Source organism: Mangifera indica, chromosome 13 (genome assembly GCF_011075055.1).
Source record: "Mangifera indica cultivar Alphonso chromosome 13, CATAS_Mindica_2.1, whole genome shotgun sequence".
NCBI lineage: Eukaryota > Viridiplantae > Streptophyta > Magnoliopsida > Sapindales > Anacardiaceae > Mangifera > Mangifera indica.
In genome coordinates, this window is record NC_058149.1 from 2936841 (window position 1) to 3081019 (window position 144179).

General features: G+C 31.0%; 3 protein-coding genes and 1 pseudogene across 4 annotated transcripts; 2 read left to right on the top strand and 2 right to left on the bottom strand.

The window, feature by feature from the left end:
• Positions 1–7534: 7534 nt before the first annotated feature.
• Positions 7535–16450, bottom strand: LOC123194400 (dual specificity protein kinase splB). Of its 2 annotated transcripts, XM_044607590.1 has the most exons (10): positions 16126–16450; positions 13609–16010; positions 13430–13531; positions 13121–13273; positions 10534–10697; positions 10189–10336; positions 9724–9846; positions 9516–9603; positions 8016–8450; positions 7535–7933 (listed from the first exon to the last, which is right to left on the bottom strand). In XM_044607590.1, the coding sequence occupies exons 2-9, from the start codon at positions 15877–15879 to the stop codon at positions 8284–8286; spliced, it is 3216 nt and encodes a 1071-aa protein (XP_044463525.1). In that variant the 5' UTR covers positions 15880–16010; positions 16126–16450; the 3' UTR covers positions 7535–7933; positions 8016–8283. The 2 variants fall into 2 exon arrangements, with proteins under 2 accessions (XP_044463525.1, XP_044463524.1); XM_044607589.1 differs by having other exon boundaries at positions 13609–16450.
• A 15802-nt stretch (positions 16451–32252) lies between these two features.
• Positions 32253–93663, top strand: LOC123195087 (annotated as a pseudogene).
• Positions 93664–106857: 13194 nt separating this feature from the next.
• Positions 106858–110503, top strand: LOC123194954 (putative cysteine-rich receptor-like protein kinase 20). Its single transcript, XM_044608463.1, has 7 exons — positions 106858–107890; positions 107976–108131; positions 108225–108403; positions 108970–109180; positions 109286–109526; positions 110021–110171; positions 110258–110503. The coding sequence occupies exons 1-7, from the start codon at positions 106858–106860 to the stop codon at positions 110501–110503; spliced, it is 2217 nt and encodes a 738-aa protein (XP_044464398.1).
• A 3808-nt stretch (positions 110504–114311) lies between these two features.
• LOC123195088 (FGGY carbohydrate kinase domain-containing protein-like) lies at positions 114312–121261 on the bottom strand. The gene is made up of 14 exons (XM_044608683.1): positions 121106–121261; positions 120756–120873; positions 120489–120667; positions 118874–118958; positions 118594–118776; positions 118348–118409; positions 117962–118070; positions 117744–117863; positions 117240–117359; positions 116968–117088; positions 116729–116885; positions 115644–115716; positions 115327–115454; positions 114312–114592 (listed from the first exon to the last, which is right to left on the bottom strand). Exons 1-14 carry the CDS (start codon positions 121244–121246, stop codon positions 114446–114448), a joined length of 1743 nt encoding a protein of 580 aa, XP_044464618.1. The 5' UTR covers positions 121247–121261; the 3' UTR covers positions 114312–114445.
• Positions 121262–144179: the final 22918 nt, after the last annotated feature.

Here is a 144179-nt window from a genome sequence, read left to right on the forward strand (position 1 = left end):
GTAAATTTGGTGCTATAAGAAAATGTTTTTAAATTCTAATAACAATATAATGGAACTAGGGCAAAGAGATATCGGTGATAAAGATTTAAAACTTTGAATATCTATCTAATGAGAGATAGCTGGGGGTGTAAGTGCATATTTTTTCAAACTCTAAAGGTTGATTCAATAAAAGTACAAAAGTATTATTCGAATAATGAATTTGAAAACCTTAAAGATAGTCTATGATGTTATCCCCTGTAAAAGCTAAACCCTTCGTAGTCGGCTATGATCATATTTTATAAAAAAAGATTACAAAAGTCAAGAGCCATTTCAATTCTATCAAGTAATTTGATTGACCACTAGATATTGATCGAGCATGCATGTTAATTTACTTTTAGAATATGACGCATGCATGCTTTATTACCAGGAAAATGTTTGAACAATTACAAGTTGCATTTTGTAACAGCAAAAAACCAAGATCTATACGTATTGCATTGGGTTTCCTCTACCTCCTACATCACCCTGTTGCAGGATATTTTGAATTCTATTCTTTCTTTATTAAATTTAATTGCGTGATCACATCAAGAAACTTTCTAAGTTTCTTCTAGTTCTTTTGTATGTTTACAAGTCTTAGACTCCGCGTTTCGTGTATTATCTAATCATCAAATATATTTAATTTAATTATAATGCATAAGAGATCTCATAAAAGGAGAGCTGATTTGTATAATTAGTTACACTAAAAGTTGTTTTACTTCATTTGGTTATAGAGTTAAATAATAACTCTTTTGCAGTGTTGCACACGTCTTCATCAGGGTAGATCCAATCCAAACTACTTTAAATTGAATTCATAGTTTAGCCCAAATGAGTTAATTTTAAATTGGAGCTTGAATTATATAAAATGATTTAAAATTGACTTGTTTTCTTATCTAATGATATTGTTAATTACTTTAGTAATATTATTCACCCCTCCGGTAATAATGTTTATCTTATTGGTAATCCTCTAATGATATTGTATTCCAACAAAAATGAATTTAAATTTAAATTTGAACTAAGTATTATGACTTTGATATAAACTGAGGCAAGACCAAATTTGACTCAATTCGGATTAAATTCATCTCTAATCTTCATTCACTTTTTTTTTAATCCAATACATATTAGTTGTCACTTGGTATTAGTTTAGTCCACATTACTTTTTGCGGAATAACACAAGAAATTTGGTCAAAAATATGTATTTCAACTATTGATATGATGATCTTATAGAAGAATTTTCAGGAGTTTTATTTTATATTATATTTGTGAATCCAAAAGTAACTTTCTTTTCCAACTATCTCTTTCATGGAGCATGGTAACTTATTTTCCTCATAAATTTATTTTATTTGTAATTCCAAAAGTTAAAGTTACACTATGTAATGTTTTCAAATTTAAACTAAGCACTGACTTGTTCAAAGGGTCCGTCTAAATCTAGACTATTTTAACCAGTTAGTTAGACCAATGATATTAACATAATATCAACAATATAATTAAAAATTTACCTATATATTAAATTGAATTAATACAATAAAAAGCGAATTTAATTTGGTGATAGATTTGTCACTTTACAAATACACTTCGGTTGAGTCTCACACCAATATTTTCTTTAAATTTTTACAAAACAATATCGTCATTATGCTGAGGGATGGACCCAATGGTTGAATCAAGCAAATATGAGTTTGACATTAGCAATGACAGTTTGACCAGACCGATGCTAACAGAGTGGTTGAATCAGGCGAATTTGAGTGTAAACATTGACATGGACCGGAAGTTAGTCCCAGTCGAAAACACTGGTTGCATGATAGGTGCTTACAACTCAATTCAGCCATGGCCAGAGGTGTAACCAGCTCAGATCTAGGTCAAGAATATATATAGCCAGCTTGAAATTATCAGATCATCATTAATTATTGTGATTTAATTTGTAAAGGTTATGTAAAACCGCCGGCTCAAATAAACAAAGTTTTAATTCTACATGTATGTAGTTTATATATCGGAGAACAATTGTGCATTAATTTATACAAACAATAATTATACTGTTAATGTCAATGGCTGCATGCCCTACTGCAGGAGAATTCGTCACCAATTATCAAGCTGTCGAGCAGACAACTAAAGAGAAATTTAACAGCGACATATTACATCAGTTTGAAAGTTTAATCCATTTCTTTGTTTCTCTCTTCCAATTATTCTTTCAAAATGGTCAGTTATGGCGTCTGTACTAATCAAGTTTGTAAAAGTATTACTTGGGATATATTCTACTTTAATTTGCCACTTCTATAATGTAAAACACATGCTCTCGTGAATTTTTCAAGCTTTATACAGATATAATTCTATCATCGTCCAAAATATATCTACTTCAAGCATAATGTTTATTGGTAATTATGTAGCGTTAGTCTCGTCTTTATTACTAATATAGTACTTATATAGTACTTAATTATGTAGCGACAGCATAATGTTGATCTATATGCAAAAATATAAAAGAATCAACAGCTAAATAAGGTTGTGATTATTTCATTTTTATTTATTAAAACCATTATTATTGAGCTGATTCTAGGACCAAGAGAAGTACAAATCGACTAAGCCAACGCTATGCCCCAGCTACAAGACCGGGTCAAGCAATTACAGTGATTCTTATATAAAAATGAAAAAGAAGAATCAATATACAATACCATTTTAACCAAACAAAGATTTCCCAGATCACATAATTAATTAACTTAATCACCCAACATTTCTTATATGCATTAAAAAAATTACTTTCAATTTTTCACAATTATTATCAAACCCTTATGTGACAAGAGGGCAAGAGCGAACGACAAACGTACAAAATAAAATATGACAAAACCAAAACGGAGGCATTAAATAATTAAAGGCTTTTAGAAGAAGCACTTATTGACCTTGGTTTCCTAGTTTTTTTTTTTTTTTTTTTTTTTTGAGGGATTAAATTAATGAAAATGGGAGAAGAAAGAGGTCAAGAACCGCAACTACGTAGAAATTACAAGAAGAAACTATCAAAATTATTCAAAAAGCAAGCTGATGTTTAATTTATTGATTAATTAGATGAAGAAATTAAACATGGTTCTGTTTGTCTTGAAGCAAACCCTAGAATCTATGCATTGACAGTGTGATAAATTTCATCATCAATAAGACCAAATTTTAGGACTCTTTTGAGTGAGAGCTGGTAAAGGGTGAGTGGTCCTCAATAAGATAAAGATAAGCTTGGATAACACTCGGTTTTATTAATAATATATTGATTAATTATATATAGTGTGGAATTATTGGTGCTCAGTTGGTTGATGTGAAGAAATTATAAATATCTAAGTCGTTAGAGGAACCTTAACTTTCATACATACATTTGAAACTTACAAATATTCTTTGACTTTTGGTTGGGAAATTGAAACTCTTGTTTGATTGGTCTAGTTTCTTTGGAAAGTTTTAAGAATAAAGAACTAAAAATCAATACTATATATGATTTATATGTAGGGCAGGTTACTGTTCATATTTTCCGAATTAGGTTGTAATTTTGTAACTCTTGTTTTGCTTGGATGTGTTTGTTCAGTAAGGAATAAAATATATTACTATTTTGATGAATTATTGGAGTGCATCTATGCAATCTTAGACAATATGGTTTTAATACTTGATTTTTCTTCATCAACAAAATTAGTGAATATTACGAAAATTATATTTTTCATTCTAATATAAACTATTTATGAAATATGATATCGAATGATAATGAAAATTTTCTTGTCATGAGACTCTAAAAAAATGAATATAAAAGAAATTACCTAATAAAAAGAAAATTGTTTAATTAGTAAGAAATTATAATGGCAAAAATCTAAAGCATTAGATGTTTTGTATTATGAACAGGAAATTGCTAGAGTCTTTAGCTCTAATCTTAGGACCTCTAATATGTAATATGTGATATGTCTCATTCTATGAAGTAGGACTATAGAAGATATAATTTCCCATAAAACTTATCAAGAATATAAGGAATTTTCTAAATTCTCAGTATTTTTTTTTAAATTTTTTATAAAGGTATATATAGTATTAAAAATTTATTATTTGATAAAAGAAATTCTAATTGGTAGGAGTGGATCAAATCAAAGTTTAGGACCAAAATGACCTTTAATCGAAGTGATAATATCATGTTCAAACTTGTTTTAGTTGTGTATAGTAATATTGGAGAGCTGTAAGTGTGTATAGTGATAACGTCATGTCAAATTAATTTCAGATCGGATTACCCTTCTAATTAGTAACCCTATGGACTATGAAGACCTCTAATTAAATTAAACTATCATATATTTATAATTCAAGGATTAAATCGACGAGAACTATTTAGTACTTGAAACTCTTACTTTTTGGAAAGGGATCAAGAAAATTAAGCTTGGAATTTTCATGGAAAATAAGACCAACCTAGCAAGACAGGAGTTGACAAAACATGCAATCAATAGTAGACTTAGATTCTATAAAATCATAAAGTAATTCCCAATTACAACATTAATTCCAGAATAATTAAGACCTTGATGACTATTGACTTGCTTATAATAAAATTCATACCCATTTATTAATTAATCAATTCCTGTTACTATCATTTTGCACTTTAAGTAAAATATAGTGTAAAATACTACAAACAGACGCTGTTGCTGAGCTCAATTTGGTCTCCACTCTCTTTCCCTATCGCACGTTATCAGCAATTGTCAACCCTTATCTTTAATTAATTAGTTTAATTATTTTTTATATTCTTGGTAACAAACCCATCACAACGAACATCCAAAGGGATTGATTTGCCTCCTTTCACTTAGAAATTTTAATTCTGAAAAGGGATTTTGTATTAATTAAATCAAGCCATGCACCTTCCATGCAAATTCTATATGGGGTCAATGCCCTTGATTTTAAACTACGAAGAACTTGAATCTCTAGTCTTTAATACATACCAAACGATAATCTCCTTATTGTTATCAATATGTTATTATTTTTTTTTTTAATAGAACTAAGCATACCTATTTTAAGTACATATAAGTTTATATGTGTTATCATGTGATTAATTAATTTTCAATTAAAGATAAAGTAACATCAAATAACATGATGACATATATAAGTGTGTACTTATTTATGTATTCAAAATAGATTTGCATGGTATTACTCATTTTTGTTGACTTTCTCAATGGATTTATTTTTTAGAAATACTATGCACACCCAATTTTGAATAACCGATTAGGTATTCAGATGATATGTTATCATATGATTATATGTTATTTTATCTTTAATTAAAAATCGTATATAATCACATAATAACACATCATTTGAGTACTCAAAAATGAATGTACATAATTTTATTATTTATTTTCTAAGTATGAATCACATCTTGACAATTTTCCAGCTTAAGCTTTTGCTTTGTAGAGCATCAACAAGGACACAAAAATTCAATTAGCGATGCTAGGTTTGTGTCAAGTCATCAAAACTTACATTCAATGGCAACGCATAGGTTTCTAGAGAGCAAAGAAATTGAAAGCATTACATAAATTTACATATAATAGTAATGTGATTGATTTTTCAAAGATAATGTATAGCTTAGAAAAAAGAAATCGCAAGAGAATGGATGACTATGATTATGTCATGGAATTGACCCTGTGGATTTCGGTTAGCTTAATAGAGTTGGTTATGATGCCAAGCCTCCTACTTCACATTCTTTGGATTACTTATTACAACACCAATTAATTAACATTAATTAAACACATCTCAAAACCCCATTTCAATACAAGCAATGTTATATATACCCCAATTTTAAGTATTTAATCTGGTACTTAGATAATATGTTATAATATAATTAAGTGTTATTTTATATTTAAATTTAAAATCACTTAATCATATGATGAAACATTGTTTAAATGCATTAATTCAAAATTTTCAAATTAAATATATAAAATTTTATTGTTTCAATCCCCATTATAAGTAAACTAGTTAGTTAAGATGAGAAATCTCAAACGTTAAATTCGATTTCATATTCCCATAAGTAAATTTAAATGTACATACTAACATCTTATAATATACACGTATTGAAGTGAGAGACTTAGACCGTTATTTACTGGATTAATCTCTTCAAAGTTTACTGCTTTGATAATCGGGCTCTGCGAAGAGAAGATCCCCATCACTGGAACAAAAACCCTTTTTTTGGGATGTTTAATTTAGAATAATACAAAGTCAACCAGGTGTTTGAAAATTATCAATACTACTCTTTGTCAATTTAAATCCCAAGTCTTCCCTCAGTATAATTAATGTGATTTATTTTTAATTAAATATCTCTAATAATATTATCAACTTAGAGTTGGTAGCAATGGAACCCACAAGCAGTCTTCATATTTTAAAACCTTAATTTCAGCTTCTTCACTTGCTCTCTTGACCCTGCTACCTAAAACTAACTGTTTCGACATTGATGAATTGAGATGTTGCTTAATAATTGGAGCCTAATTTTGCAACCAAGTGACAGTCAATTTATGATTATTGCCCTAATTTTAGTCGTTCTCAGACTGTTAAAAGAGAGAATTTTGTACTTAGATGTACTTAAATTCATCAAATATATGATTACAAAAACAAGTGTGAATGTTACTTTTTCATGGAATCAAGATAAATATAAGAACTATTTCTAGATAGATAGGGATTTGTTACCTTAATTTCTATTAAAATTATTATAGCAAGTGTGAATGCAACTTTAACATAGAGTCAAAAGTGTTGTGCTAGATAAGGGGCATTTTAACAATACTATATGTATTCAATTTTAAATATTTAATTAAGTATCTAAATGATATATTATTATGTAATTAAATATTAATATCTTTAATTCAAAATTTTTCAATCACAAAATAACGTATTATCAGAATACTCAAAATCAAATATACATAGTTTTGCTTATTGGGGTTTTTTACCTTATCCCAGTTGCCTTTCTGTAGATGGCTGTATAAAGAATTGTCAATCCGCCTGCAAGATTACATGAGTTAATATGACTCTTCTTGAAAATATAGCTACCAAGAGCCAAAAAAGAGAATACTGAAATTCCACTATTATTTCAATGATATACTCCATAAAATGTGCAGATTCATCACAACCCTTTATCATATCATACAATAGAACGGAAAAGTGAAGTTATCCTAGTCCTCCGATGAACATCAAATATTTGAATCCACTGTTATAGTAGAGACAACGCAAAGTAAACTAACTTTTGAATTCTCTGGAACGAGGGAAGCTAGATATTTTGATTGATGTCTATTAATATTAATCCCATAAGTAATAAGAATATTAGAATTTTTGCAAATGATATGATACATAATAATGACAAGATTGACATAAATTGTTAAGATTCATCATTACCTATCTTAGCAGTCCAATGAACATTTCAATCTGTTGTTGCGGTAGAGAGAAGTTAAAGTAAAAACGCACAGTATACATTTCACTTTTAGATATATATATATATATATATATATATATATATATACATAAACTTGATCATCAAAGAAGAATCAAATAGGTAGACCACTTTAGCAAGACCTTCAAAGCAGAAAATTTTTATTCCAGAAACTTAATGGTATTTCAGGTCTCCAAGGAAGAAAAAACATACTGCATTATACATGTATCTATAAGTCTCTTCACTGTCTGAATATAATGAGAGACTATGGATGCAAATTCTTTAATAAAAATGAACTGAGGCAAAAAGATTCATTATGAATTGGGTTCCAACTTCATCTGATATTTTGATGCAGAATATGACTGTGTTCTCTCATGATAAAAACTTAGAACACAATATTTCATATTTAACCTATGTACAAATCCTTCAAAAATATATTAAAATCTCGGTCCCTTGTCGTCGAATAGTAGTAGAGAATCACGTTTCATACTGCCACCATATTCATATACAAACATCCAAAGTAACAAAATCCTGCAAGATAAGATCATTTAATCACCATGAAAAGCGAAAGACATGATATAAATTTGCATGGTGATATGTAGCAAGAACTCACATTTGGATTGTGCCCTCATTGCCCACCTTGCTGTTTTATTAAGTCTTCTGGGCAGAATCCGGACTTTAGAGCCATATAAAAGGAATCTTTTCTGTGGCAGTTCCACAAAAGGTTCATTTATGTAGTGAGCCAAGGTAGAGTATTACATTATTAGTCTGCAATACTTTAAAAAACCGAGATGTGATCTTAAAGCGGCAAAGAAAATTTTATTTTTCCATCTTCTCAATAATATAAGCAAAGTGAAATATAGTGGCTATAATATTCAGAGTTATTTCACATTGATCGCGGCTGCCATACTCCTTAATTTCTGTGAGATTTCTGAAAATGATGGTCTCTCTGTCGGATCAGATGCCCAACAACTTTCCATCAGAGACTTCCATTCAGGATCACACCATGTTGGAATTTTTGGACGTAACGTGTTGTTCACAATTCCTCCTGCAAATCATCATTTGTTCACATATCAATTGACTGATACCTCACATTTTGAATATTGCAAAAACACGAAAATACTAACAGGGAAAAAAGGGCACAAATCTCAAATCCATGTTGGAAACATAGTGTTGTAATTTTCTACTCATATGGTAAAGAAAAAGGGAGAGAAAGCCCTAATTAGTCTTATACAGAGAAGTAGAACTCCACAATCAACCAGCACAATGACATTTAGCCCACTTCCTGGCTATTCTTTCAAGCATAAAGAAAATTGACAATAAAATGGAGGAAAAAAGAACTTCAGAAATATAACTAAGGTTGGTCTCCCCAAGTGATGAATATCTGAACCACCGGCATTGGACTTGGAAGTGACAAAATCTAACAGGGTAAACCTTAGTTCTGAGGTCAGAGCTACAAAACTTTTAAACAAATTTATCAACACTGTAAGAGTAGGTTATGATTGTAGAATTCTGCTGTTGTCATTTTCAACAAAATCATAAATCGAACAAGTGACTGCAACAATTCTAGAACTCAAATATAAGCACAAAAAATCTATGCTGCTTCAATGCTTTAATGTTTTAATAATATATAACCCCTATAAATCAGAATCAAAGTTCCAACAGACCAACACCATACATAAAACTAGCCAGTCAAGTCATGAATTCTCCAGTACTTTCTGTTGAGGGAAAGAAGATGAAAGAAAAAGCAAAAGAGGATCAAAGTTCTTTCAAAAGATTAATCACAGGACCATATGATTGTTTTAAAGCAAAAAGACATCAAATGTATCATAAATCCAGAAGCAAGATACTTGGTTCCTCTCTTATGCAACACATGAAGAGAAATGTGCTCAGGCCAAAATGCAGACAGAACTATCATACTGGATAATAATTGCAAGCAATACTAAATATAATCCAAAAGCTGCGATGATGCAGTCACTCTACAAAGCACAAGCAGCAAGAATCTTCATCTCTCATGAATATAGAGAATAATGTTATTATGTTAAAATGCAGGAAAAGGTACCATATCATGAGTCGGATAAAAAATACAGTCTACTGTTATTTTTATTCTTACCAATAATAGAAGCACAATGCATATCTGTATAAGGTTCATCTCCAGTTAGTAGTTCCCACATGACAATCCCAAAGGAGTATACGTCAATCTACGGCAAAAGAAAACCAACAAGTCATGAGACAAAATAGTGAAAAGGACAGCAAATATTCCAAAAGTAGAAATGAAACAATAAGTTGAGAAAAGCTGTATTTATTCAAAATATTATTACCTTTTCCGTTACCATGTGACTTTTTCCACTCAAAAGCTCAGGTGCCATCCAGGGTAAAGTTCCACGAACACCTCCAGACACTAAGGTCTGTTGCTTTACCTTTGACAAGCCTAAATCACCAATCTAGAGGAGTAGGCACAAATTTGTAAGTTAAAAAATCCATGCCCTATGTAAAAGACCATTACTACTGTGTTTAAGACATAATTTGAAACAAAAAAGAGGACAAATAAAAATAACAAAGCTAGACACCAAAAAAACCTTCTCAAGTAGGACATTAAGGAAACCTTCTCAAACTGATGAGTAAAACGCAACAATCAAATAAAGCTGACTACAAAATTCCCAACGTTCAAAATTTCAAAAACCAATTATCCAAAATAATGTGGACAAACAGTAATGGACACTGTTAAGAGAAAGTTGGAACCAAATTTAAGTGTCATTTGAACTGACATATCTAACTTAGAATACCTTGCATACTGGTCGCTGTGGATCCCTCATATTCACCAACAAATTTTCACATTTTAAATCAAAATGTACAATATTCTTTCCATGCAAATACTCCATTCCAAATGCCGCATCCATAGCTATGATAAGTCTCTTACGCCGGTCAATAGTTCTGTTCAACAAAATATTAACATCAGATATTCTAAATGAAAATAAAAAATAAAAAATATTCTGTCTTTTTGTTTACTTGATGTTTAGTAGTATTAGCTGTAAAGAAATTTTATTGATGCATCAGCAATCAATGAAAATTCTTAGAACATACAACAATAAACAAATGGAAAGTCACTACATTGCAATCAGCATGATTACCTGTCCTTCTTATGCAAAAACTGTTTCAAAGAGCCATTAATCATGAATTCTGTCACAGTTGCTAGAGATCCATCAGGACCATCGCGTACTATACCATAAAAAGACACAACATTTGGATGGTGCAAAGAACTCAATAACAAAGCCTCCTTCCAGAAATCCGCAATCTGAAAAGCAACACATAAGTGATCATAACCATACATACAATCCAAAGAATAAAAAGAAAAAGATACATGAATTACAACATAAGCATATAATGTATAGCAATAATAATTTTAGTATAGTCTATGTAGATTGGGCTTGACAAAGACTTAAAATTCCAAACTTTTATCCTAGAAAGAGTCGTTTTTCCCCAAGTGTATTAAACAAAGTCCTGACGTAAGTCAAGTAAAACATCCTGAATGCTTATTATCCAAAAATTTGGTCACATATATAACTTAAACAAAGTCCTGATGTAAGTCAAGTAAAACATCCTGAATGCTTATTGTCCAAAAATTTGGTCACATATATAACTTACTTTTTCATTCACTCACTCTAAGGTTTGACCAAATTATAAGACAGCCCAAGGTTCAGAAAATAAGCATGAAAATAAATTTTACGAAACTTAGGGAAGGCATTAGATGAAGTTCAAAGGACTTTTATGACATTGTAAACCTCATGGGAGATTTCTTTAAATGGATGGGGTTTCACCCTAACGTCTTCTAGTTTTATCAAGTTTTGAGTTACTTATGATGTACAGATACATATAGTTTTTTGGGATATTTTTGGTTTAGTTACTGATACATTTAGTTTTGGCGGTCTTTTTTTATTTTTTTTGGTATTGACACTTAGGGATGATCTAATCACTATTGGGTTTCTTGTCCATTCATCTCCTGTTTTACTCCCATTAATAATTTCTTAAACCTAGGGAGATTACCCATATTAGATGAAGTTCAAAGGACTTTTACGACATTATAAACCTCATTGGGGATTTCTTTAAATGGATGGGGTTTCGCCCTAGCCTCTTCTAGTTTTATCAAGTTTTGGGTTGCTTACAATGTATAGATACATATAGTGTTTTTTGGATTTTTTTTGGTTTAGTTACAGATACATTTAGTTTTTGTGGTTTTTTTTCTTTTTTTTTTTTTGTATAGACACTTAGGGGTGATCTAATCGCTGTTGGATTTCTTATCCATACGTCTCTCGTTATACTCCGATTAATATACTTATTTTCAAAATTCTTTCCTTAAACCTAGGGAGATTGCCTATATTAGGTAATTTTCAGAGGTGGCCAATAAAATTTTCCAAAACACTACTAATGATAACAACAATAATACATAAGAATCTGGGAATAAGAATCATAATCATGACAACATCAACAACGTCCAGTAAATATAAATGAAATCAGATGATTGATATACAATATTTGTTGTCAGCAAATTACAGTGCAAACAAAGCACAGATAAACACTAAGGCAGGGTTCAATATTGTATTTGATGTTTTTGTTTTCAACGAAAAAATTGAAAATAAATAAGAAGTTTGAAAGAGTACTCTAAAAAATTGGAAAACCGTGCATTATCAGTTTTTGAAAATAGTATCTGAAAAAAGAGAACCGCAAAAACACATCTGTCCTCATTCTTGCATAATAAATATGAAATGTAAAGAACAGAAACATAACCATTATCTTTTTAAATTTTGGGTGTTTCTAGTTTTATACTTACATATTGTACTCTCTGTTAATCATCTTTGTGAACAAAATTTCAAATTATTCAAGATAAAATAAAGCTTTTCACTTTCTTTAATCTCAATGTGGATTTCTACTCCACTAGTACTCTTCTTTAACACAATTAAACAGTTACTGATTTTATATATATATATATATATATGATAGAAGCACTTTATTCATTAACATCTAGTTTCCTTTTTATTTATCTATACTTTATTAGATATTTTTACTTGTTTCATCACAATAACTTCACTGACAATATAGGAAGAAGTCACGAATTCAATATCTTCATGCACGGAGAGTTTTAATGTAACTACCTTATTATAAGGATTATCTCACATTACTCTTCTTACAGATGTAATCATACAAAGATATTCAGTGAAATATAGCACTTAAAATCGTTATTCACATGTTTAAATTAAAAATATTACCTGTGGCATGGCCAAAAATTGTACTATATTCAGACTTAATTTGTTCTCAATCTACATATCAATAAAGACCTTTCAACGCCTGGAATAGCATTGGAAAACATTACTGATTTCTTTCTCAAATAGTGTATTACAGTTAAAATAAAACTGAACTACAACACATACGGTCACTATTTCATTTACCATATAACAAATTTGCTGTGTTGTCTGTACTGAGTTGTTAAAAAAACATAAGCTGATATACAATCACCCCATGAATGAAAATTCCATGTTTCCCCTTTTAACAATAGACTCTGATAGCACTACTCCAACATAACAAGTTACCAAGGTAAAAACATTCAACAAATATGTATCACACTACAAAACTTATATCACATGCATTAAACAAGCAATATTTATAGTAAAATAAAGACAACAATAATTGATAGATGATGTAAAGGAAGGATATAGATACTACCAAGCGTTCTCTTTCAGAAGGTCTCCCAGCAAAGCAACTGGCTTTGATTCTTTTTATTGCTACATCAGAACCTTTCCACTTGCCATGGTAAACAGCTCCATAGGTTCCTGAACCCAATTCACGTATCTCCTCAAGATCATCATTTCTTATTGTCTAAGAAAAGAATAAGCATAATGTCATGACCAAAGTGAATAAGATACCCAAGCCAAGGTTAAGTTAAGACAAATTCAGATAAGATAATGCATATAAAGGGATTCATAAAGACAAGCCAGAACTATATTAATGACAAGAATGAGAGAGAATATAAACCTGCAGCCCCCTGGCAATAGCTTCAGCCTCTGCCTTAGTTGGCTCAATTTTGGAATTCACGTTGTCAGTGTCGGAATCCATCTCCAATTCCCCATGAACATTCTGTTGGACAAACCAAGATATTATAAAGAGAACAGTCAAATAGCGTACATTTGCCAAGGAATTCACTAGACTCTCACCATTAATTCAGATTCATTTGTAGGTGCTTCCTTTGGCACTGAATCAGGCTTTGTAGAACCAGCATCTTCATCAACTTTTTCTTTAAGCTCATCTGCACCTTCTAGTGCTGCCTTTTTAACAGAAGCAATTAAATCAGGTAAGAAACTCAAACAGTTAGCTGAGAGCTGTGAATCTTCCGGAGGAGCTAGGGGACCATTTTCACCTTGCTTCACAACATTACCACTCACTTCCCCAGTCACCAAGCTATTTGGACCACCAGATTTATCAGCAATCGTGTTCTGTTCGGGAGAAGATACGATTAGCACATCAATGTTTTCAACCTTTTCTATGTGACTTGCTTCATTTTCTTGTCCAACATTAGTTTTTTCCTCCATTTGAACTACTTCAACCACATTATTTCTCAATCCCATAGTCGGAACTGAAGATATGGAAGCTGCCAGTTTATCATGAATCATAACTGAAGATGAATCTGATGGCTGCACAGAATCTGAAGATTGGTTTTCATGATTATGGTTTTGTGGACTCAATTTGTGTGCCTGGCCATAATAATATTCTGTTGGGGTGCCTGTCCCATCAAAACCCTGTACTTTTGGTGGGGACTCAACCCAAAAGCTTTGATTATCCAACCCAACACCAAACCTTGGATTGCCATCAACTGTAGCCCCAAGAAATGCAGGATTTACGGAACCATTAACAATTGAAGTAGATGCTTCATAAGAGGGAGCACCGTGCATTGGGTTCTGAACATTTCTCCACAAAGTTTGAGTCTGTACATGTCCATGAGATGCTGGGTGAAGATTATCTGCACCATAAGGAAAATTCCCATACCGCACACGTTCTTCAGTTGGAGGAACATGCATGTGGGATGCAGCAGCTACAGCATGATCATGAAACATTTCACTTCCCATTTCAGGTCCTGTTCTATGGTGAATGTGATTTGCAGACAAATGATGGCCCTCAGCCGGATTCCCATGCACATTAGGAAAATTCATGCCCAGACTATCCACCATGTAGGGATCACTCAATCTTCCAGCTACAGAGATATGTGTTCTTACTTCGTCAACCCGAGGATTCAACTGATGCTGCAGAACCCGTCCTCTTTCATGACTTTGACTCTCATTGTACAAAGGTCGACTATCATTCTGATTTTTAGGATACATCCCATGTGGCAGCTTTGCTTCAGCATTCAAAAGAAAACTCTCTCTGTTTGGACGACATTCACCTAATGGATTTGATCCCTGGGGAAGTCCATTACCCATGTTGGGCTGCTCCAAGTGCAGATGATTTCTGTGAACAGTAGGCCAGCAGTGCTCACATACTCCATTAGCATCATAAACATGATGGCCCTGAAGTAAATTACCGGGGAAACCAGTCTTATCTCCAGATATAGCTCCTGGTGGGATCCTTACTAGATTCTCGGAAATATGTGGCTGGGGTTCATACATGGGAAGATGATTTACCTGTTGCCGAGTATATTCATCAGGCATTCTATCCTCGCTAAATGGCATACAGTACCAGGCAGAAGAGGGTGAAGATGGGAACTCCGGTAATGGTCTTGGATCATGATGCCCATAGTTCCTAGGAGAATAGTATACAGGACTCCATGTACCTTCAATTTCATTATACCTTTGATTAACAGGCTGCTGGATTTGCCCTGATCCCATATGAGGAATCATAAGGTGATGCATACTAAACTGTGGGTGATTATGTAAACCACCCTCAAGACTCATAGTGTTAAAAAACCTATCCGCCAAATGAAGATCATCAACAGGACCAAACACGGGAGAATCTGGTTGCATCTTCCTAAAATCATTACCCTCATTCATATTATTCAATGCATCCACATACCTCCTCTCAGTCTCCCTATCATCCCCATCAACATAATGCCCTGAACCATCCTGGTCTGGGTGCGAAAACAGAAAAATCCTCAATCTTGTAAACCCATCACCAGAACCCAACTTCTCATACTCCTCCATCATGTTAGTGACATCATCATCATTCACAACCGATACCAAAGCATCAAGATCCTCATCCGGTTGTTGATACTTCAATACCACAGCTCCCTCATACAGCTCTCTCATCTTATTCATCAACTCCTCGTAACTCACATCCCTCCTCAAGCTCACAATCCGAGTCTCCCCACCAGCATACCTCAATTTTCCATCTTGGGGTCGGGGCAAAATGCTACCTAAGAAGCTACACAAGAATTTTACACGTGGGGTTTCATCATTTGAACCCGGAGTTGAAACGGTGGCGGAAGGTGATTCCATGGAAAAAAACAGTTTCTTGATTACCAGAGTGAACTAATGATTTGTTAAAGCATTCAATTTCTTGATTACACATGGAGTAGTTATATAAACTCACACCATGTAGCTCATAACTCAAAGGTCACTATTCAGACCTTCAAGAAAGTTAATCAATAAACCCATAAAAAAAAAAAAAAAACCCTAAAATCAGCCAAAAACTAGCCCTTAAATCAAGATTCAATCTTTATAAAGGGGGAGAAATAAAAGTACCTGAATGAGACAAATCCATTTCAATAAATCACATGCACCCTCTCTTTCTATATAAATTCTTGGGAATTAGGATTGTGAATGTGATCTAGGGTTAAATTTAAAAAAAAAAAAAACTTGGTTAATCAATGACAAAAATGGTTAAACAATTCGAAGAAGAACAAGAAGAAGGGAAAGAGTGTCCTGTAAAGGAGAGAACAGAGGATTGCATTGGAAAGAAGAGGAAAGAAGAGTGAAGCGATGGGTGTACGCCAGGTAGCGACACACGTGGCACCACCTGGTTTCTCCGTTCTCCATAGCATCTTCCTATCTATCATCTTCGTTTTCGAATATGCCTTCCTATTCCATTACGCGTGTGCCTCACTCAATTTTGCTTAGACTTTTTTTTATTTTTTCTTTTTCAATCATAATGATATAATATTTACTTCAGAAAAATAAGTTACATCCGAAAAAGAAAAAAAACAGTATTTAAGAGATAATATAAAAAATTAAAAAATATTCTTATATACAATAAAATTATATGTATAAATAATAATATATTATTATCTGAGTGAATATTTTTTTTATTTTTTAATATTAACTAATATATAAAAAATAATATATTATTTTTTATATATAAAGTTATATAGATAGTATTATTCTTTTATAAATCTATTAATTATTTAACCTTTTTCTTTTAGGTAACATAACTAACTATATACTAAAAGGGTTCGAAAGTTTTATACCAAAAATATACCATTTATACAAAATTACCACTTATTTTAAACCCTTACACATTTTTACTACAAATTCAGCATTATACCAAGATTACATTTATCTTAGACCTTAAAAATATAAATCTCTTTTTAACTTAAAAAAGAGAAGGTTAACTATTAATCACAAAATTGTAGGTGTTCTACAAAGATCTTCTATAAAATTCATTCAAATCCAAGTCAATAGTAATCCAAACCCCTAATCTTATGTATTTTATTTATTTTATAATTGAAAACCAAAAAATATCCAATAGAAAAAGGTTGAGATTTTTGGGAAATGAGAATTTATTGTTAAATATTGTTCTGTGTGAGTTAAAGTAATTAGATTACTGATAATTTAAACTAGAAAAATTGATTCGATTATTGACACAAGTGCAAGTGTTGATTACCAGAGATGACAATGTAATGAAATATGTTAGTAGAGGTGAAATAGAGACCTGCATTGACACAAGTATTGATTTCAAAGAATTTGTGACAATCAAACATTCGCATATTTACCCCTAGTGAAACATTAGTGGGTAGGTGTCTATATGAAATTCAAGATGATGGTGGTGGTAGCAAGAAGCAAATAAGGATCAACATAACTTTATGTTACCAAGAGTCGTATGTCAAGAAGAGACAATCTATAAGAAGAATAGGTTGATGAGGAAGAAAGGGAGAATTATTTGACACACAATTAGGCATATCACACGATTTCTTGGAGTATGACGTGAAGCATGATGATAATAATGATATTGAGGAGTACGGTGACAACAATGAAGGTCATGATGAGAACGACGATAAGGATCAATTTAAGTGATTTGCTGATATTGATGACATGTACGATGTACCGATACAAAACCCTAAAATGTACAATATCTAAGAAGATGTTCAAAAAAGTCAAACCTATCACATAATGATGAGGTCAAGTGTAACATAGGACGTCATGGTTTCGTACATCACAAAGCATTTACAAGTTATGCATATAAAAGTGACATTTCAAATCTAAATCTATTTTAATGGGTTCTTGATATTGAGAGCGCAGGTATTAGTAATCGTGATACACAACGAGACAATAATTTATAAGTAATTGGTATTTATAATTTGAAGACACAATTGAAAGCATTATTTGCAAGATATGCTTTAGATACAAGTTTTGAATAGAGAGTGGGTTGTTCTGATCAGAAACGCTAGGAGATTAAATATGTAGTAAAGCATTATAAATGGCAAGCACGGGCAACAAGGGCGAGGTTGGAGGCTTATGGGTGTTAGGGCTTATAAAGGATGCACACACTTCGTGGGATCAAATACTACCGTATCACAGACAGTCTAAGGCTCAAGTTTTAGGGATCATCTTCAAATCAATATTTGTGGTCGACCGCATATATCAACCTAAGAAAATTATTTTTGACATTGTAGATAAACTTATGATCGACATTTCATATACACAAACATGGCACGCTAAGACATATGCTATCAATGCATTATGAGAAAACCTTGAAAAGTCTTTCATGCTCTTACCTGAGTATTATCATAACCTCGAGATATGAAACTCAGGAATTATAACACATATATGACACTGACATAGAAAATAAGTTTCAGTTTTTCTTTATAGCATTAAGTTGTTCAATAATAGGGTTTCTTCAATTCTATAGTCTAGTGATTTGTATTAACGCTTCACATTTAAAGGGAAAATATCTTGAGATGTTTTTCATTATTGTTATGAAAGACGGTAATAATAAGATATATTCACTCGCATTTTGTACTAGGGGAAATGAGAGTACAAATATCGTACTCTTTTTTCAATTGATGTGTTTATAGACAATCAACGGAGTGTGACACATTTGTATTATGCCCAAAGTTTAGACTAGTCATTAGAGCAAACTCTATAGGATTGAAACAAACTTCAATGTCATTTATTCTAAACCAAAATTCTTGCACTGGGTCCCCTCAGTTAATTAAATGAAGTAGCAACGCATGCATAAAAACAACATTAAATTGGGTCTCCTCCAATCCAAGGAAACACCTAAAATATATTGTCCAAAACTTCTCTTGTTAGGTCATTGTAAGTTTGTTGTTTATGACACTCATTGTATCCTTCTTCATCCAAAGTGTCATCTACACCCGAAAAGCATAGACCTCATGAAACTTGTAGGCCCCCTCTTGGTAATTGATCGCAAATCTCTAACATATGTATCAATTACTATGTATTGACAATTACTGTAAACATATTGAATTCAAATTTAAAAAGCTAATATGAACAAAGCAATGAGGGCCCCACTAGTAGACGAGGTCACTTAACTTATTCTTCAACAATTGACATCATAAATTAAAGTTTTACATATCACAGCCAGCACAATCAATACCATATTCAAATTTCAGACACTAAAAATCATTTTTTTCCCAACAACAAACCCTAGATTTAACATCCAACAGTGGCATAAAGGCAAGGTCGCCTATTTGTTCTTCTTACAAAACCATAGGTTAGGTGAGGTCGCCTATTTGTTCTTCCTACAAACCCATACTGCCAACTCAAATCATGTAAATCCAACTACATCACAACCAACATATCAACCATAAATGCTCTCACATCATAACCAACTTATCAACCAACAAAAACCCTTTATTTCTAACTAAAATTTTTCATAATTTTGTTTATACCCAAACCCTAAATCTAACCCAAACAAAAAAGAGGTTTCCATCATCAACAATCGTTCCAAATGGAAAGAACTAACCTAGCTTTCCAGTGGAACGTCGTCAGTGTCGATTGTTTGCATTATCATTGGTCATTGTTGTCATCATAGATGTTGATTTTTTGAGTCATCGGTTGCATTAGCCATTACATCTCAATCAGAATGTACAAGTGTTTTGTCTATCATTTGTTCATTGAAGAATATCGCCTACGTTCTTAGTTTCATGAGCGAATGGTGTTATTCATCATATCTAGTCAAATGAGTGGCATTTTACGAATTCTATTGAATTGGTTATAAAAATGTTTAAGGGTTTAAATGAATGGTAATTTTGTATAACAATATATCTAGGTTGTAAAATTTTTAATATGTTTATACTAAACTAGTGGTTTTGATAGACAATTATTTAACTTTATAGATATTTGTTTTGATTCTTCATATATTAAATACTATATTATTAATATAACACAAATCCAAATATATAAATAATAAAATTGACTATTAAAAATTATATATATTTTTTATATTTATGAATCTTAGATACAAAAAGAAGATATAAGCACGTATCCATGAAAGAGAAAAGTGTAAAAAAAATCACATAAAAGAAATCTAAGATCAGAATTTGATAAAATTAAGCCATTTTTAAGTTTTTTTATATATAAATAATATGTTATCATGTAATTATATAATTTAAATTAAAAATAAAATAACATATAATTACATAATAATATACTATCTAATACGTAATTAGATACTTAAAGTAATGTGCTTATATATTACTCATATATTAAATATACTATTGCTACTACAATAAAAAATAGGGGTTGATACTAAAAAAATTGAACTATCTTGAAAGTATATTTTAAAATTATATATTTTTATTAAAATCTATTTACATAATACTTATATATAATGTTACATTAGGTTGAGTTTTTTTTTTTTTCAATTGATTTTTTTACGTTCGAATAAGGTAATTTCTAATTAGAATTTTAATTAGAGGTCAATTTATTTATTTATATGATGATATTGTCTAACTTATTAACAATCTTTTGATGATATTACATATCAGTTCGAATTAAATATTATAAAAAAACTTAATTCAGTATGAAACAAGTTCACTAGTGTGAATTAAATGAACAACGTTTGCTTCCCATAGAAATATTCCATTGATTTGATAATTAATGAGTTTTGTCAAACTCAAAATTGATTTGAAATTGATCACCATGACTTTTCCTTCAAATATTCAAGTTTAGTGCTAAACATATATTCATTTAAAAAATATATCATAAAAATACAATAGTTAATAATAAAGTATTATAAAAATTGTTTTATTTATTAATAAAATGTAATTTTATAACATTTTTATTTTTAAATTTCTTATAAAGATAATATCATTAGTAATAAATATGACTCATGACTTATTCAATTAATTTAAAATTTAAAATAACAATTAAATTAAATTAAATAATATAAAATAAATTAGATTGTATTTGATCTCGTGTTAATGGCGCGTGATGTAGACTAATCATTCAAGCCAACTGGACTGATTCCGTCTGAGAATGAGACTGCGGTCTATTACGAGCCCCACTTGCAGATTTGTCTCTACCGAGAGTTCTCCTTCTCGTGAAATTTCACATGGGCCAGGAGAATGTTCGGCTAGTAATTGAGTGCCAGATGGCACGAGATCCAAGCCCATCACTTGTGATTGAACGGTGTATGTGCCGCCACATAGACAATTGAGCATCGCCCTTTCCCATTTTTTTGTCTTCTTGTTGCATGTTGCTATGCTTTTTATTTAAATTTATTTAATTTTTATCTTTTGTCAATTGTGTTCATTGTCTTGTAACGATTTAACACGGGATAGCTAACATGACGTGGGCTCTGTTTGTTAGGATTAGGCTTAGACTTAGATATTCGTTGGCCTAAATAATTTCTTTATTAATAAGATTTAGGTCAAAAGACTTATTCTCATGTCCGGTACTATGAAATCTTAAACTCCCATTTTTTTTATTTTTAAAAATTTAATATTTATTTATGATTTAAAAAATTAATAATTTTTTAAAATTAAGTTAGGATTAAATAAAAATCATTATTTAAGAGTAATATTTAAAATTTATATTATTTTATTTTCTTAATTTAAAAAATTAATAATTTCTCTCAAAATTAAGTTTTTAAAAGTGACATTTTCCCCCTAACTAGGGTTTCCAATTTCAGTAATGAATTTTCGACCAACGATGACCAATCTCTCTCCCTCCTAGTGTCGTCTCTCCCTTAGTGCTCAATATTGGACCGATGATGTTTAGATTTGACGAAATTCAGACGAAGAGTTGAAACTCCTTGTCTTGATCTTTGTTGTCTAGAATAAGTCAATTTTATTTAGATAATGATGACGATTCAAACAAGACTGATCTCCTCATTTAGACTATCATCATCGTCATCTAGACAAAGTCAACTTCATTTAGACGATGAAGATCCAAACAAAAAGTTTTGACTCTTCGTTTGGATTTCGTCAAATCCAGACATCATTAATCTGATATTGAGCACCAGAGGAAGAGACAACACCGAAAGGGAGAGAGATTGGTCATCGTTTACTAAAAATTCATCAGTGAAATTGGAAACCTTAAGTAGGGGGGAAAATGTCACTTTTTAAAACTAAATTTTAGGATAAATTGTTAGTTTTTCAAATTAAAGGGGCAAAATGATATAAAATTTAAATATTATTATTAAATAACGATTTTACTCTTAACCTTAACTTAATTTTAGGGAGAAATTATTAGTTTTCTAAATTATGAACGAGTATTTAGATTTTTAAAAGTTAAAAGATAAAAGTTTAAGATTTCACCGTACCTTATATGGAAAGAAGACTTTTGGCCTAAGATTTATAATTGAGAATAGTCATTCTTGTAAAATTATGTCTATTAAAAATAATGACCCATTTATGTATTAAAATAATATTTTATTATATAATTAAAATAGTATTTTATATTTAATTTAAAATCATTATTACATATTATTAATAGTACATAAATTAGGATTTATTATTAATATACATATACTATATAAAAGATTATTAATAATATACACATTAAAATAATAATACTGAAAGAATTATGAGAAGTTCAATTTTTCAAATTATAATTTTTTCACTATTTTTAGGTAAAAAATATGTATTCGTATATTAGGGTAATTCAAAATCACCTAATTACATAATGATTTATATATAATATATAATAAGAAAATTTAATTAATATATTTTCATTTCAATCTTAAACTTCTAATTTTTGCATAAAACTTAATCTAAATTATCATCATTAGAAATCTTTGTTTCATGAAAATTATAAGTAAAAACCATGGAGAAAGCAATAGAAGAAAAAAAATTAAAATAAAATTTCAATTTTTTATAATTTCTTAATATTATATCACATATAATTAGACCATTGTTGATTTGCATAAAATGTAGGCAAAGTAGTTCATTTTATATTTTTTATCAGGCCAAAGGACTGCTTCCCACCCAAGGTATGCTCAAATGACAAATTCCCAATTTTTAGGTTTCAAAAAGTCAGATTTTCGTTTATCATCTACTCTGTTAGTAAATTTCATTAAGTAAAAGGGTAAGAATGTTATTTTAAATAAAACTTTCTATTTTATTTTCCCTTTTTAATATGACAAATGTTTGGGGAGGAAATTGTAAATTTAAAAAATATTAGGGATGTTAATGAATTTTCAAGAAGTTTTGAAAATTTTGAAAAGAGTTTGATGGTGTTGTTAAAATTTTTAAATTTTAATATGTCTTTTAATAATTTTAAAAATAATAATTATACTTTTAAGAAACTTAATAAAATATAGTATTTTAAAATTGGTAAGAGTTTTAATATTTTTAAAGGTCTAAATAAAATTTTTAAACTGAAAAAAATATATTAATAATTTGATATTTATATTAAATATTGATGGTAGGTTTGTAATTTCACTAAAAAGACAAAACAATCATGTCCAAAAAAACCAATTAACATTTATTAATAGAAATAGATAATGGGTGATAATTTGTTTTTTTTTGAAGCATATATAGGGTACTTTGTCATGTCATCAAACCTTGGGTGGTATATAATAATTTGGCCTTATGAATTATAAGTATGTATAATTGCTCATGGCATACATGATGACTATCCGACACTTTACTTTAATCGATTAACTTGTGAACAATACTATTAGGTATACTCAGTTTTAAATATTTAATTTAAAATCATTCAATTATTTAATAATATATCTTTTAAGTAATTAATTGAAAACTCAAAATTAGATTGTTCAAAATATAAATCCCACCAAATCCATAATTGTGCATCCTACACCTTTAAAATGCCTGCCTCAAGTTACCTCGTTAACGAACACAAAGCAAGCATATAACAACATACCCAAAATCGAACTTAAAGATTGTTCTACCTAGGTCAAACGATCAACAATTATAGAAATACGTCTTTTTAGTTATTATAGTAAAAATGTATGATAAATTCAAAATAAACAAAATTAATTTAATAAATTGTCTCTATAAATCCATCTAATTCACTTTAACACTCTATAAATTTAATCACATTTATCTTTTTAAATCACATAAGTTCAAAATATAGTACAATGTTCTTACCTAATAAGTCAACTTATTTTGTTTGTCTTAACTCTTTATACATTCAGACTTATCAATCTTTCAAAATTAGAAAACTTGCTATAAGTTTAAATATATTTCATATATGACCTCAAAAAGGTTCATATTTCTCTCTCTTTTGTCAATTTGTTCTATCAGTTTATGTTAAATGAGTCTAATGAATTTCATTGTGAGCTGTTTTTCACTTCAATACCTATATTAATTAAGCTGTCAAAACATCTTTTATCTCCTGATTACTCAAAGAAATTGTCACTTTGGGTCATTTTAACATGAAAATTTTAGCTTTCTTCCATAGACATTTCTTACGTAAAATTGATGGTAAAAATAATTTAATTTCATTTGGGCAAAAAAAGACCGGGCTTATATAGTTATTATGAAGAACATTAATTACACTTCCATCAAAGTATATTATATTACATAAATCTTTTTAAATTAATTAATTACACTTTAGTTCATAATTTATTATTAAATTTATACTTTATGTTAATTATACATGGACAACATTAATAAAAAAATATTCTTACAATTGATTGTAATCTTAATATCTAATAATCTATTTTTGTTTGATTTTATAGAATTAGGGTACTGATCACATGGAGAACAATTGCATTCACCACCACCCTTGAAGATTTTGAGCTTTGTGATTTTGGCCACGATTAGGGTGAAGGTTTTCTTGTGCTTTGATATTGGCATTTTTGCGGAAGGTGTAGACTTTCTTGAAGATTTAGAAGAAATTTGTATTTGAGTTCATTGAAGATGTAGAAGATATTTCACTTCAAATTTAAAGAAATTGTTTATGTTGTGATAAATTTTTATCAATAAAATGAGTTTAGTAGCCATTTTCTTTTCATATTGCAATTTCTAAAGATCAAAATAACAAAGAATATGTATATGTATGTATATTTATTTATTTTGAATACACGTTACTAATTAATATGAAACTCGATAAAATTACTTTGAACCTCGAAGGTATGTCTTATAATAAATTTTAGATATAGAAAAAGCTCAAGACACTATCTCATCTATTATACATATGTTAATGCTCTCTTCTTGGTTTAAAAAAATGTAGGTAAATTTACATTAAAAATTACAATATATATAATTTCTTTAAAATCACCTCCAATCCTAAATTGATTATGTTAAAAAATTTACTAACGTGGGTACTTAATTATTATTTGTTTTAATAAAATTAAATAATTAAATAGTTTTATGAAAGTTTACTGATGAGTTTTATGTAATTAATACACATAGTTCAATGTATTTCATAAGTTATGACATAGTTAAAAGACATCATTGTGTGTTTAAGGTTTATTACACCTCTAATGGAAGATCCAATAACCTATTATATATTGAATAAATCCCCTCTTTAAAACCTTAATACAATAACTTTGCCGATTATGGGGCGTTTGGTTAAAGAAAATTAAAGATTACTTTAACAATTTATCTTTTATTACGTACGTTATTTTGTTTGGTTTATTAATAAAATATTTCAGTAATTTTTTCTTATCAATGGTGATGTAATATGTAATATAAGAACTAATCTAATTAGTATCTTTATCTTAGATATTAAAAAATTACAAAGATAATCTTGATTTTATTATAATTATATCTTTATTTATTAATTTTTTAAGATAAAAATATCCAATTTTTAATTAATATTACCAATAATATAAAAAATATTTTAAAATAATTATACTCAAGGGTATTTAAATAAAATAATTATTAGTATTTTTTTATCATGTCTAACCAAACATAATAATTTTTTATATCTATCAATTTTATTAGTAATAATTTATAATCAAAAATCTTAATTTTGTTGATAAAATATTGCTCAAATCAAACCCCCCTTAAAGCCATCGTTCAATCAGTTTAAAAAAAAGGAATATTAATCACTATAAATTTTGAAATATCAAAATAACAAAAAACATACAACAATATTTATATTAAAATTTACTATGAATAGACAACATTAATTAATATAAAACTCAGACAATTACTTTAAACCTCATAGAAATATTTTATAATAAATCTCCTATAATAATCATAAATTCATTAATTTTCATAACATAAAACCAAATAATGAAAGTGCAATACATATAAAGAATATAGAGTTAGAGTATAAATTAAAAAAAGAGTTAATTAATTCTCTTGTAACAAGATAAAATATTAAAAATTCTCCTAAATTTTTAGAAATAACAAATTTTAATGCCTAGTAATAATTCATAAACGATCAAAGACTATTTTTTTTTTTTGGTTATTTTAGAAATCATATAGGTTAAATTAATTGATAAAAAATCAGTAAGCCTTCGATCTTGAAGTCTATTGAAGTCTACAACATTTCTTTATTACTTGTTAATGAATAAGAAATGTTTTGTATTGAGGTTAAATTGTAAATCTACTTCTTTTTAGTTATTGAATTAATATTTATATTAAAAACTTATCGTAATAAAATCATGCAATAATATTTTGAACTTAGACGAGTTCTCAATCATGAGTTTTACTAAAAAAATTTAATTATGCTTTCATCACTTGTTAATGAAGGACAAATGTTACATAAAAGGTATATCAGAAACGTGTGAAGTCACGTGAAACTGATTTCTGATTTAAAAAAATATTAAATTTTAAACTTCATCAAAGATATAATCATAACTGTTATACGTCTTTTAAGAAAACATGTTACATGAAAAAGTGTGTTATAAACACGTGGAATTAGATAGATGGTTTTAGATTCAAATTAAATAGAATTCATTTAGTAAATTACCTCTTTATGTTTGCTTTATTCATTTTATAAGTGAGTTCAGGTAATTTGCCCTATCTTGATAGGAAAAAAATAAAAAAAAATATTTCATATTTATTCGTCAAGAAGGTTCACATTCCTTTCTTGTTATCAATGTTTTTCTTTTAGGTGGGTTCAATGATAGTCAAAGAATAATTTAATCTCCTATAAAATTGGTTATTGAGGTAATTTTAGCACGTCAATTTAAGCAAACAGTTGATGCATTTTTATGGTTTACTTGCAGTTCTTATCAGATTATTGATGACTCAACAAAAATATTCAACAAAAAGGTAAACGTTATGTAAAGATTATCAACAAAAGGGTGATTAATTATGATCACCACATTTAATCTCTCTCTCCCTCTCTCTTTTTTTTTTTTTTTTTTTTTTTTTGTATTGATTTTGTAGGTTGAGGTTGGGGCAGAGACGTCAATGGGCCGGGCCGACTCCAGCTCGACCCGTTGGGCTAATAGGTCAGGTCGGGCCCGAGACCCAAATAGTAATGGGCCTTCGAGCCGGGCCAGCCCTTTAAAATATAAAGACCCAAAGCCCGACCCATATACTAACGGGCTTTAAATAGGCCGGGTCGGCCCTTATTAAATATTTTAAAAAAAGTTTTAATTAAAATTTTTAAACACAAATTATTTTTCAATTATTAAAATCGAGGACAGTACCCCGAATATTTTATTTATAATCCCTCACTTATGGTGGAGGAATACCGTGGTTACAAAAAAAAAATATTATAAATTGTTAATAAAATACAAATAAATTAATTTACATATTGTATAAATTACAAAACATAAATAAAATTTATCTACTATATAATATTTATCTATTCATCTTCTACATCCAAATCTTTGAATTCTTCAAAGACATCTTCTGTCACACGATTCTGTAATTTAAAATCAGCTTTGATTCAATCTTTCATGCACATTATCGCTTCGACCATATTTGGATGTAAATTGGATCGTCTATCATCCAGCACACATCCCCCTGCACTAAAAGCGGATTCCGATGCTACAGTTGACACCGGAGGTGTTAGTAGATCTCGAGCCATGGCTGCAAGCACAGGAAAGGTTTCTGCCTTGTCTTTCCACCATGCCAAAACATCTAGTTTTTCAGCATTATATCTTTGAACAATTTCAGGATAATGGTCAATATTTATATAATTGTAAAATTGACTATAATTTGTACTTTGACTAACAAGTTGTTTACCTTTGCGCAATAAAGACCATATGTGTGACTTTTTTTTACCTGAACTACCAGAACTTACCTCTAGTGCAGAACTTTGTCCAGTTTTTCCATATTTTTGTTCATAAATACTATATATATCAAATAAAAATTCTTGAACATATTCAACAGAATTTACATTGCTATTAATTGACAAATTTTCATTAATAACATCAAATAAATTTTGTAATCCATTAGTTTTTGCCCTAGGATCTAAAATAGTAACTGCAGAATAAAGTAAAGGAATTTCACTCCAATATTTTTTAAATTTTTGTTCCATTTGCATACATATATTTTGAAAAGCATTATGAGAGTGACGATACCTATGTTCTTTAAAAATATCACTTATTTCTACCATACTATATATTATAGAACAAGTTGTCGGATAATACACACTTGAGCAATGATCTGTGGCTGTTTTCAATAGCTCTAACAAGTTCATTAAAGCCATAGCTATTTCCCAATCTTGATCTGTCAAAAAAATAGGATCTTGCGAATCCATTGGTTGGGTATTGAAGTATCGTGTTATAGGAACTTCATACCCTTCGCATGCTTTCAACATGAGATATGTTGAATTCCACCTAGTGCTAATATCTATTTTTAATTTTTTCCTTCTTAACCCCATTGATCTACATAATTGATGATATGCTTGTACCAGTGATGGGGATGATGAAATATATGCAATGACATGTCTAATTACTTCTAAATGTTTTTTTGCCAAACTCAAGCAATCTTGAGCGATTAAATTAATAATATGACATGCACACCTAACATGAAATAATTTTCCATTAAATGGAAGAGATAAATGATTATACATATATTCAATAACTTTATTATTATTTTTAGCATTATCTAAAGTAATTGAAAAAATAGAATTATTAATTTTATATTCGTCAAAAATATTTGCTAATGCACGATAAATTGCAAGACCATTATGTGGATATTCTAAATTTCTAAATGCAATAACTTTTTTGCATAATTGTCAATCAGAATTAATATAATGAGCAGTTGCACAAAGATACCCTATATGTTGATTTGTAGCAGTCCATAAATCAGAAGTTATTGAAATAACACCATTAAAATTACTTAATTCTCCAATAATTTTTATTTTCATTAGTTCATAATTTCTCAATATATCTGACCTAAGAGTTGACCTAGGAATTCTTCTAAATGCTGGTTGAATACTATTTTGCATCATCCATTCTAAAATTCCATCTTCTACATAACTAAAAGGTTGATCAAAAGCAACGACATACTTGGCCATGTAATCTCGCACCTTCATTTGATCGTACGTAAAAGTTGACATTTCTCCCATATTTCCAGAACCGCTCGGACCTCCTGCTGAAGTGGCACCTGGACCAACAGATCGCGATCTGGTGAATGCAATTTGTTTTTGTCCTCTAAGTTCATGCGAAATTTTTTTACAGTAATCAGTAACATGTCGGCGAAGATGTCCCGTCCCACTTGTACTTGCACATGTTAAACAAGAACTGCAATGTTTGCATACTGCTCGACGAATTAATTTCCCCTCTATTGTTTCCTCTATTCTATCAAAGTGTTCCCATACCATTGACGTTTGTTTTCTTTTTCTCTCTGTCGAATAATGCGAACCTGTACCCGTACCACTTTCACCTATTGGTGCTCTACCTATTCTACCTTGTGCATCATCAATAATATCATCAGCGCCAACATGATAATATTCAAATGGATTGAATTCATTTGACATTGGATCCATTTGTAATATTTTGTAATGATAAAATTAAAATAAAATGAGATTAAAAATATAATAAATAATTGAGATTGAGAGTTTGAGAGATTGGGAGTTTGAGAGATTAAGAGTTTGAGAGGTTGAGAAATTTGTAATTGTAATTGAAAGTGAAAATGAAAAATTGAATAGGTTTTTATAGGAAAAAATAAATTAATTAAAAAAAATTTAAAAAAAAGTTTGGCAACGGCTACTGGCGCCAGTAGCCGTTGCCAACGGCTTCTGCCTTGTGGCAGAAGCCGTTCTGCCTTGTGGCAGAAACCGTTCTGCCTGGCCTTTTGCCAAGCAGAAGAAAAAAAAAAAAATATATATATATATAAACAGTGTCGTGCCCGGCCGAGCCAGCCCATGGGTTTAATATTAAAGCCCAAGACCCGGTTCGGCCAGCCCAGCACGCTACAGTACCGGGCCGGGCTTTGTCGTGTCCGGGCTTTTTTTCATACTTCGGGCCGGGCCTCCATTCGACCCGGCCCAATTGACGTGTCTAGGTTGGGGCTAAGGTTGGAATTGAACTTTATGAATTTGGCCAAAATCAGGGTGCAGCCATAATTGTTCTTCAATTTTTGGTTGGCTTTCATAAGGTGTAGTGAAAATATAAATGTGTATATTCAGAGTATATCAAATGTGTGATAACATGAAATTTTTATCAATAAAATCAGTTAAATTCAATGGCCATATACTATTCATGACTATTTGTGTCATCAAATCTTGTTTGTGTCATATTAGTTTGGATTTTAGATAAAAACTCTTAACTTTAATCTGATCTAAATTTGAATCATATAGAAAATTTTCAACCTTAACCCAATCGAAACTATGTTCAAGTTGACCTTACATATGTTGTATTGACTTGAAATTATTTATTATTTTCACTCTCTTATTTTGTATTGACTTAAGTGTTACTAAAATTTGCTATACAAAATTAAATAAGTCGTTGAATAATATACACTTGAGCATTAGACCGTGGTTCTCTTCAATGACTCTAATATGTTCATTCAAATCATCACAATCTCCCAATTATAATTTGTCAAAAAATAATATTTTTTGAATCTTTTGATGGGATATTGAAGAATTGTGTTATAAATACTTCATACTTTCGTATGCTTTCAATATAAAGTATATTGAATTTCATCTAGTTCTAACATCTACTTTTAATTTTTTTTCATCTTAACTCTATTGACTTATATAATTCATGATATGTTTAAATCTATAATGGGGATGAAATGTATATGATGACATATCTAATTGTTGATATTTGATCTTTAGTTATGCTCAAACTATCTTGAACTATTAAATTAATAAAATAATATACACATTTAATATAAAATAATCTTCAGTTGAATAGAACAAATGTATAATTCAATAACTCTATCATCATTTTTTATATTATCAAAAGTCATTACAAAAATAGAATCACTAATCTTTATTCATTAAAAATATTAGTTAATGTTGATAAATTTTAAGGCCATTATGTGAATATTTTAATTACAATTACATTTTTATATAACTGTCAATCAGAATTAATGGAATGAGTAATTATATATAAGTTACTCTCTCATCTCGTGTGAAATTTTTTTATAATAATCTATAATATATCAACGAAGATGCTTTGTGCCACCCGGACTGACATATGTTAATCATAAACTGTAGTGTTTACACACTGCTCAATAAATTACTCTTCTTTTGATTATTTTTTGAATTTGTTCGAAGTGTCTCATACCATAAACTTTTGTTTTATTTTTCTTCCTATCAAGCTTGTGGCTATTCTATTTTCACATGTTGGTGCCCGTGCTCCTTTTTCACATGGATCATTAATAATATTATTAGCGTCATAATATTCAAATAAATTGAACTTATTTGACTTTATATCTATTTGTAAAATATTTTAATAAATGAAAATATAAAAAATAAAAATTGATTAATAAAGTTAAAATGAAAACTAAATTATAAACGTAGAAAAATATTGTTTACAAATTTAGAGAATTTGAAAATGGGAAAATATGAGATTGAGAGTGTATATATGAATTTTGGGAGTGGAAAGGAGAGCGAAAAATTTGGAGAAAAAATAATAAAAAATACAAAAAATTAATTTTTTTTTGCCAGGCCGGCGGCTATTGGCCTGAACGGCTTCTGGCCCCCAAAGCCAAAAAATTAATTTTTTTTTAAATTTTTAATAGGCAGGCTACAGTGTTGATCGGGTTGGGCCGGACCTGATCTAGTATAGTAGCAGACCATGCCCTTTTGAGCCCAATCAGACCCTCTCTGAACCCCAAAACCCAACCAAACCAATGGGACAAGGCCCCTGAAGCGGTCTTAACCGGCGGGGCGGTGACCGGAAGGACCCTTCAAATAACAAGAAGGACAAGAAATTCGAGCCGGCAGCTCCGCCTTCAAGCGTCGGCCGCAAACAACAGAAGCAGAAGGGCTCAGAGGCCGCCTCACGCCTCCCCACCGTGACCCCGCTGACGAAATGCAAGCTTCGACTCGTTCGTGGCAAATCGAGAGCGGTTGAAGCCGCAGGAGGAGAGGAATGAGGAGGACCGATCGAAGGTTGATGATCTGCGTGGGACACCCATGAGCGTGGGCAATTTGGAGGAGTTGATTGATGAGAATCATGCGATTGTCTTAGTATTATGTGGGGATTTTATCGTTCGTGGATAAGTATCCGCTGGAGCCTGGATGTGCTATTCTTATGCATAATAAGGTATGTTTGTTTTTTTTTTTTTTTTTGGAGAATTTGGGAATAAGGGTTTGATTTGTGATGTCGCAGTTGACAATTGGAGGTTAGAGTTTGTAATTATGTGAACTTTGAAATAGGATATGAATTTATATCGCTTGTGAGGTGGATTTGACGATTGATGTAATTGCAAATTATTAGTGGGATTTAAGGTCTATTTTTCAAATTATGGTTTGCTTTGTAATGTCGGGCTTTAAAGTATAAGGTAAAGGATTTGTATGGTGTGAATTTTGTCACGGAATGCCGAATTTGTAGAATTTACTAAGTGAGATTATTGTTTGATTTAACTGCAAGAGTTTAGTAGGTAAAACTTGTAACCGTGTGAGTTTTGACATTGAATGTAGTACTTTTAACACTTTTGAAGTGGGAATTAGGGTTTGATTTAATTTCAAGTGATTGGGAGGGAGGCGGTTTAAGGCTTAACTTAGTTTAAATTGTTAAATGGGATTCATGTTTGATTTGATTGCAAGTGTTTAAGCGGGTTAAACTTTAAGTGATGTGATTTTTGGAGTAGGTAAGAGAATTTGTAGTTTTGTTTACTAGCAATACATATTGGTATGTTAGAATGAAAGTTTTGTTTAAGTTGGATTATGATTTGATTTAACTGTATAAATGGAATTAATGTGTTTTTCAAGTTTGAGGTTTTGTTGTGTTTTTTTATTTTTATTTTTTTCAAGTGTTGTTTATGTGGAGATAAATCAGAATGATGTGTGGAATGATTTTAAGGAGAGGGGTGAAGTTATTCGATTAAGAATGTATTTAGGTAGAGCATTTAGAATGTATTTATGACTTCATTGAGAATAGGAATGCCAAATATTTTGGATGAATTAAATTATGGAAATTCTTATTGGTTTTTTCTTTATTATCTGTTCAGGTCCTTTCTGTGGTTGGGCTTCTTCAAGATGATGTTGATCCCATGGTATCTGTGATGAAGGTTGAGAATGCCCCGTTGGAATCATATGCTGACATTGGTGGGTTGGATGCCCAAATACAGGAAATTAAAGAAGCTGTGGAACTTCCACTTACTCATCCTGAATTGTATGAAGACATTGGTATCAAACCTCCTAAAGGAGTTATACTTTATGGGGAGCCGGGAACTGGAAAAACTTTGCTTGCCAAGGTGCATATTTGTTTCTTTTGTTTGTTGACTTCTTTTATTGCATTTTATTTATGGACATAAATAGCTATAACAATTAACAGTTAACAAAAATTTCTAAGCTCTGAAGGTAAAGTTGTAACTCTAATTAGAATCTGAAAATCTACACAATTTATAATTACTACTTATTGTCTCTATCTACATATTTGAAGCATTAAGTACTCTGATACATGGTGTGATTGTGTTAGGAGAGGCTATATGGGTGACTTGATTTGTCTTCCTTCTGGGTCTAGCACTAGGGTGTAAGGTGCAAAAGATAAGGATATTGCTTTATCAACTTCTGCTTCTCTCTGTCTAATATAGATATTTTGGGTCTAGCAACTGTTCTCTGCTGTACGAGCTATGTTTCTCTATATTTGAGTAAAACTGTCAGATACAGTACATACCATAGTTTTCGCAATAGATCTTTCATAGCTCTTTCTAAATGAAGTCAGTTTTCAGTTGCTATGGAGATCAAGATTCAGAAATGTTGTTTTTCAAGTTTTTAAACGAATGGAATAACAATATTTGGCAAATCAGGGAAAAAACCATAGTTTTAGCTGGATTAATCTTTCACACTGGATAATGTTCTTTTATTTTACTTCAGGCAGTGGCAAACTCAACATCAGCAACTTTCTTGCGTGTTGTTGGAAGTGAATTGATTCAGAAATACTTGGGAGATGGCCCAAAATTGGTCAGAGAACTCTTTAGAGTTGCAGATGATCTTTCACCATCAATTGTCTTTATTGATGAAATTGATGCAGTTGGCACAAAGAGGTTCTTTCTTTAATATGAATGTTTGGAACATAAGGCAATGCAGATTGTTGCCTGTCAGCTGTGGTTGACCTTTCTGTTGTAATTTTATTTGCCAGATATGATGCACATTTGGCTGGTTAGTGTGAGATTCAGAGGACAATGTTGGAGTTGCTCAATCAGGTAGATGGTTTTGATTCAAGAGGAGATGTCAAAGTGATTCTTGCGACAAATAGAATTGAGAGTCTGGATCCTGCTTTGCTGCGTCCTGGACGGATAGACAGGAAGATTGAGTTTCCTCTTCCTGACATTAGAACTAGGAGGCGAATTTTTCAGGTACTTTGGTTTGGTGTATTATCTACAAAACTATATATATTTTTTTATTTTTTGGGTGTGTGGTATTATTTCTGTGATCTTTGTAATCAGACAATGTCCTCATTGGACGAAATCAAAAGTAGTTTAAAAGTACAACTCCCTGAATTAGTGTGGTCGATATACACACAAAGAGTGTGTTGTGGTTGTATTGTGATTGTTTTTGTCCAACTTGTAATGATAAAAATTGTTAATCATGGGACAAAATTAATAAAAGGAACACTCATTTGTCCATTAAGCAGTCACAGCCCAAATGCATGGCTCGCGTGCGTGCAACCGTGCAAAAATTAAATTTTCACTCCCAATGATTTTGCTCTTGCTTGGAGTGCGTGCTCCACGTCTGGCGTGTGTGTTGTGCACAATAGGGATGGCAACGGGGAGGGGTGGGGAGGGGATATCAATCCCCGTCTCTAGCCCGTCCCTATTACAGGGATAACAAAGAATCCCCATCCCCTCCCTGCGAAGAAAAATCCCCTTTCTATATCCGTAAATATAAATTTTAATTCTTTCTTGTATTTCAATAAATAAAATAAATCATATTTTTCTAAAATATCACTTGCTATAAGAGCTACAAAATATTCGTTGTTATTTTAGTTCAAATACAAAGTTTTCACAAAATTTAACAATATGCATTAATCATAATGTAAAAGTTTTTAGAACTTAATAGTTCAAAAATTATTATATTAATATATTAGATTTATTGGAGTGGGGTGAGGTGGGGTCGGGTCAGGTCGGGACGGGGCTGGGCCGGGCCGGGCGCGGCGGGGCGGGGCGGGGAGGGGAGGGGAGGGGAGGGGCAGGGACATATGTATCCCCATTCTTAGCTCGTCCCCAATTACGGAGATTTTTTTCGTCCCCATTCCCTCCCTTTTCTCCGTTTTTATCAGGGAATCGCCTCTTTGTTAGGGTCGGGACCCTTAAAGTCAGGTCTAAATTGCTATCTCTAGTGCATAGTGAATACTTGGCACAATTTCGCCGTTTGCTGAGATTTTTGGTGGTGGCAAAGGACGACAACCCATCCCAAGCCCAGTCTCACACCTCTCACGCATGATGGAGCTTGGCCATTTGCGCACACACACTCCTCGTCTTCCTGTTTGGAACAAACATGGTGGCTCCTGTTTCCTCCTTTCTCCAATTTCTTTATTAATTTTTTCTTTTCTTTCTTTTGCATATTTAATCACCGACTCATGGTCTTACTCCACCAATTCATACAAGATTTATTCAACAATTATATTACAGATCATCATCGCATATCCTCAAGAAATAACAAATTCAGAATTTACATACATAGTCGTATATTCAATCTTCATATATATTAGAACATGCAAATACCATTACTATAACCAAGCATCTAGAAATATATATACATGCGCAGCAACACAATCCAATTTACAGAACTTAGGTGCAAGAGGGAATAATGGACTGAAAGCCTACCTGTCTTCCGACAACTACGACGGTCTTCGCGTGGCAAAGTTTTCCCCAGCAATTTCCTTCCCCTGATGGTACACTGAAGGTTTTGCCCTCTCCTTCTCTAGTGGATGGGCATTGGGTAAATCAGGAAATTTTTTTTTCAATCTCTGCAATGTGTTTTCTTTTGGATATATACAGAAGGTGGCGTTCTTCTATGACAACTCTTTATCTAGAGCAAGTTTATTTTTGGGAGTCATGGTCATCCCATGCATCGTTTTTGGGATTGAGATAATGAGATAATACAAACATATATATTGTATACATATGTATATGTATATTTATGTGTGTGTATATATATATATATATATATATATATATAAAATGCACAGGTATACACAGTCTCTAAAAACAGACACGTGTACACAATTAAATCTCAATAAAATGTAATACCAAAAAATAAAGAAATGACCGAAATGCCTTTTACATTCACCCAAGGTTATTACATTGTTAGTGTTGGTTAATTGCTAGAAAATGGTTATAAAATAACCATTCAGAAAGGTCCTTGTAAAATATATGACCTTTTTAGCGGATCCATTGCAACAGTTCAAATGAGTTTAAACAGGTTTTTTCCAATGAAGATTAAAAGTGCTCAATCTTTCTCAATGGCTGAAGTGAGAGATCTATCATAGCTTTGACATTTTTGCTATGGCCTCTGGAATTTTGGTGGATTAAAGACTCTCCAACTGAATAATATGGTAATCGGTCTTCTCAAATTGTCATTCCATTCCAAGTTTGTCAAGAATGTGTTGTTACGAACATCATTCTTTGAAATTCTCTTAAGGAAAGTTGTGGAGAGCAAAAAATGTGCTAGAGCTGGTTCACCTTGACTTTGCATTGGTGATCACACAAATATGCAACACAAATGCAATAACATTACAAAATCCAAAAACATACATACATAGATGCCATCCATGCTAGTATTAGAAAATTCGCGAGGACATCTCTCTAAGACTTGCCTCTTAGTGATTGAATTGTGGGTATAACCTACAAAAACGTACTTAGCAATAGACTATGTGTGTATGTATATGTATGATATAGTGATATTACATGCACTTATATTGAGCATCAATTTGGGTACCAATATGTAACATCCCTCCTCAGAAGTACTATCCACTGGAGGAGAAATGTTATGAATTAATATTCGGAGATTCTATTATTTATTTATTTATTTACTTTAAAAAAACTACTTTGAATTCAACTCATTATTGAAAGTATTTAGAAATTATTCTAAGAAAATTGAAAATCTGGAAGCGAACAAAAGATGTATATATCTCATATGAAAGCATCTGAAAACATGGAGTAATTATATATAACTGTACAATTATCTCAAAAAGGTTAAAAGTCAACAAGAACAACCAAAGATAACCTGCTCCAGTCAGATCTATCTTCGCTGACCTAGCCCTGAATCGCAGCTACCTCGATCACCTGTAGCTACAATCATGAAAGAAAAGGAAGTGAGAGATAAGAACACTTATTAAGGGGAAAAAATTAAGTAAACTATCTCCTTTCCTGTTCTAACTCACTCTCGGGACTCAACTTCACATCATAACCTCCATAAGAAATTAAAGGGATAATCTAGTTTATTCTTTACTATTTGGGTTATACTTTGTCTCATCTGATGTCTATTTGATACTTCTGGAAGCTAACTATAGGGATTTGACACTTTTTTAAGCTCGAGCTCTCTTCCTTTCTCTTATCACACTATTTTTGAATCTGAATTAAGCTCTACTACGAGCATGCTCTACTGCGAGCGAACCCTATTAGGTGTCTATATCCTACAACGGATGTATCCTACTACAGATATGTCCTACTACAGATGTGTCATACTGTAGGCGGTGTAGTGTAAAGTGCCCCCTTATAGTTCATAACATGCATGCGTGCCTTATATCTTACTAATCTTGCTTCTATCTAAATCTATTCATAACTCACCAGACCATACTCTTAGGACGACCCTTGAATCTTGAGCCCCAAATTCCTTTTCTTCCTTTTCTTGCTTTTCTGCTTCTTTTCTTTTTCTCTCATTTCTTTCCTTTCCTTTCCTTTCTTTTCTTTCTTTCTTCCTTTCCTTTTTCTCCTTTTCTTTCTTTCTTTCTTCCCAAATACTATTTACAAAACTGTTCATTCTTTTTCATACAATTTAATAGTCCAAACGGTTTCTAATTCATACAATCTATATATCGTTGAAAAGAGGATTCAAAGAACTTTCCAACAAACTATAATAGCACTCATAATTCATTAAATAAGACATTCAAAACGTGAGATGAAATTAGTGGCAAAAAACTATCTTCACTGTTTATTTGGTAAATCAGTCATTTTGGTTCATACAATATTTAACAATCCAAACGATCTCTAATTCATACAAGCTATATATCATTGGAAAGAGGATTCAAAGAGAGTTCTAATAAGCTATAATAGCACTCATGATTCATCAGATAAGACAACCAAAATGTGGGATGAAATCAGTGGCAAAAAACTGTATTCACTGTTTATTTGGTAAGACAGTTTTTTTGTTCATGCCATTTAATAGTCCAAACGGTTTCTAATTCATACAAGTTATATCTCACTGAAAAGAGAATTCAAAGAGCTTTCCAACAAGTTATAATAACACTCATAATTCATTAGATAAGGTAGCCAAAACATGAGACAAAATCAGTGGTAAAACTGTAAATATTATCCAACTCTCTCCCATGAACAAAATCACACACATAGATACCCCAAATGGCAAAACAACATTTCTCAACTTCAAAATCATCATTTATAACATAGATCCAAGGAACCAAAAGCATAAAACATGAAACATATTAAGGATAATGCTCCTTACCTTGTTTTAAGCCAAATCTTTACAAGTTGACTCCCTTCTTTTTGTTTTGCTTCCTTTATCACCAAAACCACTTTAAATCAATACCAAAACACACTAACATACTCACATAACATGCATATAAATATAGGTAAAGGGAAAAGAGGGAGATATTTTGGTTACCAAGACTTCTAAAGTGTTTCTTTTTCTTATTTTGTCTGTCAAAACTCCTTCAATTCCTTCATTTATCTTCACAAAACGAAAGAAAATAGCATAAAGAACGTTGGTTGCTGGAATAGACGGGAAGATGATGGAAAAGCCTTGAAGTTTTTTTGTTTTGTCTTTTTTCTCTTTATATATATCCATATTTATGTATATACAACTTTATCTTTTCGTCCATATTATATATATATATATATAAAATTGGAAATATTTCAAAATATGGTCAAAAGACATAAATACCCCTGAAACGTATTTGAGGGTATTATACAATAACAACGTGCCAACTATTGATTAGATTATCTCAAATATAATAACATCTAATTATATGATAAGATATTATGGTTGGAATTTAAATTGATATTCATTATAAGGGTATATAATATTATTTTGTTAGCCAAAAATTTAAGTCTCTATACATATGTATAGAAACAAAATTGCATAAAATATAATAAAATTAGAATTTAAAACCAACCTTCAGCCATTGTAAGATGAATTTGATGCAGAAACCACTAGAAACTCCTTTGAATGAAAAGCTCTTCCAAGTGATCCAAATTTTCAGTGTGATGGTATATCTATGACAAAATTCGTTCAACTTGGGGACCTTTTTCATTACACTTAAATATTTATTCTATCATTAAGGATGAAAAAACTGAAGTGGAGTAAAAACATGGGGAGTTATGGACCACCTCAGCTTTTATAACAGCTTCTGTATTAACTACATATAGCAGTTATATGGAGAAGAAAAATCATCATTTTCAATGTAATTATTGAAGAAAAGAAACAAAAATAAATGAATAATGGCAATAAATCTTCTAAGAATAAGTATTATACTCCATGTATCACAATGTATTCTATTTATATGATCAGTCAAAATCATAATAATCATATGACATATAATTTTATGCATACATCAATTAACACTATATCAAAACTGAAGTAATCCAATTGTAAAACAAGAAAGGGATAGCAATCTTATTTATTTGTACTATGTAAAAGCCCATTACCCATTGGAAACCAGACTACACTGAGAGTACTTGGACTCTAATTCGAGTCCAACAAAATACACAATTTGGCAAAATCTCCATTGGACGCAATATGCTTAGCATAAAAATTGAACTAGCTTGGTGGCTTTTTTGTTACTATATCCAAAATATGATCTTAGGATCAAGCTTTGGAAAAACAGAAATTCAGTCTCTACGGAGACAAAAAACCATCATATTTATAAATGATAAATCATTCTTTTGATTATTTTCATCTGAAGGTAAAACTGATGGTTAGTGATGGACCTACAAAGGGACATTTTTTTTATTAACTCATAAATTTTATTTATGATATTAGGACCCTAGAATTTTTTTTTTATTATTTTGTGCTCTTAATTTTGTTACACATTTTTTTATTAGGCCCAATTTTTGTACAATTTCATTTTTACTAGGCCTATATGGGCTACCACAATTACTAAAAATAGGGGGAGTTATGGCAAATAAATTGAATTGTTAAAAGATTGAAAACTTAATTTGTTCTCTTTTGTCCAAAAAAAAAAAAAAAAAAAACTCTCACAATTACAAAGAAATTGGAATAGGGAACACAACCAGGATTCTAAAGGATGCTAAGACTACCATTGTACCACAAAGCGGTAAGGAATTTAGTAATATTAAATAATTTTATAATCATAGGTGAAGCAGAGAATCAGAGATTTGAGTTTGTAGCAACTAAGTGGAGCTTCATATTCTTCATCTTGCATAAAACAAAGAAGTAATTAGTTTTAAAATTGTCTAACATATATTGTGATGTCTATTGTTTATTAATTTAATGAATGGATAAGATGTATTAATTTTGCGAAGAGTGGTATTGAAAATATTTTGTCATAATTGTTAGAGACGAAAAGAAAAGACTCTCATATTTAATAAAAGTGAGTAAATGAGTGGTATATAAGTGTGGTGGATTAGACCTTAACATAAACCAATTGGTTTTGTGTAATATAAGTTTCAATCTCTACACTTATAAACCCAATATATTTTCAATATGGTATCAGAGTATAAGTCGGACGGCGGATCTAACAGCCTAAAATATTCTTGGATACAAGTGACAATGCACCCATCCAAATGGATTTAGTCAAATGATGAGTTTAACAACCTATAGTGATTACATTTGAGATAGGGCATTAGAGACTAAAAGAAAAAACTGACACATCTAACAAAAGTGAAAGTGAGTGGTATATAAGTATAGTGGATTGAACCTTATTATAAGTTAATTGGTTTTGTGTAATATGAGTTTTAATCTTCACAATTATAGATCTAATATATTTTCGGTAATAATAAATTGTAAAAATCATGTTGTCTTGTAAACTTTCTTTATCTTAATTCAATATAAAAATATAACTACTTTATGTCTTTATTAATATCTTAGCTAGTAAAAATACGAATTATTCATGTTTTAAACACGTTTTTCCATTTTTTTTAACCAAAATGTATTAAACGTATATTTTATCCATTCCTTGTATTAAAAACATATTTTTGCGGTTTAAAAAATTTTTAAAGTATGGAAATGTCTCTTGCATTTTTAATTAATTATCATTATGTCATAATTATATAAAACAAAAAAAACTTAATTTTTTATCATCGAAATCTCTAACCTCTCTCGATAATTTTTGGTGATGATTGAATCTTAATTATAGATTATGTTAAAGACATTGTTAAAATGTCACTAACAAGATAAATAGTGTTATTGATGAGATGAATATTTTTATTGATAGAATAAATAGATTATTGATAGGATGAATAAAATCACTGGAGGAGAATTCAAGTCAAACTTAAATCGAGCTGACAAACTGAAACTTCATCTTGAATTTGATTTGAATCAAACTAAGTTCACTTGCTTTGAAACAATAACTAAAATATATGATATGTAAGCAACTCGAGGGAGATCATGACATAGAGATGAAGAAATAGCTAATTTTTATCACCATCCATTTAAGTTGTTTTATTCTGAGATTGAAATACAGTTTCAAGAGCTTAATAATAATTTTGATGGTCGAAGTGAATACAAAGTTACTTTTGTGTATAATGTGCCTTGATTCTGGAGGCTCATTTGCTGCATTTGATCGTTAAGAGTAAATTGATTCGTCTAACAAAATTTTATCTATATGATTTTTTAGCAAGTACTCTAATTGAACTTGAATGCCAACTTGAAAATATTTTTGTTAATATATGATTGAACAAAAACTTTGATGTAGTACAAATTAAAGATCTTGCTTAAAAGTTGGTTTTAAAAGAAAATATATTATCATTCTCTTTATGTATTTGTTAATTAAATTATCATTAATCTTGTAAATTGCTATAACAACAATAAAATAAACTTATATTGCAATGAATATTATCAAAAATTCATATTAAGATTAATATATTCGCAATGATTGACATGGAAACTACCATATAACGATTTTAGAAACATGAATAATATAAGAAGTGTTATAAACAGCCTAACAGATATTGTCCACTTTGGGCTTCAAGCCTGCACGATTTTGTTCCTAAAACGCGTCTGTTGAGTAAAGGGCTTCTGACCCCTGTTTATAGACAAGCTCAGTAGACTGCACGAGAGCGATGTGGGACTTCAGGTCACAACACATCCTTCCATCGCGAATCGTGCTGATAACGTGTTATAAACAGCCCAATAGATATCGTCTGTTTTGAGCTTTAAGCCCGTACGGTTTTGTTCCTAAAACACGTCTGTTGAGTAAAGGGCTTCTGGCCCCTGTTTATATACAAGCTTAGTAGACTGCACGAGAGCGATATGGAACTTCAGATCACAACAAGAAGATTATTGTAATATATTTGTGATCATTTATTGACTTTAATGTATTTGTATTATTATTATTATTTGGACTTATTTGAAAAGCGAAACTTATTACTTGTCGTCTTCTTTTTTTTTAATCAGTTAATTTTTTTATGAGACCCCTTACAAAAGTTGATGCGTCCGTCGCTGCCATAATCCATGGTCTTTAATAATTAGACTTTGACTTGGACAAATGGTTGTTGTTGGCGTGATTATCATCTATGTCCCATGCAGCCTTGACCACGTTCATAAGCATCGTCATTGTAGTTGTAGTTGGTGAAATAAAGACTAACTGAAAATTTCATAAAACGTTTTCCATAAGTTATAACACATTAACTTTCTAACATTTTAGCTTTTACAAAATTGATAGAAATAACTTTCTATAAGTTATTTTAATTAAAAAGTAGTCTTTTTTTTCACAAGCTTGATAGTTTATAGCTCTCTTCTAATTTATGAGATGAAACTGTTCTTGTATGTATTAGATTGGGACACACTCATATTTATTGATCTTGATTAGTATTTATTTTAGTCTCCATCGGTGATAAAGTTAAGAAAAATTTCTTTTCTTTTAATATAATGTGGGTGGTTGTACTATCGACCAAACACATGTTTCCATCACCAGCTTTTGAAGTTAACATTTCAATTTTAGAGTCCATTTCCTTTCATTTTAAAATTGAGGATGAAATGTGGAGAAAGTTTTTTCTAATATATTTTCTTCGGTTATTTTTTCTCCACATAGTCTCATTCGGGAGAAAATTCTAAACATGACAAAGTTATATTCACTTACAGATTTAAAATCTTATTAACGTAAATGAGTCCATTTATATTGGGCGATTGGTGATGTTATTGATTTATGATGATCGAATCTTTCTTTCAGATTTCTCCATAATTCTAGTGGGTCCATAATATCCACGTATTTTGCTCGTAGCCCTTCGTGGATATGATGACGAAAGAAAATAATAGTTTTAGATTTATCCTACTGGGATACGTTATTTCCTTCTTTTATTGTTTCTCCAAGGCTCATTAATTGTAAATGGAGAACTGTGTCTAAGACCCATTCAGAATAACTTTCTTCGTCTAATCGAAGGGCAACATATTGAAGTTTTACAAGATTTGCCATTTTCACCAACTGCAGGTTGATGAAAGAAATAAAAATTAGTGATATGATGAGGAAATATTATGTGCAAACTTCAGGTTCATATTTGTCTTATATTCACAGAACTTCTGGTTTTATGAGTAATATTCATAATATTATAGTATGTAAAACTTACATAATATTTTAGATTTCTATTTCATTATTTTCCTCACTTATGCAATCTTTAGGTTGCAAGTGAGATTTAGTTATAATAAATATTTCAGTGAAATTTAGGATTTTAGACTTATATATATTTTTTCATGATTTTGTAAACTTCAGGTTATAAATCATATACTGTAATCGTATTTAAGACTTCAAGTCCATGTTCATAATTTTATAACTTTAGGTTACAAATAATGTTCAAGACTTCAGGTCTAAATTTATGATATTTTATAAACTAAGTAGATAGTGTTATATAGTTAATTGATAGATAGTTCTAATAATTGCAATCATATATAAAAGAGAGAAGAGAACTAAGAGAGAAAAGGAGGAGAAACAGAGACGAAATTTGGGTGATTAAGAGAAATGAAAGAGATTTTGAGTGCTTCTCAAATTGTCTCCAAGTGATAGAAAATGGGGGTTTTATATAATAGTTTGCCGCCACCCTTTTTACCTAATACAATTGATTAACACCCTTTATTTTTTATATCTACGTCAGCCCTCACTATTTTCTTCCTCCATGTGCTTGCAATAATAAATGAGTTCCCACCACTTTTTTTTGACTTGATTAGGTGAAATTGATTAAAACTATATATATTTATAAAAAAATATTATTTAAATACTTATAATAATGTGTCATCATGTGATTGAAAGATTTAAATTAAGAATAAAATAACATATGATTATATAATGATAAATCATAATGAGTACAAAAAATCGATACTCATTTAATAAGTACAATTAATCAAACAATCTAGGGCTAAAGATTAAGGGTGAGTGTGTCCCAATCTAATACATACAAGAACAGTTTCATCTCATAAATAAGAAGAGAGCCATAAAATATCAAACTTGTGAAAAAAAAAAGACTACCTTTTAATTAAAACAACTAGGGGTATTATTTTAAGTTATTTCTATCAATTTTGTAAAAGCTAAAATGTTAGAAAGTTAATGTGTTATAACTTATGGAAAACGTTTTATGAAATTTTCAATTAGTCTTCATTTCACTAGGATGTGAAATTCCAATGACGACTTCAATAGGATGTGAAGTCAAGTGTCATTGTGAGTAAACATTATAATTTTCAATTATTAGTCTTTATTTCACCAACTACAACTACAATGATTATGCTTATGAACATGGACAAACATGATAATCACGCCACCGACAACCATTTGTCCAAGTCAAAGTCTTTATTAAACACCATGAATTATGGCAGCGATGGACGCATCAACTTTTGTAAGGGGTCTCATAAAACAAGTATATGATTGAAAAAAAAAAAGAAGACGACGGGTAATAAGTTTCGCTTTTCAAATAAGTCCAAATAATAATATAATAAAACTATGTATATTTATTTTTGATACATAATTTATGTACATAGATAAAGTGTTATCATGTGATTGGATATTTCTTTATCATATGATAACATATGTTTTAAAATCGTCTAATAACATAATAACACATCATTATGTATATAAATTGTGTATCAAAAATAGGTGCACATAGTATTGTTCATAATAATAATAATACAAATACATTAAAGTCAATAAATGATCACAAATATATTACAATATTCTTCTTGTTACATATATTAATAAAAAAATTTTGGACATAGTGCTAAACCATGTAAATTTGTATCTTGTGTGATTAACTTCTTGCCTTGATTTCTCTCAGTTTAATTTGCAATTTAATTCAATATCTTACAAGGTCAACAACAAACTATCTCACGTGTGAAAAGAAATCTATACTTTATGGTTTGAAAGAGAAGAAATAATGAGATAAACTTCTTCAATTATATGGTAAATGGGTCAAATTGATTGATTTTTCTTTTTGATGTTTATAGAGAGGTGATGGTTAGAAAGACTTGTTTAGATAGACGATTAAGAGGTGAAGAAGCTAGTTTTATACATACATCGATTTTAAATTAGTTTATATATATGTATATGAAATAAAATTTGAAGGTATCAAACTTGTTGGTTTTACTTATGAAGTCAAAAAAATTTATTAGTGCAACAGAATCATTAAATAAAAAATTTTCAAACATTTAATTGTCATCCATAAACACCAGGATCAGATTATGAATTATATTATGCATTATTCAAAACAATAAAACTGTGTATAAATAAAGTGTTACCATATGATTAAATATTATTTTATCTTTAATTTGAAGCTATCCAATCATATAGTAACATAATGTTATTTATGTAAAAACGTATGTACATAATACTACTCTATTCAAAATCACAACAAACATAGCATAGGGTATTTTAAGTGACTTGTGCACATTTGGAAGCTCTTTATCTTTTACTGCAAATACAATGCGTGTATCGCTATCCAATCTAACACAAGTTGGTGCAGAGGTAATCCACACAAGGCACACAAATATGGAAAGGTGATGGGGAACACTGGGTATTTGCTAGACACTTAAGAGAACATAATATCTTCAGTACAACAAAAAGTCTATATAGTTTGTAATACAATCTTTATATATATATACAAACTCATCAATGTTTCAAAAGCGGTCAAATGTCTTTTACAAGAGTGATATAATTGGGACAATTGTATGTTGTGTAACGATCATTTGTAAGGAACGCACAATTGTTCATGCAATATTGTATCAATCAACATTAATTCTATGATTGATGCTCGTGATATGTTATAAAATATTTGATAAAGTCAACTAAGGATAAGAAACGACATTTCCTTTGACTGGAACACCCATTCATACTGACCTGATATTTATCTAATATTCAAATATCTTCTATCCAATTTGGATAAAGTTAACTCTCAAAATACTTCATTCTAACGCCCCTTCCCCCCAAATTCTAAGTTATTTCAGTAAGATTCCTTATGTAGACAAAATCACACTAAAGTCCAATAATCTTATAGAGCTTAAAATCTTTATGTAAGATTTGGGACATGATTCACTTTGTATAACCCAAGGCCTCTATATCTTATGATCTACATTTTTTGTGTATGACCCATAGACTATTTCTTATGCTGGTAATGAACAAATTTGTGATGAATTTATAATCTGTCAACCATCTTCACATAAACCAACATTTTTTTTTCGGTAAGTGGACAAACTAACATTGACCTCTAACAAGATATCATGGCCAACCAAATGACAAAATGTCAACCATAGACAATAAACTATAAACAATACAGTTACCATACAATTCGATCTTTTTATCGATTCATACCGTTTCAAGGTTGAAACATAAAAATAATGCTTATCTCAAATTATCTACAATTTGCATTAGCTGAGTTCTATGGCAATGACTAGATAGTATTAGATTAAGTCACAACTCTATCCTATTATTGTCACAAATTCAAGTTGTAACTAACATCCATAGTTTACTTAACAAAGTTATCCACTCTTGTACCCAATAGTGATGAATTTTCTATTGATCTACTGTAGTTTTTATACATCTCTCAATATTTTGATAATCCTTTTTGAAGGACTATGTTAGATTTTTGTGAAACTACATAGATCCATGTACATGACAATTTTATGACTTCAAGTCAAAGGATCACATACACCACCGTTTGTTAGAGGATGTGCTCTACAAACATTGAGGTTATCATCTACATGTAATCCTTTTGATAAACCAGTCTAATGAACATGTCTATTTAACATACACCCATGTTATGCACTAGATTGTTAACAAATAACTTTGACTTATGAGATCTGTCACTATCATTTGATAGGATTGCTCAACACTATGACAACCCTAATTGTATAATTTATGTCTTACGCCAAAGTAATACTGAGACTACAAAAGCTTTTAAAATAACCACAATATATATACATAAGATTCTCATGATTAGTCACACGTAACATAGAGTAAAATAAAAATTAATAAATGTCATTTCATTAATATAAACATGATACAATTTACAAACTAATATTGATACATCAGTCAGATGATTGGCACTAGGTTATTGTAAGCAAACCACTTTGACTCGTGAGACCTGTCTCTACTTTTCGATAAAGTTTTTCAATATTATGATAGTCCTAATTGTATTATTTATGCCCTATATTAAAGTAATGTCAAGACTACAATGTTTTTAGAATGATTATAATATGTGTGCATAAGATTCTCATAATAAGTGGGATGTAGCATAGAGTAAAATAACGATTAAGAAATGTCATTTTGTTGATATAAACGTGATGCAATTACAAACTAATGCTAATGCATCAACCAAATGATTGGTACTTGGTTGTTAACAAATAATTTTGACCTGTGAGATCTGATGCTACCTTTTGATCGGGTTATTCAATACTTTGATAGTCTTATTAGTGTTATTTATGCCCTACTTCAGAGAGATATTAGAGGTACTGATGTTTATATAATGACCATAATATGCGTACATAAGATTCATACAATAAGTTAATAAGGAAAGATCATAATTGCAATAAGCATATGAAAATTATAGTCAATATTTTTTTATTCGATTTAGCCCTAATTCTGATTTGATATAAATTGTTGCATATTATTTTTCCTATTTCATAGGATTAGGATTTCATTTTAGACTACGTTGCAATGTTATATATTGTACAGTATTTTGTTAATAATATTTTTTCAATTCATAAATTTTTCATAGTATCAGAGCCTCCCACTTAAAAGAGTATTTGATACTTCTTCAATGGCTGATATATCAGCAATACCAAAAATCTCTTGACCATCCTCTACTTCTCCATCAATCATTACTACTCTTGAATGCATCTCATCTCTTTACTCTATCAATACGTCTACCCAAATTACCATGAAACTTATTTCATCCAACTACACCTCTTGTCAATTTCAGTTTCATGCAATTCTTATAGGTTATGATTTAATGGTAATCATTGATGGTTCAAGCCCATGTCCACCACCCATAGATGCAATTAGGCATTCCTTGTGGATTCACCAATATCAGTTAATTTTGAGTGCTATTGTTGGTTTAGTCTCCCCTAATCTTATTCCGTTCATCATATTAGCAAAGACATTATATGATGCTTGGACAACTCTGGACAATGCCTATGCCAAACCATCTCATGGGAGACTTAACCAATATTATAAAAGAAAAACAACATTTGTGTAGTTTTTATCACAGTATGCTAATTAAGATTATATACTTATTTTCTTCCATTGTTAATGTTCTTGAAAATAATAAGAATGAGTTGAAGCAATTATCCACTAATTATTATGAATCACTTTGAGTTTGTCTTTCTATTACAACTTAGGAGCAAGATAATAGGAATTACATGAGTTGTCACGAATTTTTCAAAGAAACGATCAAGATATTTGAAATGTCATGAATTTGGTCAAAGTCTTAGAAGATCGTTTACAAGTTATGACAAAAGAAGATTGGAACATATTTTTAATTGAGGTTTTTACATTTTGTGTTAAATTTTATATACATATATTGAATATAGATTGATGATATGTATGCATCTAGAGGGAGATCATGACATAGAGGTGAAGAAATAACTAATTTTCATCACCATCCATTTAAGTTGTTTTATTCTATGATTGAAATACAATTTCAAGAGCTTAATAATAATTTTGATGGTTGGAGTGAATACAAAGTTGCTTTTGTATATGATGTGCCTTGATCTTGGAGACTTATTTACTGCATTTGATAATTAAAATTAAATTGGTTCATCTAGAAAAATTTTATCTATATGATTTTTTAGCAAGTACTCTAATTGAACTTCAATGCCCACTTGAAAATTTTTTTGTTGATATACGATTGGACAACAGCTTTGATGTAGTACAAAATAGGAAGTCTTGCTTAAAAGTTGATTCTAAAAGAAAATATAATATCTTTCTCTTTGTGTATTTGTTAATTAAATTATCATTAATCTTGCAAGTCACTATAACAGCAGTAGAAGGAACTTATACTGCGATGACTATTATCAAAAGTTCATTACTTGATCGAATGAGAGATGAATTATTGAATTATTGTTTAATAACTCATATTAAGATAAATATATTTGCAAAGATTGGCATGGAATCTATCATATAACGATTTTATAACATGAAATTATAAGGAGATTATTGTAATATATTTGTGACAATTTATTGGCTTTCATGTATTATTATTATTATTATTTGGGCTTCTTTGAAAAGTAAAACTTATTACTTGTCATCATGTTTTTCTTAAATCAGTTAATTTTGTATGAACTGCATCGGTCACTGCCATAATTGGAAAATTAATTAAAATAGGCACGAATTTTTTCGTCTAAACCTTTTTTGGCAGACTCTGAGTGATTTTATATTTTTAAGTAAATTTAATTTTTGTTTCAATAATACCCCTTATGTTATTACTTCATATTTAGAATAATTTTTACTAGGTAATCTTCTTTTTATCCTATATCATTATATTGAGTATACGAATTAATTTTAGATTAATTTTTGTATAATTGTTGATATTTATAGATCGAAAACAGATTAATTTCTTATGTAAAATTTCATATTTATAAATCGTAACGAAATGATGAACATAACTATACAGAGTATGTGTGAATGTGAAAAGGTGTGTGTGAATGTGAAAGGGTGTGTGCGAATATGAAAAGGTGCGAAGGGGTATGAAAGGGTGTGAAGAATATAAAAAGGGATGCGTAAAATATAAAAAAGATGCGTGGAATATAAAAAAGGTGCGTGAGAATATAAAAAATATATATTATATTATATAATATATAATATATATTTTATTTAATATAATATATATTATATTAATAGTATAATATAAAATAATATATATATTTTATAATATATATATTTTTGTAATTTTATGTAAATATCAACTATTACATTAGAAATTAATTTATTTTTGATATGTAAATCTTAATAATTATAGAAAAATTAATCTAAACTTAATTTGTATACTCTCAAAAATAAGATTTTTCAGTAAAAACTATTCTAAATAGGAGGAAATAGGATGAAAAATATTCTTGGAATAAAAAATATAATTTACTAAAAAAGATAAAACTATAGAAATTACACCAAAAAAATTTACACATAATTTTACGCCTATTTTAATTAATTTCTCGCCATAATTTATTGTCTTTTTAATAAAGACTTTGACTTGGGCAAGTGGTTGTAGCTGGTGTGATTATCATGTATGACCCGTGACGCCTTGGCCACGTTCATAAGCAGTAGACTAACTGAAAATTATAATATTTACTCGTAATGACACTTCACATCCTAGTGAAGTCGCCATGGACTTGGAAAAATAAGAAGATTTTACGTGATAAATTAAATTGATATCGTTACTTTATAATCAAAATTTGAAAATTTCAAAGTTAAATTCTTTGGATAGAAATTTCATAAAACGTTTTCCATATGTTAGAACACATTAACCTTCTAACATTTTAGCTTTTACAAAATTGATTGAAATAACTTAAAATAATACCCATAATTATTTTAATTAAAAAGTTGTCTTTTTTCACAAGTCTAATTTTAATTAAAAATTAGATTGGGTTAGGGATGACATGAAGCTAACTTGAATTGACTCGAACTAACCCGAATATTTTAAACAAGATATTACATAACCTCATAAAGGTAAAAAATCTCTAATATATTTTATCTTCTTCATTTCATAGAAAAAATTTCAATCCATAAAATCTCTATCTCTAATTTGAATCAACAAATAAATTGACATTGTATCACCAAAAACCAAATTCGCATCACCCGAAGACATTCATTTTAATTTAATAACTTTTTTTTGGCAAAATTGTAAAATAATATTTTTAGTTTTTTTATTGGTGTATTTTAAGTACTACTGATTTGAACGAATTATGTTCGATGTATCATATATTTTTTAGTAGTTTTAATATTTATAACAGTCATATTAATCATATAAATTGAAAATTAAATTTAAATATTTAACAAGTGGTTGCTAATCTCGTTGGTTATTAATTGCATTATTTTAAAATTGAAGTTATAGAATTATTTAGGTTATTGAATATAATATTATATTGTTTTATCTCTACTAGAAGTATTCATAATTCAGTTCAAACTATAAAATTATATTGAATTATTTAAAAATTATAGTTGTGTTATGGTATAGGCGATTTTCAAACCAAACTAAACTGTAAACAATATTTTTTAAAATAAATATATATAATTATATTTGATAAAAAATTTTAATAAGCAATTAGGTGTACAACTTTTTTTATATTTATTTGATCATTTTCTTTATTTTTATATATATTTTATATATATTTTACATGTTAATATTATATTATAGAAAACTATAATTCAATTAATTTTATAAAATAATATATATTTATAAATGAATTATTTTAATAGGTTCAAACCATAATCTATGCTGAACCAAACCGTATTTTTTCAGTTTGGTTTGAAACCTAATATGGTTTGCTCTAATTTGAAAATTTTTCAAACCATTTTTTCAGTTTGATATAAAAAAACTTTTAGGCCACACAAAATCAGACCATGCACACCCCTCATCCTACAATTAATCATATAAAACGAAAATAAACAAACTATTATCATTAAATTGAAATAGAACAATTTTATTTTGACAAAATGTTGTTTCATGTTAAAATGTTTTTTGTGTATTTTTTAATTTGGTAAGTATGTGTTTTTGTGCATTATTTTGTAACAAATTGGGTTATTTGACAATTGACAAAATATATTATTTTATTATAAATTATGTGATTACCTGTTGTATTTTAACAAAACTTTAGTTGTTATATAGTTTGAGTTATTTTGGCTCAGGTTAGATTAAAACGAAAATATTTTGATTCGGTTTAGGGTTGAAAATTTTTTACAAGATTTTATCTCAGGTAGGGTTAAGGTTTAATGTTTTCAATCCAAAACTTAAATTGATACGATACGAATACCATCTGATGATATGAATTGTTAGGTCTAATCGAATATTGTGTTTCAAGTGATTAGGCATGAATATCATTGACGGATTTGTGTAATTAATACGACATTTTTTTTCTTGCAATCCCTATTCAGCATCAAAGTTTCCAGGGCTTTATTCTCCACTTGATAAGCATATAAATGTAATATAGAAGAGGTAAGAGATAACATTAAAATCAGGCTTTAAGCAGCATTTTAGATGGTCTCCAAGAGTATCATCATTGTTTGTTTCTATATTTTCATCTCTTCACAATTGCGCCCTTCAATGGCGCAAACTAATTGGATCAGGGCTGGTTTTTCCTGGTGTTTATCAGACTATGGACAGCCCATTTCGGAGATTGATTTCTCTCTTTTCACTCACATTATTTGTGGTGATGTTTATGTGAATTCTGGCTCCTACAAACTCAATTTATCACTTGCTGAAGGAGAACATCTCTCTACCTTCACAGGTACCATTAAACAAAATAACCCATCAGTCATTCCACTGCTATCTATTGCTGATTCCGGCACAGCCTTTTCTCCAATGGTAAGCAATTCTTCTAACAGAAAAACGTTCATCGATTCCTCAATTAAATTTGCCAGACGTCATGGTTTTGAAGGCCTAGACTTCCGTTGGCAATTTCCACACACAAGCTTGGATATGTTCTATATGGTTCTTCTCTTTAAAGAGTGGAAAGCTGCTATTAATTTTGAGGCAACCAACTCTAGCCAGTCCCAACTAATCTTGACCGCGAACATTTATCATTCACCAAAGCTTTATGGAACAAGTTACCCTATAGAGGCGATACAGCAACATTTAAATTGGGTTCATCTTTATGTAGATTTCATGTACAATGACAATAGGTGGAGCTACCAGACGACCGCTTTTGCATGTCTGTATGACCCAACTAACTTGGATAATTCGGATACCGGCATAAGAGAATGGATTGATGCAGGATTATCATCTGATAAAATGGTTTTCACTTTACCTTTTTATGGATTTCAATGGACGCTGCAGAATCCTATGGACAATGGATTTGGTGCACCAGCAAAAACATTTGTTGCCCTTTATTTAGAAAATGGACTTCAATGGAAGGGGCAGAATCCTATGGACAATGGTTTTGGTGCACCAGAAAAAAGATTTGTTGTCCTTAATTCAGAAAATGGGGTTCCAAGATATATCCAAATCAAGAAGTACATTGAGCAATATGGTCCTGGGGTTCCCGTTAAGTACAACTCAACTTATGCGGTCAATTACTGGACAAAAGGAACAACTTGGTACAGCTTTAATGACGTTGAGGCCATAAGAGCTAAGGTTTCTTATGCCAAGGAAAACAAGCTACTTGGCTACATCGCGTGGGCTGTGACCGATGATTATAATTGGGTGCTTTCCAAAACTGCAGGTAAGCTCCGATTAAACGGAACAAAGTACTCTATGAATTAAGAATTTTGCGTCATCTGCATTTAACATATTGTTTATTTTTCCAGCTGAAATGGACATAAATGATTCTTCAGTTCAGCAGGGTAATAAAAAGGGACAAAATAAAAGGACTTTGCTTGTAATCCTTTTGTCTACAACAGCTGCTTTAGCTTTTCTATTATCTGTGATGTTTTACTGCTGGAAAAATCTCAAATTCATCAAAGGTAATTTCTGAAATTCCCTAATTTTGTTTACGGTGAATGAATAAGTAAAAAGTTTAATTTTATGAATACATAAATTTTTTTTTTTGACAGGGATGGTGAACTCTACTAAAGAGTCCCATGACAAAGCAAATAAAGTGGCACTGGCTGGAGATTTTAATACCAGCATTCCTAATCTGACAGAATACACATTGGCTGACCTAGAGGCAGCAACCAATGGATTTTCAATTGAAAATAAGCTCGGAGAGGGTGGTTATGGCTCTGTTTACAAGGTTATATCTTGGATTACGTTATTTATCATTAACGCGGACAATAGTAATTGGAAATATCAAATTATCACTTATTTTTTTATCAAAATTATTAAAGGAATCGAATTTTCAATATATCATAATTTAATATATTAAGTAAACACAATTAAAATTTTTGTTTGCAAGTAAGGTAATTAATTTGATACTTTCAAAAGAAAATTGCGAAAATTTAATCTTTTTAATAAGAGCATATGACAGTATAGTGCCTTTAATAATAAAATTTGAAAATTCAATCCATTTAATAGATAGAAAAAGAGCAAAATTTATTTTATTTAATAATAAAAAAATAATTATTGGATATTTTTAAATGTTGTTATTCTTTGATGAGCGACTAAAGGGTCAATGGTGGCCATTTGGCCATTGGTTATATATATATATTACTCTTATTTAACTTTGACCTGTAAGTTTTTCCTTTGGTCGGCCACTAGCTTTAGTTAACCTTTTTGGGTCTTTAGTTTAATACATGTTTTCAGTCCAAAATATCATTAGAATTAGCTTCTATCTAACCAACTAGAGTGTAATTTGCCAGGGGATACTGCCAGATGGACACGTAATAGCATTGAAGAAACTCTCAAAAACATCTACACAAGGATTTGAAGAATTCGAGAATGAGGTTACACTTACTGCCAAGCTCCAACATGTAAATCTTCTCCAAGTTCTGGGTTTTTGTTTAGATGCAAAAGAACAGATAATAATCTACCCATACATGCAAAACAAGAGCTTGGACACTTACATTTTCGGTAAGAATTTTAAGTTCAGTTTATGTAAATCGACTTGGAATTTTTCTCTTTTTGTGTCAATTAGCTTATAGAGGTTTACGTTTTTTATGATTGAATTTAATGTAGATCCTATTAGACGGTTAATTTTGGACTAGAAAAAACGTATGGATATTATTGAAGGAGTAACTCAAGGACTTTTGTATCTTCAAGAATATTCAAGAGTAACCATTATTCATCGAGATCTAAAAGTTAGTAATATTCTATTAGATGAAGATATGAAACCCAAGATATCTGATTTTGGCTTAGATAAAATGTTTGCAAAAGATGATTTTGACGAAGCAAACACAAGTCGAATTGTTGGAACAATGTAAGTTTATTTGCTCTCATATTATTTTTTATTTTTAATTTTTTTACTTATAACAATATTTAAAGGTATCAAAGTAACACCATTTTTTTCTATTAAAGTTATCAATTTTTTTTTAATTGAAGAGATTGAACTTTTCAATTTTTCTATTGAATATATGAAATTTTTATATTTTCCCATTGAATGACCAAACTTTCAATATTTTCTATTAAAAGTATCAAATTAATCACTTTACTTCCAAAACAAAATAAAATAAATAATTTTAATTATGTTAGTTCAACACTTCCAATAAGAAATATTGAAATTTGGTCTTTGCTCCATAGAAAAATCCGAAAGTTAAGTTTCTTCAATAGGAAATTTCAAAGTTCAAACCCTTCAATTTAAATAAAAAAAATTAAAAAGTTTAATTCTTTCATTAAAAAAAATTATAATTTTCTGCTTATAGGCATTGCTATTTCATAATAACTTAGTCATTATTTGTAATCATTCTTTTTAGTGGTTATGTTCCTCCTGAATACATCAACAAAGGCACATATTCAACTAAATTGGATGTTTATAGTTTTGGGATTCTACTATTGCAAATCATCAGTGGCAAAAAGATTTCCTTTTTGTATGGCCTGAATGAAAATCTGAGTCTTCCTAACTATGTAAGTTATTTTTTTTTTTTAATAATTCATTTTAAGGATATTTGCATTAGAATGTGACTAATAATTCCAAATGTTTACATATCTCAGGCATATGAGCTGTGGAGTAATGGTAAAGGTATGGAGTTTATAGATGAATCATTGGACGATACAAATTTGTCTTGTAAAACAATAAGATGCTTGCAAATAGCTCTATTATGCGTCCAAGAAGATCCAGATGATCGACCATCAATGTTAGAAGTTTTCGTGATGCTCAAAAGTGAAAATAAAAACATCATGATTCCGAAAAGGCCTGCTTTTTCAGAAGCAAATGAACAATATAAATCTACAATGTAATTGGAAAGTTATAAAAAAAGCACTTCATTAATTTGACTGTGGGACAATAGTCACTTGATCAATAGAATAAAAAATAAATATTTAAAAAAAATTGTCCCTCCGGGGATAAATGAATATTTAACATTCCAATTCAAATTTGTTTTGAATTCAAAGGGTTGCACATTGTGTGCTTGTTTGTGCGTAAAGAGCAATTGATCTTTATTTTAGTTATATTACTATTTTGTTTAAACGATCCAAACCCATGTCACTTTATGTGAATATTCATAAAGAATAAAGTAAACATAAATCAAATAGCAATGTTATGTGTAACACCTTTATCCAAATACATACCCCTATCTGAATTATGTATCCATAGAGATGTGTTAACCCAAACTCCCTATATAAATATGCAACAATTACAAAAGATGCAAGGTATTCAAACTTAAATCTCACAATCCCAAAAGTGCATTAAATTAAATATGAATAAGAACATTACTCAATTAACAAACATATCTAAATGTCCGTAATCAAGTTATAAAACCAAGGTGCATAAGTAATCAAACACAAGCCCAAAATGCATAAATATAGTCCAAGTCTAACACAAAATATAAGTGATCACAAATAAGGTCCACACGTACAAATGATAAAAATAGTCCTCGCTCATGCAACCTCCCGAATTGACCTATTATCTCTCTTGTTGTAGCCTTACTACACTACAATCCTACTTGCAAAACCAAAAGGAACATAGTGACTGAAACACTTAATAAGCAGACGACCTCTCGACACTAAACATTTAACATAAATGACAACTATTAATTTCCATTAGTGTTCCATTTCCAATCTTATTATGGCTTTTGGATGTTTTTCTAGCATCCTAGATGCCCATCCAAATTATTTTGACACCTAACACCCAATCTTCAAAGGTGATGTCATCTCGAATGACTAATGTCACATAATATCTATCAACATCCTAAACTGTTGGTGAAAACATAACTCACCTAGATGTCAATCACAAGATATACCTAGTACACTTGTTGACCGGGTTTCAAGCTATAGATACTATATTATAAGAGGAGTAAGGCTCTAGACCTTTCTTGATATTGCACAAGCATTCTAGATGTTAAGATGTCTTACATTAATGCATGCATGAGAATCTAAGATGCTAAGCTGCCCAATGTAGTTGCATAACCATTAAATGAGTATCAAGGTCACATCAACTAGCCCAAGTTCTTTTTCAAAATAACATAATTCATTGTTCTTAGTTTTTGACTTGAAATTGCTCAATTAGGGTTCATGTCATCGTTCACATAGTTGGGCACCCTTAAATCATCTTTCGTTCCATCTTCCACACACTCTAACACACATATCTGATTTTCATCCCATATAGATTTCATTAGGACTTTACTATTTGCTTCCTTATAATTATCCCTTATAAGGGTAAAATAATCAATTCTATAGTCTTAAATGAGCGTAGGAGTTCCCTATTAATGTTACTAACTTAGTACATCAATTTTACCAAATTCCCCTAGATGTACATAGGAGTGTACTTATTTCGCATACATGACTTATGCAAGTAGCTAACACAGACATGCAATCTAAGGTAGCATACACGACTTGTGTCTAATAACACACAAATGTATATCCATTCCCAAATTAACAAACTCGTGGGTTAAACCTAACACGGGAACTAATTTTGCCTAATTACATACATGACGATGTAACATGTTCTATAGAAATACAACATTGCTTGAAATTGTAACTTCTGGCCATTTAAACCATATTCTAACAATTCTAAATTCATGCCTTTCAATTACTTAATCATCCTAAAACAAGACTACTCTACCAAAACTGCTAAAACACTTCCAACATTCAAACTCAAACATAGTTCCTCAATTTTCAAACACAATAGCATATAAATATCCCATCCAATCAACCACAACAATCCATTCTTCTCATGACATTGCATAAACACATATCTATAATCCATTAATCATCCTCGAACTAATTTAATGTACTACTAACAATGCAATTCCAAAGACTACATATCATAGAATATTCAATTTACCACACATATAACAATAATCCATGAATGATCATATTTACTAAATCATAATACAGTAAACATATAATCTACTCTTACGATTCCAACTAACAAACTCAAGAATTAATATCACTACAGTGATGTCATAACAATGATCATTTCATGTCCCAACATCCATAACCATAAAATCAAAGAGAACACCGTACTTACCTTTTTTTGGGTGACAACAAAAGTCTTTACATGGCAAGGATTGAACCTTAGTGTCCTCAACGATTCCCTTGGCTCTAAAATCTCCTTAGCTTTCTCTCTTAATCAAACTCTTTGTTCTGTGGAAATATAATGACAATCCCATAAGCCAAACACCTTGCGTTCTGTTTATTTTTAACTAAAAATTATGATACACGGTCGTGTAAACCTTATACTCAAGTGTGTATATCGTTATCCATTAATGATAGTTTCCAAAATCACCACGAAATTGATCTTTATCCAAAATTTAGACATGTTGACTATACACAAGCGTGTAATCCAGTATACATGGGGGTGTATGCCTCTCATACTTAACCAATATCTTACATCACACTGGGAAAGACTATTTTTCCCTTGCCAACACACACACAAGCATGTGGTCTTCCCACACCATTGTGCAACCTTAACAACGCTTAAACACAATTACACAAGCATATTTAATAGGTAAAAAGACCAAATTAACCTTGGACATACTTGTGGGTATTACATTGTGTGTATACACTTTTAAATATACAAATGAGTACACATAATGTATTGTCATGTGATTGAGTGTTAATTGATCTTTTATTCAAAATTACCTAATCATTTGATAACACACATCAAGTATATATTCATTTGTGTAATTAAAGTGGGTGCATATAGTTTTATTGTTTATCAAAATCCTAAATATATAAATATATACTAATAAAATAAACATACATATAACATTCTTTAATTCAAAAATTCTAGACCCAAACACTATCTGTAACTCCACAATAGCATAATGTTAGGGTGAAGGTATATGTCAAAAAGAAGGTCAAAAGAGGAAGAGTGGCAAGTAGCAGCCAAATAGGAAAGGCAGAAGATAACCCAGCAGGTCGTGAAAGTCTTTCAAATCAAAGCAGTAGGAATTATTTGATCCTGGGGAATTCAAATGATGAGGTGGCAAACCATGAATGGCAAACAAGAGGCAGAGAAGTGGGAGAGTAGATACAGACTTGGAGGAGGGAAGTATGAAGCAGTTTTTTTTTTATGGAAAATAGATAGGAAAGAAGAGTATAGCCACTCTTCTCCAATAGCTGTGTGGAATGGGCAGTAAAGTTGGTGAGGTTATTGTGGAAAGTTGTTCTTTTGGGTGAATAGTCTCTTCTTAATGTAAATTTTGGAAATCCATATTGTAATGCACATGAACTCTTCCATTATTTTTGTAATGAAATCTTATTATAATGCACATGTACTCTTCCATTTTTGTAATCAAATTCTATTGAATGAAAGTAATACAAATTTGGTGTTTTGTTACATTGAGTGATTTGTATTTCACTGTTTCATTGATTATTATCTCTATTACATTGTGTGTGGTGTTGCTATTCTGAGACTACTATCAATTGGAACTGCTTCCTGGGTAACATTGCTTTGTTGGATTGGAAAATTCTCACTTTCTAGGTCTGTATCATATTGGTATCAGAGTGAAAGGTTGTTTGTTAGCCCGAATGGCATGACCATAAATTCATAGTGCTCTTCGTGAGTTTGAAATGCCATTTTTTTAACGTCTTTTTCTCAAACTCTTATTTGGTGATATCCCAACCTTAAGTCCAACTTATTGAAAACCTCGGCCCCTCCTAACTCATCCAATAATTCATCAATGGTGGGAATCAGAAACTTGTTTGGAATGGTTATACGATTGAGTGCTCAGTAGTTGACATAGAACTGTCATCCCCCATTTTTTTAAAGACTAAAATTATAAGGCTAGAGAAGGGACTCACACTCGATCGTATAACCCCCGCAACTAGCATTTCTTTCATTATTTTTTCAATCTCATTCTTCTGATAATATGGGTAGCGATAGGGTCACTGATTCAGAGGTTGGGAGCTAGGCAACAATTGGATAGCCTGGTCGTGGCTCCTATACGGTGGGAGCTCTTAAGGTTCCTTAAAAAGAGCTCTAAATTCCCATAAAATTTTGGTAATCTTTAGAATTTCAATAAGTTCCACAGTGCCTTCATGTTCAATCATTGTAACCCAAAATCCATGACCTCTGTCGCTTATCAGTTTACATACAGTCTTAAGAGAAGTTTCCAATTTAACAAGAGAAGAATTCCCTATTAGTTCCACCCTTCTACCTTTTCACCAAAATTTCATGTGAAGATTATTCTAATTAATTTTGACCTCCCTCAATTTCTTTAACCATTCAACCCCTAGAATAATATCTACCCCTCCTAATGGGAAAAGAAGAAAATTCAGTTGCATTGAAAGCCCTAGTAGCAGCAGCTCCACTCCTTCACAATGCCCCACTCTCTGAATCTTTCGGTCATCACCTAATACCATAGAATATTTCACTACTTGGACTGCCAAATCCAACTCTTACACCAATATCTTAGAAAGAAAATTATGAGTGGCTTCACTATCTACCAAAATCACTACCTCTCTATCATTGATTTTCTTCAATAATTTCATAGTTTGGGGTGAATCAATCCCTACCACCGAGCTACTATTCAAGTTAGCTTCTTCTTCTGGCATTTCCTTTGAAGGTTTTCTTTCTATTGCCTCTCTCATGTCGTCTTCTCCTTCCTCTTCTCTAGCTATCATAACTCTTAATTGGCAGAATCGATAGTGATGGCCCGAAGCAAATTTTTCATCACAATGAAAACAAAGTCCTTTCATTAAGAAATCGTGGCAAATCAGTGTATCAGAGAGAATTAATGGCAATAGTCTTGGCCTTCCAAAAATGGCGTCATTACCTTTTTAGGAGGCATTTCAAGATTTGAGCAGACCAAAAGAGCTTAAAGTTCTTGACAGAGCAAAAGATCACAGGTCATGAGCACCAAAAGTAGCTAGTAAAAATGTTAGGATTTGATTTTGAAATCATATATCATCCTAGATGTAAGAACAAGGTTGATGATGCCTTGTTAAGGAACCCAAAGTTTGCTTCAAAAATTGCAGCAGTGATGGTGGTTCAAATAGAGGGAGCCAACAACTTACAACATGAAGTAGAAAAGGAGGAAAAACTCCAAGGTATTACTTATGATTTGTTGTCTAATCTTACCTCCCACGTTGGCTACTTTTTTAGAGGAGGAAAACTACTGTATAAAGGTAGGCTGGTGGTGCCTAAAATTTCCAGGTTTATCCCTTCCTTCATCATTGAATTTCACTCCTCATCTTATAGAGGTCATGCTGGTTTTTTGAAAACTTATAAAAGGCTCAGTTCAGTTCTATATTAGAAAGGTATACAGAAGGATGTTAATGATTTTATGGCCAAATGCGATGTTTGTCAAAGGATGAAATATGAAGCTATGCCACCAGTAGGTTTACTGCAACCACTACCAATCCCAATAGACATGTAGGAAGACTTGTCTATGGATTTTATCGAGAGCCTTCTGAAGGTTAAAAGGATAAGTGTAATTATGGTAATTGTAGATAGGCTAACGAAATATCGATATTTTATCTCCCTACGACACCCTTATAATGCCAAAGATGTAGTAGAGGTGTTTATATGAGAAGTATTTCACCTTCATGGATTTTCAAGGACAATCATTTCAGACCGAGATTGTATTTTTCTGAGTAACTTTTAGACAAACATTTTTAAGGCTATCAGAACCATTTTAAAATATAACATGGCCTACCATCCTCAAAAGGATGGCCAAACTGAGGTTGTAAATCGCTATTTGGCCTAAATGGCTAGCATGGGCTAAATGTTGGTACAATACGTCCTTTCACAGCTTGATCAGTATGACTCCTTTTAAGGTAGTCTATGGAAGAGATCCTCCTCCTTTTCTGGGATAGGTAGAAAAGGAATCAAGGATGGAAGCAGTGAATGTTATGATCAAAGAGAGGAATCTAATTTTGGATGAATTAAAAACCTACTTACACATGGCTTAAGAAAGAATGAGGAAGGCAGTCAACAAACATCGGAGGGACATCCAATTTCAAGTTGACGAATGGGTTTTCCTTAAACTACAATCATATCGATTTTGTTCATTGGCTTCTTGCCTTAATGAGAAGCTTAGTCCCCACTTTAATGGGTCATTCGAGGTGGTTCAAAAAATAGGCATTGTGGCCTATAAACTAAAATTACCTGAAGGTACAAAAATACACCTTGTTTTTCACATCTCTTAGCTGAAGAAGCACCTTGGTTCTGCCTTGCTTCCTTAGCCATTACTAGATTGTCTCAATGAGGAATTGGAGCTGTAGGTTCAATCAGAAACAGTGTTGAATTATATATATTCCGAACAGGATGATTTGGAATTACTAACGAAATGGCAAGGATTATCGAACTGTGAAAATTCATGAGAGTTATATAATAATCTTAAACACCATTTTCCTAATTTGCACCTTGAGGGCAAGGTGCCTCTTGATGGGAGGGGCAATGTTAGGGTGAAGGTGTATGTCAAAAAAAAGGCCAAAAGAGGAAGAGTGGCAAGTAGCAGCCAAATGGTAAAGGCAAAAGATAACCCAGCAGGTCGTAAGAGTCTTTCAAATCAAAGCAGCAGGAATTATTTGATCCTGGGGAATTCAAATGATAAGGTGGTAGACCATGAGTGGCAGAGAAGTAGGAGAGTAGATATAGACTTGGATGAGGGAAGCATGAAGCAGTTTTTTTATGGAAAATAGATAGGAAGGGAGAGTACAGCCTCTCCAATAGTTGTGTGGAATGGGCAGTAGAGTTGGTGAGGTTATTATGGAAAGTTGTTCTTTTGGTTGAACAGTTTCTTCTTAATTTAAATTTTGGAAATCCATATTGTAATGCACAAAAACTCTTCCATTTTTTTTGTAATGAAATCTTATTGTAATGCATATGTACTCTTCCATTATTGTAATCAAATTCTATTAAATGAAAGTAATATAGATATGGTTGTTCTGTTACATTGAGTGATTTGTATTTCACTGTTTCATTGATTACTATCTTTATTATATTGTGTGTGGTGCTGCTATTCTAAGATTGCTATCAATTGGAACTGCTTCATGGGTAGCACTGCTTTACTGGATTGGAAACTTCTCACTCTCCAGGTCTGTATCACATAACACCACTGTCGGCACCATGTTCTAATGTCCACTAACAATCTACCCATGTTATGCAATTTCAACCAAAAAAGCGTGTCCTAAGTTGACCTATCAATGATTTGAATGATAGTTTAGAGACTAACCAGTGTATTGGACAATTAACCCATAGATCTTAAAACTCCTTGTAACTCCTATGACAGTAGACACTAGAATATTATTGGTAAAAGACAGTGCACTATTTGTCTTACAGTAAATTATAATGACAACACCTGACTGGAACATGGTGCTGAGCCAAGTTTACTATTACCATTATATTCGAGCCGAGTTTAAGCCCTCAAACCAATTACAACTTAGTTCACTTGAAGGAAGTTGAATTTGAGTTTGATTCAAGTTTAGTTACAGTATTGAGTGAAAAAGGTTTAAAACAACATTGTTTTAATGGATATTAATCAAAATAATGTTGTTTTAATCGATTTGAATAGAATTTTTCAAGTTTGTGAACTTAACAAGTTAAACACCTTTGAAACTCAATAATATTAAATTTTCAAATTCGAATTTGAGCTTGTATGAGTAGAATTTATTTCTAGTTTTTTAAAGTATGCTCATTCTCAAGCTTAAACAGACGAGTTTGAATCCATCCTGGTTATTATAATAATAAGAACTACAAGGTTTTTACAAGATCTCACTTGTTGTGTTTATATTACATTCATTTCTGGTTAATTGAGTTTACAAAAGTTAAATCGTTCTAATCATTTAAACACATTTTTTGTTTAGAACATATTAAGTTATAAATAAAATAGAAACTATGTTGTTAATAAATATAAAGGGAATGATAACAGTAGCAGGTGTAACAAAAATATGAGAAGGAATACTATTAGATGACCACATGCACGAGTTACTCGATTCTTCTAATTGACGAAGTGTATAAGAAACAATTGTCTTGGTTCAAGCATCGGGTAAGTAAAAATGATGTAGTTAGAAAAAGCAAGCTCATCGAGGTGTCACTAATAAAATACAGAGTTTTTTTTTTTTAATTAGATATAACAATTAGTAATAGAAAATGATTTTACATCATTTAGAAATATAAATAAATGTGATTTGGAGATCGACCTATAATTTAAGATCCTTAATTCTATTAAAATAATTATTTTTTATATAAAATTAATAGGACAACCAGTTAAAGATTGTCATATCCTGAGCCCATATATATAGGGTCGTGTTGTGAGCTTATATGTTTCAATGGGCCAACCTGATAAGAAAGACCTGTAACTATATAAGTCTTAGCTCGATACAATCCACAGACACAATGGGCCATGCCGAAACATAGCCCCTTCGTGCCTCAAAGGTGGAGGATGAAAATTTCCATTTTGGTTGTACAAACAGAAAAACAACATTTGAAGTTGGTTCTTTCATGCAGGTGTACAATTTTTTTTTTTTACATTAGTGGATGAAGCTAGACAAATTTTAAACGGTAAGTATATTTTTTCCTTCTATTGTTATTGTTTAACAATTTATCTCTTTTAATTCGAAATAATAATTTATCAATGAAGTAAATATTTTTTATGCCCTAATTGTATAATAGTGCATTAATTTGTTTGTGCCCTATTAGTATCCATCAATTGGATGCATATGGTCAATGATGGACCTATGATTTTCACTAAGGAGAAGCCTTTATGACTTTGTCAGTGTTAAGGGAGAGCACGAATCAAATCGAGCCAAAATACTTTCTAGGTTGAATTCAACTAGAATTAGTTGAACCAAATTAAAAATAGTTCAAATTTAATTCAAATAAAAATAATTACATTGACGTTTGACTTGAATTTATTGTTCGAATTTATTATTCGAACTCATGGCTCAAGTTTTCAGTTCAATTAAGTTGGGCATAATTTTAATTAAGTTGTGAGCCAACTTGAAAACGAATTGAGCCATCCACCCATCTCGCGAACTGTATTGAACTAAACCTAGAAAGTATTAGACAACTTATATAAACAAGATAATCATAATCTATATATGTGTGTGTGTGTGTGTGTATATATAAAATATTAAATGAAAAAAGAAAAAATAATAAAAGACATTTAAAAAAATATATACAAATCACTAATTTATAAATCTGTTAAATAAATTTTATGATAAAAATGGTGTTTGTAAAATAAAACTATAAAGAGTCCAACACTTTTCACTTTGAAAATTGGTTTAGAAACTTGAAAGTAAAGAGTTAATTAAGAATTTTAGGAAATTTGTACACACGAGTTTGAATTGCTCTATACATTAAACTTAAAATAAAAATCATATTTAAAAATTTTATTTGTGTATTTTTTTTTTTTTTAAATTTTGAGGGTAAACACTACCCTCATTGCATGGCAAGTCTATCTCTGCATGTGGTTAAGGAAATATTTTACTTTTAAAAGTGGAAGTTCACTGTAAAGATAGAATATCTTTACGATGGATCTAGTTTGAGTAATTTTTTATTATTAAAAATAAAAAATTATCATAAAAATATATTATCTAAAAAGTATTGGATATAAATTATTAATATATATGATATAAATTGATAAGTATTAGTAGGTACAAATAATTATTATATTTCGTTAGATATAATTAGTTATTTTAATTAAAAATAAGGATTTTGTGTCTTAAAAAATTAATAAGAATAAAATTATAATAAAAATAAGATTGTTTGAGTAATCTTTTAATATGAGACGGTAAAAAGATTATCTTTTATATTACTTGACATATTACTATTACTAGTAAAAAATTACTGTTAAAAGACAACAATTTAAGAGTATATAAAAATTACTCTAGTAATATATATTTCATTATTTATATTATTATCAATGATGATGTGATAGATAATATAAAAAGTAATTTTTAAACTACCTCTATCTTAAGTATTAAAAAATTATTAAGATAATCTTAATTTTATTACAATTTTATTCTTATTAATTTTTTAGGACAAAAAATTAAATATAAATATATATTAATAATAAGATAATAATTTAAAATATAATTTAATTAATTAATTTCATAATTTGACAACATTAAAATAATCTTAATATATTATTAACATAAAGAATATTTTAAAAATACACGAAACATAAAATTAAATATAAAACATGTTAGCATAACTAAAGAATATTATTAACTTTTATTGAACAATCTTTTAAAAACTTTTAAATAAAATAATTTCTTAGTATTTTTATTATTATTAATCAAACAAAATTATTATTCATACATAACAATTTTATCAAATATAGTTTTAATTTATCTTTATGATAATATTTTATTATTAATAATAAAAAATTACTTGAATCAAACATACCTTTAAAATTGAAAAAAAAAATTATTATTATATTTAGATAAATTAATATATATAAATAATTATTATAGATAGTTAATAATATTAAAAAAAATACTGAAATATTATATTATTGTAATTCTCTTAACATATTAAACTAAAGTCACCCTTATAGAAATACTCTCCTTTATTTTATTAAGATATTGTCACTTTATTAGTTTATTTGTTAAATTAAAAAGTAAAATAATAATGAGTTAATTGTTATTTCAAATATTTGATTAAAAAAATACGTACTTATTTTAAATATATAAATAAATACACATTTATATATATTTTAAATATATTACTCTATTCGTAATTCAAAATCATCTACTCATATAATAACATATTAAATATATACTAATTTACATATTTAAAATGAGTAAACATAATTTTAATATATTTTTATTGAAAATTCAATTAAAAAATTAATCAAACTGAAAAATATGAATGAGTAGGATATGCCTTTTTTATTAGTTTATAAGATATGACCATTTATTATTTATTTTATTACTTCTTTCCATTTTTTTCAACAACTTTTATTTATTTATTCTAACCCTTGCGGCACAGTAACTTTTTTAAGTTGAATTTTATAATTACTCTCTAAATTAATGTTAAAAATTAAATATCAAAATTTCTTTAAAGAATACTAAGTGTGTATAAAAATAATTTTAATTTTCTTAGGTTAAAAGAATCTGATAAAAAATATTTAAATTTGCTCTAGTGTTAAAGTCAACTAAATTCTAGAAATACAATTAATTGGATATAAATAAATTAACATATCATTAAATGATTAAATAGGTAAAACCAAGCAAACAAAAAATGCTAACAAAATCATGCTAACATTTCCTTTCAAAATTTCAAAGCAAAAAAAATTAGAAAAACAGATAAAAGTCACCTTGCAGAACAAGTTTGTCAGAAACATATGAAAGTGCCATTTTTGCTTTTGAGTTTGTAAATATAACATTGCATACAAGAAACAATCTCTTTTTAAGTGAGCCTAAAATTATTTTTGGGGAAAATGGAAATCAAGATATGCTGCTAACATGACATTTCAAAGTTACTGATCCAGAGTTTTTGAGAGTTTCATAAGCTTCAGAGAGAATCAATCAACAGTAATTTTCACATGACATTCCAATTGTTTCAGATTTATGTCACTTTTGGTTGGCATATTTACGAAAAGGGAAAGAAGCAACTTAACTTAATAAAACATAAATTATGAACACAGGCAATGGAAAATCTATGCCAAAGCTTGAGCCATTAAAGATCGCTGAGAAACCTGCTGCTTGTAAAGCTCGTGGAAAATATGGTATTTAGCATCATGATACTTTTTCACCTTTGGATCTTCTGATGGTGGAATGACCTGCAGAATTTCAAGTAAATGCATATCCTAAATATAATTAAAATCAAGAGCATATTTCTCCGGGTTAGTGGTGAGCCAAACTACATTATTCAGATAATCTTATGTCCAGAGTCCAGGTTTTTAGTGTTACGTCCAATTACTACACTTTTGGAACTCCCCCAACCAAGATTATTTTCAATGCCAAAGATGCCCACCAACGATCATGCAGGATTGAGAAAATTGAAGTGAATGAACTGAGTTAATCAGGGCAATTGGTCAAATATAGCCCACCACACCAGACATTTCCTGAACGGTACTTAAACCTCGACCTATCAGTTTTATCCAGCACCATGGTTGTTGTTGCAGAAACAATTGATTCTTTGCAAGGCCACCGCAAGCAAGAAGTGTATCGATCTACACAAGATAAAGAAGTAAATGAAAGGATGGTAGCACTTGAAATGTTAATGACAGAAGAATTCTCACCTTATGTCATAACAGCATATCTTACAAAAACACATACACAAATGTTAATCATTAATAATCCTCACTTCCAAACTGATCAAGCAGGACATTGTTAATCAATGATTTTCATGACCAACTTAAATTGATTGTCCACAACAAACATTTTGTTCACTCAAAATTATGTCAATATGGGTAAATATAATAGTTTGCTAATCACAAGAATGACTCACATGTTCCTTCTAGAAGAGGTAAGTGAAAAAAAAGCTTTCTTTTTTCTCTATTCCAGTTTGGAAGTGATCATAGCATTACTACCTTATGCCTCAACTTCCATGAGTGGGCTTGGATACAATGAAGGGTGGTTGGTTTTGACTAGATATCAGTGGACACAATTCTTTTTTTTGGATAAGTAATTAATTAGAGGGTTCACAAGTGTTATAGAGACTCGAACCGAAGACTTTTCTTTAAAAATTCTAATGTTCCTCCAATTTTGCTAACCCTTCTTTTTTTATCAGTAGACACAATTGCCTCAAGGTAACTGCAGACTAGAGTCAGTTGATTCTGCTTCTTACCGGTTCTCCTTCGTCAGTCTCATTGACCAACTCTGAGCTCAACCAACTTTGTAAAGATGTGCCACACCATAAATGTAGCTATCAGTGCTTAAGTTGTCTTAATAATTCAGCATCAACATAAGATGAGAGATTATAATGATTGCTGTAGTATATTTTTTACAACGGTTCCAAATTAGAGTTTGTGGCCTCTCCTAAGGATGAGAAGTGAGAGGCCTCGAATGATCAGTTGAATAGCAAAATATCAACTTGAAATTTTATGGGGAAGTTTTATTAATACATATTCTGGCATCAATAAAAAACTTCTGACACATTCAAAATGAAAATCTACTTTGTTTCTACCACTAAAAATGTCAATAACTATTTTTAACAAAAAGTTGTAATAAAAACCTACTGACAATACAAGACATGAGCATATAAGAAAGGAAACTTAATCAAGATTATTTGCAACAGTGTTTATTGGAAAATGTACATACAGATTGATGATTAGGCATGTATTCTAACCTTATGACCATGAGCATTACAATGCTCCACTATATGACGTGTACCATAGGCAATGCCCTGTAGTGTGGCAAGGTATAGAAGAGCCAACTGTTTCTCACTTGTATCAAGTGTCAAACCACATATCATTCCTCTAGCTCTTGGATCTGCAATGGGAGACCTGTGCAATCACAAACTTGGATTGTAATACATATTTGGGTACTATAATCTGATAAACCATATGCCAACTCTTAAACACTTACCTGTTTCCATGGAAGTCAGGAAGGATGTGCAAATCTTCGGTAAGAGCAGCAAGAAAAGGAGACTTCCGCTCATGCATCATGGACTCTAAAGCACTATTCAGTAGTTCAAAGAGGGATAAATCTGGAAGATAGAGAAAACTATATATTCTAAAGCTAAAACTAGATGAGTATTGAAATAGCAGCAATAATTTTTAAATTAATATTAAATTAACTGCAAACTAGGTTAAAGTAACAATTGTTATCCAGGAAAAAGCTAGGAACTTATATCTTACTTCGAGAAGCAGCACGATTTGCAAGGCGTGGAAAAGCAACATGATTTTCAATTATGTAATCTAACAAGGCACCCGTTGCACTCTGTCCACCTTCTGTTAGCCAAAATTCAGGCACCATTGCTGAAAACAGAAACAGATGAGCCATTTGCATTAATATTCACTCTCTCAGCATTTGGCCATGACAAAACTTACATTTAGAGCAACACACTATATTCATCACCCAAAATAAGTGATTCTAGCTGCAGACAGTACACACAAATTTTCCACGAATTATGTTATGAGAGTAAATTGACCATTGCATAGATACAAATTGACCAAATTTGTATCTTTTACAGCCAGAAGCAAACTATGACCAGGTTTTTTCAAGTTAACTCCGGTGGAGAACATAGTAAGAGAATGATACAGACCTGGAGAGTGAGAAGCTTCCAGTCCAGCAGAGCAGTGCCACCCAGGAAGCAGTTCCAGTTGGCAGCAGTCTCAGAATAGCAGCACCACACACAATGTATTGGAGATAGTAATCAATGAAACAGTGAAATACAAATCACTCAATGTAACAGAACAACCAGATCTGTATTACTTTCATTCAACAGAATTTGATTACAAAAATGGAAGAGTACATGTGCATTACAATAAGATTTCATTAAAAAAAATGGAAGAGTTCCTGTGCATTACAGTATGGATTTCTAGAATTTACATTAAGTAGAGACTGTTCACCTAAAAGAACAACTTCCACAATAACCTCACCAACTCAACTGCCCATTCCACACAGCTATTCAAGAGATTGTACTCTCCCTTCCTATCTACCTTCCATAAAAAACTGCTCCATACTTCCCTCCTCCAAGTCTATATCTACTCTCCCACTTCTCTGCCTCTTGTCTGCCACTCATGGTCTGCCATCTCATCATTTGAATTCCCCAGGATCAAATAATTTCTATTGCTTTTATTTGAAAGACTCTCACGACCTGCTGGGTTATCTTCTGCCTTTCCCACTTGGCTGCTACTTGTCACTATTCCTCTTTTGACCTTCTTTTTAACATACAACTTTACCTTAACATTGCCCCTCCCATCAAGAGGCACCTTGCCCTCAAGGTGCAAATTAGAAAAATGGTGTTTGAGATTATTATATAACTCCCATGAATTTTCATAGTCCGGCAATCCTCGCCATTTCTTTAGTAATTCCAAATCACCCTGCTCGGAATATCTATAAATCAATACTGTTTTTGGTTGAACTTGCAGCTCCAATTCCTCATTGAGACAATCTGGTAATGGCTGAGGAAGTAAGGCAGAACCAAGGTGCTTCTTCAGTTGAGAGATGTGAAAAAAAGGGTAATTCCTCTTCTACCCATCTCACAAGAGGAGGAAGATCCCTTCCATAGACTGCCTTAAAGGGAGTCATACTGATCGAGCTGTGAAAGGACGTATTGTGCCAATATTTAGCCCACGCTAGCCACTTAGGCCAATTTTTTGGCTGCCTCAAAGAGAAGCAATGGAGATATGTCTCTAAACAGTGGTTTACGACTTCGGTTTGGCCATCCGTTTGAAAATGGTAGGTCATGCTATATTTTAAAATGGTTTCAACAGTTTTAAAAATTTTTGTCCAAAAGTTACTCAGAAAAATGTGATCTCGGTCTGAAACGATTGTCCTCGAAAATCCATAGAGGCGAACCACCTCCCGTATAAACACCTTTACTACATCCTTGGTATTATAAGGGTATCGTAGGGCGATAAAATACCCGTATTTCATTAGTTTATCTACAATCACCATAATTACACTCATCCCTTTAACCTTCGGAAGGCCTTCGATAAAATCCATAGACAAGTCTTTCCACATGTCTGTTGGGATTAGTAATGGTTGCCGTAAACCTGCCGATGACATAGCTTCATATTTCATCCTTTGACAAACATCGCATTTGGCCACAAAATCCTTGACATCCCTCTGCATGCCTTCCCAATATAGAACTGAACTGAGCCTTTTATAAGTTTTAAAAAAACTAGTATGGCCTCCATAAGATGAGGAGTGAAATTCATTGATGAAGGAAGGATAAACCTGGAATTTTTAGGCACCACCAGCCTGCCTTTATATAGCAGCTTTCCTCCTCTCAAAGAGTAGCCAACGTAGGAAGTAGGACTAGATAACAAATCATGAATAATACCTTGGAGTTTTTTGTCCTTTTCTACTTCATGTTGCAAGCTATCGGCTCCCTCCATTTGAACCACCATCACTGCTGCAATTTCTGAAGCAACCTTTGGGTTCCTTGACAAGGCATTAGCAACCTTGTTCTCGCATCCAGGATGATATATAATTTCAAAATCAAATTCTAACATTTTTATTAGCCACTTTTGCTGCTCATGACCTGTGATATTTTGCTCTGTTAGGAACCTTAAGCTCTTTTGGTCTGTTCGAATCTTGAAATGCCTTATGAGAAGGTAATGATGCCATTTCTAGAAGGCCAAGACTATTGCCATTAATTCTCTCTCATACACCGATTTGCCACGATTTCTTAACGAAAGGGCTTTGCTTAAGTATGTTATAGGTCGGCCTTCTTGCATATGGATAGCTCCCAATCTTGCTCCGGATGCATCCGTCTCAATTATAAATTGTTTAGAAAAATCTAGAGTGGCCAAAATAAGGACTGTAATCATTGCGACCTTGAGTGCTTCGAGGGCTCACTGTGCTTCGGGTCCCCAATGGAAGAAAAATATAGTATTTTAAAGTTGGCAAGAGTTTTGATTTTTTAAGGGTCTAAATATAAATTTTCAAACTGATACAAATATATTAATAATTTGATATTTATATTAAATATTGATGGTGCAACATCCCTCCTTAGAAGTATTATCCACGAAGGAGAAATGTTACGAATTAATATCCGTAGAGTCTATTTTTCTTTCTTTCTTCTTTTTTTCTTTTAAAGTACTTTGAACTCAACTTATTACTGAAAGTATTTAGAAATTATTCTAAGAAAACTAAAAATCTGGAAGCGAATAAAAGATGTATATACTCATATGAAAACTCATTTGAAAGCATCTGAAAATATAAAGTAATCATATACAACTGTACATCATCTCAAAAAGTCAAAAATCAACAAAAACATGCGACTGCATGCATATAATATAAACCAGAGATAACCTACACTAGCCGGATCTATCTTCACTGACCTGACCTTGCCTCGTAGCTACCTCGATCACCTGTACCTGCAATCATGAAAGAAAAGGAAGTGAGAGATAAGAAAACTTAGTAAGGGGAAAGAATTAAGTAAACTATCCATTTTCCTATTCTAACTCACTCTCAGGACTCAATCTCGTATCATAACCTCCATAAGAAATCGAAGAGATAATCTAGTTCATTCTTTGCTATTTGGGGTCATATTTTGTCTCATCTAGTGTTTATTTGATACTTTCTGGAAGCTGCCTATAGGGATTTGACACTTTTCTAAGCTCAAGCTCTCTTCCTTTTTCTTACTACACCATTTTTTAATCTGAATTGAGTTTTACTATGAGCATGTTTTACTGTGAGCGGACTCTACTAGAGGTTTATGTCCTACTATATACGTGTCTTACTGTGGACGTGCCCTACTACGGGCGGTATAGTGTATAATGCCCCCTCATAGTTCATAGCATGCATGCGTGCATTATATCTTACTAATCTTATTTACATCTAAAATTATTCATAACTCACCAGATCATACTCTTGGGACGACCCCTGAATGTTGAACCCCAAATTCTTTTTCTTTCTGTTCTTCTTCTTTTCTTTTTCTCTCCTTTCTTTCTTTCTTCCTTTCCTTTTTCTCCTCCTTTTCTTTCTTTCTTTCTTTCCAAACTATGAAATACTGTTCACAAACTGTTCATGTGGTAGGGCAACCTTATTTTTCATACAATTTAATAGTCCAAACGGTCTCTACTCCATACAAGCTATATATCATTGAAAAGAGGATTCAAAGAGCTTTACAACAAACTATAATAGTACTCATGATTCATCAAATAAGATAGTCAAAATGTGAGATGAAATCAGTGGCAAAAAACTGTCTTTACTGTTTATTTGGTAAAGCAGTCTTTTTGGTTCATACAATATTTAACAGTCCAAACAATCTCTAATTCATACAAGCTATATATCATTGGAAAGAGGATTCAAAGATCTTTCTAACAAGCTATAATAAAACTCATGATTCATCAGATAAGATAGCTAAAACGTGGGATGAATTCAATGGCAAAAAAATGTCTTCACTGTTTATTTGGTAAGACAATTTTTTTTGTTCATGCAATTTAATAGTCCAAACGGTCTCTAATTCATACAAGCTATATATCATTGAAACGAGGATTCAAAGAGCTTTCCAACAGGCTATAATAGCACTCATGATTCATCAGATAAGACAGTCAAAACGTGGGACAAAAATAGTGGCAAAACTATAAATATTATCTAACTCTCTGCCATAAACAAAATCACACACATAGATACCCCAAATGACAAAACAACATTTCTCAACTTCAAAATCATCATTTATAAAATAGATCTAAGGAACCAAAAGCATAAAACATGAAACATATCAAGGATAATACCCCTTACTTTGTTTCAAGCTAAATCTTTACAAGTTGACTCCCTCCTCTTTGTTTTGCTTCCTTTATCACCAAAACCACTTTAAATCAACACCAAAACACACTAACATATTCACATAACATGCATATAAACATAGGTAAAGGGAAAGGAAGGAGATCTTTTGGTTACCAAGACTTCCAAAGTGCTTATTTGTTTTCTTTTCTTATTTTGTCTTCCAAAACCCCTTCAATTCCTTCCTTTATCTTCACAAAACAAAAGAAAATAACATGAAGAAGGTTGGCTGCTGAAATGGATGGGAGAAGATGATGGAAAAGGCTTGAAGTTTCTTTGTTTTGTCTTTTTTCTCTTTATATATATCCATACCCTTTTAATATATATATATATATATATATATATATATATATATATATATATATATATATATATATATATATATATATATATATATATATATATATATATAAGCACACACATACATGTAAACATATATATTTAAAACTAGAAATATCTCGAAACAGAGTCAAAAGATATAAATATCCCTGAAACGTACCTGAGAATATTACAGATGGTAGGTTCGTAATTTCAATAAAAAGACAAAACAAAACAATCATGTCCAGAATAACCAAATAACATTTATTAATAAAAATAGATAATGGGTGATAATTTGTTTTTTTGAAGCATATATATGGTAATTTGTCATGTCATCAAACCTTGGTTGGTATATAATAATTTGGCCTCATGAATTATAAGCACGTATAATTGCTCATGGCTTGCATGACGACTATCCGACACTTACTTTAATCAATTAACTTGTGAACAATACTATTAAATATACTCAATTTTAAATCTTTAATTTAAAATTATTCAATTATATGATAACACAACTTCTAAGTAATCAATTAAAAACTCAAAATTAGGTTGCTCAAATTATAAATCCCACCAAATCCATAATTGTGCATCCTACTCCTTTAAAATGCCCACCTCGGGATACCTCATTAACGAACACAAAACGACCATATAACAACATACCCAAAACTGAACTTAAAGATTGTTCTACCTAGGTCAAATGATCAACAATTATAAAAATACGTCTTTTTAGTTATTAAAATAATTTTTATATTAAAAATTATTACAATAAAAATGTGTGATAAATTCAAAATAAACAGAATTAATTTAATAAATTATCTAGATAAATCCATCTAATTCACTTTAACTCTCTATAAATTCAATCACATTTCTGTTTTTAAACCACATAAGTTCAAAATATAGGACAATATCTTTATTTAATAAGTCAACTTATTTTGTTTGTCTTAGCTCTTTATAGATTCAGTCTCATTAACATTTCAAAATTACGAAACTTGCTATAAGTTTAACATATTGTTTAAAGCAACATCAAGTTTTCTCAGAATAAAAAACTCATTGCCATATAGAAACGGATAGTATGGGGGAAAAGAGAACACACCGTATGTTATCTTTATATGAAGTATATAAAATATATTTCATATATGACCTCAAAAAGGTTGATATTTCTCTCTCTTTTGTCAATTTGTTCTATCAATTTATGTAAAATGAGTCTAATGATTTTCATTGTGAGCTGTTTTTCACTTCAATACCTATATTAATTAAGCTGTCAAAACATCTTTTATCTCCTGATTACTCAAAGAAATTGTCACTTTGGGTCATTTTAACATAAAAATTTTAGCATGGAATTGATACATTGCTGTGGTTTTGTTTACGCTTCTCTCCAGGGAGCATGTCAAACCATCTTCAAGCTAGAGAAGGGTAAATATCATATCAACATTTTGACAAATATGTGATTAATTTAAATTGATATTGCCAATATTAAGGTAAACAATTAATTACAGTTATATCAAATACTGTAATTCAAGAAACCCATAAAATAGATTCACATAAAAATGTAAAATATCCTCTAAGTTTTAATATGTATCAAATCAATATAAAACTTTAAATATGTACAAACATTGTTCTTGAATTCTACTAACCTTAAATTTGTCCTAATTTTATTCTTAAAAAAATTAAAACTTACAATTATCACAAATTAAGAGAATTTAGACATAATTGACTCCATTGGTCATTCGATATAAGATTTTGGTTTAATTATTGAAGAATAAACTTGATTTTTGTCCCTTTCTCACGTAGACATTTCTTACGTAAAATTGATGGTAAAAATAATTTAATTTCATTTGGGCAAAAAAAGGACCAACCTTATATAGTTATTATGAAAAACATTAATTACAACCCCATCAAAGTATATTACATTACATAAATCCTTTTAAATTAATTACCACTTTAGTTCATAATTTATTATTAAATTTATACTTTATGTTAATTATACTTTAATGTAAACTTACAATTGATTTTATAGTATTAGGGTACCGATCACATGGAGAACAATTGCATTCACCACCGCCCTTGAAGATTTTGAGCTTTGTGATTCTGGCCACGATTAGGGTGAAGGCATTCTTGTGCTTTGGTATTGGCATTTTGCGGAAGGTGTAGACTTTCTTGAAGATTTAGAAGAAATTTGTATTTTTGTTCATTGAAGAAGTAGAAGATATTTCATTTCAAATTTAAAGAAATTGTTTATGTTGTGATAAATTTTTATCAATAAAATGAGTTTAGTAGCCATTTTCTTTTCATATTGCAATTTCTAAAGATCAAAATAACAAAGAAAATGTATATGTATGTATATTTATTTATTTCTAATACACGATACTAATTAATATGAAACTCGATAAAAATTACTTTGAACCTCGAAGGTATGTCTTATAATAAATTTTAGATATAGAAAAAGCTCAAGACACTATCTCATTTATTATATATATGTTAATGTTCTCTTGTTGGTTTAAAAAAATGTGGGTAAATTTACATTAAAAATTACAATATATATAATTTCTTTTAAAATCACCTCCAATCCTAAAATGATTATGTTAAAAAATTTACTAACGTGGGTACTTAATTATTATTTGTTTTAATAAAATTAAATAATTAAATAGTTTTATGAAAGTTTACTGAGGAGTTTAATGTAATTAATACACATAGTTCAATGTATTTCATAAGTTATGACATAGTTAAAAGATATCATTGTGTGTTTAAGGTTTTTTAGACCTCTTATGGAAGATCCGATAACCTATTATATATAAATTAAATCCCTTCTCTGAAACCTTAATACAATAACTTTGGCCATTATGGGGCGTTTGGTTAAAGAAGATTAAAGATTACTTTAATAATCTATATTTTATTACGTGCGTTACTTTGTTTGGTTTATAATTAATAAAATATTTTAGTAATCTTTTCTTATCAATGGTGATGTAATAGATAATATAAGGGGCTGTTTGGTTCCAGAATTTAAAGATTACTTTAGTAATCTATCTTTTATTATCTTATTTAATTTGTCAATAATAAAATATTACAATAATCTTGTATTACCAATGCTGATGTGAGAGGTAATATAGGTGATAATTTGATTACCACCTTCACCTTAGATATTAAACGATTACCAAAGTAATCTTGATTTTATTATAATTATATTATTATTTATTAATTTTTTGAGACAGAAATAAATTTATTTTTAATTAATATAACAAATAATATAAAAAATATTTAAAAATAATTGTATTCAAGGGTATTTAAGTAAAATAATTAACAATTATTCTTTTATTACCTTTAACTAAACACAATAATTATTTATGTTTATCAAATTTTATCAAACACAGTAATCATTTATATTCAGTAATCTTCTAAGTAATCTATCTATTTTGGTAATGAAACATTACTCAAACTAAATGCCCCCTAAGAGTTAATCTAATTAGCACCTCTATCTTAGATATTAAAATATTACCAAGATAATCCTGATTTTATTATAATTATATTTTTATTTATTAATTTTTTAAGAAAAAAATATTTCATTTTTAATTAATATAACAAATAACATAAAAAATATTTTAGAATAATTATACTCAAGAGTATTTAAATAAAATAATTACTAATATTTTTTTTATCATATCTAATCAAACATAATAATTTTTTATATCTACCAATTTTTATCAAATTTAATTAGTAATAATTTATAATAAGGAATCTTAATTTTGTTAATAAAATATTCCTCAAATCTAATACCTCTTAAAGCCATTGTTCAATTAAGTTTCAAAAAAGGAATATTAATCACTATAAATTTTGAAATATCAAAATAACAAAGAATGTACAACAATATTTATATTAAAAATTACTATGAATAGACAACATTAATTAATATAAAACTCAGACAATTACTTTAAACCTCATAGAAATATTTTATAATAAATCTCCTATAACAATCATAAATTGATTAATTTTCATAACATAAAACCAAATAACCCGAGGCAAAGGTAGATTTTTTTTTTTTTTAACTAATAATGAAAGTGCAATACATATAAAGAATATAGAGTTAGAGTATAAATTAAATCATAAATCTACTTGTTAATGAAGTCTACAACATTTCTTTATTACTTGTTAACGAATAAGAAATGTTATGTATTGAGGTTAAATCATAAATCTACTTCTTTTTAGTTAATGAATTAATATTTATATTAAAAACTTATTGTAATAAAATCATGTAATAATATTTTGAACTTAGACGAGTTCTCAATTATGAGTTTTACTATAGAATTTTAATTATGCTTTCATCACTTATTAATGAAAGACAAATATTACATAAAATGTATATCAGAAACGTGTGAAGTCATGTGAAACTAATTTTTGATTTCAAAAAATATTATATTTTAAATTTTATCAAAGATATAATCATACGAAAATATGTTACATAAAAAAGTGTGTTATAAACACATGAAATCACATAGATGATTTTAGATTCAAATTAAAGAGAATTCATTTAGTAATTTTTTCATTTTAACTCTATTGACTTATATAATTCATGATATGTTTAAATTTATAGTGAGAAGGATGAAATATATGCGATGATATACCTAATTGTTGATATATGATATTTAGTTATGCTCAAACCATCTTGAACTATTAAATTAATAAAACAACATATATATTTAATATAAAATAATCTTCGATTGAATAGAACAAATATATAATTCAATACAAAAATAGAATTCAATACAAATATATAATTATCAAAATATTAGTTAATGTTGATAAATTTTAAGACCATTATGTGAATATTTTAAATGTAATTACATTTTTACATAACTGTCAATCAAAATTAATGTAATAGGTAATTATACATAAGTACCTTATGCCTTAATTTATGGTAATCCATAAGTATGAAGTTATTAAAATAACATCATTAAAATTGCAAAGTTCTTTATTAACTTTTAATTTTATTAATACATAATTTCTAAAAATATCTAACCTAAAAGTATAAGTAAAAATTCTTTTAAATGTGGTTTAACATGATTTTACATTATCCATTTTAATATTTTATCTTCAGCGTAAGAAAATGGTTGGTCAAAAATAACAACATACTTGGTCATGAAGTATCACATTTTCATTTGATTGAACGTGATAGTGAACATTTCTTTTATGTGCCCAAAACCACTTAAGCCTCTTGCTATATTGGCACTGGGACTAACGAATCACAATCTAGTAAAGACAAGTTAATGTTATCCTCCCATCTCATATGAAATTTTTTTATAATAATTTATAATATATCAACAAATATGCTCTATGCCACCCGATTAACATATGTTAAACATGAACTGTAGTGTTTACATACTACTCGATAAATTACTCTTCTTTCGATCGTTTCTTGAATTTGTTCGAAGTGTCTCATACCATAGACTTTTGTTTTATTTTTTTCCTATCGAGCTTATGGTTATCCCATTTTCATATGTTGGTGCCCGTGCTTCTCTTTCACATAGATCATCAATAATATTATTAGCATTATAATATTCAAATAAATTGAACTCATTTGAGTCTATATCTATTTGTAAAATATTTTGATAAATAAAAATATAAGAAATAAAAATTGATTGATAAAGTTAAAATGAAAACTAAATTACAATCATAGAAAAATATTGTTTATGAATTTAAAGAGTTTGAGAATGAGAAAATATGAGATTGAGAGTGTATATATGAATTTTTGGAGTGGAAAGGAGAGAGAACAATTTGGAGAAAAAATAATAAAAAGTACAAAAAATTAATTTTTTTGCCAGGCCAACGGCTACTGGCCTGAATGGCTTCTGGCCCGCAAAGCCAAAAAATTTATTTTTTTTTTAAATTTTTAATAGGCGGGCTACAGTATTGATCGTGTTGGGCCGGACCTGACCTAGTATAGTAGCAGACCATGCCCTTTTGAGCTGAATCTTACTCTTTCTGAACCCCAAAACCCAACCAAACCAATAAGACAAGGCCTCTCAAGCGGTCTTAACCAGCAGGGCGGTGACCGGAAGGACCCTTCAAATAACAAGGACTAAAAATTAAAGCTGGCAGCTCCGCCTTCACGCATTAGCCACAAACAACAAACTCCCCACCGTGACCCCACTGACGAAATGCAAGCTTCGACTCTTGAAGCTGGAGTGCGTCAAGGATTATCTGTTAATGAAGGAGGAGTTCCTAGCGAATCAAGAGAGGTTGAAGCTGCAGGAGGAAAAGAATGAGGAGGACCGATCGAAGGTTGATGATCTGCGTGGGACACCCATGAGCGTGGGCAATTTGAAGGAATTGATTGATGAGAATCATGCGATTGTCTGAGTATTATGTGGGGATTTTATCGTTCATGGATAAGGATCAGCTGGAGCCTGGATGTTGCAGACTGAACAATTTAGAGGCACTTATGGGTGATGGAGGGAAAATGGAAATATGAAGTAAATAAAAAAAGTTAGCTGGGCATAAGGACAGTGTCCTTTTGCAATTATGTTTCATTACTTAGTACTTTTCAATTGTACGTAATTATATGATATGGTGTGTTGTCTTGTTTGTTGATTGTCATTGTTTAGTTGATACGATGTCGTTCCATTAGTGGAGTGTGGTGTCTTAAATAATGGAAAAATAATGAAAATATTCAGTTTTTGGCACAAAACTCATGTTAAGCTTCCCTCTCCTATTTTGTAACCTTTCTCTGCTTTTGGAATTTTCTTAATTCTCAAATTTAGTGCGACTTCGTGCAATAGTGGTATTAGAGCCATCACCACGTCTCTCAGTTGCAATCGTGTGACGTGGGTGGTGACGCCGGCATTGCAGTGTTTGTCTGGGGCTAGCAAAGAGCTAGTGCACAGCCAGCCCACGTGGATGTCAGGGCTGCGGAGCATGATGGTATGTTAGGATCCCAAGTACAAGGTATGAGACTTGGATCCCACATTGGAAAGTATGGGTAACTAGTGTGGGGTTTATATGGCCTTAAGCTCTGCCATCTCAATAGCTAGCTTTTGAGGTATGGTTCTCCTAAGGTTCGTATCACTGGATGTGCTATTCTTATGCATAATAAGGCTTTTTTTTGGAGAATTTGGGAATAACGGTTTGATTCGTGATGTGGCAGTTGACAATTGGAGGTTAGAGTTTGTAATTATGTGAACTTTGAAATAGGATATGAATTTATATCGCTTGTGAGGTGGATTTGACGATTGATGTAATTGCAAATTATTAGTGGGATTTAAGGTCTATTTTTCAAATTATGGCTTGCTTTATAATGTTGGGCTTTAAAGTATAGTATTGGATCCGGTCCACCCATGATGGGTTGACCCGATCCATTAGGGTTATAAGGTTAACCCATGATAGGCAATATTACAATATTGCCCTTGACAGTTATTTTTAATAACTGCCACTCCCCCTCTTATTTAAAAGCATGTAACTTCTATTGGGAAGTTAACAATAATTGAAACAGAAGCAAAACAAAAACAGTGATCAATACAATACTCTTCCAAATCAATTCTCTGGAAGAATTCTTGCAGAAACAAGAGATAATCAACAAATTGTGTTGTGGATAGTTTTAGGAGTGCATCGAATCATCGAATCATCATCAATTTTCAGATTAAGACAATCGGGTATGCTTTCTGTGATCCTAAAATTAGTTTGATTTATGCTTACATTGGTATCAGAGCCACTTATATCTGTGTAATTGTGATGTTGGTGATATAAACATGATTAGGAAGCATGTTTAGAGATTGAATTACTTGAACAGTAATTTATTTATTAAATAATACATACGGATGATTATGCTTATTGATGGATTTGTTGCAATTTTGTGAAATTGATGCTTAGAATCATGTTAGGATGAATCCTGGATATTAGTTTCATGATTAATTAGAAAAAAATTACATGAAATCGCATGAAATTGGACGAAATTCAGTGGACTATGCATCGCCCAAAAACCGTGACATTCATGCTTTTAATTAGCCAAAATCCGGTGACTTCGTCGCCTGAAATTTGATGTATCTTTATCTTCGTGTCACGGGCTTCAAAAGCCCTATGAAATTTTCGTCGGAGATTGATCGGAAGACGGCCAATTTTGCCATCAAAATGTTAGGGTTCATACTACGTCGCGGGTCACAATCGGGTTAGGAAAACCTAATTGCCCAACCCAAATGGTCAATGGGTTGGTCAAACCTGATGGTCAACGGTTCAACTCATTTGGTCAACCAGGCCGATCCAATCCGAATCCTGACCCATGGTAACCTGGTCAATCGGGGTCAATTATTGACTAGTCAATGGTCAAACTATTGACCAATCAATGGTAAGCGCTTTGACTGTGCGTGAGGACCTGGTCCTAACGCGTGGAGGCTCGTGACAACACGTGAATTGAGTTGTTCGATGCGTGGAAGTACGTGAGACATTATTTTGGTGAGTGGAAGCGCGTGCATGCTTCTATTAATTCTCAGCAGCTTATATTAGCTTAGATTCAGTTTTGTGTGATCTGTTTATACATGAATTAAACACTTATTAGTGTTATTTTGATCATGGTTTTGAATTATACTTTGCTAAATATGTGAACATGTGTTGTTTATATTGTTATGCATGTATAATTTATTATTGTCCATTTGTTGGTCATATATATAGGGTGAACATGTTGACTAAAGACTACTATCTAAACTATAAGATGAATCCAGTGCATAATCTTTACACTCACCTTGGTGTCATGTATGAGAGATATAATGATTTAAAAGAGAAGGGCATAAAGTTAACTGAAAAGGAGAGGATATCTGGATTACTAAGATCATTGCCAGATTATTGGACTTCAATAATTTCTAATCTTGTTTGGGGCAAGAAATTTAAGAATTATTGGCAATGTGTGGATGAATTATAGCTCGCTAAAGAACGCAAAATTGTAATAAATATAAGAAAATCTACATCACTCTCTATTTTCCCAAATCAACGTAATGCGAGGCATGTAGGCTATCGCAAGCATGATAATAACTTTATCTTAGATAAAGTTACTCCTAGTATTGTTAGAGATAGAGAAAATGTTTTTTCTCAATCTGATTGGTGGAGATCAAATCCCTATAAATATGGAGAGCGTTTAATTAACAAGATGCCATGTTTTAAATTGTACAAATCTCAAGCCAAGGATTGTTCAGAAGTTAGTCATAGTCATTGAATTTCATGTCCATATTTATTTCATGCATATTTGTTTAATTTTGAATTATTGTTATGTTGAACTTTCAATGTTGATATAATATATATGTTTTATGGATTATTTGTGGGAATTCTAAGACCGGTAGAATTAAATTATTCTCGTCTAGAATATACATTGACGCGATTGGATTAATTGTTAAAATATGAAACATTTGTGTCATAGACGATGATTGGGAACATAGTGAACTTTCGACTCTATGTCTTATGTGACATATTTTAATCTTTAATGCACAATTGCGACAATAAAATGTGTATATATCTTATTGTTGGTGTTGTGTTGCGAATCTCTGTAGTTATATATTGAAATGGCTTCGAAAAACATAATTGCCGATTTGAATAAGGGAGAAAGATTGAATGGAGACAATTATAAAATATGGAGAATGAGAATGCACTATATCCTAGATGAACAGGATGCCTTGGAAGCTGTTAATCAGGTTATGGATGAGCCCCAACTGGCTGAGGGGCAGAATCCTAATAATGCCCAACATAGGCATAATATAGACGTTTATAATTCCTAGAAAAAGAAAGATTCGACTGCCAGAGGAATACTCATCAACTCACTGAATGATGATATTGCTTATCAGTATGAGCAATTTGAAACTGCAAATGCTATGTGGGTAGCATTGACAGAAAAGTTTGGAGGAACGACCGTCTCTAAACTACGGTAGTTGACCATCAAGTTTGACACATATAAGAAAGTTCCCAATAAACCAATAAAGCAACATCTGAGGGAAATATCGAACATGATAATTGAGCTGAAGAAAGTTAGGCATGAACTGACTGATGAACAGCAAGTGCAGGTTGTTATACGATTTCTTCCTGATGGTTGGGAGCACATGAAAGTGAACATGACCTATAATGACAATATCAAGACTTTTGATGATATTGCTCGCCACCTTAAACTAGAAGCTGAGTGCCTAGAGGTTACTGGACTAAATGCTCAAGCATATGTTGCTGAGTCCAGTTCGAAGAAGTTTTTTGGCTATAAGAGAAAATGGAAAAAATTTGGAAAATGAAAAGAGATCGTCCAAGGACCTGTGAACAAGAACAAATGGTTCAAGTGCAAAAGAGGTAAACGCTATGGGAAAAGAGATAAGTCTAAACTGACCTGTTATAACTGTGGTAACAAGGGTCATTTCGCCTGTGAATGCACAGAGCCGAAAAAGGTATTGTCTTATCTTGTCTCAAATTGTGAGATTTATGTTTCTAGTACCGTTTTCTTAACTGAATCTCATCATATGTGGATCGTAGACTCAGGAGCCACAGACCATATAGCTCGTGATAGAGACACTTTCGTAGAATTTCATCGAATACCGAGGGAAATACGGTGGATATATGTAGGTAATAATACCAAAGTTAAAGTAAAAGGAATGGGTACATGCAAATTAGTTTTGCGCGGTGGTCAAACCTTGTACCTATATGATGTTTTATATGCTCCAGAAATTCGACGAAATCTGGTCTCTATAATGGTTCTTTTAAAACTGGGATATTATTTTATTTTCTCTGAAAACTTGGTTAAACTTTTTTATAACGATATGTTTTATGGTGCTGGACACCTTAAATTGTATTAATGATAATATTGTTAGTTTTTCTTTATTTGCAACTTCTAATAGTCTAGATGTGGATGCAAATAAATGACATGCTAGATTAGGGTATATTGGCCAAGAGAGAATGAACAGATTGGCCCGTGAAGGTTTATTAGGACCTGTCACAAAAATAGATTTGCCTATTTGTGAGCATTGTCTAGCAGGAAAAACTACTAGAAAACCTTTTGGCAAAGCTATTAGAGCTGAAGTTCCTCTGCAACTTGTACACTCAGATATTTGTGGACCTATGAATGTTAGAGCTAGAAAAGGAGCATTCTATTTCATCACTTTCATAGATGATTATTCACGTTTTGGTTATGTCTATTTCATCTCCTATAAGTTAGAAGCAATAGATTGTTTTAGACATTATATGAATGAGGTCGAGAATCAGTTGGACAAAAGAATAAAAGCCTTGAGAACTAATCGAGGTCGTGAATATTTATCTACCAAATTTAAGGAATTATGTAGTGAAAAAGGAATTATGAGACAATTGACGATTCCCAAACTCCGCAACAAAATGGTGTAGCAGAGAGACGAAATCGAACACTATTGGAAATGGTTAGGTCTATGATAGCGCAAGCAAATCTTCCAATTTCGTATTGGGGAGATACTTTAATGACTGCGACTTATATACTTAACCGTGTGCCTACTAAGTCAGTAATTTCTACACCTTATGAGTTATGGATAGGTAGGAAACCTGAATTAAATATGATGCGCCCTTGGGGGTCTACTGCATATATCCGTGACACATTCCATAAATTCGAAAAATTGGGTCCAAGAGGTAAGAAATGTATCTTTATAAGATACTCTGAACACTCTAAAGGGTATATGTTCATAGGAGAGGACTCTAATGGAAGAATGACTGAAATAGAATCTCGAGATGTGACGTTCATAGAAAATGAATTTCCTGAAAAGGGTGATATCGATAAAAGTCTTTATCTATATGAAACGGAAGAGGAATGTAGAGAAGGTTCATCCCAGTGACCATTAGTTATGTCACAAGAGACGATGTCTCTACTTGTTCCAGATAGTGGGAGCAATGAGATTATGCTCCAACCTATTTCGAATAGTGGGAGCGAAAATCCTCAATTGTGTAAGAGCGAACATTCTCGAATCCCCAAGAGACATTTCGAAATTGAAAATGAAGTTTTCATAACTGCTCCTCCGGAAGACGATAAGCCTAAAAATATCAAAGAAGCTCTATTATCCCTTAATAAGGAAAAGTGGCAAGAAGCATTAGAGGAAGAAATGAAATCCATGGAACTTAACCAAGTTTGGAGTCTAGTGGACTTACTACCGGATCGAAAACCTATTGGGAATAAATGGATTCTCAAAATTAAACGAAAGACGGATGGCTCAATAGATAGATACAAAGCTCACCTAGTGGTAAAAGGCTATACTCAATAAGAAGGTATAGATTATGAAGAAACCTTTTCACCCATTGTGAGATTTACTTCAACCCATGTCATTCTAGCTATAGTAGCACACTTAGATCCAAAATTGCATCAGATGGATGTCAAAACAGCTTTTCTTAATGGAGAGCTTGACGAAGAAATCTACATGGATCAGCCTATAGGTTTCGTGGTAAAAGGCCAAGAGCGTAAAGTGTGCAAGCTCTAAAAATCTATATATGGCCTAAAACAGTCATCAAGACAATGGTACTTAAAATTTCATAAGACAATATTGTCTTATAATTTTAAGATGTTAGAACAAGATCATTGTGTTTATGTGAAAAGATCTGATGATAAATTTGTAATTCTATCTCTTTATGTGGATAATGTGTTGATAACTGGGAGTGATTTGGAATATGTGATGATCATTAAAAATTAGTTATCTGCAAATTTTGACATGAAGGATATGGGTGAAGCAGATTATATTTTAGGTATAAAAATCAAAAGGGATTGTTCAAAGAGACTTTTGGCTCTGTCACAAGAGCATTATATCCAAAATATTTTAGAATGATTCAACATGGGAAACTGCAAGCCCGTAGATAATCCTGTGTCAAAAGGCGATTCATTGAGCTAAGACTTGTGTCCAAAGACTCAAAACGAAAGAAATGAAATGTCTCTAGTACCTTATTCAAATGCGGTTGGAAGTCTCATGTACGCGATGATGTGTGCTCGTCTTAATATATGCTTTGCTGTTGGATTGGTTAGTTGATATCAATCGAATCCAGGAAAGGAACACTGGAAGGCTGCAAAGAGGATATTGAGATATTTGAAAGGCACTGTGGATTATTGTTTGTGCTACCAAGGAAAGGATTTGCGTATCGTTGGCTATTTGGATGCTAACTAGGGTAGTGACTTGGACCAACGCAAATCAACTTCAGGTTATGCTTTTTTACTCCAAAATGGCACTATATCTTGGAGCAGTAAGAAACAAACATGCATAGCCTTATCCACAATAGAAGTAGAATTTGTAGCATGTTCTGCTGCTGTGCAAGAAGTTGTTTGGTTGAAAAGATTTTTTGAGAATTTGGGTGTAATGGATGCATCGTTGGTCCAATAGTTATGCATTATGATAATCAAGCTGCAATAGCTTTCACAAAGGATCCCAAATTCCATAATAGAACTAAACATATCGACACCAGATATAACTTTGTCAAAGACATCATTTGAAAGAAGGAAGTGATCGTATAATATATTTCTACGCATAACATGATTGCTGATCCTCTAACTAAACCGATCTCAAGAGATGTATATCTTACACATGTTAAGTCTCTTGGCTTGCGTAGAATATGATAGATGACTTGTTGAGTATATATTGTACTTGTAACACAACGTTAGAACATCAAAGAGTTTGAATTTATTTTATGTGTTTGAATTCATGGTGTTTATGGATATACACATTGTTTATTTTTGAAATCTCAACAAGATGATAATGTCACACAAGTTTGATTGGCTCTCTCACATGAGCAATCGCCTTTGACGTTGAGGAGAGCATGCAAAGATGAGACATATTTCTTGAGGTTGATGCGGCTTGAAGAACGCACTTAGAAAATGAGAATTGTTCAAGAAATGAATTATTTGATATGTCGCCTTGATGATTAATCAAGATGAGGTCATGACTTGATAGATTTGAAAATGATTGATTTGGATTCCCCACGTCCAAATAACTTGTGAATGCCAGATGTGAGTTCTTAATAGATAAAGACACCTGCAAGATTGGAGAGATGATTAAGAACTCAGGTTAGACGCTTAGTGCAGCGACTGAACTAAGATCTGTACAATGTTAGTAATGAAATTTTGAAAAGATATACATTGTAGCACATGATTCATACCATGTGTGCATGAATAAGACGACCGCTTGAAGTAGTGGAAGGATGAATCCCTGCTCCTTCACTGTGTAAGACTTTATGATGATTACCTCATGATGATACCCTTTGACTCTTTACTGTTATTTGATGTTTATTCTTAGTGTTGCTATCTTAGCTTGGAACCTATGACTATGAATGATTCAGTCTATGGAACATGACTAGAAAAGCAGCTAAGTTTAAATTGAGAATTCCGAGTAGATGAGGAAGACTTATATATTACGTGTGTCCATTGGTCAGCCGGTCATGTCACTCATACAAGAGATTAGACTTGATCATGGATACATAGGAATATAACATAATAATAAATGAGGGATTAAAGGGAGCTAGTGTTATCGAGTAAGTCTGGGGTGCTGCGAGACTAACGCTTTATTTTATTTTGGGTTGAAGTGACTATGTTATTCCTAACAGATGCATAGTAAATTAGCTCCCAAGTGCAGGTTGCTCGCAAGGTCGCACGACACATTTGCTAGTATGAATTGCTCTGTTCTGTAAGATTTCTGTAGAAGAGTATTGTGATTCGGATCACCCATCATGTGTGAGTGGGAGATATTGGATCCGGTCCACCCATGATGGGTTGACCCGATCCATTAGGGTTATAAGGTTAACCCATGATAGGTAATATTACAATATTGCCCTTGACAGTTATTTTTAATAACTGCCACTCCCCCTCTTATTTAAAAGCATGTAACTTCCATTGGGAAGTTAACAGTAACTGAAACAGAAGCAAAACAAAAACAGTGATCAATACAATACTCTTCCAAATCAATTCTCTGGAAGAATTATTGCAGAAACGAGAGATAATCAGCAAATTGTGTTGTGGATAGTTTCAAGAGTTCATCGAATCACCAAATCATCATCAATTGTCAGATTAAGACAACCGGGTATGCTTTCTGTGATCCTGGAATTAGTTTGATTTATGCTTACATATAGGGTAAAAGATTTGTATGGTGTGAATTTTTTCATGGAATGCTGAATTTGTAGAATTTACTAAGTGAGACTATTGTTTGATTTAACTGCAAGAGTTTAGTAGGTAAAACTTGTAACCATGTGAGTTTTGACATTGAATGTAGTATTTTAACACTTTTGGAGTGGGAATTAGGGTTTGATTTAATTTCAAGTGATTGGGAGGGAGGGGGTTTAAGGCTTAACTTAGTTTAAATTGTTAAATGGGATTCATGTTTGATTTGATTGCAAGTGTTTAAGCGGGTTAAACTTTAAGTGATGTGATTTTTGGAGTAGGTAAGAGAATTTGTAGTTTTGTTTACTAGCAATACATATTGGTATGTTAGAATGAAAGTTTTGTTTAAGTTGGATTATGATTTGATTTAACTGTATAAATGGAATTAATGTGTTTTTCAAGTTTGAGGTTTTGTTGTGTTTTTTTTCTTTTTTTTTTTCGTTGTGTTTTTTTTTTTTTTTTTTTTTCAAGTGTTGTTTATGTGGAGATAAATCAGAATGATGTGTGGAATGATTTTAAGGAGAGGGGTGAAGTTATTCCATTAAGAATGTATTCAGGTAGAGCATTTAGAATGTATTTATGACTTCATTGAGAATAGGAATGCCAAATATTTTGGATGAATTAAATTATGGAAATTCTTATTGGTTTTTTCTTTATTATCTGTTCAGGTCCTTTCTGTGGTTGGGCTTCTTCAAGATGATGTTGATCCCATGGTATCTGTGATGAAGGTTGAGAAGGCCCCGTTGGAATCATATGCTGACATTGGTGGGTTGGATGCCCAAATACAGGAAATTAAAGAAGCTGTGAAACTTCCACTTACTCATCCTGAATTGTATGAAGACATTGGTATCAAACCTCCTAAAGGAGTTATACTTTATGGGGAGCCGGGAACTGGAAAAACTTTGCTTGCGAAGGTGCATACTTGTTTCTTTTGTTTATTGGCTTCTTTTATTGCATTTTATTTATGGACATGAATAGCTATAACATGCAACAGTTAACAAAAATTTCTAAGCTCTGAAGGTAAAGTTGTAAATCTATTTAGAATCTGAAAATCTACACAATTTATAATTACTACTTATTGTCTCTATCAACATATTTGAAGCATTAAGTACTCTGATACATGGTGCGATTGTGTTAGGAGAGGCTATATGGGTGACTTGATTTGTCTTCCTTCTGGGTCTAGCACTAGGGTGTAAGGTGCAAAAGATGAGGATATTGCTTTATCAACTTCTGTTTCTCTCTGTCTAATATAGATATTTTGGGTCTAGCAACTGTTCTCTGCTGTACGAGCTATGTTTCTCTATATTTGAGTAAAACTGTCAGATACAGTACATACCATAGTTTTCGCAATAGATCTTTCATAGCTCTTTCTAAATGAAGCCAGTTTTCAGTTGCTATGGAGATCAAGATTCAGAAATGTTGTTTTTCAAGTTTTTAAACGAATGGAATAACAATATTTGGCAAATCAGGGAAAAAACCATAATTTTAGCTGGATTAATCTTTCACACTGGATAATGTTCTTTTATTTTACTTCAGGCAGTGGCAAACTCAACATCAGCAACTTTCTTGCGTGTTGTTGGAAGTGAATTGATTCAGAAATACTTGGGAGATGGCCCAAAATTGGTCAGAGAACTCTTTAGAGTTGCAGATGATCTTTCACCATCAATTGTCTTTATTGATGAAATTGATGCAGTTGGGTTCTTTCTTTAATATGAATGTTTGGAACATAAGGCAATGCAAATTGTTGCCTGTCAGCTGTGGTTGACCTTTCTGTTGTAATTTTATTTGCCAGATATGATGCACATTCGGGCGGTGAACGTGAGATTCAGAGGACAATGTTGGAGTTGCTCAATCAGTTAGATGGTTTTGATTCAAGAGGAGATGTCAAAGTGATTCTTGCGACAAATAGAATTGAGAGTCTGGATCCTGCTTTGCTGCGTCCTGGACGAATAGACAGGAAGATTGAGTTTCCTCTTCCCGATATTAAAACTAGGAGGCGAATTTTTCAGGTACTTCAGTTTGGTATATTATCTACAAAACTATATATATATTTTTTATTTTTTGGGTGTGTGGTATTATTTCTGTGATCTTTGTAATCAGACAATGTCCTCATTGGACAAAATCAAAATAAGGAGTTTAAAGGTACAAGATACTCCCTGAATTAGTGTGATCGATATACACACAAAGAGTGTGTTGTGGTTGTATTGTGATTGTTTTTGTCCAACTTGTAATGATAAAAATTGTTAATCATGAGACAAAATTAATAGAAGGAACACTCATTTTTCCATTAAGCACTCACAGCCCAAATGCATGGCTCGCGTGCGTGCAACTGTGCAAAAATTAAATTTTCACTCCCAATGGTTTTGCTCTTGCTTGGAGTGCGCGCTGCACGTCTGGCGTTGTGCACAGTGAATACTTGGCACAGTTTCGCTGTTTGCTGAGATTTTAGGTGGTGGCAGACGACGACGACCCATCCGAAGCCTAATCTCACACCTCTCACGCATGATGGAGCCTGGTTATCCGCACACACATGCTCCTCATCTTGCTGTTTGGAACAAACACGGTGGCTCCTGTTTCCCCCTTTCTCCAACTTCTTTATTAATTTTTCTTTTCTTTCTTTTGCATATTTAATCATCGACTCATGGTCTTACTCTAGCAGTTCATACAGGATTTATTCAAGAATTATATTATAGATCATCATCGCATATCCTCAAGAAATAACAAATTCAGAATTTACATACACAGTCGTATATTTAATCTTCATATATATTAAAACATGCATACACCATTACTATAACTAAGCATCTAGAAATATATATACATACGCAGCAATACAATCCAATTTACAGAACTTAGGTGCAAGAGGGAATAATGGATTGAAAGCCTACCTGTCTTTCGACAACTACGACGGTCTTCGCGTGGCAAAGTTTTCCCCAGCAATTTCTTCCCTTGATGGCACACTGAAGGCTTTGCCTCTCCTTCTCTAGTGGATAGGCACTAGGTAAATCAGAAAAAAAATTTTTCGATCTCTGCAATATGTTTTCTTTTGGATATATACAGAAGGTGGCGTTCTTCTATGGCAACTCTTTATCTAGAGCAAGTTTATTTTTGGGAGTCATGGTCATCCCATGCAAACGTTTTTGGGATTGAGATAATTAGATAATACAAACATATATACTATATAAATATATATATATATATATATATATATATATATATATATATATATATATGCGCATATATAATCCACAAGTATACACAATCTCCTAAAACAGACATACGTACACAATTAAATCAAAATTTGAGCAATAAAATATAATATTGAATAATACAGAAATGACCGAAATGCCTTTTACATTCATCCAAAGGTATTACATTGTTAGTGTTGGTTAATTGCTAGAAAAGGGTTATGAAATAACCATTCAAAAAGGTCCTTGTAAAATATATGACCTGTCTAGAGGATCTATTGTAATAGCTCAAATGAGTTCAAACAGGTTATTTCCAATGAAGATTAAAAGTGCTCAATCTTTTTTAATGGCTGAAGTGAGAGATCCATCATGGCTTTGACATTTTTGCTATGACCTCTTGAATTTTGGTGGATTAAAGACTCTCCAACTGAATAATATAGTAATCGGTCTTCCTCAAATTGTCATTCCGTTCAAAGTTTGTGAAGAATGTGTTGTTGCAAACATCATTATTCTAAATTCTCTCAAGAAAAGTTATGGAGAGCAAAAAATGTGCTAGGGCTGGTCCACCCTGACTTTGCGTTGGTGATCACACAAATATGCAATACAAATGCAAAAACATAGATCCTTTATTTGGTACAAAATCCAAAAACATACATGCATACATGCTACTGTTAGAGAATTTGCGAGGACATTTCTCTAAGACTTGCCTCTTAGTGATTGAATTGCTGATATAACCTACAAGAGCGTACTTAGCAATAGACTGTGTGTATGTATATGTATGATAGAGTGATGTTACGTGCACTTATATTGGGCATCAATTTAGGTACCAATGATAACGTGTCAACTATTAATTAGGTGATCTCAAATATAATAACATCTAATTATATGATAAGATATCATTATTGGAACTCAAATTGATATTTACTATAAGAGTATATAATATTATTTTGTTAGCCAAAAATTTAAGTCTCTATACATATGTATAGAAACAAAATTGCATAAAATATAATAAAATTAGAATTTAAAACCAACCTTCAGCCATTGTAAGATGAATTTGATGCAGAAACCACTAGAAACTCCTTTGAATGAAAAGCTCTTCCAAGTGATCCAAATTTTCAGTATGATGGTATATCTATGACAAAATTCGTTCAACTTGGGGACCTTTTTCATTACACTTAAATATTTATTCCATCATTAAGGATGAAAAAACTGAAGTGGAGTAAAAACAAGGGGAGTTATGGACCACCTCAGCTTTTATAATAGCTTCTGTATTAACTACATATAGCAGTTATATGGAGAAGAAAAATCATCATTTTCAATGTAATTATTGAAGAAAAGAAACAAAAATAAATGAATAATGGCAATAAATCTTCTAAGAATAAGTATTATACTCCATGTATCACAATGTATTCTATTTATATGATCAATCAAAATCATAAATTGGATTAAAAACTGAAGTAATCCAATTGTAAAACAAGAAAGGGATAGCAATCTTATTTATTTGTACTATGTAAAAGCCCATTACCCATTGGAAACCAGACTACACTGAGAGTGCTTGGACTCCAATTCGAGTCCCACAAAATACAGAATTTGGCAAAATGTCCATTCGACGCAATATGCTTAGCATAAAAATTGAACTAGCTTGGTGGCTTTTTTGTTACTATATCCAAAATATGATCTTAGGATCAAGTTTTGGAAAAACAGAAATTCAGTCTCTGCGGAGACAAAAAACCATCATATTTATATATGATAAATCATTCTTTTGATTATTTTCATCTGAAGGTAAAACTGATGGTTAGTGATGGACCTACAAAGGGACAATTTTTTTTTATTAACTCATAAATTTTATTTATGATATTAGGACCCAAGAATTTTTTTTATTATTTTCTGCTCTAAATTTTGTTACACATTTTTTAGGCCCAATTTTTGTACAATTTCATTTTTACAAGGCCTATATGGGCTACCACAATTACTAAAAATAGGGGGAGTTATGGCAGGTGAATTGAATTGTTAAAAGATTGAAAACTTAATTTGTTCTCTTTTGTCCAAAAAAAAAAAAAAAAACTCTCACAATTACAAAGAAATTGGAATAGGGAACACAACTAGGTTTCTAAAGGATGCTAAGACTACCATTGTACCACAAAGCGGTAAGGAATTTAGTAATATAAAATAATTTTATAATCATAGGTGAAGCAGAGAATCAGAGATTTGAGTTTGTAGCAATTAAGTGGAGCTTCATATTCTTCATCTTTCATAAAACAAAGAAGTAATTAGTTTTAAAATTGTCTAACAAATATTGTGATGTATATTGTTTATTAATTTAATGAATGGATAAGATGTATTAATTTTGTGAAGAGTGGTATTGAAAATATTTTGTCATAATTGTTAGAGACTAAAAGAAAAGAGTCTCATATATAATAAAATGAGTAAAATGAATGACATATAAGTGTGGTGGATTAAGCCTTAACATAAATAAATTGATTTTGTGTAATACGAGTTTCAATCTTCACACTTATAGACCCAATATATTTTCGATATGGTATCAAAGTATAAGCCAAACGACGGACCTAACAGTCTAAAGTGTTCTTGGATGCAAGTGACAATACACCCATCCAAATGGACTTAGTCAAATAACGAGTCTAACAACCTATAGTGATTGCACTTGAGGGAGGGTGTTGGAGACTAAAAGAAAAGAGTGACACATCTATCAAAAGTGAAAGTAAGTGATATATAAATACGGTGGATTGAATCTTATCATAAGTCCATTGGTTTTGTGTAATATGATTTTCAATCTCCACAATTATAGACTCAATATATTTCCGACAATAATAAATTGTAAAAATCAAGTTGTCTTGTAAACTTTCTTTATCTTAATTCAATATAAAAATATAACTACTTTATGTCTTTATTAATACCTTAGCTAGTAAAAACACAAATTATTCATGTTTTAAACACGTTTTTCCAAATTTTTAACCAAAATGAATTAAATGTATATTTTATCTATTCCCCGTATTAAAAGCATATTTTTGCAGTTTTTAAAGTACGAAAATCTCTTGCATTTTTAATTAATTATCATTATGTTATAATTATATAAAACGATAAAAACCTAATTTTTTGTCATCCAAATCTCTAACCTCTCCTGATAATTTTTTGTGATGATTGAATCTTGATTATAGATTATAGATTATATTAGAGACATCGTTAAAATGTCACTAACAAGATAAATAGTGTTATCGATGAGATAAATAGTTTTATTGATAGAATAAATAATATCATCAGTGGGATGAATAAAATCACTGGAAGAGAATTCAAGTCAAACTTAAACCGAGCTAACAAATTGAAACTTCATCTTGAATTTGATTTGAATCAAACCAAGTTCACTTGCTTTGAAACAATAACTAAAATATATGATATGTAAGCAACTCGAGGGAGATCATGACATAGAGGTGAAGAAATAGCTAATTTTCATCGCCATTCATTTAAGTTGTTTTATTCTGGGATTGAAATACAATTTTGACAGCTTAATAATAATTTTGATGGTCAAAGTGAATACAAAGTTACTTTTGTGTATAATGTGCCTTGATTCTGGAGGCTCATTTGCTGCATTTGATAGTTAAGAGTAAATTGATTCGTTTAAAAAAATTTTATCTATATGATTTTTTAGCAAGTACTCTAATTGAACTTGAAAATATTTTTGTTAATATATGATTGAACAAAAACTTTGATGTAGTACAAATTAGAGATCTCGCTTAAAAGTTGGTTTTAAAAGAAAATATATTATCATACAAAGTTACTTTTTATGTATTTTTATGTAAATTGCTATAACAACAATAGAAGAAACTTATATTGTAATGAATATTATCAAAAATTCATATTAAGATTAATATATTCGCAATGATTGACATGGAAACTACCATATAACGATTTTAGAAACATGAAAAGTATAAGAAGATTATTGTAATATATTTGTGATCATTTATTGACTTTAATGTATTTGTATTATTATTATTATTTGGACTTATTTGAAAAACGAAACTTATTACTTGTCGTCTTCTTTTTTTTTCAATCATTTAATTTTTTTATGAGACCCCTTACAAAAGTTGATGCGTCCGTCGCTGCCATAATCCATGGTCTTTAATAAAGACTTTGACTTGGACAAATGGTTGTTGTTGGCGTGATTATCATGTATGTCCCATGCCGCCTTGACCGCGTTCATAAGCATAGTCATTGTAGTTGTAGTTGGTGAAATAAAGACTAATTGAAAATTTCATAAAACGTTTTCCATGTGTTATAACACATTAACTTTCTAACATTTTAGCTTTTACAAAATTGATAGACATAACTTAAAATAATACCCATAGTTATTTTAATTAAAAAGTAGTCTTTTTTTCACAAGTTTGATATTTTATAGCTCTCTTCTAATTTATGAGATGAAACTGTTCTTGTATGTATTAGATTGGGACACACTCACCCTTAATCTTTAGCCCTAGATTGTTTGATTATATATGATATCACCCAAATTTAGAAGTGAAAAAAAATAGTATTATTTGTACTTATAAAAATAATTATCGATTTTTTATACTCATTATGATTTGTCATTATATAATTATATGTTATTTTATTGTTAATTTAAATCTTTCAATCACAAAATGATATATTATTATGAAAATCTAAATAGTAGTTTTTATAAATATATATATAGTTTTATTAATAAAAAAAATTTGGACATAGTGCTAGACCATGTAAATTTGTATCTTGTGTGATTAACTTCTTGCCTTGATTTCTCTCAGTTTAATTTGCAATTCAATTCAGTATCTTACAAGATCAACAACAAACTATCTCACGTGTGAAAAAAAATCTATACTTTATGGTTTGAAAGAGAAGAAATAATGAGATAAACTTCTTTAATTATATGGTAAATGGGTCAAATTGATTGATTTTTCTTTTTGATGTTTATAGAGAGGTGATGGTTAGAAAGACTTGTTTAGATAGACGATTAAGAGGGGAAGAAGCTAGTTTTATACATAACATCTATTTTAAATTAGTTTATATATATGCATATGAAATAAAATTTGGAGGTATCTAACTTGTTGGTTTTACTTATGAAGTCAAAAAAATTTATTAGTGCAACAGAATCATTAAATAAAAATTTTTCAAACATTTAATTGTCATCCATAAACATCAGGATCAGATTATGAATCATATTATGCATTATTCAACACAATAAAACTGTGTGCATAAACAATGTGTCACCATATGATTGGATATTATTTTATCTTTAACTTGAAACTATCAAATCATATAGTAACATAACGTTATTTATGTAAAAACGTATGTACATAATACTACTCTATTCAAAATCACAACAAACATAGCATAGGGTGTTTTAAGTGACTTGCGCACATTTGGAAGCTCTTTATCTTTTATTGCGAATACAATGCGTGTATCGCTATCCAATCTAACATAGGTTGGTGCAGAGGTAATCCACACAAGGCGCACAAATATGGAAAGGTGATGGGGAACACTGGGTATTTGCTAGACACTTAAGAGAACATAATATCTTGAGTGCAACAAAAAGTCTATATAGTTTGTAATACAATCTTTTTATATATATATACAAACTCATCAATGTTTCAAAGGGGTCAAATGTCTTTTACAAGAGTGATATAATTGGGACAATTGTATGCTATGTAACGATCATTCGTAAGAAATGCATAATTGTTCATGCAATATTGTATCAATCAACATTAATTCTATGATTGATGCTCGTGATATGTTATAAAATATTTGATAAAGTCAACTAAGGATAAGAAACGACATTTCCTTTGACTGGAACACCCATTCATACTGACCTGATATTTATCCAATATTCAAATATCTTCTATCCAATTTGGATAAAGTTAACTCTCTCAAAATACTTCATTCTAACGCCCCCTCCCCCCAAATTCTAAGTTATTTTAGTAAGATTCCTTATGTAGACAAAATCACACTAAAGTCCAATAATCTTATAGAACTTAAAATCTTTATGTAAGATTTAGGACATGATTCACTTTGTATAACCCAAGGCCTCTATATCTTGTGATCTACATTTTTTGTGTATGACCCATAGACTATTTCTTACGTTGGTAATGAACATATTTGTGATGAATTTATAATCTGTCAACCATTTTCACATAAACCAACATTTTTTTTGGTAAGTGGACAAACTAACATTGACCTCTAACAAGATATCATGGCCAACCAAATGACAAAATGTCAACCATAGACAATAACCTATAAACAATACAGTTACCATACAATTCGATCTTTTTATCGATTCATACCTTTTCAAGGTTGAAACATAAAAATAATGCTTATCTCAAATTATCTACAATTTGCATTAGTTGAGTTCAGTGGCAATGACTAGATAGTATTAGATTAAGTCACAACTCTATCCTATTATTGTCACAAATTCAAGTTGTAACTAACATCCATAGTCGACTTAACAAAGTTATCCACTCTCGTAGCCAATAGTGATGAATTTTCTATTGATCTACTGTAATTTTCATACGTCTCTCAATATTTTGATAATCCTTTCTGAAGGACTATGTTAGATTTTTGTGAAACCATATTGATCCATGTACATGACGATTTTATGACTTCAAGTCAAAGGATCATATACACCACCGTTTGTTAAAGGATGTGCTTTACAAACATTGAAGTTATCATCTACATGTAATCCTCTTAATAAACCAGTCTAATGAACTTGTCTATTTAACATACACCCATGTTATGCACTAGATTGTTAACAAATAACTTTGACTTATAAGATCTGTCACTATCATTTGATAGGATTGCTCAACACTATGATAACCCTAATTGTATAATTTATGTCTTACGTCAAAGTAATACTAAGACTACAAAAGTTTTTAAAATAATCACAATATGTGTACATAAGATTCTCATGATTAGTCGCATGTAACATAGAGTAAAATAAAAATTAATAAATGTCATTTCATTAATATAAACATGATACAATTTACAAACTAATATTGATACATCAATAAGATGATTGGTACTAGGTTATTGTAAGCAAACAACTTTGACTTGTGAGGTCTGTCTCTACTTTTCGATAAAGTTTTTCAATATTATGATAGTCCGAATTGTATTATTTATGCCCTATATTAAAGTAATGTCAAGATTACAATGTTTTTAGAATGATTATAATATGTGTACATAAGATTCTCATAATAAGTAGGATGTTGCATAGAGTAAAATAATGATTAAGAAATGTCATTTTGTTGATATAAACGTGAAACAATTACAAACTAATGCTAATGCATCAACCGAATGATTGGCACTAGGTTGTTAACAAATAATTTTGACTTGTGAGATCTGACGCTACCTTTTGATAGGGTCATTCAATACTTTGATAGTCTTATTAGTGTTATTTATGCTCTACTTCAGAGAGATATTAGAGGTACTAATGTTTATATATTGACCATAATATGCGTACATAAGATTCATACAATAAGTTAATAAGGAAAGATCATAATTGCAATAAGCATATGAAGATTATAGTCAATATTTTTTTATTCGATTTAGCCCTAATTCTGATTTGATATAAATTGTTGTATATTATTTTTTCTATTTCATATGATTAGGATTTCATTTTAGACTACGTTGCAATGTTATATATTGTACAGTATTTTGTCAATAATATTTCTTCAATTCATAAATTTTTCATAGTATCAGAGCCTCCCACTCAAAAGAGTATTTGATACTTCTTCAATGGCTGATATATCAGCAACACCCAAAATCTCTTCACCATCCTCTACTTCTCCATCAATCATTACTACTCTTGAATGCATCTCATCTCTTTACTCTATCAATATGTCTACCCAAATTACCATGAAACTTATTTCATCCAACTACACCTCTTGTCAATTTCAGTTTCATGCAATTCTTACAGGTTATGATTTAATGGTAATCATTGATGGTTCAAGCCCATGTCCACCACCCATAGATGCAATTAGGCATTCCTTGTGGATTCATCAAGATCAGTTAATTTTGAGTGTTATTGTTGGTTTCATCTCCCCTAATCTTATTCCGTTCATCATATTAGCAAAGACATTATATGATGCTTGGACAACTCTGGACAATACCTATGCCAAACCATCTCATGGGAGACTTAACCAATATTATAAAAGAAAAACAACATTTGTGCAGTTTTTATCACAGTATGCTAATTAAGATTATATACTTATTTTCTTCCGTTATTAATGTTCTTGAAAATAATAAGAATGAGTTGAAGCAATTATCCACTAATTATTATGAATCACTTTGAGTTTGTCTTTCTATTACAACTTAGGAGGAAGATGATAGGAATTACATGAGTTGTCACGAATTTTTCAAAGAAACGATCAAGATATTTGAAATGTCATGAATTTGGTCAAAGTCTCAAAAGATCATTTACAAGTTATGACAAAAGAAGATTGGAACATATTTTTAATTGAGGTTTTTACATTTTGTGTTAAATTTTATATACATATATTGAATATAGATTGATGATATGTATGCATCTAGAGGGAGATCATGACATAGAGGTGAAGAAATAACTAATTTTCATCACCATCCATTTAAGTTGTTTTATTCTATGATTGAAATACAATTTCAAGAGCTTAATAATAATTTTGATGGTTGGAGTGAATACAAAGTTGCTTTTGTATATGATGTGCCTTGATCTTGGAGACTTATTTACTGCATTTGATAATTAAAATTAAATTGGTTCATCTAGAAAAAATTTATCTATATGATTTTTTAGCAAGTACTCTAATTGAACTTCAATGCCCACTTGAAAATTTTTTTGTTGATATACGATTGGACAACAGCTTTGATGTAGTACAAAATTGGAAGTCTTGCTTAAAAGTTGATTCTAAAAGAAAATATAATATCTTTCTCTTTGTGTATTTGTTAATTAAATTATCATTAATCTTGCAAGTCACTATAACAGCAGTAGAAGGAACTTATACTGCGATGACTATTATCAAAAGTTCATTACTTGACCGAATGAGAGATGAATTATTGAATTATTGTTTAATAACTCATATTAAGATAAATATATTTGCAAAGATTGGCATGGAATCTATCATATAACGATTTTATAACATGAAATTATAAGGAGATTATTGTAATATATTTGTGACAATTTATTGGCTTTCATGTATTATTATTATTATTATTTGGGCTTCTTTGAAAAGTAAAACTTATTACTTGTCATCCTGTTTTTCTTAAATCAGTTAATTTTGTATGAACTGCATCCGTCACTGCCATAATTGGAAAATTAATTAAAATAGACACGAATTTTTTCATCTAAACCTTTTTTGACAGACTCTGAGTGATTTTATATTTTTAAGTAAATTTAATTTTTGTTTCAATAATACCCCTTATGTTAGTACTTCATATTTAGAATAATTTTTACTAGGTAATCTTCTTTTTATCCTGTATCATCATATTGAGTATATAGATTAATTTTAGATTAATTTTTGTATAATTGTTGATATTTATGGATCGAAAACAAATTAATTTTTGATGTAAAAGTTGATATTTATAAATCGTAACAAAATGATGAACATAACTATACAGAATATGTGTGAATGTGAAAAGGTGCGTGTGAATGTGAAAGGGTGCGTGCGAATATGAAAGGGTGCGAAGGGGTATAAAAGGGTGTGAAGAATATAAAAGGGATACGTAAAATATAAAAAGGGTGTGTGTAATATAAAAATGGTGCGTGAGAATATAAAAAAAATATATTATATTATATAATATATAATATATATTATATTAATAGTATAATATAAAATAATATATATATATATATATATTATAATATATATATTTTTGTAATGATATGTAAATATTAACTATTACATTAGAAATTAATTTATTTTTGATATATAAATCTTAATAATTACAGAAAAATTAATTTAAACTTAATTTGTATACTCTCAAAAATAAGATTTTTCAGTAAAAACTATTCTAAATAGGAAGAAATAGGATGAAAAGTATTCTTAGAATAAAAAATATAATTTACTTAAAAAGATAAAACTATAAAAATTACACCAAAAAAATTTACACAGATAATTTTGTGCTTATTTTAATTAATTTCTCGCCATAGTTTATTGTCTTTTTAATAAAGACTTTGACTTGGACAAGTGGTTGTAGCTGGTGTGATTATCATGTATGACCCGTGACGCCTTGGCCACGTTCATAAGCAATAGACTAATTGAAAATTATAATATTTACTAGTAATGACACTTCACATCCTAGTGAAGTCGTCATGGACTTGGAAAAATAAGAAGATTTTACGTGATAAATTAAATTGATATCGTTACTTTATAATCAAAATTTGAAAATTTCAAAGTTAAATTCTTTGGATAGAAATTTCATAAAACGTTTTCCATATGTTAGAACACATTAACCTTCTAACATTTTAGCTTTTACAAAATTGATTGAAATAACTTAAAATAATACCCATAATTATTTTAATTAAAAAGTTGTCTTTTTTCACAAGTCTAATTTTAATTAAAAATTACATTGGGTTAGGGATGACATGAAACTAACTTGAATTGACTCGAACTAACCCGAATATTTTAAACAAGATATTACATAACTCATAAAGGTAAAAAATCTCTAATATACTTTATCTTCTTCATTTCATAGAAAAAAATTCAATCCATAAAATCTCTATCTCTAATTTGAATCAACAAAGAAATTGACATTGTATCACCAAATGCCAAATTCGCATCACCCGAAGACATTCATTTTAATTTAATAACTTTTTTTTGGCAAAATTGTAAAATATTATTTGTAGTTTTTTTTATTGGTGTATTTTAAGTACTACTCATTTGAACGTATTATGTTCGATGTATCATATATTTTTTAGTAGTTTTAATATCTATAACAGTCACATTAATCATATAAATTGAAAATTAAATTTAAATATTTAACAAGTGGTTGCTAATCTCGTTGGTTATTAATTGCATTATTTTAAAATTGAAGTTATAAACTTATTTGGGTTATTGAATATAATGTTATATTGTTTTATCTCTACTAGAAGTATTCATAATCCAGTTCAAACTATAAAATTAGATTGAATTATTTAAAAATTATGGTTGTGTTATGGTATAGGCGATTTTCAAACCCAACCAAACTGTAAACAATATTTTTTTAAATAAATAAATATAATTATATTTGATAAAAATTTTTAATAAGCAATTAGGTGTACAACTTTTTTTTATATTTATTTGATCATTTTCTTTATTTTTATATATATTTTATATATATTTTACATGTTAATATTATATTATAGAAAACTATAATTCAATTAATTTTATAAAATAATATATATTTATAAATGAATTATTTTAATATGTTCAAACCATAATCTATGCCGAACCAAATTGTATTTTTTCAGTTTGGTTTGAAACTTAATATGGTTTGCTTTAATTTGAAAATTTTTCAAACTATTTTTTCAGTTTGATCTAAAAAAACTTTCAAACCACACAAAATCAGACCATGTACACCCCTCATCCTACAATTAATCATATAAAACGAAAATAAACAAACTATTATCATTAAATTGAAATAGAACAATTTTATTTTGACAAAATGTTGTTTCATGTTAAAATGTTTTTTGTGTATTTTTTAATTTGGTAAGTATGTGTTTTTGTGTATTATTTTGTAACAAATTGTGTTATTTGACAATTGACAAAATATATTGTTTTATTATAAATTATGTGATTACTTGTTGTATTTTAACAAAACTTTAGTTCTTATATAGTTTGAGTTATTTTGGGTCAGACTAAATTAAAATGAGAATATTTTGATTCGGTTTAGGGTTGAAATTTTTTTACACGATTTTATTTCAGTTAGGGTTAAGGTTTAATGTTTTCAATCCAAAACTTAAATTGATACAATACGAACACCATCCGATGATATGAATTGCTAGGTCTAATCGAATATTGTGTTTCAATTGATTAGGCATGAATATTATTGACGGATTTGTGTAATTAATACGACATTTTTTTTCTTGCAATCCCTATTCAGCATCAAAGTTTCCAGGGCTTTATTCTCCACTTGATAAGCATATAAATGTAATATAGAAGAGGTAAGAGATAACATTAAAATTAGGCTTTAAGCAGCATTTTAGATGGTCTCCAAGAGTATCATCATTGTTTGTTTCTATATTTTCATCTCTTCACAATTGCGCCCTTCAATGGCGCAAACTAATTGGATCAGGGCCGGTTTTTCCTGGTGTTTATCAGACTATGGACAGCCCATTTCGGAGATTGATTTCTCTCTTTTCACTCACATTATTTGTAGTGATGTTTATGTGAATTCTGGCTCCTACAAACTCAATTTATCACTTGCTGAAGGAGAACATCTCTCTACCTTCACAAGTACCATTAAACAAAATAACCCATCAGTCATTCCACTGCTATCTATTGCTGATTCCGGCACAGCCTTTTCTCCAATGGTAAGCAATTCTTCTAACAGAAAAACGTTCATCGATTCCTCAATTAAAATTGCCAGACGTCATGGTTTTGAAGGCCTAGACTTCCGTTGGCAATTTCCACGCACAAGCTTGGATATGTTCTATATGGTTCTTCTCTTTAAAGAGTGGAAAGCTGCTATTAATTTAGAGGCAACCAAATCTAGCCAGTCCCAACTAATCTTGACCGCGAACATTTATCATTCACCAAAGCTTTATGGAACAAGTTACCCTATAGAGGCGATACAGCAACATTTAAATTGGGTTCATCTTTATGTAGATTTCATGTACAATGACAATAGGTGGAGCTACCAGACGACCGCTTTTGCATGTCTGTATGACCCAACTAACTTGGATAGTTCGGATACCGGCATACGAGAATGGATTGATGCAGGATTATCATCTGATAAAATGGTTTTCACTTTACCTTTTTATGGATTTCAATGGACGCTGCAGAATCCTATGGACAATGGTTTTGGTGCACCAGCAAAAAGATTTGTTGCCCTTAATTCAGAAAATGGGGTTCCAAGATATATCCAAATCAAGAAGTACATTGAGCAATATGGTCCTGAAGTTCCCGTTAAGTACAACTCAACTTATGCGGTCAATTACTGGACAAAAGGAACAACTTGGTACAGCTTTAATGACGTTGAGGCCATAAGAGCTAAGGTTTCTTATGCCAAGGAAAACAAGCTACTTGGCTACATCGCGTGGGCTGTCAACGATGATTATAATTGGGTGCTTTCCAAAACTGCAGGTAAGCTACGATTAAAGTGAACAAAGTACTTTATGAATTAATAGTTTTGCGTCATCTGTTTTTAACATATTGTTTATTTTTCCAGCTGAAATGGACATAAATGATTCTTCAGTTCAGCAGGGTAATAAAAAGGGACAAAATAAAAGCACTTTGCTTGTAATCCTTTTGTCTACAACAGCTGCTTTAGCTTTTCTATTATCTGTGATATTTTACTGCTGGAAAAATCTCAAATTCATCAAAGGTAATTTCTGAAATTCCCTAATTTAGTTTACGGTGAATGAATAAGTAAAAAGTTTAATTTTATGCATACATAAATATATATTTTTTTTGACAGGGATGGTGAACTCTACTAAAGAGTCCCATGACAAAGCAAATAAAGTAGCACTGGCTGGAGATTTTAATACCAACATTCCTAATCTGACAGAATACACATTGGCTGAGATAGAGGCAGCAACCAATGGATTTTCAATTGAAAATAAGCTCGGAGAGGGTGGATATGGCTCTGTTTACAAGGTTATATCTTGGATTACGTTATTTATCATTAACGCGGACAATAGTAATTGGAAATATCAAATTACCACTTATTTTTTTATCTAAATTATTGAAGGAATCGAATTTTCAATATATCATAATTTAATATATCAAGCAAATACAATTAAAATTTTTGTTTGAAAGTGATGTAATTAATTTGATATTTTCAAAAAAAAATTGTGAAAGTTTAATCTTTTCAATAAGAGCATATAAAAGTATGATACCTCTAATAATAAAATTTGAAAATTCAATATGTTTAATAAATAGAAAAAGAGCAAAATTTATTTTATTTAATAATAAAAAGATGATAATTCGATATTTTTAAGTATTGAAATTTTTTTAGTAAGCGACTAAAGGGTGTCAATGGTGGCCATTTGGCCATTGGTTATATATATATTACTCTTATTTAACTTTGACCCGTAAGTTTTTCCTCTGGTCGGCCACTAGCTTTAGTTAACCTTTTTGGGTCTTTAGTTTAATATATTTTTTCAGTCCAAAATATCATTAGAATTAGCTTCTATCTAACCAACTAGAGTGTAATTTGCCAGGGGATACTACCAGATGGACAGGTAATAGCATTGAAGAAACTCTCAAAAACATCCACACAAGGATTTGAAGAATTCGGGAATGAGATTACACTTACTGCCAAGCTCCAACATGTAAATCTTCTTCAAGTTCTAGGTTTTTGTTTAGATACAAAAGAACAGATAATAATCTACCAATACATGCAAAACAAGAGCTTGGACACTTACATTTTCGGTAAGAATTTTAAGTTCAGTTTGTGTACTTAGACTTGAAATTTTTCTCTTTTTGTGTTAATTAGTTTATAGAGCTTTACGTTCTTGACGATTGAATTTAATGTAGATCCTGTTAGACGGTTAATTTTGGACTGGAAAAAGCGTGTAGATATTATTGAAGGAATAACTCAAGGGCTTTTATATCTTCAAGAATATTCAAGATTTACTATTATTCATCGAGATCTAAAAGTTAGTAATGTTCTATTAGATGGAGATATGAAACCCAAGATATCTGATTTTGGCTTAGCTAGAATGTTTGCAAAAGATGATTTTGATGAAGCAAACACAAGTCAAATTGTTGGAACAATGTAAGTGTGTTAACTCTCATATTATTTTTTATTTTTTATTTTTTACTTATAACAATATTTAAAGGCATCGAAGTAACACCATTTTTTTTATTAAAGTTATCAATTTTTTTTTAATTTAAGAGATTGAACTTTTAAATTTTTCTATTGAATATACCAAATTTTTATATTTTCTCATTGGATGACCAGACTTTCAAGTATTTTCTATTAAAAGTACCGAATTAATCACTTTACTTTCAAAACAAAATAAAACAAACAATTTTAATTGTGTTTGATCAACACTTTTAATAGAAAATATTGAAAATTTGGTCTTTGTTTCATAGAAAAATCCAAAAGTTAAGTTTCTTTAATGAGAAATTTTAAAAGTTCAATTCCTTCAATTGAAAAAAAAAATATAAAAAGTTTAATTCTTTCATTAAAAAAAAATTATAATTTTATACTTACAGGTGTTGTTATCTCATAATAATTTAGTCATTACTTGTAATCATTCTTTCTAGTGGTTATATTCCCCCTGAATACATCAACAAAGGCACATATTCAACTAAATTCGATGTTTATAGTTTTGGGATTCTACTATTGCAAATCATCAGTGGCAAAAAGATTTCCCTTTTGTATGGCCTGAATGAAAATCTGAGTCTTCCTAACTATGTAAGTTTTTTATTTTTTTAATAATTCATTTTAAGGATATTTGCATTAGAATGTGACTGATAATTCCAAATATTTGCATATCTCAGGCATATGAGTTGTGGAGTAATGGCAAAGGTATGGAGTTTATAGATGAATCGTTAGACGATACAAATTTGTCTTGTAAAACAATAAGATGCTTGCAAATAGCTCTATTATGTGTCCAAGAAGATCCAGATGATCGACCATCAATGTTAGAAGTTTTCGTGATGCTCAAAAGTGAAAATAAAAATATCATGATTCCGAAAAAGCCTGCTTTTTCAAAAGAAAATGAACAATATAAATCTACAATGTAATTGGAAAGTTATAAAGAAAGTACTTCATTAATTTGACTGTGGGATAATAGTCATTTGATCAATAGAATAAAAAATATATATTTAAAAAAAAATTGACCCTTGGGGGATAAATGAATGTTTAACATTCCAATTCAAATTTGTTTTGAATTCAGAGGGTTGCACTTTGTGTGCTTGTTTGTGCATAATGAACAATTGATCTTGATTTTAATTATATTACTACTCTGTTTAAACGATCCAAACCCATGTCACTTTATGTGAATATTTCATAAAGAATAAAGTAAAGATAAATCAAAGAGCAATGCTATGTGTAACACCTCTCTCCAGATATATATTCATATCTAAAATATGTACCCGAAGAGATGTGTTAACCCAAACTCCCCATAGAGCTATGCACCAATTATAAAATATGCAAGATATTCAAACTTAAATCCCACAATCCCAAAAGTGCATTAAATTAAATATGAATAAGAACATTATTCAATTAATAAACGTATCTAGATGTCTGTAATCAAGTTATAAAACCAAGGTGCATAAGTAATCAAACACAAGCCCAAAATACAAAAATATAGTCCAAGTCTAACCCAAAATATAAGTGATCACAAATAAGGTCCACATGTACAAATGATAAAAATAGCCCTCACTTATGCAACCTCCCGAGTTGACCTATTGTCTCTTTTGTCACCGCCTTACTACTTTATAATCCTACTTGCAAAACCAAAAGGAACACAGTGAGTGAAACATTTAATAAGCAAGTGATCTCTCGACACCAAACCAATAACATAAATAATAATTATAAATTTCCATTAGTGTTCCATATCCCATCTTATTATGGTTTTTGGATGTTTTTTCTAGCATCCTAGATGTCCATCCAAATTATTTTGACACCTAACACCAATCTTCAAAGGTGATGTCATCTCGGATGACTAATGTCACACGATGTCTATCTACATCCCGAATCACTGGTGAAAACATAAGTCACCCAGATATCAATCATAAGATATACCTAGTACACTTGTTGACCAGGTTTCAGGTTATGGATACCATATTATAATAGGAGTAAGGCCTTGGACCTTTCCTGATATCACACAAGCATTATAGATGTTAAGATGTCCTGCGTTAATGAGTACATGAGCATCTAAGATGCTAAGTCGCCCAATGTTGGTGCATAACCATTAAATGAGTATCAAGGTCACATCAACTAGCCCAAGTGCTTTTTCAAAATAACATAATACATTATTCTTAGTTTTTGACTTGAAATTGCTTAGTCAGGGTTAATGTCATCGTCCACATAGTTGGGCACCCTTAAATCATCTTTTGTTCCATCTTCCACACACTCTAACACATATATCTGATTTTCATCCCATATCGCCTTCATTAGGGCTTTACTATTTATTTCCTCATAATTATCCCTTATAAGGGTAAAATAGTCATTTTTATAGTCTTGTATGAGCGTAGGAACTCCCTGTTAATGTTACTAACTTAATACATCATTTTTACCAAATTCCTTTAGATGTACATGGGGGTGTACTTATTTCGCATACACGACTTATGCAAATAGCTAACATGAACATGCAATCGAAGGTGGCATACACAACCTTGTGTCTAATAACACACAAGTGTATACCCATTCCCAAATTAACAAACTCGTGGCTTAAACCTAACACGGGAACTAATCTTGCCTAATTACATACATGGCCATGTAACGTGTTCTATAGAAATACAACATTGCTTGAAATTGTAACTTCTAGCCATCTAAATCAGATTCCAACAATTCTAAATTCATGCCTTTTAATTACTTGATCATCCTAAAACAAGACTACTTTACCAAAACTGCTAAAACTCTTCCAACATTCAAACTCAAACATAGTTCCTCAATATTCAAACACAATAGCATATAAATATCCCATCCAACCAACCACAACAATCCATTCTTCTCAGAACATTGCATAAACACATATATATAATCCATTAATCATCCTTGAACTAATTTAACGTACTACCAACAATGCAATTCCAAAGATTATATATCATAGAATATTCAATTTACCACACATATAACAATAATCCATGAATGATCATGTTTACTAATTGATAATACTGTAAACATATAATCTAGTCTTACGATTCCAACTAACAAACTCAAGAATTAATATCACTATAGTGATGTCATAACAATGATCAATTCATGTCCAAACATCCATAACCATGAAATCAGAGGGAACACCGTACTTACCTTTTTTTGGTGACAACAAAAGTCTTTACATGGCAAGGATCGAATCCCTAGTGTCCTCAACGATTTCCTTGGCTCCAAAATCTCCTTAGCTTTCTCTCTTAATCAAACTCTCTATTCTCTGGACATATAATGACAATCCCATAAGCCAAACACCTTGCGTTCTTTTTATTTTTAACTGAAAATTATGATACACAGTTGTGTAAACCCTACACTCAAGTGTGTATATCGTTATCCATTAATTATAGTTTCTAAAATTACCACGAAATTGATCTTTATCTAAAATTTATATGTGTTGACCATACACAAACGTGTAATCCAATATATATGGGGGTGTATCAAATTATGCTAACATTTCCTTTCAAAATTTCAAAGCAAAAAAAAAATTAGAAAAACAGATAAAAGTACATTTCAGATAATCTTATGTCCAGCGTCATAGTTCTTAATGTTACGCGCAATTACAATACTTTCGGAACTCCCCCAACTAAGAATCTTTTCAATGCCAAAGATGCCCACCAACGATCATACAGAATTGAGAAATTGAAGTGAATGAACTGAGTTAATCAGGGCGATTGGTCAAATATAGCCCACCACACCAGACATTTCCTGAACGGTATTTAAACCTCAACCTATCAGTTTTATCCAGCACCATGCTTACATATTCTATATCTGATCTAATCTATATAATTTATTCGTAAACCTAACCCTGTTATTTTCAAATTAATAAAATCAGATTCATCTCCTGTGCATTAATAATATGTGGTGTGGCCTATCCTATCACATGCATAGAAAAAAACAAAAATGAGTTGGTTTCAGTGACAGCCTGTCGGCATTTAATTAATTATTGGGAAGTTTCTTTTAATGATATTATTACCTTTGGAATCATTTCGTTTATAAAGCAAATTGTTGTCTCATGCAAGGACAAGGTCCTATATATAGAATATGTAATCATGTGCAAGGCGACCGTGATATCTCAGCTGCCCCGATATCAACTTGAATGGTAGATAAAATACAACTTACACTTTGAAAATGCATAAATATATGCATTTGAAAATGAGCTAGAAAATATAAGACTTTGTCCTTTGTTCACTGAAGTCAGTCTGGTTTCACCAAAGCCTAGAAAAAAGATAATAAGCCAATTACTTAACCGACCAACCAACAATGATACCATGTGAGAAAAACAATATTGCATCTTTAAGGGGGAAAGAAAGAGAGAAAGTGAGTACATGATTCATGCATTTATTATTGGACAATCTTGGTAGTATAGTCGCTAACAATGATAAGGACAATTGAGATCGTTATAAGAGGGTATATCAATAATGTTCTATTAAAATTACATTAAGTCATTATATATGTTCATATATATATTATATAATCAAACATTGATAAAAAATATATTTTATTTCTTTCTATTTAATTACATTATTTCTTTATACACCTAATTGGGAAGGGCATTTAAGTTTGAGTTATTCACAGCTTTTGTAAGCTGCTTAATCTAATCGTATACACCTAATTGGCTTTTAAGAAAGGGACTCACACCCAAGTATAGACAAGTGAACAAGAAAAATTTACACCTAATTGAGAGTTTCATAAGCTTTAGAGAGAATCAATCAACAGTAATTTTCACATGACATTCCAATTGTTTCAGATTTATGTCACTTTTGGTTGGCATATTTACGAAAAGGGAAAGAAGCAACTTAATAAAACATAAATTATGAACACAGGCAATGGAAAATCTGTGCCAAAGCTTGAGCCATTAAAGATCGCTGAGATACCTGCTGCTTGTAAAGCTCGTGGAAAATATGGTATTTAGCATCATGATACTTTTTCACCTTTGAATCTTCTGATGGTTGAATTACCTGCAGAATTCCAAGTAAATGCATATCCTAAATATAATTAGAATCAAGGGCATATTTCTCCGGGTTAGTGGAGAGCCAAACTACATTATGCAGATAATCTTATGTCCAGAGTCCAGGTTTTTAATGTTACGTGCAATTACTACACTTTCGGAACTCCCCCAACCAAGAATCTTTTCAATGCCAAAGATGCCCACCAACGATCATACAGGATTGAGAAAATTGAAGTGAATGAACTGAGTTAATCAGGGCGATTGGTCAAATATAGCCCACCACACCAGACATTTCCTGAACGGTATTTAAATCTCAACCTATCAGTTTTATCCAGCACCATGCTTAGATCAGATTTCAGGCCAGGTAAGCATTTACATTAGCCCACAGATCGCTGACAAGTAAAGGGCTTATTATTGCAACATATGACATGACGACTTTCCCAGAAGAGAAAAGATTTTCTTAAATTTTGTTGAGAATGCTATACATACCGGTTTACCTAAAGAAAGAAAAAAGAAAAAAAAGAGAGCATAAAAAATATAAATTCACAAATAAACATTGATTATGCATATTTCACTCTAAACTCTGCCATATTCTCCTCTAAACTCTGCCATATTCTCTCTCTCCTTTTCTACCTTTTTTTCCTTAGAACTTGACAAATTTTCCCCTCAGTCTACTGTACAAAGCACAAATGAAACAAAAGCTTTGGGATAATTAAAAAAATTAAAAAGGATTATCATGCATACCTGACCCGCTGCATTCATAGCCTTCATGGCCTCAATCAGACTAGAATACCTCTTTGCAGCAACAGCGCCAAGAATAGCGGCACCCAAGAGCACAGACTCATTTTCTCGTGGAAGTATAATAGGGCAACCTGCAGCAATTGATACCAAGAAATTAACAAAGTTCGTCGCTGAATGTCCAAGAATGCCTATAAGGCTTGAATCCAACATCCTTCAAAATGTAGATGACTTTTCCAGTTCTTGATGCTGTAAATGTATTTGTGTAGAATTAAATACAAAATACATGACACAGAAAAAACTTAAGAAGAAAACAACGATACCAATTATATCTGCTTGTTGTTGCAGAAACAATTGATTCTTTGCAAGGCCACCGCAAGCAAGAAGTGTATCGATCTACACAAGATAAAGAAGTAAATGAAAGGATGGTAGCACTTGAAATGTTAATGATGGAAGAATTCTCACCTTATGTCATAACAGCATATCTTACAAAAACACATACACAAATGTTAATCATTAATAATCCTCACTTCCAAACTGATCAAGCAGGACATTATTAATCAATGATTTTCATGACCAACTTAAATTGATTGTCCACATCAAACATTTTGTTCACGCAAAATTATGTCAATATGGGTAAATATAATAGTTTGCTAATCACTAAAATGACTCACATGTTCCTTCTAGAAGAGGTAAGTGAAATAAAAGCTTTCTTTTCTCTATTCCAGTTTGGAAGTGATCATAGCATTACTACTTTATGCCTCGACTTCCATGAGTGGGCTTGGATACAATGAAGAGTGGCTGGTTTTGACTAGTTATTAGTGGACACAATTTTTTTTTTTTTTTTTTGGGTAAGTAATTAATTAGAGGGTTCACAAACGTTATAAAGGTGTGCCACACCATAAATGTAGTCATCAGTGCTTAAGTTGTCTTAATAATTCAGCGTCAACATAAGATGAGAGATTATAGTGATTGCTGTAGTATATTTTTTACAACGGTTCCAAATTAGAGTTTGTGGCCTCTCCTAAGGATTCTGAAGCAACTGCTTTCTACCTCTTAAAGTCACTCTAAAACGACTTGCTGATTTGCAGGGCTGCAATCTCAGTCCATCCACACAGAACGAGAAGTGAGAGGCCTCGAATGATCAGTTGAATAGCAAAATATCTGTGGGGAAGTTTTATTAATACATATTCTGGCATCAATAAAAAACTTCTGACACATTCAAAATGAAAATCTACTTTTGTTTCTACCACTAAAAATGTCAATAACTATTTTTAACAAAAAGTAGAAATAAAAACCTACTGACAATACAAGACATGAGCATGTAAGAAAGGAAACTTAATCAGGATTATTTGCAACAGTGTTTATTGGAAAATGTACATACTGATGATTAGGCATGTATTCTAACCTTATGACCATGAGCATTACAATGCTCCACTATATGACGTGTACCGTAGGCAATGCCCTGTAGTGTGGCAAGGTATAGAAGAGCCAACTGTTTCTCACTTGTATCAAGTGTCAAACCACATATCATTCCTCTAGCTCTTGGATCTGCAATGGGAGACCTGTGAAATCACAAACTTGGATTGTAATACATATTTGGGTACTATAATCTGATAAACCATATGCCAACTCTTAAACACTTACCTGTTTCCATGGAAGTCAGGAAGGATGTGCAAATCTTCGGTAAGAGCAGCAAGAAAAGGAGACTTTCTCTCATGCATTATGGACTCTAAAGCACTATTCAGTAGTTCAAAGAGGGATAAATCTGGAAGATAGAGAAAAATATATATTCTAAAGCTAAAACTAGATGAGTATTGAAATAGCAGCAATAATTTTTAAATTAATATTAAATTAACTGCAAACTAAGTTAATGGAACAATTATTATCCAGGAAAAAGTTAGGAACTTATATCTTACTTCGAGAAACAGCACGATTTGCAAGGCGTGGAAAAGCAACATGATTTTCAATTATGTAATCTAACAAGGCACCCGTTGCACTCTGTCCACCTTCTGTTAGCCAAAATTCAGGTACCATTGCTGAAAACAGAAACAGATGAGCCATTTGCATTAATATTCACTCTCTGCATTTGGTCATGACAAAACTTACATTTAGAGCAACACATTATATTCATCACCCAAAATAAGTGATTCTAGCTGCAGACAGTACACACAAATTTTCCACGAATTATGTTATGAGAGTAAATTGACCATTGCATAGATACAAATTGACCAAATTTGTATCTTTTACAGCCAGAAGCAAACTATGACCAGGTTTTTTCTAGTTAACTCTGGTGGAGAATATAGTAAGAGAAGCCCTTTAAAATTTTCCAAAAACAAAGATCTATAGCTTCTGAAAATAGTCTACAGTAGTCTTGCTGGCAAGCATTTGTACTTCTACATTTCTGAAAGATCAAAGTGTACCTGACCAAAATGGTCCCCAGACACCAGGAATAAAAAGCCTGTTCCTTGACACAGCCATATGGCAAGTAGAAGTACCACAGACTAACACCATTCGGCGACATACAGCTTCCTCATCGTTCTCTGAACACAAATTTTGTAAACATTATATTGCTGCTAAATTAGCACATAAAGAAAAAAGCAGTGGGTACAGTTCTTCTACTAATTAAATCATCAATAACCTTTGGCATCAGATGCTGGCACAGGCACACTTTCCATTGCCCCTACACCTCCAGCGTGAGCATCAATCAATGAAGTTCCCACGGGAATACCTTCTACCAAACCAAGTTCCTGAAAATAATATACAAGAATGAAACTGACCAATTACAATTACGTACAAAAATAAACAGTCCTACCCTCAAAACCCACATAAAGAGTAAGTGCTTGGACCCTATCTAATCAAGTGTTTGCTTTTCTAAATGGACCTCAAGGGAGCACCACTTGGAATCAAGGAACATAAAAAGTACATGCTTGCAATATATCTAAACAAATGTGTTTGCTTTGACAAAGGACCTCAAGGGAAAGCCACTTGAAATCAATGTGAAATCTTCAATTCAAAATTTCTTGCCTGCACAGCAGCAGGAGTAAGACCGGAACCCAAAGGATGTCCAGGAAAAGCTACACTTCGTCCTGTTGATATTATATAACGCAAAATATAAATATTACAATGAAAAAAACAAATTTTGGTAAATGTAAAGAGCTAAAATAATTACAGGAAGAAGCCACAGAATTTTGTAGAGACCGTATCCAGGTATGCGAATTATATCTACATAAAGACAAGGAAATAAGTAAACAAAAGAACTGACAACCCTACCAATCTTAGCATGATGCCCTTCTACAAGATCACCTGAACCAATCTCCTCCCAAAATTCGTCATCCCATCCACCAGCTTCCATGTTTTTCGAGTCTTTTTCTTTCATTTGTTGCATGTGCGCATGACCATGATATCTCCATTTACACACTGTGGTGCAGAGACTACGGGTGTCGTTTCCTGTTGCTCTAGAATGCATAAAAAAAAAAAATCAATTAAAGCATTAAACAGTTTAACATTGTGGAAGGTAATGATGTCCAAACATCAAGAAATAATAAAGAACATGCAGATTCAAAGTACTCACTCAAGTCCATCCACCTTAACACCATCGACCAAGATTCTTGCAAATTTTCTTTCACCCATAGAAGCTACAAAAGATTTTTTTTCATTAAACATGACAGATAGAGCAAAGAACCATGGAGATCATAATTCCCTATCAGATTTCACATACAATGAAATAACAGATTAACTGCATTATCCAAATAGAAACTAAGCGCTTTGCTCAGAAGTCTCATATTTGCACAACTACAGCATGATCTAAAATTAGTTTTTTACTTATTTCCTATCTAGGAATAATTCCAGTCAATGTCTCCATTTCTTATCGGTAACTTCACAAACTTAAATTAAGGCTCCAGGGAAACTTGATGGCCAGGATAGAGATTTACAGCATTCTTCAGAAATCAATCGTTTTTCTCACTACAAATGACATTGCATTGCCCAGCAATTACCCATTTGCATCAAAACTCAAATCAATCAAGGCCCAAAACAGCTCAAGCAATAAATAAGGTGTGCTAACAAGACCAATTACTCTGAGTTTCTGGTGGCTTGTCATATATGGGCAAACAAAATACCGTTTCATCCCACAAACAATTTCCCAAGTCTAACAGGGTTTTATATAATCAAGTTCTCGGAGTGCACTTTATTTCACCAAGTTTCCAATATCCAAGTCTAGTTCACCAAGAGACACTACAATATGGTTGGAATGGTTAAATGACACATTAACAGAACAACTTCCTTATACCTTTTTAAGAATCAAATACTTAATCAAAGCCTAAACTGAGTGTAAACTGTCCAAAGCAATTCAATCTCAGAACAAGTTAAAGTGCTGAACTTATAACTATCTGGATTGACAGCCCCCACCTCAAGGGCATAATTTGCTAACCAGAACGCTAACGATTGAAGGTCCTTACCAGGAGGAAACAAAAAAGAAGACTGTCAAGGCTATTATCCATTTTGTCTATGAGACATTTATTCAGTTAACCCAAGGCTGTGACATTTCCTATGCCATTTAATGAAAATTCAGCATATATCAGAAATTCATATCAAATATACATGAAGAACAAATGTTGGATAGCTGGAGTTCCATGTGGCTTGTCATAAATTGCCAAACAGATCCCATTTCATCCCACAATATTTTTCCCAAGCCTAACAGGGATTTATATAATCAAGTTCTCAAACCAAGTTTCAAATATTCAAGTCCAGTTCACCAAAAGACACCACAATATGGGTGGAAAGGTTAAATGATACATTAAAAGAACAACTTCTTCATAATTCTTTAAGAATAAATTACTTAATCAAAGCCTAAACAGAGGATGAACCATCCAGGGCAATTCAATCTCACAAGTTAAAGTGCCTAACTTATAACCACCTGGATTGACAGCCCCCACCTCAAGGGCATAATATGCTAACCGGAACTCTAACGATCGAAGACACTTAACAAGAGGAAACAAAAAACAAGGCTATCAAAGCAATTATCCATTTTGTCTGAGGCGTCTATTCAGTTAACTCAAGTCTGTATATTTCCTATGCCATTTAATGAAAATTCAGCATATATCAGAAATTGATATCAGAGATACATGAAGTACAACTGTTGGATAGCTGGAGTGCTGTCGAGATACCTTTGGTGGCTGCATCTCATGGGAAACAGCTCCACCACAGTATTGCAGCACTGGTGAATTACAAGAATTGATCTTCTCAGCTTGCTTTACAGCTCTATGGTCCATCCATACAATAATGTTTCTCCTAGAATCACCACTCCAAGAAACTGAAACAGGAGAGACATCAGCATCCTCTGCAACTGCAAAATGATGAAGCATTTTCATCCACAATACCAACAACTAAGAGCATTCTTTAGATAACAATATTCGAAAATATTTATAGCAAACCAAGTGAACAAGTAGCTGCAAACCCCAAACCCTTCACTTCTTCTCCTGAAACATCTGCAAGGGAGCAAGCTGATTTCACTGATGCACAGATTGCAAGCCAAATATCTGTTGAAGATTGCTGGCTTCAAGATAAAAAAGAACAACATATAATAAAAGTTAAGTTAGTACAAGATATATAATATATACTTTTCTGCTACTAAAATTGAGTAGTCCTGTAAATATAACAATTTAATATTATTGTGTGGACTTCCTGAGGGTGTCCTTGAAAGACAAATGTTATTGATCCCATAAAGATAACTAATGCAGCTTGATTCCCAGGCCTCTATAAGTAGTCAATACTAACAAATTACCTCAACACAGTCACCCTCTTTCCATATTTGAATTGGGCTACTGGAAGACCCCAGAAGTTTTCCACTTTCATCAAATACACCTGCAGCAGTAGGCATGGAATGAAATATTGCAAAATCTATGAAGTCTGCAGTATTATTCATCTGTTTACAATATGATGATATTAATAACAATAAAGTGCAACATAATATGCACACTTAAGGTGCATTTTTTGAGAGTGCTTGTGAATAGAAGCTTTCTACGAAAACACTTGAAAGCACTTACTAGGAACATATCTAAGAATATGTTCAAAGAAGTCAAACCAATCACAAAATGACGAGGTCAAGTGTAACATGGGACGTCATGGTTTTGAACATCACAAAGCATTTACAAGTTATGCATATAAAAGTGACATTTCAAATCTAAATCTATTTCAATGAGTTCTTGAGTTTGCACTAGATACTGAGAACGCAGGTATTAGTAATCGTGATACACAACGAGACAATAATTTACAAGTAATTGGTATTTATAATTTGAAGACACAATTGAAAGCATTATTTACAAGATATGCTTTAGATACAAGTTTTGAATAGATAGTGGGTTGTTCTGATCAGAAACGCTAGGAGATTAAATATGTAGTAGAGCATTATAAATGGCAAGCACGGGCAACAAGGGCGAGGTTGGAGGCTTATGGGTGTTAGGGCTTATAAAGGATGCACACACTTGTCCATGAGATCAAATACTACCATATCACAAACAGTCTAAGGCCCAGGTTTTGGGGATCATCCTTAAATCAATGTTTGTGGTCGACCGCATATATCAACCTAAGGAAATTATTTCTGACATTGCAGATAAACTTATGATGGACATTTCATATACACAAACGTGGCACGTTAAGACATATGCTATAAATGCATTATGAGAAAACCTCGAAAAGTCTTTCATGCTCTTACCTAAGTATTATCATAACCTCGAGATATGAAACTTAGGAATTATAACACATATTGACACTAACATAGAAAATAAGTTTCAGTTTTTCTTTATAGCATTAAGTTGTTTGATAATAGGGTTTCTTCAATTCTATAGTCTAGTGATTTGCATCAACACTTCACATTTAAAGGGAAAATACCTTGAGACGTTTTTCATTATTGTTATGAAAGACGATAATAATAAGACATATTCACTCGCATTTGGTACTAGTCGTACTCTTTTTTCAATCGATGTGTTTATAGACTATCAACAAAGTGTGACACATTTGTATTATGCCCAAAGTTTAGACTAGTCATTAGAGCAAACTCTACAGGATTGAAACAAACTTCAATGTCATTTATTCTAAACCAAAATTCTTGCACTGGATCCCCTCAATTAACTAAATAAAGTAACAACGCATGCATAAAAACAACACTAAATCGAGTCTCCTCCAATCCAAGGAAGCACCTAAAATATATTTTCCAAAACTTCTCTTGTTAGGTCATTGTAAGTTTGTTGTTTATGACACTCACTGTATCCATCTTCAACCGAAGTGTCATCTACACCCGAAAAGTATAAACCTCATGAAACCTATAGGCCCTTTCTTGGTAATTGATTACAAATCCCTGACATATGTATCAATTACTATGTATTAACAATTACTGTAAACATATTGAATTCAAATTAAAAAAGCTAATCTAAACAAAGTAGTAAGGGCCCCGCTAATAGACGAGGCACTTAACTTATTCTTCAACAATTGCCATCATAAATTAAAGTTTTACATATCACAACCAACACAATCAATACCATATTCAAATTTTAGACACTAAAAATCATATTTTTCCTAACAAACCCTAGATTTAACATCCAACAGTGGCATAAAGGCAAGGTCACCTATTTGTTTTTCTTACAAAACCATAGGCTAGGGAAGGTCGCCTATTTGTTCTTCCTACAAACCCATACTGCCAACTCAAATAATGTAAATCCAACTACATCACAACCAACATATCAACCATAAATGCTCTCACATCATAACCAACTTATCAACCAACAAAAACCCTTTGTTTCTAACTAAAATTTTTCAAAATTTGTTTCTACCCAAACTGTAAATCTAACCCAAACAAAAAAAAGGTTTCCATCATCAACAATCGTTCCAAATGGAAAGAACTAAGCTAGCTTTCCATTGGAACGTCATTAGTGTTGGTTGTTTGCGTTGTCATTAGTCATTATTGTCATCATAGATGTTGATTTTATGAGTCATCGTCTGCATTAGCCATTACATCTCAATCAGAATGTACAAGTGCTTTGTATATCATTTGTGCATTAAAGAATATCGTCTGCGTTTTCAGTTTCATGAGCAAATAGTGTCATTCATCATATCTGGTCAAATGAGTGGCATTTTACGAATTCTATTGAATTTGTGATAAAAATGTTTAAGGGTTTAAATGAATAGTAATTTTGTATAGCGATATGTCTGAGTTGTAAAATTTTCAATATGTTTATACTAAACTAGTGGTTTTGATAGACAGTTATTTAACTTTATAGATATTTGTTTTGATTCTTCAAATGTTAAATACTATATTATTAATATTAAATAATAAAATTTACTATTAAAAATTATATATATTGTTTATGTTCATTAATCTAAGATACATAAAGAAGATATAAATACGTATCCATGAAAGAGAAAAGTGTAAAAAAAATCACATAAAAGAAATCTGAGATCAGAATTTGATAAAATTAAGCCATTTTTAAGTTTTTTTATATATAAATAATATGTTATCATGTAATTATATAATTTAAATTAAAAATAAAATAACATATAATTACATAATAATATACTATCTAATACGTAATTAGATACTTAAAGTAAAGTGCTTATATATTACTCATATATTAAATATATTATTGCTACTACAATAAAAAATAGGGGTTGATACTAAAAAAATTGAACTATCTTGAAAGTATATTTTAAAATTATATATTATTATTAAAATCTATTTACATAATACTTATATACAATGTTACATTAGGTTGAGTTTTTTTTTTTTTTCAATTGATTTTTTTTACGTTCGAATAAGGTAATTTCTAATTAGAATTTTAATTAGAGATCAATTTATTGATTTATATGATGATATTGTACAACTTATTAAAAATCTTTTGATAATATTACGTATCAATTCGAATTGAATATTATAAAAAAACTTAATTCAATATGAAACAAATTCACTAGTGTGAATTAGGTGAACAACATTTGCTTCCCATAGAAATATTCCATTGATTTGATAATTAATGAGTTTTGTCAAACTCATTATTTGATTTGAAATTGATCACCATGACTTTTCCTTCAAATATTCAAGTTTATTGCTAAACATATATTCATTTAAAAAATATATCATAAAAATACAATAGTTAATAATAATGTATTATAAAAATTGTTTTATTTATTAATAACATGTAATTTTATAACATTTTTATTTTTAAATTTCTCATAAAGATAATATCAGTAGTAATAAATATGACTCATGACTTATTCAATTAATTTAAAATTTAACAAATACTTATCTAGTAAATAAAAATAACAATTAAATTAAATAATATAAAATAAATTAGAATGTATTTGATCTCGTGTTAATGGCACGTGGTGTAGACTAATCATTCAAGCCAACTGGACTGATTCCGTCTGAGAATGAGACTGCGGTCTATTATGAGCCCTACTTATAGATTTGTCTCTCCCGAGAGTTCTCCTTCTCGTGAAATTTCACGTGGGCCAGGAGAATGCTCGGCTAGTAATTGAGTGCCAGATGGCACGAGATCCAAGCCCATCACTTGTGATTGTACGGTGTCTGTGCCGCCACATAGACAATTGAGCATCGCCCTTTCCGATTTTTTTGTCTTCTTATTGCAAGTGCCCCCTCATAGTTCATAGCATGCATGCGTGCCTTATATCTTACTAATCTTGCTTCAATCTAAATCTATTCATAACTCACCAAACCATACTCTTAGGATGACCCTTGAATCTTGAGCCCCAAATTCCTTTTCTTGCTTTTCTTTCTTTTCTTCTTCTTTTCTTTTTCTCTCATTTCTTTCCTTTCCTTTCCTTTCTTTCTTCCTTTCCTTTTTCTCCTTTTCTTTCTTTCTTTCTTCCCAAATACTATTTATAGAACAATTCATTTAGCAGGGCAGCCTTCTTTTTCACACAATTTAACAGTCCAAATTGTTTCTAATTCATACAAGCTATATATCGTTGAAAAGAGGATTCAAAGAGCTTTCCAACAAGCTATAATAGCACTCATAATTCATTAGATAAGATAGTCAAAACATGAGATGAAATTAGTGGCAAAAAACTATTTTCACTGTTTATTTGGTAAGACAGTTTTTTTGTTAATGTCATTTAATAGTCCAAACGGTTTCTAATTCATACAAGATATATATCACTGAAAAGAGAATTCAAAGAGCTTTCTAACAAGCTATAATAACACTCATAATTCATTAGATAAGACAATCAAAACATGGGACAAAATCAGTGGTAAAACTGTAAATATTATCTAACTCTCTGTCATTAACAAAATCACACACATAGATACCCTAAATGATAAAACAACATTTCTCAACTTCAAAATCATCATTTATAAAATAGATCTAAGGAACCAAAAACATAAAACATGAAACATATTAAGGATAATGCTCCTTAGCTTATTTTAAGCCAAATCTTTACAAGTTGGCTCCTTCCTCTTTGTTTTGCTTCCTTTATCATCAAAACCACTTCAAATCAATACCAAAACACTCTAACATACTCACATAACATGCATATAAATATAGGTAAAGGGAAAGGAAGGAGATATTTTGGTTACCAAGGCTAAATCAATACCAAAACACACTAACATACTCACAAAACAAAAGAAAATAGCATGAAGAATGTTGGCTGCTGGAATGGACAAGAAGATGATGGAAAAGCCTTGACGTTTTTTTGTTTTGTCTTTTTTCTCTTTATATATAGGGAAATTATAAAAAATGGCCAAAATACCCTCTCACTAAGCAAAAATGCCCCAAGTCACTATTTTCAAGCAAAAATGTCCAAATTCACTATTCTTAAGCAAAAATGCCCATGACTTTTTCTAAAATGCCAAAATTACCCTCCTCTCATTTATATAAACCTCCTCACTCACTATAAGAGGTTAAATGAAATTTTATTAAAATTAGGGGGGTATTTTGATATTAAACATTATAAGAGCATTATAAATTTCTTAATGAAATTTTAGGAATAGATAATTGAGGGGTCAAATGAAATGTTATTAAAATTTGGGGGGCATTTTAATATTAAACATTGTAGGAGCATTATAAATGAAATTTTAGGTTTTTTCGAATTTCACCATTTTACGATATATCGACTCGTATTTTTCAGATTTCTGAAGAATTTTTCGATTGTTGCCATTCTAGAGTATTTCAACTTTTAGAATTCGAATTTTAGTTCTGTTTTTTCGAATTTTACCGTTTTATGATATATCGACTCGTATTTTTCAGATTTCTGAAGAATTTTTTGATTATTGCCATTTTAGGGTATTTCAACTTTTAGAATTCGAATTTCAGTTTCGTTTTTTTGAATTTCAACGTTTTACGATATATCAACTTGTATTTTTCAGATTTTCGAAGAATTTTTCGATTGTTGCCATTCTATGGTATTTCAACTTTTAGAATTCGAATTTCAGTTTCATTTTTTTGAATTTCACCGTTTTACAATATATCGATTCGTATTTTTCAAATTTCTGAAGAATTTTTTGATTGTTGCTATTCTAGGGTATTTTAATTTTAGAATTCGAATTTCAGTTATGTTTTTTCGAATTTCACCGTTTTATGATATATCGATTGATTTTCAAATTTTTGAAATAAATAAAATACGAAAATTCTCCAAAAATGATTCGTATTTTTAGATTTTCGACTGATTTTTTCATTTTTAACATTCTAGTGTATTTCAACATATAGAATTCGAATTTTATTTTTGTTTTTTTGAATTTCATCGTTTTAGGATATATCACTCAAATCACATATAAAATGAAATCAAATACATATCTATATATAATGACAGATAAAGTACATCGTACACATACGCACATACAATAAATATATACATACGAACATATGAAGAACGTTAAATAAACAATGAGCTAACTAAATATACATCCATGAGCTACTCGATATAGTGAAAATACAACTGCGACGCTAAACGTCGACGTATAGGGGTAGACGACTCTCGGGGAAAATCGACGCTCCGTGACAATGTCAAACACTCAAAAAAATGTAACATAAACACGCCATAGTCACCGGAGCCCAGTCCCTGCTGAGGGACATCCGTTGCTCAATATAAAGTGAGGGAATCACATCGTGGAGTCTGTCCAGAAGCGGTCTAAAAACTCGTCGCCTCTAATAATGCAGGTATGAATGTCATATACGGTCACATGTGCTACTCAAGAGACCCCATATTCTCTGAATATGATACATCTGAATCATATACTGTAATCGACTACTCATGAAAATCTATAACTCCGGCCACTCAATGTGCGTAGTCGAAGTTTATAGGGATGTAAACCTATAAACAGTGACAAATTTTAGTTAATTGTAGACTAATTCAACTAATTCAATATAATGAAAATACATATATACTATACCTGATCGACCATCCCCCATGGCTTGTACAACAATCCCGGGGTGTACGCTACATCAACCATTCTTGTGAAGAGCCCCGAAAACTCAAACTCCTCAAACGGTGTGGTCTACCAACTCTTCCAAGCCATCTCAATATGGCCTCCGAAGAATGTGTGGGCAGTCGTCCAACGCTATGAAATAGTCACACGATGGTCGTCCTGGTGCCGACATAATAAAGCCAAAAAAGAATCCACATGCTAAAATGGTATAAACAAGTTCACATGTGTTAGTTATTGATAAATATATCAAACTTTTTTTTGAATTATATAGTATAGACAACTTACATCGTCGGTCAGCCACTGGCGCAACTCTACCACAAGTCGCCAAAAACTGTCCTTTGACTTCAACCCGATAAAGTAGACATCATGTGCTTCGGAAGCCGCAGCTCTGTTGTACCACGTGAGGAAAGATTCCTCACGCTCTGAGGCAGAGGATGGAATGGTCCTAAGTTACCATTTTGCCCTCTCTTTGAGTGGATTTGTATACGGGGTGCGAACCAACGGACCCTTCCAAACAATCCAACCATGTGTTGTACGAATCAACTGCATGATCCCAAAAAACAATTAATTCATCATTCCATCCTACGTAACAATTAGCATTAATTGATTTATTTTACCTTCTTCATGTATGCGGGAAGAGGTTTAGCTGGAGAATCTTGAATCACGGTCAAGTCTACCACGCGTGCTCCTTCGTCGGACTGAAAAATTGTAATTTTGAACATCTCAGTGACCAATATATACTAATATTTATATACTAAGTATAATTGATATACCTCAATATGGATGGTCTCAGAAACATCCTCTTGGAAGTCCTCTTTCTGTGAACTAATAACCACTATCTTTTTGGTTGAGCTCAAGATATCAGCAAGTAACTATAATTGCTCGTCTTGAAGAAGACTCAAAATATCATTAAATAAACAATATAATTGAAAAGACAAATCGATCAATGACATTTTTTAAAAAAAGTTAACCTCAACTTCCAGAGAAGGTGTTCAGGGAGAACCCTCAATCGATAATATATCAATGTCGGTTCCCTATATGCATGAAAAGGACAAAATGGTAAATGATATTTCATATAAAATATAATATCTATAATAATTATCATACCTCAAGTGGAGGATCTGAAGCAACTAGAGATCCGACCGGATGACCTTCCTGAGGAAGACCCTATACGAATATATATACCCTATATTAATCGATAACCGAACAATCATAAAAATAAAGTTCCATTGATAAGTGACATACTTCAGCTCAGACAAGTGATGCAATAGAAGGGCTAACCGGTGCCTCCTCCTGATGACTACCCTAAGATAATAATAATAATAACTTAATCAGTGACATTTCATATATAACAATACTATAATATAATAACGACATTTAACATTAAATATAAATTTGAAATGTCATACGGACCTCGTGTGGCTGATGGGATGGTATTACGGTATCAATGGGGGATGTCAGTTGGATATCGTCGTCTCTCTCCTGTACGAATGTAATAATAGTTGTCAGAATAATAACATTGTAGACATTTTTTATAAGTAATAAATTAGAAGTGGATTTACAACCTGAGCGACGGGGGCTGGATATATACGAGTGACGATGTCCTCCAAACGAGTCATACAATCCTATAATTGAGTCATATCATCGCGTAATCAAGTCATCTGGGAAGAGATATTGTCGCGAAAACTCGATATTTCACTTAAAATCGTAGCACCCCAGTGCGCTAATGTAGCATCTAATGTAGAAATACTGGGTGATACGAATGGGGGACACTGTTCGATGGCATGATGGGTAGTATGGTCCTCTACTCCAAGATGGTCTGTCGTCTGTGGGCCTGAACTACAGGAAAACATAGAGGCTGCTCCATAACAGGAGGCTGAATAGGTTCCTCAGATGTCTCAGAAGTCTCGACAGGTACATCTGAAGGTCTTGAGGCTGGAGAAGCCCCGTCTCTGATCGCGAGAGGAACCAAAGAAGATGAGGAGGAATCAGCATCAGGTAAACCGGTGTACTCGTGAATCTCAGCATACCATGGTAAACCCTCCTCGATCGATGATGGACGGAGGGGGAATATGACATCCTCCTAATGATGAAGATATATAAGTCAAAATAATTGCAATATATAATGAATTAATTGACTTATTAATTAACGAGCACATATCAGATTACCAGTGAAAATACGACCTATATGAGTCCAACTAGGGACGTCTCGTGTATGCCACCTAAACATCCGTGGGGACGCATAGAGATCAACAAGGTCAATCCAATCGTATAACGTGTCCAGAGTCTCATATATCCAATATTGCAATATAATCATTTACGATTTTAATAAATCAATTCATATTTTTTCCAATTAATATATATAATCAATAAATTAAAACTAACTTGAAATGCGAAAGGAAATCTGTAGAGGTCGTATCTACGCATCTCAGGCATCCGTTCGGAGCACACTCTGTCACTTGCCTGTGACATAGACTCGTATGTCATCTGCCACATGGGAACACCCCAGGGGTAGGAATTAAATCCGTCCAGATGATCAACCAACTGTAAATATTCTGAAGACACTTTCTTCCGTCAATCATTCCCCAATAAAACCATGTGAAGAACATACAATAAGGCCATCTTGACAGCGTTAATATCGTCATCCCCCCATGGCCTCGACAAGAAAACATGCTCTAGGTCATGATACTGCACCTTCAGATAACCTCGATAATACGTATCTCTGATCTTATGTCTGAAGGAGCGAGGAATATATAAAGAGATATCAATGCGTCGGCTAAACGAAAGACCTGTCACCAAAGCAAACTCAAACGGGCTAAAACGAACATCAACCCCGCTAATCTTAAACCAAAACTCTTCTCTGGCAGAGAATCGATGTAGTTGCCATAGTAGAAATGAATGAACCAATATCTTAGAGAATTTGGTCTCGGGTAAACGAAGAAGATACCCGAAACATGTCCTCTTAAATAGTCGTAGCTGATCCGGGGTCAGTGTAGACGTAATCCTAGATAATATTGTGCGATGTGCACGACAGATCAGATGTTCGGAAGTTTCTGAACTCATCGGGGATTCATAGCTCGCTTTCAACACATTTTTTTTGCGAGAAATATCCTACGAAAATTGACAAAATTCGTTAGCCATTCATAAATAGCAATTATGTAAACAAATGTCTTCATGGAAAATTCATAAAAAAATAAAAAATACAAAACAATAAAAAAGGTGATCACAAAATTTTAAAAATAAGATTTCAGGATCGTAAAACAGTTAAAAGGAAAAAACGAAACTGAAATTCAAATTTTATATGTTGAAATACCCTAGAATTTCAATAAACGAAAAATCATTTGAAAATCTGAATAATACGAGTCGATATATCCTAAAACAGTAAAATTTGAAAAAATGAAAATGAAATTCGAATTTTATACGTTGAAATACCATAGAATGTTAACAATCGAAAAATCAATCAAAATTTTGAAAAATACGAGTCGATATATCCTAAAACGGTGAAATTGGAAAAAACGAAACTAAAATTTGAATTCTAAACGTTGAAATACCCTAGAATGGTAACAATCAAAAAATCGTTCCAAAATCTGGAAAATACGAGTCAATATATTCTAAAACGATGAAATTTGAAAAAACGAAAATGAAATTCGAATTCTATATGTTGATATACCTTAGAATGGTAACAATCGAAAAATCGTTCCAAAATCTGGAAAATACGAGTCGATATATTCTAAAACGATGAAATTTGAAAAATCGAAAATGAAATTCGAATTCTATATGTTGATATACCCTAGAATGGTAACAATCGAAAAATCATTCCAAAATCTGGAAAATACGAGTCGATATATTCTAAAACGATGAAATTTGAAAAATCGAAAATGAAATTTGAATTCTATATGTTGATATACCCTAGAATGATAATAATCGAAAAATTGTTCCAAAATATGGAAAATACGGGTCGATATATCCTAAAACGGTAAAATTGGAAAAAACAAAACTTAAATTCGAATTCTACATGTTGAAATACCTTAGAATGACAACAATAAAAAAATTGTTCCAAAATCTGGAAAATACGAGTCAATATATTCTAAAACAATGAAATTTGAAAAAACGAAAATGAAATTTGAATTCTATACGTTGATATACCCTAGAATGTGAATAATTGAAAAAACAGAATTAAAATTCGAACTCTATCAGTTAAAATACATAAGAATATCACTAATCGAAAAAATCGTTCAGAAATCTGGAAAATACGAATCGATATATCATAAAATGGTAAAATTCGAAAAAATGAAACCGAAATTCAAAAGTACGAGTCGATATATCCTATAAATAAAAAAACTGAAATATTGAGTGAAATTAGGTCATTACATCGTAAAATGTGTCCAAAAGGCACAAAAATCAAAAAACTTAATCTCAAATTTGAAAACTACATATTGAAAAATCTTAAAACAGAAAAAACAGATATAAAATTTGAAAACTACACGTCGAGAAACCCTAGATGTAAAAAATATCAATTTACCCCCTCAAAAAATTTCTATTACAAACAGGTCCAATATTTATCCATTGCCCCCTCAGTAATTTTCGAATCTATTACCGCCCTCTGCAGTTTCAAAAAAATTAATTTTCACCCCAACCCACGTTATTCACCAGCAGCCCACTGTCACATGGCAAATTTCAGAAACGCCTGCAGTGGACTAAACTATGACGACTAGATCCCTAATGTTTTAAAAAAGCCACTCAACCCCCCTAACCCACTGTCACAGTGGGAGTGTTCGTCATGACAGTGGGAAACTGTCGGACTGTCAATGGCTTCGGATGCATTTTTCGACCAAAAATCGGTCATTTCGGCCTCCAATTTCAACACAAATCGAATCTACATAGGCTATAACACAAAACCCCTCAACAAATTCAACGAAAACAGCCAAAAATCAAAACATATTAAACATTGTTCAAAATCGAAACCCTAATGTTTCAAACCGCAAAATCTCACTCAAATCTCAATAATATGAACAATAACTTGATTCAAACAAGATTACGGAAGATATACTAACCTTCTTAACCATTTTCGATCGTCGGAAAGCAAGAAAATCGTAGAAAATCGGCTTGACAGTGGGATGACAGTGGACAGTGGGAAAAAATCGATTTTTCTTTGGATTTGCACAGTGACAGTGGAAGTTTCACAGTGGAAAATATGAAAATTTGCCTTGTTTATATATAGGGGTAGTTTCGACATTTCACAAAAGTTGGGCATTTTTGCTTTAATCTGAATTTTTTGGACAATTTTGCTTAAACCCCCTTACTTTTGCCTATTTTTTATAATTTCCCTTATATATATCCATATCTATGTATATACAACTTTATCTTTTCGTCCATATTATATATATATATATATATATATATATATTTAAAACTGGAAATATCTCAAAATATGGTCAAAAAACATAAGTACCCCTGAAACGTATCTGAAGGTATTATACAATAACAACGTGCCAACTATTGATTAGATTATCTCAAATATAATAACATCTAGTTATATGATAAAATATCATGGTTGGAATTTAAATTGATATTCATTATAAGGGTATATAATATTATTTTGTTAGCCAAAAATTTAAGTCTCTATACGTATGTATAGAAACAAAATTGCATAAAATATAATAAAATTAGAATTTAAAACCAACCTTCAGCCATTGTAAGATGAATTTGATGCAGAAGCCACTAGAAACTCCTTTGAATGAAAAGCTCTTCCAGGTGATCCAAATTTTCAGTATGATGGTATATCTATGACAAAATTCGTTCAACTTGGGGACCTTTTTCATTACACTTAAATATTTATTCTATCATTAAGGATGAAAAAACTGAAGTGGAGTAAAAACATGGGGAGTTATGGACCACCTCAGCTTCTATAATAGCTTCTGTATTAACTACATATAGCAGTTATATGGAGAAGAAAAATCATCATTTTCAATGTAATTATTGAAGAAAAGAAACAAAAATAAATGAATAATGGCAATAAGTCTTCTAAGAATAAGTATTATACTCCATGTATCACAATGTATTCTATTTATATGATCAATCAAAATCATAATAATCATACGACATATAATTTTATGCATACATCAATTAACACTATATCAAAACTGAAGTAATCCAATTGTAAAACAAGGAAGGGATAGCAATCTTATTTACTTGTACTATGTAAAAGCCCATTACCCATTGGAAACCAGACTACACTGAGAGTGCTTGGACTCTAATTCGAGTTCCACAAAAGACACAATTTGGCAAAATCTCCATTGGACGCAATATGCTTAGCATAAAAATTGAACTAGCTTGGTGGCTTTTTTGTTACTATATCCAAAATATGATCTTAGGATCAAGCTTTGGAAAAACAGACATTCAGTCTCTACGGAGACAAAAAACCAAATGATTTATAAATGATAAATCATTGTTTTGATTATTTTCATCTGAAGGTAAAACTGATGGTTAGTGATGGACCTACAAAGGGACATTTTTTTTTATTAACTCATAAATTTTATTTATGATATTAGGACCCTAGAATTTTTTTAAAAATTATTTTGTGCTCTTAATTTTGTTACACATTTTTTTATTAGGCCCAATTTTTGTACAATTTCATTTCTACTAGGCCTATATGGGCTACCACAATTACTAAAAATAGGGGGAGTTATGGCAAATAAATTGAATTGTTAAAAGATTGAAAACTTAATTTGTTCTCTTTTGTCCAAAAAAAAAAAAAAAGTCTCACAATTACAAAGAAATTGGAATAGGAACACAACCAGGATTCTAAAGGATGCTAAGACTACCATTGTACCACAAAGCGGTAAGGAATTTAGTAATATTAAATAATTTTATAATCATAGGTGAAGCAGAGAATCAGAGATTTGAGTTTGTAGCAATTAAGTGGAGCTTCATATTCTTCATCTTGCATAAAACAAAGAAGCAATTAGTTTTAAAATTGTCTAACAAATATTGTGATGTCTATTGTTTATTAATTTAATGAATGGCTAAGATGTATTAATTTTGTGAAGAGTGGTATTGAAAATATTTTGTCATAATTGTTAGAGACTAAAAGAAAAGACTCTCATATCTAATAAAAGTGAATAAAATAAATGGTATATAAGTGTGGTAGATTATCTCTTAAAATAAACCAATTAGTTTTATGTAATACAAGTTTCAATTTTTACACTTATAGACCAAATATATTTTCGATATGATATCAGAGTATAAGTCATATTGCGGACCTAACAGCCTAAAGGGTTATTGGATACAAGTGACAATGCATCTATCCAAATAAACTTAGTCAAATGATAAGTCTAACAACCTATAGTGATTGCATTTGAGAGACAGTGTTGGAGACTAAAAGAAAAGAGTGACACATTTAACAAAAGTGAAAGTGAGTGCTATATAAGTATGATGGATTGAATCTTATCATAAGTCAATTGACTTTGTGTACTATAAGTTTTAATCTTCACAATTATAGACCCAATATATTTCTGGTAATAATAAATTGTAAAAATCATGTTGTCTTGTAAACTTTCTTTATCTTAATTCAATATAAAAATATAACTACTTTATATCTTTATTAATATCTTGTTAGTAAAAATGCGAATTATTCATGTTTTAAACATGTTTTGCCAAATTTTTAACCAAAATGTATTAAACATAAATTTTATCCATTCCTTGTATTAAAAGCATATTTTTGCAGTTTTTAAAATTTTTAAAATATGAAAATGTTTCTTGCATTTTTAATTATTATCATGATGTCATAATTATATAAAACACAAAAAACCTAATTTTTTGTCATCCAAATCTCTAACCTGTCATAATAATTTTTGGTGATGATTGAATCTTAATTATAGATTATGTTAAAGACATTGTTGAAATGTCACTAACAAAATAAATAGTGCTATTGACGAGATGAATAGTTTTATTAATAGAATAAATAGTATCATCGGTGAGATGAATAAAATCACTGGAGTAAGTCAAACTTAAGTCGAGTTAACAAACTAAAACTTCATCTTAAATTTGATTTGAATCAAACTAAGTTCACTTGCTTTGAAACAATAACTAAAATATATTATATGTAAGCAACTTGAGGGAGATCATGACATAGAGGTGAAGAAATAGCTAATTTTTATCACCATCCATTTAAGTTGTTTTATTCTGGGATTGAAATATAATTTCAAGAGCTTAATAATAATTTTGATGGTCGGAGTGAATACAAAGTTACTTTTGTGTATAATATGCCTTGATTTTGCAGCCTCATTTGCTGCATTTGATCGTTAAGAGTAAATTGATTCGTCTAACAAAATTTTATCTATATGATTTTTTAGCAAGCACTCTAATTGAATTTGATGCCAACTTGAAAATATTTTTGTTAATATATGATTGAACAAAAACTTTGATGTAGTACAAATTAGAGACCTTGCTTAAAAGTTAGTTTTAAAAGAAAATATATTATCATTCTTTTTACGTATTTGTTAATTAAATTATCATTAAGCTTGTAAATTGCTATAACAACAATAAAAGAAACTTATATTGCAATGAATATTATCAAAAATTCATATTAAGATTAATATATTCGCAAAGATTGACATGGAAACTACCATACAACGATTTTAGAAACATGAATAGTATAATAAGATTATTGCAATAACTTTGTGATCATTTATTGACTTTAATGTATTTGTATTATTATTATTATTTGGACTTATTTAAAAGGGAGAAGGACTATTTCCCACCCAACTTTAGATGCTTTTTCAAAATACCACCCATGGCAGATGAAAATTCACTTTTCCCACCCATGACCAAACTGCCGTCCAATTTTTCAGTTAGAGACAGGGGCAAAATCATCATTTACTATTTAAAACCTTAAAACTTTAAAACTTTGCCGTTTCCCCCTTCTAAGTTTTAAAAACTAATAACTAACCCATCCTCAAAGTTTGAAAAGTTTAGCTTTCACCCCTAGGGTTTGCTGCCTTCACAGGCCACCACCGACGGCCAATGCAATCGATCGATCTCCCATCTCTGACTACAAAGGACGACGAAGGACGACCTTTTGTCACCCAGATCTGGACGACGAAGCGTCATCCAGATCTGGAAGAACAGACGAAGGACGACGCTTCGTCATCCTTTGTCGTAGCCTCTGGACCACGTAATGAGCGATGAAGGACGGCAAAGAGTAGTCCTTCGTCGTCTGGGTGGAGCGACGAAGAGAGACTCTTCGTCGCATGGTGGTGTGACGAAGAGATCTTCGTCTTTTCATCGCATCGTGCAACGAGGAGATGAAGATCTCTTCATCGCACCACCACCGTCGCACCAGGAGAAGGAGGAGGTCGGTGATGACGTCGGGAGATGAAGTTGAAGAATGGGGGTGAAACTGCTAGTTTTGAAAGTTATAGGGGGCGGCTGCATTTTGAAAAATATGGAAACCCTAGGTTTGGGGGTGAAAATGTTAGTTTTCAAAGTTTAAAAACTTTAGGTAAGGTGAAATGTTAGTTTCTAAAACCTAAGGGGGGTGAATGGTAAAGCTCTTACATCAATTTTGGGATGAATTTTGCAGACTAAATTGAAGGATATTTTTGTCATTTTATATAACAAGGGTAAAATAGACATTTTACCTTTATGCAAATAGAAATCATCCATATTAATAGCTCATGGGTGGGAAAAGTAGATTTTCATCTACTATGGGTAGCATTTTGAAAAAGCATCTAAAGTTGGGTGGGAAATAGTCCTTCTCCCTATTTAAAAAGCGAAACTTATTACTTGTCGTCTTCTTTTGTTTTTTTTTCAGTCATTTAATTTTTTTGTGAGACCCCCTTACAAAAGTTGATGCATCCGTCGCTGCCATAATTCATGGTCTTTAATAAAGACTTTGACTTGGGCAAATGGTTGTCGGTGGCGTGATTATCATGTATGTCCATGTTCATAAGCACAATCATTGTAGTTGTAGTTGTAGTTGTAGTTGGTGAAATAGAAGCTAATAATTGAAAATTATAATATTTACTCACAATGACACTTGACTTCACATTCTATTGAAGTCGTTATTGGAATTTCACATCCTAGTGATTCCTTTATGATATCGCATAGATTTTAATTATTTTTATGATTGTATAATATAATTTAAATGATAAAGTGAATAATTTTTTTAGTACACGCCTTCTTCCAAAGACATTATTAGTTATATAAACATATTCTGTACCATTTTTATTCATGATTTTAATATGATAACTATTGTTTCTTATACTTTAAAACTTAGTAGATTTCTTCTAGATTTACTTGAATATAATACATCATTAATACTTAATTTGGTCTTATTTTTTAACACAATTGTGGCTCTTTCAGAGCTAGAGCTTTCAATTATATTTATTGATCATGATATAGTATTTATTTTAGTCTCCATTGGTGATAAAGTTAAGAAAAATTTCTTTTTTTTAATATAATGTGGGTGGTTGTACTATCGACCAAACACATGTTTTCATCGCCAGCTTTTGAAGTTAACACTTCAATTTTAGAGTCCATTTCCTTTCATTTTAAAATTTATATTAGTCATTAATTATTACAAAATTTGAAATGAAGAAATATATATAATACTAATTATACACTATAATGTACATAATTTCTTAATTTTGAAGAAATTCTAAAATATCAAAGTTTGCTAGATCGATAGGGTCTGGATTATCAACACAATTTGATTCGATTTTCTTGCCTGCATTTTTAATAGATGCTTGGTATAAATCTACCAGATGTCTTGGCGTACGATAAATACACAACCAATGACCTTTAGAACCACATCTATAATATTTACTTTCATTGTTTTGTGGTTTACTTTGTATCATTTTCCCTTTATCCTGTTTTGTTTCATCTCTGGTCCTTTGAAGGTAGAAAGATTTTCTATTATGACCACCCCTGGATCGAAACTTATTTCGTCAAGAATCTCGTCTACGCCCACGATGATTACTACTAGTAGTTGCGTTCACTTCAGGGAATGGCGTAGTACTAGGAGGGCGTGTCTGATAGTTCATCAATAATAATTCATTGTTTTGCTTAGCCACCAATAAACAGGATATCAGTTCAGAATATTTTTTAAAATTTCTTTCTCTATATTGCTGCTGCAGGAGCATATTTGAGGGATGAAATGTGGAGAAAGTTTTTTCTAACATATTTTCTTCGGTTATTTTTTCTCCACATAGTCTCATTCGGGAGAAAATTCTAAACATGACAGAGTTATATTCACTTACAGATTTAAAATCTTATTAACGTAAATGAGTCCATTCATATTGGGCCATTGGTGATGTTATTGATTTATGATGATCGAATCTTTCTTTCAGATTTCTCTATAATTCTAGTGGGTCCATAATATCCATGTATTTTGCTCGTAGCCCTTCGTGGATATGATGACGAAGGAAAATAATAGTTTTAGATTTATCCTGCTGGGTTATGTTATTTCCTTCTTTTATTGTTTCTCCAAGGCTCATTAATTGTAGATGGAGAACTGTGTCTAAGGCCTATTCCGAATAATTTTCTCCGTCTAATCGAAGGGCAACATATTGAAGTTTTACAAGATTTGTCATTTTCACCAACTGCAGGTTGATGAAAGAAATAAAAATTAGTGATATGATGAGGAAAAATTATGTGCAAACTTCAGGTTTGTATTTGTTTTATATTCACAAAACTTCTGGTTTTATGAGTAATATTCATAATTTTATAGTATGTAAAACTTACATAATATTTTAAACTTCTATTTCATTATTTTCCTCACTTATGCAATCTTTAGGTTGCAAGTGAGATTTAGTTATAATAAATATTTTAGTGAAATTTAGGACTTTAGACTTATATATATTTTCTCATGATTTTGTAATTTTCAAGTTACAAATCATATACTGTAATCATATTTAAGACTTTAGGTTCATATTCATAATTTTATAACTTCAGGCTATAAATAATGTTTAAGACTTCAGGTCTAAATTTATGATATTTTGTAAACTAAGTAGATAGTGTTATATAGTTAATTGATAGATAGTACTAATAATTGCAATCATATATAAAGAGAGAAGAGAACTAAGAGAGAAAATGAGGAGAAACAGAGACGAAATTTGGGTGATTAAGAGAAATGAAAGAGATTTTGAGTGCTTCTCAAATTGTCTCCAAGTGATAGAAAATGGGGGTTTTATATAATAGTTTGCCGCCACCCTTTTTATCTAATACAATTGGTTAACACCCTTTATTTCTTCTATCTGCGTCAGCCCTCACCATTTTCTTTCCCCATATGCTTGTAATAATAAATGAGTTCCCACCATTTTTTCTTGATTTGATTAGGTGGAAAACCACCTGGATATGTAACAACTGGATATGTAACAAGAAGAGTATTGCAATATATTTGTGATCATTTATTGACTTTAATGTATTTGTATTATTATTATTATTTGGACTTATTTGAAAAGCGAAACTTATTACTTGTCGTCTTCTTTTTTTTTTTTTTCAATCATTTAATTTTTTTATGAGATCCCTTACAAAAGTTGATGCGTCCGTCGCTGCCACAATTGATGGTCTTTAATAAAGATTTTGACTTGGACAAATGGTTGTCGGTGGCGTGATTATCATGTATGTCCACGTTCATAAGCATAATCATTGTAGTTGTAGTTGGTGAATTAAAGACTAATAATTGAAAATTATAATATTTACTCACAATGACACTTGACTTCACATCCTATCGAAGTCGTTATTGGAATTTCACATCCTATTGAAAGTTGTAGTTGGTGAAATAAAGGCTAACTGAAAATTTCATAAAACGTTTTCCATAAGTTATAACACATTAACTTTCTAACATTTTACTTTTACAAAATTGATAGACATAACTTAAAATAACACCCATAGTTATTTTAATTAAAAAGTAGTCTTTTTTTTTCACAAGTTTGATATTTTATGGCTCTCTGCTATTTTATGAGATGAAAGTGTTCTTGTATGTATTAGATTGGGACACACTCACCCTTAATCTTTAGCCCTAGATTGTTTGATTATAAATGATATCGCCCAAATTTAGAAATGAAAAAAAGTAGTATTATTTGTACTTATAAAATGAGTATCGATTTTTGGTGCTCATTATGATTTGTCATTATATAATTATATGCTATTTTGTTCTTAATTTAAATCTTTCAATTACATGATAACACATTATTATGAGTATCTAAATAATATTTTTTATAAATATATAAATATATATAGTTTTATTAATAAAAAAAATTTGGACATAGTGCTAAACCATGTAAATTTGTATCTTGTGTGATTAACTTCTTGCCTTGATTTCTCTCAGTTTAATTTGCAATTCAATTCAACATCTTTTTTTAAAATAACTTTTTTACCCTTTTTACCCCTTCATTAAGCAAAAACGCTCATTTTTCTTATTCTTAAGCAAAAATGCTCAATTTTCCTATTCTTAAGCAAAAATGCCCCAAACATTTTTTAAAATACCAAAATTACCTTTCACCACATCTATATAAACCCTCTCACTCACTCTTATTACACATATTTCTCATATCACTCAAACACTCACTTTTACTCTCATTTTTACTCAATATCAATTAGTACGGGTTCGTTTAGGCTAAAAAAGTTCGTATTTTTGAATTCGAATCGAAAAAAGTCAACTCGTCAAAAAAAGGTATTTATACGAATCTTAACTCAAAACTTAATTTTATTTGTTAAATCTAATTTGTATGTCATATAAAGGGGGTATTTGAATATTAGATAATAATATAGGGGTTAACTGAAATGTTAGAAAAATATGAGGGACATTTTGATATTATACAATATATAAAGGATTTAAATAACATATTAAAAATAGATAGGTATATTTTGATACAAGACAACATACAAGAGTGTTAAATGAAGTGTTAGATAATTATGGGTGGTCAAAAAAATGTTATAAAAATATGAGGGGTATTTTGATATTAAACATTGTAATAGCATTATAAATAAAATGTTATGAATAGATAGATGTATTTTGATATGAGACAACATACAAAGGTGTTAAATGAAATGTTAGGGGATTATAGGGGGTAAAAAAATATAACAAAAATATGAGGGTATTTTGATAATACATGATACAAGAAAGATTTAAATAATATGTTAAGAATAGATAGATGTATTTTAATATAAGACAATATAAAAGGGTGTTAAATAAAATGTTAGATAATTATAGGGGGTTAAATGAATTGTTAGAAAAAATATGGGGGTATTTTGATATTACATAATAGGTTAAAAATAGATAGATGTATTTTAATATAAGACAATATAAAAGGATGTTAAATGAAATGTTAGATAATTATAAGGGGTTAAATGAATTGTTAAGAAAAATATGGGGGTATTTTGATAGTACATAATATATGAAGGATTTAAATAACATGTTAAGAATAAATAGATGTATTTTGATAATAGAGAACATACGAGAGTATTAAATGAAATATTAGATAAGTATGGGGGTCTAACGAAATGTTATAAAAATATGAGAGTATTTTAATATTAAACATTGTAAAAATGTTTTTAATGAAATGTTAATAATAGATGGATGCATTTTGATACAAGATATCATACAAGGGTGTTAAAAAAATATTAGATAATTATAAGAGGTTAAATGAAATATTAAATAAATAGGGGTATTTTGATATTAAACATTGTAAAAATGTTTTAAATGGAATATTAAGAATAGATAGATATATTTTGATACAAGATAACATACAAAGGTATTACATAAAATGTTAAATAATTATAGGGGGTTAAATGAAATATTAAAAAAATATGAGAGATATTTTGATATTAATAATTGTAAGATTGTTTTTAATAGTTATTACAGATTTTTTGTTATAAATGAATAATTTTTTTCAAAAACTTGTCATTGTAGGATTGATAATTAAAATGGATAGTTATGTATCGGTTCATTACCAAGGAAAATGGATTCAAGGTGATGACAACACAATGAAATATGTTAGAGGATCCAAACAATTGATTAAAATTTCTTATGGAATAACATTTGAGAGATTTATTCAGCTTTTGAAAGAGACTTGCGGTATTGATCTAATAAAAAACTACATTCAACTATCAATGAAACCAAAAAAAATTAAGCTCGACTGCCCTGTACAGATCCAAAATGATGAAGATGTCCAGGGTCTTATTAATATGTCTCAATACTTACAAGAATGTATTCCTATTTTTGTTACATGTACTCCAATTGAAGGACAGGAGGAAGAAGAAGAAGAAATTAGTGGGGTGAAAAAAAAATATGATTTGAAAAACTTGATTGATTTCAGTAATGACCCATTGTACATTGCAAACTCATGGGCTCATAGAGAGAAAGATAGGGTTCTCAACTGGGGTGACTTTGATAGAAATGATATGCTCGATATTCCTTCTGAAGAGGCATAACCTAAGTATATGCCACTTATTACCAAGGGTATGAATAGTTTACAACTTGAAGATCCAATTTCAGGTGGTGAAAATTATTCTAGGCCATTTTTTGACAATGTCCCCACTAATCTATTTAAATGGCTTTCTGATTTTCCTCCATAACTATCAACATCATTAGGTGATATAAAATCAATCCAAGAGGAGAATCGTGTAAAGCTTGGTGATATTTCCATAATAAAGTACAATTGAAAGATGTTGTGAAGCAATTTGCCCTACTGAAAGGATTTCAATTTATGGTTAAGAAGTTTGACTGGGAGCGATGGGATATTAAGTGCAAGGTTGAAAATTGTCAATAGTATATACATGCAAGCAAATCCAAAGTCAGTGAAGTGTTTCAAATCAACAAAATGAATCCAACCCACACATGTTTGGTTGATCAAATAATGTCATATCATAGATAAGTTGGGGCTCGAGCTTTAGGTTAATTAATGAGGTCAAAATTTATGTTGATTGATCAAATTTATCGATCTAAAGAAATAATTGTGGACATCGTCGACTGGTATAAAATTGACATTTCATATTCACAGGCTTGGTAGGCAAGAAACTAGGCTTTAAATTCATTGAGGGGCTCACCGGATGAATCATTTATGCTCTTACCAGATTATTGCTAGAATCTACAACGTACTAATCTGGGCACCATTACTGCTATTGAAACGGATGATGACCATGGATTTAAGTATTTTTCATGGCATTAGGATGTTCCGTTTGTGCATTTAGAAAATATCGCCGACCTGTTATTTGCATTGACACTGCTTTCCTTAAAGGTCGATATCTAGGTCATTTATTCTTTGCAGTGGGCCTTGATGGTAATAACTAGATATACCCCATTGGTTTCGGTGTCAATAAAAAAGAAGATCATGACATGTGGTGTTGGTTTCTCAGGAAGATTAAAGAATGCATCTATGATATCTCTGAGTTGGTGATAATCTCAGATTGACATCATGTT

What these genes read in the sequence shown, in the direction of transcription:
- LOC123194400 (XM_044607590.1), bottom strand. Translation starts at nt 15,879, where the DNA reads ATGGAATCACCTTCCGCCACCGTTTCAACTCCGGGTTCAAATGATGAA. An exon ending in CAAATGAATCTGAATTAATG is followed by an intron (nt 13,532 to 13,608) that starts GTGAGAGTCTAG and finishes TTTGTCCAACAG; the next exon opens with AATGTTCATGGGGAATTGGA. An exon ending in GTCACATGGTAACGGAAAAG is followed by an intron (nt 9,604 to 9,723) that starts GTAATAATATTT and finishes CTTTTGCCGTAG; the next exon opens with ATTGACGTATACTCCTTTGG.
- LOC123194954 (XM_044608463.1), top strand. Translation starts at nt 106,858, where the DNA reads ATGGCGCAAACTAATTGGATCAGGGCCGGTTTTTCCTGGTGTTTATCA. An exon ending in AAATCTCAAATTCATCAAAG is followed by an intron (nt 108,132 to 108,224) that starts GTAATTTCTGAA and finishes TTTTTTTGACAG; the next exon opens with GGATGGTGAACTCTACTAAA. An exon ending in GATATGGCTCTGTTTACAAG is followed by an intron (nt 108,404 to 108,969) that starts GTTATATCTTGG and finishes GTAATTTGCCAG; the next exon opens with GGGATACTACCAGATGGACA.
- LOC123195088 (XM_044608683.1), bottom strand. Translation starts at nt 121,246, where the DNA reads ATGAATAATACTGCAGACTTCATAGATTTTGCAATATTTCATTCCATG. An exon ending in GCCAGCATCTGATGCCAAAG is followed by an intron (nt 117,864 to 117,961) that starts GTTATTGATGAT and finishes ATTTGTGTTCAG; the next exon opens with AGAACGATGAGGAAGCTGTA. An exon ending in AAATCGTGCTGTTTCTCGAA is followed by an intron (nt 117,089 to 117,239) that starts GTAAGATATAAG and finishes TCTATCTTCCAG; the next exon opens with ATTTATCCCTCTTTGAACTA.